Raw genomic sequence first — 144,179 nt, 5'->3', positions numbered from 1 at the left:
ACCGTATAACTGGATATTCTTCATAGCTACTACTCTTAAAATTAGATTCTAGGTCCGTATTAGAGAAGCAAGTAAGTCAGAACTCTTGATATTCGTGTCTTTTTTTAATTTTCTTTTTCTTTCTTTTTTTTTTTTCTTTGTTTGCTTTTTGAGACCAAGCTTTGCTCTATCACTCAGACTGGAGTGCAGTGGCATGATCTCCGCTCACTGCAACCTCCACCTCCAGGGCTCCCACCTCAGCCTCCCAAGTAGGCTGAGATTACAAGCATGTGCCACCACACCCAACTAATTTTTGTATTTTTAGTAAAGAAGCAGTTCCACCATGTTGCCCAGGCTGGTCTTGAGCTCCTGGCCTCAAGTGATCCACTTGCCTTGGCCACCAAAGTGCTGGGATTACAGGTGTGAGCCACCACACCCAGCCCATGTCTTTCTTTTTTTCAAGAAAACATATAAAAATTGTCAGAATATGAGATAAGAAAGTTCTTCTGTGGCAGCATCTGGATCATGGTATGTAATGATCCAGATGGTATGTAATGATCCATTTAGTTTCATGGTAGGTAATGATGATAATTATTCTGAACACAATTCAGAGTTTGAACCAACATTTGTTGTTTCAGGGAAGCAGAATTTCCTTTGAATGATGGATAAGAATGGTGAAAAAAATGAAAATGGTTAAAAAAAAGGGAAAAAATGCGAAATAAGAAGTCAGAGGCCATTTATTATCATAATTATAGATTTAGATGATTAGAGACTATCTTCTCAGAGAATTTCCCAGCGTTATATAAGCGTTGATTTATCTTACTTCTACTAACGCCTTTACCTATTTCCTTTAGACTCATCTGAGTTCCAGTAAAAGCAAGGGCAGTGCAGTCTTTTCTACTGCCACCTGTAATTCTACCTACATTGTCCCCTCCAATGCGTAGAGACGTGGACCCAAAGTGCCCAGTACCTTACACATTTCCACGGAGCTCACCTCGCCACTGTCAGGACTTGTTCATTCAGCGTCCACCTATGGAGTGCCCGACTCTGAAGAGCCCACCTCCCCACTGTCCGCCGCACAGTGTTCACCCAGCAGTACCCACCGCCACAGCACCAGCCAGTGGGAAGGCACCTCTGTCTGCCTAGCCGTCCTCCAAAAAGCGAGAAAAGCCTCAAAAGCTTGCAGGACCAAAACACAACACACAGAAATGGTGCTTTCCTTTGGGGGAGTCCCAAATGAACACATTTTCTTCAAAGCCTGTTATGACTTGAGGTGGCATCATCCTCAGGTTACAATAGTTGGATTTTTATATTTTCTTCTGCATCCAATCTGTTGTATTATGTTATTTTGGCTGAAGCATACAAAGATAATCTGGTCTCATAAAGATGTAGTTTGAAAAATGGATTAATAACTTTTTACATAATTATGGATATTCTTTGACACTCTGCCAAATTCAGCAAGTATTACATACTTTCTTAAAGATTAGTTGCAACATGGAATCTCAAACCACATTAACTAATTTTGTTACATTAAAATCCATTTGTCAGAAAATAAAAAATAAAATAATCTCTACAGAAAATGTGATTTGCTATATAGACAATGCCAAGAGATTTTCTAACTTCTTAGAACTGAAAAGTGAGTTCAGCATGTCACAGGTTACAAGATTAACACAAAAAATCAATTGCATTTCTACATGCATATGGTAAAGAAGTAAAAACTGGAAAAAAAAGCCTATTTAAAATTTCTCTATAGAAAGTTAAACACTATACATTTTTAAATATGTATAAAAGTTATATGGTGACTATAAACTAAATGGGTAAAAGAACGTGAAGAACACCTAATTGTAGAGACACACGGTGCTTATCTGTTAGATGACTCCACATGGTAAAGATGTCAATACTTTTAAAATTGATCTATAGCTTTAGTACAATTCTTATGAAAAATTAAAATGTCCTAGAATAGCCAAAAATTTAAAAGCAAGAATAGAATAAATTCATTCTTTCCAATATTAAAGACTACTCTATACCTGCATTAATCAAGGTGGCACAGCACTAGGGAAAGGACAGACACACAGATCAATGAAGCAGAATATACACTCTGAAATCCACACAAATATTCCAATTTTTTTTAATACAACGTTAAAGCTATACAATGAAGGAGAGGCCACTTTTTCAATAAATAAATGGTGTTAGAGCAATTGGACTGCCATAGGTAAAATATTTAACTTCAATCTAAACATTACTCCTTACACAAAAATTAACAACTCAAAATGGACAATGGGCTTAATTAAAAACATAAAACTATATTTTTTACAAACAGGAAAAATCTTTGAGACTTAGGACTAAGTAAAGAGTTTTTAGACTTGGCACCAAAAGCATAATTCCAAAAACAAAAACAAATGATGAGTTGGAATCTACCAAAATTAAATAACTTTTGCTTTGTAAAAGACCCTGTTAAGACAATAGAAAGACAAATTATAGACAGGTAGAAAATATTTCCAGATCACATATTCAACAAAGGACTTATATATAGAATACATACAATGCTCTCAAAACTTAACACTAAAAAATCCCATTCGAAAATGTACAAATGTCATGAGCAGACATTTCACGAAAGACATACAGATAGCATATAAACACACAGAAAGACGTTCAGCATCCTCAGCCATTAAAAATCATACGTTACAACCACAACGATGCATCATTATGGTGAGGACATGAAAAACTGAATCTTTCAGACATTGCTTGTGGGATGTAAAATAGTACAACCTCTCTGGAAAATAATGTTGTAGCTTTTTTTAAAATTATGGTGGATTTAGTATAGGACCCATTAATTACACTCTTGGGCATATTTCTCAAAGAAATAAAATTTTTTTATTACCAGATACAAGATTGTACATGAATGTCCAAAGCAGTTTTATTAGAAATAACCCAAAACTAGGCCGGGCATAATGGTTCATGCCTATAAACCCAGCACTTTAGGAGGCCTAGGTGGGAGGATCATTTGAGCCCAGGAGTTTGAGACCAGCCTGAGCAACGTAATGAGACCTCATCTCTATAAAAACAAAAGAATTAGCCGGGTGTAGTGGTACATACATGTGGTCCCAGCTACTCAGGAGTCTGTGACAAGAAGCTCATTTGAGTCCAAAAGGTCTGCAGTAAGCTATGATCATACCATGGCACCTCCAGCCCAGGTAACAGAGTGAGACCCTGTCAAAAAGAAAAGAAAAAGAAAGAAATAATTGGTAACTGCCAAATGTTCTTTAAAGCAGAAATGGTTAAACATACTGTGGTACATCCATACCATGGAATACTATTTAACAATAACAAAGAGCAAACTATTGATAGAACTGATTGCCTGAATAAACCTTCAGAAAATTACACTGAGTGGAGAAAAACGCCAATTTCAAAAAGATACAAACTGCAAGATTCCATGTATATAATATTCATGAAATAACATAAGTATAGAAATGACAAACATTGTTAGTTACTAGTGGTTTGAGATACACGGGGAGAAGGGAGAGTTTGGTTGTGAAAGGGTAAATGAGGGAGTCTAGAGGTGATGATAAAGTCTTGTCTCTTGATGAAGGTGGTGGTTACACAACGCTACATATGTGATAAAATTTACCAGAGCCATACACACACACATGAATGAGTGCATATGTAACTGGTGAAATCTGAGTTAGCTCAATGGATTGTACCAATGTTAATTTTCTGGGTTTAATGTTGTTCTACACTTAATGCAAGATGTTAACATTGGAGTAGGCTGGGTGAAGGTGTACGTTTCTTTTTTTTTTTTTTTTTTTTTTTTTTTTTTTTTGAGATGGAGTCTGGCTCTGTCGCCCAGCCTGGAGTGCAGTGGCCAGATCTCAGCTCACTGCAAGCTCCGCCTCCTGGGTTCACGCCATTCTCCTTCCTCAGCCTCCCGAGTAGCCGGGACTACAGGCGCCCGCCACCGCGCCCGGCTAGTTTTTTTTGTATTTTCTTAGTAGAGACAGGGTTTCACCATGTTAGCCAGGATGGTCTCGATCTCCTGACCTCGTGATCCGCCCGTCTCGGCCTCCCAAAGTGCTGGGATTACAGGCTTGAGCCACCGCGCCTGGCCTGAAGGTGTACGTTTCTATATGTTCTTGTGAATCTACAATTACTTCAAAATTAAAAGTAAATACTTTTAGCAACAGATTGAATGCAGAAACTGACATGAGAATCTAGCAAAATATTGATGAGATCTGCAGAAATGGAAAACAATTGAATAAATTGATTACAAAGTATTAGACAAAGTATTACATGTGGAAATGATATGAAACTTCAAAATAAAATTTTTGCATTTTTTTTTAAATTAATTGCTCATATTGCATTCTTACCTATCATCTGTATCTGATTTGGCAGCTTCACAAATTGGTCATTTTGAAAATATTGGTTCACTGAATTATACAGATCTTACAAATATTGACACATTTCTTTAAACAACAGAAAAAGATCGCATTCATTAATCCACCACCAATCTCACGAGAAAATGAATTCCGTATTGGGAAGCTGTGAAACTGCTAATGAACTAATTGAGACATTGCAATGAACTAATCGAGTCTTTCAATATTATAACTTTTGTTTAAAAGTGCACATTTTCTCAGTGGCAATAAATACTGTACCAGTTTTCTATTATTGTATAATGAATTACCACAAATTTAGCATCTTAAAACAACACATATTATTTCATAGTTTCCATGGTCAAGGGCTCAGGTTTCAGAACAAGGCTGCAATAAAGGTGTCAGCCTGGCTGCATTCTCATCTGGAGCCTTCACTAGGGAAGAATCCACTTCCAAGCTAATTCAAGCTGTTGGCCGAATTCATTCCCTCGCAGCTCCATGACCAAGGGCTCCAACTTTTTGCAGGCTTCCCACTGAAGTCCTCCCTCTAGTTTCAGAATGCACCTGTGGTGCCTAGAGGCAGCCCACAATTCTTGTGAAGCAAACATCCTCTCTATGGGCTCTTATATCATCAAGCCTGCAAGGAGAGTCCCTTCCTCCAGCCTGCCTGCTGTCAGTCTTGCCTAGGTCACATAATCATGGAATGATATCCTGTCACGTTTGTTACAGCCTATTGATTAGAAGGAGGCCAATCTCAGTGGCTCATGCCTGTAATCCTAGTGCTTTGGGAGCCTGAGGCTAGAGGGCAACCTGAGCCCAGAAGTTTGAGGCTGCAGTGAGCTGTGGTTGTGCCACGGCATGCCAGCCTGGGTAACAGAGCAAGATCCTGTCTGAAAAAAGAAAAAGAAAAAAAAAGGCAGGTCACACACAGGATTATATGAAGGCATAAATGCCAGGAAGGAGGCCACTGGGACTCCCTTAGGGTCTTACTGCCACAAATACTGTCCATTGTTTTCCTCAAAGCAAAAGGCTCATTCAGTTCGTTTTCAAGCAAATGTCTGCCAAATACCCAAGTCTGAGTAAACACAGTTTGCCCGGCAGTTGTTCTTTCAAGTAAAAATTTTGTTTTATAAAAAACAGCTAGTTCAGATCAATATTCAGTCTCACAAATGCTTTTTCTAGAGACAGCCATTGTACTTTGAAATGCAGCAAAATAACTTTACGTGTATTTCCCATTTGATAACAAATCATTTCTAAAGGGTGAAGATTTTTTTTAATGACTTTTATTCAAACAGGAAGATTGAACAGGGCAAGTGATCTGCACAGTGAGGGTCTCTATGGTTCTCAGATTCAATACTTTTTTGAGGCTGCTGTGCCTATTTGAGGATATGAGCTTTTTTGTAAATACCCGATTTCTGCATTCCAAAATGACAGACAAATAACCAATTCTTAATATCTGTGAGGACAGGGCATGCTAGTGGATAATAAGATGAGCTTTTCTCTGTTTGTAATTTGGTCTTATTTCTCAAATCCTCAGTAGTCATTTTAGTCCTCCTTCCAACTAATCCTTCTCTAGAGAAATACACCCTGGCAGGATACTTTATTGAGACTGTAACTGTATAGTTTCTAGGTGTTCCCCATCTCAAGATTTTGTATGTTACCTTGCCTCAGGGTCCAGTGTGGCTGGGCCAACAATGGGAATTGCCTTCATTCTACAGATCTAGGAGGATACACAGTGCCTCCCTTGTAGAATTTGCAGTCTTATTTACGAGTTAGGATATTCACACCCTTCTAATACAAATGAGTGCACAACCATACATACACACACACACACTTCCAGTGGTGTTCCAAAATAACCCTCAGAAATCTATTAAGTGATTTTTAAAAGGAGGTCACTTTAAATAGGGGTTACAAGGAGAAGGAGTGCTAGGCACCTTGATACTGTCATGCTAGATCAGAGTTTCTCAAAGTGTGGTCTGCAGGCTTTCAGGAATCCTTGAGATCCTATCAGGGAGGCTGTGATGTCAAGACTGATAACAGGATAACAATAAGACAGTCTGTCTTTTTACTTCGCTCATTTAGCACAGTTGGCTCCATAAAAATGGGAGAAAGGAGTCAAATATCTGGCACTTTAGCAAGAACCAAGGCAGTAACATGAAACTGTACTAGTAAACAATGCAGGGCGTTATTTTATCTACATCTGATTTACAAGTTCTAAGGTGTAAGCAGTGCAGGAAGCATTCAAGTTATTGGTACAGGCAGGGCGCGGTGGCTCACACCTGTAATCCCAGCAGTTTGGGAACCTGAGGCTGGTGGATCAGTTAAGGTCAGGAGTTCAAGACCAGCCTGGCAAACATGGCAAAACCCCATCTCTACTAAAAATACAAAAATTACCTGGGCATGGTGGCAGATGCATGTAATCCCAGCTATTCGAGAGGCTGAGACATAAGAATCACTTGAACCCATAAGAATATGACATAAGACATAAGAATCACTTGAAGGCAGAGGCTGCAGTGAGCCGAGATCATGCCACTGTACTCCAGTGAGACTCTGCCTTAAAAAAAAAAAAAAGTTATTTGTATAATCCACTTTGTTATCAGATGCTGTTCAGTTTCCACTGACTTCTGAAACATGGGATCCTGGTGGACATATCACCTTGTGACGGTTGTGCATCTATCATTGCTGGGCAGCCATGCGCTGATGATCAGAATCCTGCTGGGTGGTGGGAGCCGTTTTCACTAAGAACAGTAGCAAGATTCTGATGGTAACAGAGATAGTGATATTAGATCACAGCGCGCATGCTTCGGAGACAGAGAACCAAGGCCTAGCTCCCTGAGCCAGCCTCATGCCTGGGGCATCTGCACATAACCCAGACCTAAAGTTGCCAGTGCACTTATCTCCTTTAAATCATGATGTTAACTTGCACTACTTTTACCAGGTCAGCTCCAGGGTTTTAAACTCCCCAAAAACAAATCAAGATCAGAAAATCCTGTTTAGAGGAATATACATAAATACCTGATAACAGGATCTACACCAGAGTCCCAATTGCTCAGCGTGGCCACACTATTCTTCCCCAATCCAGATCCCAAGTATCTATTAATACATTTACACTTAAATATTTACATATGACTAGTGCCTACTTTATTGGACAGCTCAGTTCCACAGTCTCCAAACACAGGCCTTACATCAGTTCCAAATTTCTTACATTTCCCCGCCAGATGATTCCTCTGACCTTGGCCTAAGCACTGATTTCCATCACTGGGCAATGTGTTTCTTTTTCTGTATTTTAAATGGGGCATGCATTTCATTATCTACCCTAGCCTGGGTTCCCCCAAAACTCAGCCTAAGGCAATATCTTATGTGGAGCTAGTTTCTTTGAGAATGTAATCATAAAAAAGAGGAATATCAAATAAACAGAGTGAGGTTAGGCAAAAGGAAAAATTAATATATTACAAAGCATATGTTACTGAGTAGGCAACCAATAAGGGTAACCGGAACTTGATCCTCAGGATCTGAGCTGACAGAGAATTATGTCACAGAAGGGTTTCCCCTGGAAATGAAAGAGGAAAGCATTATCTACCAGCTCATGTCCTCCACTGGTGAAGTGTGGCCACCAGATGCTAACAGTGAACTTAAGCTTGCATATCCACAAGTGCATTACAGATTCCTACAGACAGCTCATGCTGGGTCATCAGAGGCCCTCAGATCAGGAGAGGAGAGGCAGAACTCTAGACAATGTGTGTGAGTGGTCCACATAGCCATGGTAGAAAACAAGAGCAAGGTCCGGCAGATTTGAAGAGTGCCGAAGAGGCACCCAGTACCATCCACACACAAGTCCCAAGAAAGTCCCAGAACAGTGCAGTTAGATGACTTACAGTCTCCTGCCACCAGAGAAGGGAGCCAGTGGGAAAGACTAAGGTACCTGGGGAGGTGGGACTTGCCTTCAGAAGCCACTCAGTGTACCTTCTCTAAAACTGAGGCCAGACTTATCAGCACACCCAACACTGCTCATGAAAAGACAAAGCTTCTCTGAAAGGCAGAAAGAGGCTTAACTTTCAGGTGCTGAGTGTGTTTGACTAAACAGGAATAACAGGGTTGGGGTAAAACGAGAACTTCAATAAGCTGATGGCAGAGAGGCTTTTGTTGGGGTGAATGAGGTATGAGTTAAAGAAGGGCAGGAGAGAGCCCGCCCAGGGAAGGGACACAGGAAATCAGAAAGGAATTTCCTCTAGAACCAAGGTGCAGAATCGAGGAGGAAAATGAGGGAGACCGGGATTCATGGAGAAGCAGCAGGCAGCTGCCTCTGGGGAGGAAAATTCCAGGTGGAGCAGCAGGGTCTGGCCGAAGCCCCCTGGGTCTGTGGCTCCTGAGAGGTGGATTTGCTGAGGAGAGAAACTGGGACCCAACCGTGAAAAAGAGCTAAGGTGATGCCAGAGCCTGGAGTTTAGGCATGACAGTGGCCCTGGCCCCATCCCAGAGGGAGGTGGCTGGTCAAACAAATGCTAACAGAGAGGGAAGGAGATGGGTGTGGAAGGGAGGGGAAGCCTCTTCTCCTTCATGAATTTTCAGCTCACACCTCTTCTCAGCTCACACCAGGAGGCCTGGCACAGGACAGTGAATCATGCCCAAGAAGCTGCCTTGTGGCTTCCTGCCTCTCTGCCTCCCTCCCTCCCTGTCTTTCCTCTTTTCTTTTCTTCTCTTTCTCTTCCTCCTTCCCTCCCTCCCTCTCTCCCTCTCTCCCTCTCTCTCTTTCTTTCTCTTTCTTTCTTTCTCTTTCTTTCTCTCTCTTTCTTTCTCTTTCTTTCTCTCTCTTTTCTTTCTCTTTCTTTCTCTTTCTCTTTCTTTCTCTTTCTTTCTTTCTTTCTTTCTTTCTTTCTTTCTTTCTTTCTTTCTTTCTTTCTTTCTTTCTTCCTTCCTTCCTTCCTTCCTTCCTTCCTTCCTTCCTTCCTTCCTTCCTTCCTTCCTTCCTTTCCTTTCTTCTTTATCTATCTCTGTTTCTTTCTCACTTCCTTTCTCCCTTCCATGAACCTACAGCTCTATTCAGGAGAACAATGACTGTCCATTGACTTAACACCCACGATAACCAGGCACTGTGTGAAGTTGAAGTAGAACAAGGGGCTTTGGGAACCTGGTAGAAGGAGCTGATGGTGAAGGCACTGCCTGGGCATCAGGTTCAGGGGAGTAACACAGTGGTGGAGCACTGGGAAAGAAGAAGCTATTCACATGTCTGAGATGTAAGGATGTCTAGATTTCCCAAGGGCCACACCTAGTAAGAGAGTGTGTATTGAGGGCAACTCTGAGTTAGTGACTTGAGGTTCATCCTGTAGTGATCAGAGGAAATGGCTGGTGTATGAACCCAGGGAATCAGCACTCCCCTGTTCCTATGTCACCCCTGGAGAAGAAAGATACCACTGGAGGCAGGGTCTTCAGGGCTGAGCCACAATGTCACACAGATCCAGTCAATCCTGCCTGTTCATCTCAATGACATCTGCTATCCCTGATCAACATGGCACCTTCACAGTGAAAGCAACTTATTTCCAAAGCAGGCATTTTGCCTTCCATCGCCCCTCCCAGGTACGAATCCACTAAGAGATTGAAAATCAGATGATTCACTTATTCTGCACCATCCCCATGGCCTCCCAGAAAAACCAGAAATGTCTATCGTTATTTCCGTGTCCACTTCAACCATGAAGAAGTCCAATAGCACTAATCTGGCTAAAGATTAGGCCCCAGGCCAAGAGGCATGGCTGTTTCTGGTCCTAGCAGTATGGAACTTCCTCCTAATTTAATACATTGCCATTCAAGAAGCCCATTGCCCACAGCAACCACACCACAAAGGGTGGACAGTGAGTCAGGCCCAGGTGACATCAGTGTCAGAGTTTAAGTGACAAAAAATGTTAAGCCAGAGATATTTATCACAAAAGGTGGAATGAAGGTAGAGCAGTCTTTTAAAAAAATCCAATTTTCTTAAGGCAGGGCTCATTTCCTATATAAATATCAGCTAACAAGAGACTCTTCACCAGATCCCAGAAGCTGAACAGCTCGACCTTCTCTGCACAGCGGGTGAGTCTCCCCATTGGGAACATCTTAATATTCTCCTATCGATTCTTTATTTTGATTGAGACCTCTTTGCTATGCAATAAATATATTTATTTTAAATGCAATAATAACTTTTGTTTAAGGTGACCTTATACATATTTTGACTTTCCACTCAGATCACAGCTGTGGAACTTGGGCTCGGAAAAGGGGAGTGATTTCTGCAAAGGCTCGTTAAGTTAGCAAGACAATATACCCACTTCAAGAGTACTCTCCTGTCAACATGTATTGGAAATTTTTAATTTAGAGGGCATTACATTGGCAATTTTGATGATCAAAAGATAAGTTTTTCTTTATTCCATGGATGTATAATCCATCAGAAAACATATACTTGACTAAAATTTGCAAACATGGGGAGTGATTAGTAGAGAGGGAAAGCAGGTACCATGCTGTGGCAAAACGAGGAAGGGCCATGAGAGATGGGCATGTGTGGGGAGGCAGCAATGATGTGGAGAGCCTGCCAGAGAGCATGTGCAGTGGACACAGGGTGAACGGAGGTTCCCAGGTGGATTGTTGGAGCCTAAGGGGGAAGTTTAGATAAGAGTTTTCCTGGGAGAACTATGGTACTCTATGAGGAGGACATGAGTGAGTAGATTCTAGACTGCTGATGTTACAATCTTTCCAAATCATTGAAAAACTGAGGTGTCACATCAATCTTCAGCCAATGACACACAGCCAAGAGTGGTATTAAAAGTGATTTAATCAGGGCAGAGCAAGAAACATGCATTTCTTTTCACTTGATTCCTCAGATGAACCCTGAGCAGCTGAAGACCAGAAAAGCCACTAAGACTTTCTGCTTAATTCAGGGGCTTAGAGGATTCTTCAAAGAGTGTGAAAGCTTCAGAGTATATATTTGCATATTTGTATGTGTTTTCATGTTGTACGTAGGTTTTGAGACGTAACACGAAGAAAAGAAGCGTAGAGAAAGGCTCCACTTAAAGGATGTGGAAGAAGTCAACTTTACCTTATTCCCTGGAAGATATGTAGGGATCATCAAAGCATCCCATGATCTCAAATTCAGGGAAAAAGAAAGAAAAGAGAGGCTCTCAGTTCTGAAGGAGAATGAAATGACAAATATTTGTCATTAAACTGGGCTTCATTCCTATTTAATCAAAGCACTGAATCAGCTGTTTTGTCTCTAGGTCCAGCATCCTTTGAAGCATGAGTTCTTACCAGGAGAAGCAGACCTTTACCCCACCACCTCAGCTTCAACAGCAGCAGGTGAAACAACCCAGCCAGCCTCCACCTCAGGAACCATTTGTTCCCATAACCAAGGAGCCATGCCACCCAAAGGTTCCACAACCTGGAACCGCAAAGATTCCAGAGCCAGATGGCACCAAGGTCCCTAAGCCAGGCTACACCAAGGTCCCTGAGCCAGGCAGCACCAAGGTCCCTGAGCCAGGCAGCACCAAGGTCCCTGAACCGGGCAGCACCAAGGTCCCTGACAAAGGCTGCATCAACTTTCCTGAGCCAGGCGCCATTAAAATCCCTGAGCAAGGTTACACCAAAGTTCCTGAGCCAGGCTACACAACGGTACCAGAGCCGCATCCAGTCACTCCAGGCCCAGCTCAGCAGAAGACCAAGCAGAAGTAATTTGGTGCACAGACAAGCCTTTGAGAAGCCGACCACCAGATGCTGGACACCCTCTTCCCACCTGCTTCTGTGTCTTAATTGTCAGTAGACCTTGTAATCAGTACATTGTCACCCCGAGTCATAGTCTCTCTCTTATTTGTACCCTAAAAATATGTACTATGAAGCTTTTGCTTGCACACACTCTGAAGAATCCTGTAAGCCCCTGAATTAAGCAGAAAGTATTAGTGGCTTTTCTGGTCTTCAGCTGCTCAGGGTTCATTTGAAGATTCGAATGAAAAGAAATGCATGTTTCCTGCTCTGCCCTCATTAAATCGCTTTTAATTCCAGTCTTGGCTGTGTGTGTCATTGGCAGAATCTTCCTCCTTCCTTGTTTCCCCATTGTGAGTCAGGACCTATAGACAGAGAGGAGTTGGTGTAGAAGTCATCTATCTAACCCCAGTACTGTTTGTTTCTATGGGTGTGTGGGGCTACACTTGAGTGACCCTGGAATGGAAATGGGCATTGTGTGATGGCGCACAGAGATTGTCACTTTGGGCAGCCACAGGCTCTCCTCTTGCACTGGACTGAGTCATGCCTGACTCCAAGCCACCTGTTCCAAGACACCTTTGATCCTCAGTATCCTGACAACAAATCTCCTGTCTGTTCCAAGAAAACTTTACTCCTACATATTTTGACTTAACAGTCTATTTTTCTTCATTTGTTTTACCTTCTAGATACCCCATCACACACACACACACAGACACACACACACACACACAGTCATTCACAAAGAGGCACATTCATTGTAAATAGCCACACACTCACATAATCACTCACACAAGCTCTACCCTCTCTAGCTCAGACAATGTTATTTTTTCTAAGCAACTCTTATGTGCAGGGATCCCTAAAGACAGACCAGCAAGAGAGAGAGAGGAGGATACACAGTGCCTCCCTTGTAGAATTTGCAGTCTTGTTTACGAGTTAGGATATTCACACCCTTCTAATACAAATGAGTGCACAACCATACATACACACACACACACACACACTTCCAGTGGTGTTCCAAAATAACCCTCAGAAATCTATTAAGTGATTTTTAAAAGGAGGTCACTTTAAATAGGGATTACAAGGAGAAGGAGTGCTTGATCCAATTTATGTGAATTATTAGCAACAAATTTGTCAGTTAGAGAGCAGGTCATTAAGCTACAGAATTTCAGGCAGGAGTAAAAAGAGAGTTAAACAGTACACAATAGAGTCCCTACATTTCAAGATCAAAAACTGATTTCCAGAAAGGCAGAGAAAGGTAATTAAGATCAATCAAAAATTATTTCTGAATCACACTTGGAGTCCAGTTCCCTGGGTTCCCAGCCAGCCCTCTGCTCTTTCTCCTGCAGCTTAGTCTTGATTTCAGGAGTGACTGAGAAAGTTTGTGGTCTCTGTTGAGCTGATCTGGAACAGCAGGGAGCTGTTTCCAGAAGCAGTGAAGCCAACATAAAATTTCAGAAGGTTCATTACAGTCACTGCGGGGTGAACCCTATTTTTCGAGAAGGTGGGTGGGCCATATCAAACAGGTGTGAGGTAGGTGATAGGTAGCACTTGCACAGTATAACATTGGCAAGAACTCAGAGACACCTGGAAACTGTAGACAGAAATTGTCCAGCAAGGTAATGAGTAGTTGACAAACTGGCAGGAGAGAGTAAAGTCACTCAGGTCTACTAGATATGTAGGTATTAAGATGACTTCATATTATTGCTGATTTCAATGATGGAAAAGTCTAGAGACAGCTCTAGGACCAATTACAATTAAATAGGCTGATCCAGAATGGAGAAATGCGTTCTATAGTATGCAGCTATTATGCATATAAAGTAGTTCAAACATTTTAAAAGGGAGTTTGGATGGGAAAAACAAAAAGATTTAAAGATTTCCCTGACCTTTGAGCCATGAATTCTATTTTAGAAATTTATTAAGAATTATTCATGCACGTACACAAAGATTTATACATCTAGATATTCATTTCAGCATTGTATCTAACAGTAAAATGTTGGTAACAACATAAATGCATACTAGCAGATAACGGCATCCAGAATTGATGGAGTGACCATGTATTAAAATTACACAGCATCTATTAAAGGAAATATTATAGAAAAATGATTCATCTTATTGAAAAATGATCAGGTTATATTAAAAAAGTAAGCCCCAAACAACATAAGCAAAAAAGAATCTTATGAATAATATATGCATGAAAGTGGATTTATATTAAAAAAAATCGTGATACAAAATTCAGCAAAATATAACTGGCTATTTCTTCCAGTTCACATGATAGTGTTCATTTGCTTTTTTGAATGGCTCTGTTTTTTCTTATTATATAATATGTAAAGTTATTTCATTTTTAAAATATTTTATCATGATATTAAAAATGCAGAAGTCAGTGAAGATGCTGCTGAGTTAAGGAAAAATGTGTGTCCTGCTTATTGAGAACATTCCTCAGGTTCTACACAGATCCCAGATGAACAGTACAATGGCGGGGGCCTCCCTTCCATGTTGAAGTAGGGTCCATGGAGATAAATGCTTCAACATGCCTGGTAGAAGGCTGATGTCAAGGAACCCTAAACCTCTAGAGTAAACGGAGAGGACAAAACTACTCTCCTATCTTCTCACCCTTTGTCCCTTCAGTCGTTCTTGCTTCTCTACAAAGGCTAGTTGGAAAACTTTACCGAAAAGTGCTTTGTAAGCACAGACTCCATCAAACCAACCTTAGCTTCTTAAAAACTGTCTGGTCACATCTGGGTCCATGTGTCATTTTCAACTATGACATTTCAGTCAAAGCCTTGCTTATATAACCAAGATTTTCAGTTATATCCAGTTACAAGAAGGACAAGTTCCTATTGGACATATGCAAATAATTATGTTGTCATGAAAATAAGAATCCTCAATGAGTGCCAAATTCTAGAGGGATTAGGCAAGGAGAAAATGACACATGCTCTATTTTTGTTTATAAAAGTAGAATCTAATTATTGTTGCAAGTTATGGATACTATAAAAGAGAAAGAAGTGTCTTATAATCCATTCAGAAAATAGAACACAAAAGAATCAACAATGTTTCAAGTAAAAATCCATATATAGTATAACAGTGTTTCATCAGTTCATCTGGTACCTGAAACTAATTTTTGTTCTGCCTGATCTTGGGTTAGCAGTTTTATCAACCCATCAGCTTCTCCAATAGAGTTCTGGAAATCCTTACTCAGTCTAGTGGGATGGTCTTAAAGTCATTTAAGCAATGCCATCAGAAGCCTGTTCCCTAGTGTATCTGTTATAGTTTTTTTTCCATGTGTCTCTGAGACTTTTCCTTTTTATTTAAGATTAAGCACTTTGGCTTGTAGCTTCTTAAAAACGTTTTCATACAGGAACCAGAGTAAAACAAAAACTATCTGTGGATGACAAGACTTAAAATGGCTATGGTTAAAGATATGATAACGTGTTTGGAATTTATTCCTTCCAGTGGGTTCTTGGTCTCACTGACATCAAGAATGAAGCCACGGACCCTTCCGGTGAGTGTTACAGCTCTTAAAGATGGTGTGTCCAGAATTTGTTCCTTCAGATGTTCAGATGTGTCCAGAGTTTCTTACTTCCAGTGGAATCGTGGTCTCACTGACTTCAGGAGTGAAGCTGCAGGCCTTCGCAGTGAGTGTTACAGCTCTTAAAGGTGGTGTGTTCAGAGCTGTTTGTTCCTCCCGGTGGGTTCGTGGTCTCCCTGACTTCAGGAACTAAGCTGCAGACCCTCGCAGTGAGTGTTACAGCTCACAGAGGTAGTGCAGACCCAAAGAGTGAGCAGCAGCAAGATTTATTGTGAAGAGTGAAAAAAACAAAGCTTCCACAGCATGGAAGCTGACCCAAGCTAGTTGCCACTGCTGGCTCCAGTGGCCAGCTTTTACTCCCTTATTTTTCCTTGCCCATGTCCTGCTTATTGGTCCATTTTATAGAGCCGTGGATTGGTCCATTTTACAGAGTGCTGATTGGTCCATCTTTACAGAGTACTGATTGGTGCGTTTACAAACCTTTAGCTAGACACAGGGTACTGACTGGTGTGTTTTTACAGAGTGCTGATTGGTGCATTTACAAACCTTTAGCTAGACACAGAGGGTTGATTGGTGCGTTTTTACAGAGTGCTGATTGGTGCATTTACAATCCTCTAGCTAGGCAGAAAAGTTCTCCAAGTCCCCACTCGATCCAGGAAGTCCAGTTGGCTTCACTTGTCAACAGGAGTTTAAGTAATTGACAAGGAAATTTGGTTGTCTCTGTAATAGATATTTAAAACAACAACCAGATTTGTAACTAAAATTATCCCAACACATACCCTGAGCAGTGGAGATACTGACAAATTCCTATGAATGTCATACAATTTCTGAAATAGTCATATTAAAAATATTTACCCATGCAAATATCATATAGAGAAGGTTAAGCATCTCTTCTCATTTGACAACACATTTAATGCAATTGAACTATGAAAAACCATTATTTTGTTTAAAATGTCTCTTTTTACAAGGTGAAAGAAAAAAATCTTTCGCGATTTTCCAGGGGCCCTCTGGGAACTATCAAGGTCAATTTCAGGTAAAGATTTCATTTCACATTTTATTTTGGGAAGGCAAAACTGCCAAAAATGTTAAAAGGGTTGAACACTTAACTAAATAAGATTACTGATCACTATGAGACCATACTTGCCTACGTAGTTAACCAAAGTGACTATAAAAAACTGCAAAAGTAACTATAGAAAGGAATCTTATTGTAAAATACCTTAGTTTTTTTTTCAAAGAGAGAAGACTTGGTTGTTTAAAATAGTCAGAACACGACAAAGGTCAACATAAAGCATAGCACGTCATTCTGATAAGGCACAGAACTTTTGTTTCCCAGGCAGTTACATACAAGATAAATTACACAAACCATTTTATAATCTCTCATTTTTTTCTTTTTTCCCTCTGCATTCCTCTAGTCAATCTTGGCTGCCACAATCACAGACAAAAAGCATAAGGACCTTTTTTTTTCTTACATCTGTGGTGGAAACTTTAGCAGTAGACAGTACCTGCTACAGGCATGTCAGATAGATGCATTTCCATCTCATAACGAGCAGGACATCCAACCACGTGGTTACAACTCCTGGCTGACTGACCACTGTGCAACTATAAACCTTGATGATCAAATGCAGGAAGGTCCTTGGTTATAATAGACACGATATGGCAGTAGGATGCCCAACATGCTACTGTGCGCTGTGAACAAATGTATATTACCCTTTTTGTTGTAGATGGAAAGTTATTAAACAGAGTCTAAAATTACAACCAGTTTCTGTTGGGGTTAAAGAAGTAGACATTCTATGGTAGATCCAAATTATCCTGGAGAATGCCCCACCCAGAAACAAGGGAGACACTGAGGGGACTTATGAAATACTCAGACTAAACCACACCTGGATGTGACCACCACTCCTTTAACCCCAATATAGGTGTCCAACATTTTGCATACAAAACATGGCTAACTGTGCTCTCAGGCCATTAGTACACAATGGCAACAGTAAGCATGGTGGATTAAACAATACTGGTGTACCTGACAAAAAAGGGCTTTAGGGAACATAGGTGCGAATATAAACATTGTGGGACAATCTAAATTTCCCACCCTTTCTTAAACAGCTTTATGAAGCTATAATTGACATACTATACAATTCACCAATTTGAAGTATACAATTAAATTAATATATTCACAGATATGTGTAACCATCACAACAGTGAATTTTAGGACAATTTCATCACTGAAAAAAGAAAAATGCCACCTTCAGCTATTGTCTTCCTATTTTTTTACCCTCTCCCCCAACCCTAAGCAGCCACTAATCTACTTTCTGTCTCTGCAGATTTTCCTACCCTGTACACTTTAAATGAATGACATCATATAATACATGGTCTTTTGTGACTGCTTTCTTTCACTTAGAATAAAGTTTTCAAGGCTCATTTATGTTTTGGTGTTAATCAGTTCTTCATGTCTTTTTTAAAAATTTTTGTTGTAATGAAAAATATATAACATCATTTTAAGCATTTTAAATATATAGTTCAGTGGTATTAATTACACTCGTATTGCTAAGTAATCATCACCACCACCCATCTCCATAACTCTTTTCATCTTGTAAAACTGAAATGCTATACCTATTAAAAAAACAAGCCATTTTTTCCTTTCCCCAGGCCCTGGCAACCACTACTCTATTTTATGTCTCTAGGATTTTGACTATTCTATGTACCTCATATAAGTGGAATAATAGAATATTTGTCTTTTAATGACAAGCTTATTTCACTTAGAATAATATACTCAAGACTCATCTATGTCATAGCATATGTAAGAATTTCCTTCCTTTTTAAGGCCAAATGATATTCCAAAATAGGTATATGCCACATTTGTCTTATTCATACCTCCATTGATGAACACCTGCATTGCTTCCACATTTAAGCTATTATGAATAATGCTGCTATGAACATGGATATATAAATATTGCTTCATGTCCTTGCTTTCAATTAATTGAAGTATATACCTACATATGGAATTTATAGATCATATTGTAACACGTTTCAATTTTTTTATTATACTTTAAGTTCTAGGGTACATGTGCACAACGTGCGGGTTTGTTACATATGTATACATGTGCCATATTGGTGTGCTGCACCCATTAACTCGTCATTTACATTAAGTATATCTCCTAATGCTATCCCTCCCTCCTCCCCCCTCCCCACAATAGACCCCGGGGTGTGATGTTCCCCTTCCCGTGTCCAAGTGATCTCATTGCTCAGTTCCCACCTACGAGTGAGAACATGTGGTGTTTGTTTTTCTGTTCTTGCCATAGTTTGCTGAGAATGATGGTTTCCAGCTGCATCCATGTCCCTACAAAGGACACAAACTCATCCTTTTTTATGGTTGCATAGTATTCCATGGTGTATATGGGCCACATTTTCTTAATCCATTCTGTCACTGATGGACATTTGGGTTGATTCCAAGTCTTTGCTATTGTGAATAGTGCCACAATAAACATACGAGTGCATGTGTCTTTATAGCAGCATGATTTATAATCCTTTGGGTATATACCCAGTAATGGGATGGCTGGGTCAAATGGTATTTCTAGTTCTAGATCCTTGAAGAATCACCACACTGTTTTCCACAATGATTGAACTAGTTTGCAGTCCCACCAACAGTGCAAAACTGTTCCTATTTCTCCACATCCTCTCCAGCACCTGTTGTTTCCTGATTTTTTAATGACTGCCATTCTAACTGGTGTGAGATGGTATCTCATTGTGGTTTTGATTTGCATTTCTCTGATGGAGAGTGATGATGAGCGTTTTTTCATGTGTCTGTTGGCTGTATGAATGTCTTCTTTTGAGAAGTGTCTGTTCATATCCTTTGCGCACTATTGATGCGGTTGTTTTATTTCTTGTAAATTTGTTTGAGTTGTTTGTAGGGTTTGGATATTAGCCCTTTGTCAGATGAGTCGATTGCAAAAATTTTCTCCCATTCCGTAGTTTCCCTGTTCAATCTGATGGTAGTTTCTTTTTCTGTGCAGAAGCTCTGTAGTTTAATTAGATCATTTATCAATTTTGGCTTTTGTTGCTGTTGCTTTTGGTGTTTTAGACATGAAGTCCTTGCCCATGCCTATGTCCTGAATGATATTACCTAGGTTTTCTTCTAGGGTTTTTATGGTTTTAGGTCTAACATTTAAGTCTCTAATCCATCTTGAATTAATTTTCGCATAAGGAGTAAGGAAAGGATCCAGTTTCAGCTTTCTACATATGGCTAGCCAATTTTCCCAGCACCATTTATTAAACATGGAATCCTTTTCCCATTTCTTGTTTTTGTCAGGTTTGTCAAAGAACAGATGGCTGTAGATGTGTAGTTTTATTTCTGAGGGCTCTGTTCTGTTCCATTGGTCTGTATCTCTGTTTTAGTACCAGTACCATGCTGTTTTGGTTACTGTAGCCTTGTAGTATAGTTTGAAGTCATGTAGTGTGATGCCTCCAGCTTTGTTCTTTTGGATTAGGATTGTCTTGGCAATGCAGGGTCTTTTTTGGTTCCATATGAACTTTAAAACAGTTTTTTTTTCCAATTCTGTGAAGAAAGTCTTTGGTAGCTTAATGGGGATGGCATTCAATCTATACATTACCTTGGGCAGTATGGCCATCTTCACAATATTGATTCTTCCTATCCATGAGTATGGTATGTTCTTCCTTTTGTTTGTGTCCTCTTTTATTTCACTGAGCAGTGGTTTGTAGTTCTCCATGAAGAGGTCCTTTACATCCCTTGTAAGTTGGATTCCTAGGCATTTTATTCTCTTTGAAGCTATTGTGAGTGGGAGTTCATTCATGATTTGGCTCTCTGTTTTTCTGTTCCTGGTATATAAGAATGCTTGTGATTTTTGCACATTGATTTTGTATCCTGAGACTTTACTGAAGTTGCTTATCAGCTTAAGGAGATTTTGGGCTGAGATGTTAGGGTTTTCTAAATATACAATCATGTCATCTCCAAACAGGGACAATGTGACTTCTTCTTTTCCTAACTGAATACCCTTCATTTCTTTCTCTTGCCTGATTGCCCTAGCCAGAACTTCCAACACTATGTTGAATAGGAGTGGTGAGAGAGGGCATCCCTGTCTTGTGTCAGTTTTCAAAGGGAATGCTTCCAGTTTTTGCCCATTCAGTATGATATTGGCTGTGGGTTTGTCATAAATAGCTCTTATTATTTTGAGATATGTTCCATCAATACCGAATTTATTGAGAGATTTTAGCATGAAGGGCTGTTGAATTTTGTCAAAAGCCTTTTCTACATCTATTGAGATAATCATATGGTTTTTGTCTTTGTTCTGTTTATGTGCTGGATTAGATTTATTGATTGACATATGTTGCATCAGCCTTGCATCCCAGGGATGAAGCCCACTTGATCATGGTGGATAAGCTTTTTGATGTGCTGCTGGATTTGGTTTGCCAGTATTTTATTGAGGATTTTTGCATTGAAGTTCATCAGGGATATCGGTCTAAAATTCTCTTTTCTGTTGTGTCTCTTCCAGGCTTTGGTATCAGGATGGTGTTGGCCTCATAAAATGAGTTAGGGAGGATTCCCTCTTTTTCTATTGATTGGAATAGTTTCAGAAGGAATGGTACCAGCTCCTCCTTGTACCTCTGGTAGAATTCGGCCATGAATCTGTCTGGTCCTGGACTTTTTTTGGTTGATAGGCTATTAATTATTGCCTCAATTTCAGAGCCTGCTATTGGTCTACTCAGGGATTCAACTCCTTCCTGGTTTAGTCTTGGGAGAGTGTAAGTGTCCAGGAAATTATCCATTTCTTCTAAGTTTTCTAGTTTATTTGCATAGAGGTGTTTATGGTATTCTTTGATGGTAGTCTGTATTTCTGTGGGGTCGGTGGTGATATCCCCTTTATCATTTTTTATTGCGTCTATTTGATTCTTCTCTCTTTTCTTCTTTATTAGTCTTGCTAGCAGTCTATCAATTTTGATAATTTTTTCAAAAAACCAACTCCTGGATTCATTGATTTTTTGGAGGGTTTTTTTGTGTCTCTATCTCCTTCAGTTCTGCTCTGATCTTAGTTACTTCTTGCCTTCTGCTAGCTTTTGAATGTGTTTGCTCTTGCTTCTCTAGCTCTTTTAATTGTGATGTTAGGGTGTCAATTTTAGATTTTTCCTGCTTTCTCTTGTGGGCATTTAGTGCTATAAATTTCCCTCTACACACTCTTTAAATGTGTCCCAGAGATTCTGGTATGTTGTATCTTTGTTCTCATTGGTTTCAAATAACATCTTTATTTCTGCCTTCATTTAGTTATGTGTCCAGTAGTCTTTCAGGAGCAGGGTGTTCAGTTTCCATGTAGTTGAGTGGTTTTGATTGAGTTTCTTAGTCCTGAGGTCCAGTTTGATTGCACTGTGGTCTGAGAGACAGTTTGTTATAATTTCTGCTCTTTTACATTTGCTGAGGAGTGCTTTACTTCTAACTATGTGGTGAATTTTGGAATAAGTGTGATGTGGTTCTGAGAAGAATGTATATTCTCTTGATTTGGGGTGGAGAGTTCTGCAGATGTCTATTAGGTCCGCTTGGTGCAGAGTTGAGTTGAATTCCTGGATATCTTTGTTAACTTTCTGTCTCGTTGATCTGTCTAATGTTGACAGTGGGGTGTTAAAGTCTCCCATTATTATTTTATGGGAGTCTAAGTCTCTTTGTAAGTCTCTAAGGACTTGTTTTATGAATCTGGGTGCTCCTGTATTGGGTGCATATATATTTAGGATAGTTAGCTCTTCCTGATGAATTGATCCCTTTACTGTTATGTAATGGCCTTCTTTGTCTCTTTGTCTCTTCTTTTGTCTCTTTTGATGGTTTAAAGTCTGTTTTATCAGAGACTAGGTTTGCAATCCCTGCTTTTTTTGTTTTCCATTTGCTTGGTATATCTTCCTGCATCCCTTTATTTTCAGCCTATGTGTGTCTCTGCATGTGAGATGAGTCTCCTGAATACAGCAAACTGATGGGTCTTGACTCTTTATCCAATTTGCCAGTCTGTGTCTTTTAACTGAACCATTTAGTCTACTTACATTTAAGGATAATATTGTTATGTGTGAACTTGATCCTGTCATTATGATATTAACTGGTTGTTTTGCTCATTAGTTGATGCAGTTTCTTCCTAGCATCCATGGTCTTTACATTTTGGCATGTTTTTGCAATGACTGGTACCAGTTGTTGCTTTCCACGTTTAGTGCTTCCTTCAGTATCTCTTGTAGGGCAGGCCTGGTGGTGACAAAATCTCTAAGCATTTACTTGTCTGTAACGGATTTTATTTCTGCTTCACTTATGATACATAGTTTGGCTGGATATGAAATTCTGGGTTGAAAATTATTTTCTCTAAGAATGTTGAATATTGACCACCACTCTCTTCTGGTTTGTAGAGTTTCTGCCGAGACATCTGCTGTTAGTCTGATGGGCTTCCCTCTGTGGATAACCTGACCTTTCTCTCTGGCTGCCCTTAACATTTTTTCCTTCATTTCAACTTTGGTGAATCTGACAATTATGTGTCTTGGAGTTACTCTTCTCAAGGAGTATCTTTGTGGCATTCTCTGTATTTCCTGAATTTGAATGTTGGCCTGCCTTACTAGGTTGGGGAAGTTCTCCTGGACGACATCCTGCAGAGTGTTTTCCAACTTGGTTCCATTTTCCCCATCACTTTCAGGCACACCAATCAGAAGTAGATTTGGTCTTTTCACACAATCCCATATTTCTTGGAGGCTTTGTTCATTTATTTTTACTCTTTTTCTCTAGACTTCTCTTCTCACCTCATTTCATTCATTTGCTCTTCAATCACTGATACTCTTTCTTCCAGTTGATCGAGTTAGTTACTGAAGCTTGTGCATTTGTCATGTAGTTCTTGTATCATGGTTTTCATCTCTATCAGTTATTTTATGGTCTTCTTTGCATTGATTATTCTAATTATCCATTCATCCATTCTTTTTTCGAGGTTTTTAGTTTCTTTGCGCTGGTTAAGTAGTTCCTCCTTTAGCTCTGAGAAGTTTGATCAACTGAAGCCTTCCTCTCTCAACTCGTCAAAGTCATTCTCTGTCCAGCTTTCTTCCATTGCTGGTGATGAGCTGCGTTCTTTTGGAGGGGGAGATGTGCTCTGATTTTTTGAATTTCCAGCTTTTCTGCCCTGCTTTTTCCCCATCTTTGTGGTTTCATCTGCCTTTGGTCTTTCATGATGGTGATGTACTGATGGGGTTTTGGTGTGGGTGTCCTTGCTGTTTGTTAGTTTTCCTTCTAACAGTCAGGACCCTCAGCTGTAGCTCTGTTGGAGTTTGCTTGAGGTCCACTCCAGACCCTGTTTGCCTGGGTATCAGCAGCAGAGGCTGCAGAAAATAGAATATTACTGAACAGCGTGTGTTGCTTTCTGGTTCTTGCTCTGGAAGCTTCATCTCAGAGGTGTACCCAGCCGTGTGAGGTGTGAGGTGTTGGTCTGCACCTAGTGGGGCATGTCTCCCAGTTAGGCTACTCAGGGGTCAGGGACCCACTTGAGCAGGCAGTCTGTCTGTTCTCAGATCTCAACCTCCATACTGGGAGAACCACTGCTCTCTTCAAAGCTGTCAGACAGGGACATTTACATCTGCAGAGGTTTCTGCTGCTTTTTGTTTAGCTACGCCCTGTCCCCAGAGGTGGAGTCTACAGAGGCAGGCAGGCCTCCTTGAGCTGCGGTGGGCTACACCCAATTCGGGCTTCCTGGAGGCTTTGTTTACCTACTTAAGCATCAGCAATGGTGGCCCCCCTCCCCCAGCCTTGCTGCCGCCTTGCAGTTAGATCTCAGACTGCTGTGCTAGCAATGCGGGAGGCTCCATGGGCGTGGCCGTGGGACCCTCTGGGCCAGGTGTGGGATATAATCTCCTGGTGTGCCATTTGCTAAGACCCTTGGTAAAGTGCAGTATTAGGGTGGGAGTTATGCAATTTTCCAGGTGTTGTGTGTCTCCATTTCCCTTGGCTAGGAAAAGGAATTCCCTTCCCCCTTGCATTTCCCAGGTGAGGTAATGCCTCACCCTGCTTCAGCTCTCGCTGGTCAGGCTGCACCCGTTGACCAGCACGGACTGTACAACACACCCCATTGAGATGAACCCAGTACCTCAGTTGAAAATGCAGAAATCACCCATCTTTTGTGTCACTCACGCTTGGAGCTGGAGGCTGGAGTTTTTCCTATTTGGCCGTCTTGGGCACCCACCCTAGTTTTAATTTTTTAAGAAAATGTTATGCTGTTTTCCAGAGCAACTGTACCATTTTAAGCTACTACCAACAGTGCATAACGGTTCCAAATTCTCCATATCCTCACCAACACTTCTTATTTTCTGGTGTTTTGATGGTAGCCATCCTAATGGGTATGAGGTGGTATCTCATTGTAGTTTTAATTTACATTTCTCTAATGATTAGTGATGTTCAGTATCTTTTCATGTTCGTATTGGCCATGGCATACCTTGGCCAATGTTTTCTGAACTTATTTAAATAAATGCTTAGGCAAGTTATTTGCCTATTTTTTCTATTTTTAATTGGGACATTTGGTTTTTATTGTTGTTGAGTTTCAGGACTTCTCTATGCCTTCTGGATATTAATCCCATATGATATATATGACTTGCAAATATATTTTCCCATTCAGTGAGTTCCCTTTTTTTCTGTTGAAGACATTCTTTTGGTATACATATTTTTTAAAAATTTGCTAAGTCCAATTTATCCATTATTTGTTGTTGTCTCTGCCCTTGGTGTCATATTCAAAAACATCATTGCTAAATTCAGTGTTGTAAAGTTTTTACCCTATGTTTTCTTCGAAGAGTATTATAGTTTCAGGTCTTATATTTAGGTCATGGATCCACCTTGAGTTTAATTTTTGCATGAGTTCTTATGCAAGGGTCCAACCTTATTCTTTTGCATGTGGATATCCAGTTTTCCCAGCACCATTTGTTGAAAAGGCTGCCCTTTGAAAAATAACTTTATCATATATTTGATGGTTTCTTTCTGAGCTCTCAGTTGTATTCTACTGGTTTAAATGTCTGTATTCATGCCAGTACCACACTGTTTTGATTATTAGAGATTCATAATAAGTTTTGAAATTAACAGGTGTAACTCTTTCTGCTTTGCTCTTCTTTTTCAAGATTCTTTTGGCTATTCAGGATCTCTTGAGATTTCAGATGGATTTTAGGATGGGTTTTCATATTTCTACAATAAATATCATTGGGATTTTGATAGAGATAAAACTGAATCTGTAGGTCACTTTGGGTAGCATTGATATCTTAACAATATTAAGTCTTCCAGGTCATGAACACAAATGTCTTTCCATTTATTTTATGTCTCCTTTAATTTCTTTCGACAATGTTTTATAGTTTTATTGTAAAGTCCATAACTTCCTCTGTTAATTCCTAAGTATGTTATTCTTTTTCATTCCATTATAAATAAAATTATTTTCTTAATTTCCTTTCAGATTGTTTATTATTAGTACATAGAGATGTAATTGATTTCTGTGCATTGACTTTGTATCCTGCTATAATTTGTTACTAGTTCTAACAACTTTTTATAGAATCTTTAGGTCATATCATCTATTAACAGAGATAATTTTTACTTCTTTTCCAATTTGGATGCCTTTTATTTTTTCTCCTATCTAATTACTCTGGCTAAAATGTCCAGAACTACATTGAATAGAAGTGGCAAAAGAAGGCATCCTTGCCTTTTCTTCATCTTAAGGAAAAAGCTTTCAGTCTTTCACCATTGAGTATGATGTTTGCTGTGGTTTTTTCACGACTTTTAGAATGTTGAACACTTCCTTCTATTCTTAGTTTGTTGGGCGTTTTTATAATATAAGAATGTTGAACTTTGTCCAATGCTTTCTTTGCATCAGTTGAGATGATTATGCGATGCTTTTCTTTGTTAATTTAATGTGAGATATTATAAGGGTCAATTTTCATATGTTGAACCATTCTTACTTTCAGGAATAAATCCCACTTGGTCATGGCGTATAGTCCTTTTAACATACTGCTGAATTCAGCTTGCTAATATTTGTTAAAGATATTTGCATCAGTGTTCTTAAGAGATATTGGTCTGTAGTTTTCTTTTCTGTCAGTGTCTATATCTGTGCTTGTCATCAAGATAATGGTGACCTCATAAAAAGAGTTAGAAAGGGTTCCCTCCGCTTTAATTTTTGGAAAAGTTTGAAATAGATTGCTGTGAATTCTTCCTAAAGTGTTTGATAGAATTCCCCAATGAAGTATCAAGTCCAGGACTTTTCTTTATGGGGATATTTTCAATTACTGATTCAATATCTTTACTAGTTATAGATCTATTTGGAATTCCTGTTTCTTTGTGATTTGGTCTCAGTAGGTTTTGTGTTTCTAGGAATTTATCTATTTCATCTAGGTTACCCAATTTGTGGGTGTACAATTTTTCGTAACACTCCCTTATAATCCTTTCATTTCTGTAGAATCACTATAATGTCCCCATTTTCATTTCTTATTTTAGTGGTTTGAGTCTCTCATCTCTTTTTCCCCTATTCCATTTAACTAAAAGTTTGTCAATGATGTTAATCTTTTCAAATAACTATTGTTTTATTGATTTTTCTCTATTGTTTATCTCTGTTTCGCTTATCTCTGTTCTGATCATTATTTCTGTCCTTCTGCTAGCTCTGTTTAGTTTGTTCTTTTTCTAGTACCTTAAGTTGTAAAGTTAGGCTGTTGATTTGAGATCTTACTTGTTTTTTTAAGGTAAGCATTTATAGCTATAATTTCCCCCATGGTACTGCTTTCATGTTTTAGGTTTTGATATGTTGTGTTTTTGTTTTCATTCATCTCTAAATATTTTATAATTTACATTGTTATTTCTTCTTTGATCCACTGTTTAAGATTGTGTTAATTTCCATAAATTGGTAAATTTTCCAGCTTTTCCTGTTATTGACATCTAACTTCATGCTGCTCATTGAAAAAGATACCTTGTGTGATATATATCTTTTTAAATCTACTGAGACTTAATTTTTGTTCTAACATATATTTCATCCTAGGAAACGTCCCACATACACCTGAGAAGAATGTACATTCTGTTGTGTGATAGAATGTTCTGTGTATATCTGTTAGATCTAGTTGGTTTACTGTGTTGTTCAAGTCCTCTATTTCCTTACTTATCTTCTGTCTGCTAGCTCTATTCATATTGAGAGTGATATACTGAAGTCTCTGGCTGTTGTTGTGGAATTGTCTATTTCTCCCATCAATTCTGTCAGTTTTTACTTTGTATATTTGATGGTGTGATATTAGGTACATAAATGTTTGTAATTGTTATATCTTTCAGCTGTATTATACCTTTGAATGTGTGTGTGTGTATATATTTTATATATATATATATATATATATCTCCTCTTTTTCTCTTACAACTTTTTTCCATTTAAAGTCTGTTTTATCTGATAGTAATATAACTGCCTCTCTTCTCTTTTAGTTACTATTTGCATAAAATATCTATTTTCATCCTTTCACTTTCAACCGATTTGTATCATTGAATCTAAAAAGAATGTTTTCTAGACAGCATATAATTAGATCTTGTTTTCTAAATCATTTTGCCCATCTCTGACTTTTGATTGAAGAATTTAATCCACAGACATTTAATTCAATTATTGGAGGGGAGGGGCCAAAATGGCCAAATAGGAATACTCCAGTCTGCAGCTCCCAGCAAGAAAAACACAAAAAGTGGGTGATTTCTGCATTTCCAACTGAGGTACCCAGTTCATCTCATTCGGACTGACTAGGTGGATGGCATGATCCAGAGAGAGCAAGGAAAAGCAAGGTGGGGTGATGGCTCACCTGGGAGGTACACAGGACAAACGGACCACCCTCCTCCAGCCAAGGGAGGTGGTGAAGGACTGTTACCCACCCAGGGTACTATGCTTTTCTCATGGATTTTTGTAGTCCAAGAATCAAGAGATCCCCTCATGGCCCTACACCATCAGGGCCTTGGGTCTCAAGCACAAAACTGGGCAGACCTAATGCTCCCATTGGAGGCTGTTTGGGCAGGTACTGAGCTGCAGGACTTTTTACCTACTCCAATGGCATGTGGAACTCCAGTGAGGCAGGAGAACCACCCACTCCCATGAAAATGAGACTGAAACCAGGGAGCCAAATAGCCTCACTCAGCAGGTCCCACTCCCAAGGAACCCTGCAAGCTAAGATCCACTGGCTTGAAATCCCTGCTGGCCAGTACAGCAGCCTAGAGTATGCCTTAGATGACTGAATTCCTGCGGGGAGGGGTGGTTGCCATTACTGTAGCTCTACTTGGTGGTTTTCCCCTGTCAGTGCTAAGGAAACTGGGAGGTTTGGACTGTGCAGTACTCCCCCAGCACAGCACAGCAGCAATGGCAGATCATGGCCAGACTGCTTCTTTAGGTGGAAACTGTATCCATCCCTCCTCACCAGGCAGGGCCTCCCTGCAGGAATTCCAACAGCTCCAGCTAGGGGTTTACAGACAGAACTCTCATCTCCCTGGAACAGAGCACCTGGGGAAGTGGAAGCCATGGCCTCAGGTTCAGCAGACTTAATCTTTCCTACCTGCTAGCTCTGAAGAGTCCGACTGATCTGGACGAGAAGGATTCTCCCAGCACAGTGCACCAGCTCTGCTAAGGGACAGTTAGACTGCTTCCTTAAGCAGGTCCCTGATCCCATGCCTCATGACTGGGTGGGACTTCACAACAGCTGTTGCCAGACACCTCACACAGGAGAGTTCCAGCTGGCATCAGGTCAGTACCCCTCTGGGACGAAGCTTCCAGAGGAAGAAGCAGACTGCCATCTTTGCTGTTCTGCAGCCTCCACTGGTGATACTCAGGCAAACAGTGTCTGGAGTGGACTCCTAGCAAACTGTAGCAGACCTGCAGAAGAGAAACCTGACCGTTAGATGAAAAACAAACAAACAGAAAGTAACAACAACATTAACAAAAAAGACCCCACAGAGGCTGGGCATGGTGGCTCACGCCTGTAATCCCACACTTTGGGATGCTGAGGTGGGTGGATCATGAGGTCAGGAGATCAAGACCATGCTGGCTAACACAGTGAAACCCCGTCTCTACTAAAAAATACAAAAAATTAGCCAGGCATGGTGGCAGGTGCCTGTAGTCCCAGCTACTCAGGAGGCTGAGGCGGAAGAATGGCATGAATCTGGGAGGCGGAGCTTGCAGTGAACTGAGATCGCGCCACTGTCCTCCAGCCTGGGTGACAGAGTGAGACTCCATGTTAGAAAGAAAAAAAAAAAAAGACCCCACAAAAACCCCATCCAATGGTCAACAGCCTCAAACGTCAAATGGAGATAAATCTACAAAGATGAAGAAAAAGCAACGCAAAAAGGCTGAAAATTCCAAAAGCCAGAATGTCTCTTCTCCTCCAAATGATCGCAGCACCTCTCCATCAAGGGCACAGAATGGGGCTGAAGCTGAGATGGATGAACTGACAAAAGTAGGATTCAGAAACTGGGTACTAACAAGCTTCACTGAGCTAAAGGATTATCTTCTAAACCAATGCAAAGAAGCTAAGAACCATGATAAAAGATTACAGAAGCTGTTAACTAGAATAACCAGTTTAGAGTGCAACATAAATGACCTGATTGAGCTTAAAAACACAGCACCAGAATTTCGTGATGCAAACACAAGTATCAATAGCCAAATTGACCAAGCAGAAGAGAGAATATCAGAGCTTGAAGACTACCTTGCTGAAATGAGTCAGGCAGACAAGATTAGAGAAAAAAGAATGAAAAGGAATCAATAAAACCTCTGAGAACTACGGAACGTGTAAAAGACAGAACCTATGACTGATTGGAGTACCTGAAAGAGACTGGGAGAATGGAACCAAGTTGGAAAATGCACTTTAGGATATCATCCAGGAGAACCTCCGCAAACTACCAAGACAGGTCAACATTCAAATTCAGGAAATCCAGACAACCCCAATAAGATGCTCCACAAGAAAATCTGCCCCAAGACAGATAATCTTCAGATTCTCCAAGGTCAAAAAAATGAAGGAAAAAATGTTAAGGGCAGTCAGAGAGAAAGGCCAGGTCTCCTACAAAGGGAAGCCCATCAGACTATCAGCGGACATCTCAGGAGAAACCCTACAAGCCAGAAGAGATTGGGAGCCACTATTCAATAGTCTTAAAGGAAATAATTTTCAGCCCAGAATTTCATATCCAGCCAAACTAAGCTTTATAAGTGAACGAGAAATAAAATCCTTTTCAAACAAACAAATGCTGAGGGATTTCATCACTACCAGAACTGCCTTGCAAGAGCTCCTAAAGGAAGTACTAAACATGGAAAGGAAAATCCGTTACCAGCCACTACAAAAACACTGAAGTACCCAGACCAATGACACTGTGAAGCAACTACATTAACAAGTCCACAAAATTAACCAGCCAGCATCATGATGACAGGATCAAATTCACACATAACAATATTAACCTTAAATGTAAATGGGCTAAATGCCCCAATTAAAAGACACAGAGGGGCAAGCCACATAAAAAGATAAAGGCATTAACTGACTCCTTAATAAATGTCATAAAGATTATAAAAGGTTTCTGGAAGTTATATCTTATGGTCACGATTAAAATTTTATAGATGGTTTATAAAATTTTGAAAAACAAATTTAATTGACTTCGTGTTTTTATTAGGACTTATTATTTGGAAAATTAAGTATCCTTATTATGCTTCAAAAACTACAGTATACCTGTTGTTAGATTCCAGTCTTGCCTAATGTTCCTCAACTGTTACTATTTTCTACAGTTTAGACCAAATTCTAATTTTCTTGGCTACAAATCTTCCAAATAATGTTTTCAATTCTTTTCCTTCTTTTTCCCCCCATTTTTCCTAATTGGGAGTCACTGAAAACTAAGCTGTGCTTTCTTAAAGCCCTACAAACTGAAGCTAGACAACTTAAGCTTCAGAAGAAAATAACAGCAACCTATTTACATATATAAGCCACTTTCATACCTGCCTACTAATGGATGGACTTCAGAGTAATGTACCCTATATCGATTTTCCAGGGTTTTCCTTTTGTTTGTTTTTCTCCCTTCCTCCCCCTATTTTCTCTTCATATGATATGAGACTTCACAACCTGCTAAAATGAGCTTCCCTAATAACTCAGGACCTACCCATCTAGGAATAAACCATCCTAGCCATGAGAGATCAGATGAAACCTGGGAACAGAGACTCAATTTCTTCTAAAACGCTTTCTCCAAAAGATTTTTCAAAAGAAAAGGGGGAAAGAATGAAAGGAAAATAAATCTTGGGGCCCCCAAATCACTAAGCTAAAGGGAAAAGTCAAGCTGGGAACTGCTCAGGGCAAACCTGCCTCCCATTCTACTCAAAGTCAGCCCTCTGCTCACTGAGATAAATGCATATCTGATTGCCCCCTTTGGAGAGGCTAATCAGAAACTCAAATGAATGCAACTATTTGTCCCTTATCTACCTATGATCCGGAGGCCCCCATCTCTGCTTCCTGTTGTCCCATCTTTTCGGACCGAACCAATATTCATCTTACATGTGTTGATTGATGTCTGATGTATAAAACCAAGCTGTGCTCTGACCACCTTGGGCACGTCTTCAGGACTTCCTGAGACTGTGTCATGGGCATGTGTCCTCAACCTTAGTAAAACAAACTTTCTAAATTAAATGAGGCCTGCCTGGTTTCACAGCTGGAATGAAGGTAATGCAGCCCTCCCCAAATCCACTTCCTTATAGCAGGGGTTATGAAAGCCCACTTGGCCAGAGACTACTAACCAGACCTGAGAGGCCAGGGAGCTCAATCTTCTGAGGTAAGACTTCCCACCCGAAACTGCTTAATATTCACTTAATTGTATCTTATTTGGATTGGGGTCTCCTTGCAATGCTAAGGCTATAGTTATTTGAAATGGATTTGCAGTTTGTACTTAAGGGTACTAAAGCAGTTCTTCTTGACTTCCCACTCAGATTACAGCTGTGGGACAGAGACTCTGAACTGGGAAGTGATTTATTTTAGAGTGCCATTCCTTGAGCAGGAGGAATGAATTAGACTCCATGCCCACGGCACTTTTAGTGATATTTTAATCATCTGTATGATTTTGAGAATCGTCAGCATCAAAGGCACTGCACTAGGCAATTTGGATGTTCAAAACTTAAATCTAGGTGCAGTGGCACATTCTGTAGTCCCACCAACATTGGAGGCTGAGGCTAGAGGATCACTTGCGCCCAGGAGTTTGAGGCCAGCCTATTAACATAGCAAGACCCCATTTCTTAAAAAGAAAAAAAAAATTAAATTCTTCCTTGCTACACAAACCTATGATCTATCACAGAACATAACACATGCACAAAATTGGCAAACATACAGCATGGGGAGTGATAGTAGAGAGGACAAATCATGTACCATACTGTGGCTAAATAAGGAAAATGAGTGTAAGGTTCTTGTATCATTTTGACCCCCAAGAACGTGTCAACAGACAACACGAGACAAAACATGCTGTTTTAATGAGCACCTGGGTGCAGGCAAGCTGAGGCCTAAAATGGCATCAGCCCCAAGTGAGGACGGGGCAAAGGTTTTACAGTCTCCTGTAAACAGGAAGTGTCCTAGTCTGATGCAACTGCTACGTTGTACCTGGATGACCTCTTTCAGGATCTTCAGGGGTACATGTCTTCCAGCCTGGGTAGGTGTCTTCCAGCTGGGGTAGGTGTCCTCCAGCCACCTCTCTTCCTGCTTCTGCTCTCTTGCTGACGCACGCTGCTGACACAAGTGGCCTTGCGCCTTGGGACTGGCCCTGAGAAGGGAGGAGTTATTCACCTCCTTAAACCTTCAGGCCCCGGGAGAATCTTACAATGAGACCATCAGGGAGGACAGCTATGAGGGGTGGGCAGGTGCGGACAAGTAGTGTCGGCATGGAGAGCCTTCCAGAAAACATGTGCAGTGGGCACCATGTGAAAACAGGGTCACAGCTGGATCATATGGGCCTCAGGAGGAGGTTTAGATGGAGTTTTCCTATGAGAACTATGGCACTGCATAAGGTAGGCATGACTGAGTAGACTTTAGACTATTGACCTTTCCAAATTATTGCAAATCTGGGGCGTCCCATCAGTCCTTAAAGGCTTGTTAGGCTCCCTCGCTAATGTATGCTCTTAGATATACCAGGAAAAATGAAGCTTAGAGGATTCGATTTATATGGAGCAGAATAAATCAACTTTAACTCTCTTCCTTTGAAACTGCATGGGGATTATCAAAGTTTCCTTTGATATTAAATTCAGAAAACAGGAAGAAAGAGACAAGCCCAGGAGTTCAAGGTTCTCACTCCTCTGGGGACATGCAATAAGATGTTTGGCATTGAATTTGGCTTCATTCCTACTTAATCAAAGCACTGAATCTACTTTTTTGTCTCTAGGTCCGGCATCCTTTGAAGCATGAGTTCCCACAAGCAGAAGCAACCCTTTACCTCACCCCCTCAGCTTCAACAGCAGCAGGTGAAACAACACAGCCAGCCTCCCCATCAGGAATCATTTGTTCCCATAACCAAGGAGCCAGGCTACCCAAAGGTTCCACAACCGGGAAACACCAAGATTCCAGAGCTAGGCTGCACCAAGGTCCCTGAGCCAATCTACACCAAGGTACCAGGGCTACATCCTTCAACAGTCACTTCAGGCCCAGCTCAGCAGAAGACCAAGCAGAAGCAATGTGGTGCACAGACAAGCCCTTGAGAAGCCGACCACCAGATGCTGGACACCCTCTTCCCATCTGCTTCTGTGTCTTAATTGTCTGTAGACCTTGTAACCAATACATTGTCACCCCAAGTCATAGTTTCTCTCTTATTTGTATCCTAAAAATATGTACTATGAAGCTTTTGTTCACAAACACTCTGAAGAATTCGCTAAGTCCCTGAGTTAAACAAAAAGTCTTAATGGTTTTTCTGGTCTTCAGCTGCTCAGGGTTCATCTGAAGATTCGAATGAAAAGAAATGTATGTATCCCTCATTAAATCGCTTTTAATTGCAGTCTTGGCTGTGTGTGTCATTGACTGAATCTTCCTCCTTCCTTGTTTCCCCACTGTGAGTTAGGACCTACAGAGACAGAGGAGTTGGTGTAGAAGTCATCTATCTAAACCCAGTACTGTATGTTTCTATGTGTGTGGGGGGTACACTTGGGGGGTGTTCCTGGAATGGCAATGGATATTCTGTGATGGTGCATAGATGTTGTCACTTTGGGAAGCCACAGGCTCTCCTCTTGCACTGAACTGAGTCATGCTTGGGTCCCATGGTGCCTGCTCCAGGCCACCTCTAATCCTTAGTATCCTTCCCACTAATTTCCTGTCTATTCCTAGAAAACTTTACCCCTACATATTTGAACTTGATATTCTATTGTTCTTTATTGATTTTACCTTCCAGATACCCCAACACATATAGACATACACATACAGACACTCACTAAAAGGCAGATTCATTTTAAATAGTCACATGCTCACATAATCACTCACACAAGCTCTACTCTCATTGGCTCAGGCAATGTTACCTTTTGCTGGGTATCTGCCATGTACAGGGAGGCCTGAAGCTGGAGGAGCAAGAGGAAGTGGAGGATACAGAGTGCCTCCCTTGCATAATTTTGCAGTCTTGTCTAGAAGTTAGAATAAGGGAGGAGACCACCCCTCATATCATCTTATGCCCAATTTCTGCCTCCAAAGAAAGAAGAAGTAAAAACTAAAAGGCAGAAATGAAATCCACAGGCAGACAGCCCAGCACCGCACCCTGGGCCTGGTAGTTAAAGATCGACCCCTGACCTAATCGGTTCTGTTATCCATAGATTACAGACATTGTATAGAAATGCACTGTGAAAATCCCTACTTTGTTTTGTTCCGATCTAATTACCGGTGCATGCAGCCCCCAGCACCTACTCCCTGCTTGCTCAATCAATCACCACCCTCTCACACGCACCCCCTTAGAGTTGTGAGCCCTTGAGAGGGACAGGAATTGCTTGGCTCAGGAGGTTCGGCTCAGAAGTCTTGCTGATGCCCCTGGCCGAATAAACCCCTTCCTTCTTTAACTCGGTGTCTGAGGAGTTTTGTCTGAGGCTCGTCCTGCTACAAGGACATTCATATCTTTCTCACACAAACAAATATGCACTATACAGTCTCTCTCTCTTTCTCTCCCCCATCCCTCTTTTTCTTTCTCTCCCTCAGAATAACCCACAGAAACAGATTTATTCAGTAATTCCAAACAAGATGTGGGTTTTAAGCAGGGATTAGGATTACACAATTTAGGTGAGGTGAATAACTGGCCACCAACTTAGGAAAGAGTAGGTAATTAAGGTATAAAACCTCAGGAGTGAAAGGATACTTAAAGAGCACCTGGTAGAGTTGCTCCATTTCTTAAAGAAATTGATACCCAAAAAGTTAATTAAGGTAACCCTGAAATTATGTTTCTGCATCACCCTGGAGCATAATTCCTCAGACTCCCAGCTCCCAACTCTCTCCTGCAGTCTTGTCTTTTTTATTTCAGGGGTGACCAACAGGTTTGCGGGTCTGTGTTGAGTGGCTCTGGGATATTGTAGAATGGTCTCTAACAGCGGAAAGGATGACAAAACTTCTGAAGGTCTACAGTAATCTCCGGGGAACAAACCATTTCTTGACAGGTTGCATGGTTCATAATATCAAAGAAGTGTGAAGCCAGTGACAGGTTACACCTGCATGATACACAGGTACTCCAAATAGGTTTTGCCAGACCTCAGAGATATTTGGAAATGATAAGACAAAAATTGTCCAAAGAATCATTACAAGATGATGAGTAGTTGTCAAACTGGCAAGAGAGAATGATGTCACTTGGGCCTGTTAGGTATGCGCATGATGAGGTGGCTTCAAATTACTGCTGATTCTGTGATAGAAAGTCTAGAGATAATTTCAGGACCAATCACAATTAAGTAGGCTGATTCTGGGTGGGGAAGTGGACTCTATGATACACAGCTATTATGAACGCAAAGTCACGCACTTGCTTGTTCCCATTGTTTGAGACTGCTTTTTAAAAATACATGTTTATTGTGGAAAATATATCTCACACATAAAAATTGTGATTTAAAGCATTTTTATGTGGGTTTTTTTGGTATTCATTCCATTTACAATGTTATGTGTCTTTGTTAATATATGTATGTGTATGCATGTGGGTTGATGGAAGATAAAAAAATCCTGATACTTAATACAGCAAAATATAAACAGTGGTTAGTTATCTTTGGCTGTTTAATGTTAGTGTTCATTTTAATAGCTGTTTTTCACATCATGAATTGTATAGTATTTTTTTTCCTTTTTTTTTATTTCTTGAGATGGAGTCTCACTCTATTGCCTAGTCTGGAGTGCAGTGGCTCAATCTCAGCTCACTGCAACCTCCACCTCCCTTTCTTTCAGATATTGCTAAGTAACAAGAATAGTGTTCTTCTGGCAGTAGCCTTGCCAGTCAGCTCCTGTAATCTTACCTGCATATCCTGTTACATGTTCTTCCTGGGGTCTAGAGACATAGTCTTCCAGTGTCCAGCACCTTTCACGTTTCCACAAAGCCCACCTCACCACTGTCCACAACTACACTGTCTCTCCTCAGTGTCTACCTCTTCAGTAATCACCTAGACAGTGTCTGCCAGAGTCTACTTTGAAGCCTCTTCCATCTGGGCAGCAACAACACATTCCCCAAAGCAGTCTCAGAAGCTGGTAGTGGGGAAACATGACAAAGACAAATGGATCCTCCCTCTCATGACTCTCCATCAAATGTTCTTCAAAGCCTGAAATGATGAAGGCCTCTTCACCAAGCTTCAGTCTCTAATCTCCCTGGCATGAGGCTAAACAGAGAAGGGTTCTTTCCTGAATTTATTGTCATGCAGCATTCCAGGATAAGCGAGGAAAGGACAAGTCCCAGCCACATCAACCTTTCCAGAGTCTCCAAAAAAGGAACTTAAGTCAAGTTCAACTTTCTTACAGTGAATTGTCCAACTTTCTGTGCTCTGTGCATTGATTTCCATCCTTATAATGATTGTGTTTATATATCCGCTTCCTGAACTATGTGCCTCTTTCATGAGCGTCTTAACCTGATTCCTACAGTAAGTTGTGCCTGACACTAATGCCTCATGGGCAGGAAGTTTATTTGGGAATGCAATTCCAAGGAAGAGGAATAATGGACAAAGGGAAATACAAGAAGGAAGGAATGTTCCTTCAAGAAGGCATTACCATTTTGCACATCAGAACAGCTGACAGTCAAGTCCATGAGGCTTTCTTTTAATAGCAACTCAGTAAATTTATTGACTTATTTTAGGACTGTAACAATATAATTGTTTTCATTTCAGTACTTAGTCATTTATAATTGCGAAGACATTGCCTTATAGGTCCTTGGATAATGGGAAAAGGGAGAGAAAGTGACTTGTAACTTAATTGGCATATATAATGTCAGTTAATGATTATTGAACAATCCCTGTACCAGTTACTCTTGTAAACAGTCTGCTGTTATTAACCTATTTAGTCCTCCCAGCAACACTGTGAGATAGCTACTACTATCTTCATTTTATGTACAAAGAAATTGAAACACAGGTTAGGGAAATAACTCGCCCAGAGTCACAAATAGCTCAGTTGGGACCAAAACTCAGTAAGTCTGGCGCAGAGTTCATACTTGTAATCATTATTTTACAGTCACTTCTCAAACATAAAGTACCTAATACGGGTGCCCTACTGATAGCTCAACAATGGTTAGTTCCTCCTAAACGTGTACTTTCTTCCTGAAATATTTTATTATAATTACTACAAAGCTATTCAAAATTGAATGTTGAAACGAGTGTCTTACCTCTTTTATTATTGGGTCATATAGTAGTTTCTTCCCCCTCCCCTTCCCCCCTCCCCCTCCTCCCTTTTCCTCCTCCTCCTCCTCGTCTTCCTCCTCCTCCTCGTCTTCCTCCTCTTCCTCCTTCCTCTTCTTCCTCCTCCTCCTCCTCTTCTTCTTCTTCCTCCTCTTCTTCTTCTTCTTCATTCCAGAGGCACACATGCAGGCTTGTTCCATGGGTAAATAACATCTTGCTCAGGGTTGCTGTACAAATGATTTCCATCACCCAAGTTGTGAGCACAGTACCTGACAGGTAACCTTCCAACACATTCCCATCTTCCACCTCCCCCCAAGCACTCCTGAGTGTCTATTGTCCAACCTTTGTGTCCATGTGTATTCAATGCTTTGCTCTCACTTATAAGTAAGAACATGCAGTATTTGGTTTATTCTTGCATTAGCTCACTCAAGATAATGGTCTTCAGCTTCATCTATATTGCACAAAGAATATATTTTAGCAAAGATGTGAAATCAATGAAGATGCTCAGCAACAGTGAACTGAATAAAGAAAATGTGATTCATATACAAACATCATGGAATACTATGCAACCATAAAAAAATCCATGGATGGGACTTTCTGATGATCTTTAAGAAGTAGTCTCAGAACTTCCTGTCCTGGAGATGAAGGCAGGAAGTATTTATCCATTGTCTTCTTTCACTTTCCCTCACTATCATCATTTGTCAAATCTGTGCCCATATGTATTGACTACTCCACACATTCCAGTGGTACACACACAAGCATTCCATGAGTTCCCTGCACTGCAGGATCATAGGAGCCCCAGATCAAGAAGAGAGAGGTATGCAGTATGGTCCTGCAGAGCAACTTTATCAGGTATCTTCTGCAAAAAGCCCATCCAAGCCTACATGAAAAGAGTCATATGACTGTGTATCGATAAAAGGCAGGGCAGAAAAAATTTGCAGGGAGATCCATGAGGCGTCAAGTACAGTTAATCAGCAAGTCCAAGAAAGGTCAGGCTTTGATGTTAATAAAAACAATGAGCAGCGTTCTTTCATCCTGAGAAGGACAGACATAAAAGTCAGAGGACTATGGGGATACATTAGTTGCAATCAGCAGCCATATGGCTTCCCAGTAAATTCATGGCTGATCCAGCACCACTGATGAGGAAACTGAGCTTTCTTATATAGTGAAAAAAAAAAAAGCAACTGGGGGGTCTTTACACCTAGCTATTCAAAGTAATTTAGTAAAAACAGCAGAAGAGTAAAATGAGAAAGTTTAGAAGCTAGACTGAGAATAGCGCTGACTGAGGGAGAGGAGATATGTCAAGTGAGTGCATCAAGTCAGCACCTAAAAAGCATCCTGAATGAAAGTTCCCCCAAGACATATGGGTCTAGGAAAGACATGGGAGGCAGGGACCCAGCCTCAGAGCTGAGGTTCAGGTCAGTCAAGTCCTGGCCCTGGTGGCATGGAGGACCGAGAAGCAGGAAGCAGGTTGCCTTGGGCCTGATAGTCCCACCATATTGCAAACAAAGTGTGCTTATAATTCCCTTTGTAGGGTCTACAGGGAGCAGGTTTGAGGAGAGGCCTGTGTCCAAATCTAGAAAAGAGCTCAACTGATGCAAGAAGCATGGTGATGACAGTGGCCACAGACCAAAGTGAAGTGACTACCTAAACAAGGAGAGAGAGAAATAGATATGTGGATGTATTCATCCATTTTCATGCTGCTGACAAAGACAAAACAGGGACTGGGCAATTTACAACAAAAAGAGGTTTAATGGACTTACAGTTCCACATGGCTGGAGAGGCCTCACAGTCATGGCAGAAGGCAAGGAGAAACACATCACATATTACATGGATGGCAGTAGGCAAAGAGAGAGCTTGTACAGGAGAACTCCTCTTGTTCAAAACCATCAGCTGTCTTGAGACTTATTCACTATCATGAGAAAAGCACGGGAAAGACCTCCCCCCATGATTCAATTACCTCCCACCAGGTCCCTCCCACAACACGTGGGAATTCAAAATGAGAGCTGGGTGGGAACACAGCCAAATCATAGTGGGTAAAATGACAGAAACATCCGTCTCTTGCTAAGCTCTTACAGCTTTTCTCAGCTTATACCATAAGGCCTTCCACAAGGAAGGATTTCCCCTATAAAAAATTTCCTGGTATTCTCAAAACAGCCTCTGGTGTCTCTTTGCAAATAATATCATCCAGCCGTCTCTCCATCCTTCCATTCATTCATTCATTTATTCTATAATTGTCAATTCTCTGAGCAGCTACTACACACCAGGCATCATGTGAAAATGGAAGGTAGAACAGTGTGGCTAAGCAGAGGAACCTCTGGTGGTAGCTGGCTGGTCCTGGGCTGAAGTTCATGAGAGGTGACACAGCTGTGCAGCCAGCAGGTGCTCTACAAACATTTAGATGAATGAAAATAGTGAGGGAGTGACCACCCAACACCTGGATTTGAAGGATAGTTTGGGTTCTCCAAAAACCACACTAGCAACAGGTTGTATACTGCAGGTAGGCCTGGATTAGTGACCTAAATTTCATCTTATCTTGAGGAGAGTGAACTTTGATATAAGGGCTCAGGGAATCCCAGCTCCTTTGTTCCTTCCCATGTTGGCTGCAGAGAAGGGATTCCCCATGAAAACCAGGGTCTTCAGGGCCTGCTGTCACAATGGACAGAATAAATGGATGGACTAAAAGGGCCAAGTTGCTCCAGAGCTTCTGAATGTGACCATTCTTCCCAGAGTTTCACTGCTCAGAACTCTCCTTCATAGAAAGAGGTTAGCCTGCCCTTATGCTATTTACCCTGAGTTCCTCCTTGGAGAAAAGGCTTTTTAGAACCAAAAGAATCATTTTAGTTTCTCCTTTCCCCTGCCAGGCAAGAGTATACTGAGTGATGGATTAACAGAATATTACTATTTTTCACCTGGTCACCATGTCCTTGGGCTTCCAGAAGAACCAGAAATACCTCTTGTTTATCTCTACATTCACTTCAAATATTAAACAGCCCTACAAGTGTCACCTGTGCTGAGGATTAGACTCTTGCAGAAGATAGGACTGTTTCTGGTTCCAGCAGCCCCAGAATGTCTTCCTTCTCTCTCTTTCAGTCCACACTACCCTCCCTGTAAACACTACACCTGGGAGCAAAGGGTGCTCAGGGGGATAAAGCCCAGGTGACGTCCTTGTCAGACAGCAAGTGCACAGGTTTCATCACAAAAGTTGAGTCAACAGGTGGATGAGGGAAGAGGGGTGAATCATGTCTCACAGATAAGGAATGTAGGCGCAGCAGCCCGGATAGATCCTGTTTCCTTGAGGCAGGGCTTGTTCCCTGCATAAAAGAGCCGGTTGGCTGGGAACACTACGCCAGTTCTAAAGGATCAAACGGAGTATTCCTCTCTGCACACCAGGTCAGTCTCTTTCCTTGGAACTCTTTAGCATCCATTCTATGTATTTAATTTTTATTAGAGTCTCCTTGGTCTTCTTGGTATTTTTTTTCCTCATTATTGAATTTGGTCATAGTCATGTAGACTGTTCAACTGAATTATAACCTCTAGGAATATCTTCATTTTAAAAGTAATCATACCGTGGGCTTGAAGAGACTTTAGACATTATCAGTTCTTCTTCATTCACTCTTTCTGTGTCAGCAAGAAGGAGGTTGGTTTATTCAAGGATCCATAGTAAATTTATCATAGGATAAGGACTAGAACCCAGGTCCACAGCACTTTCCCTGACATTATAATTCCTTCTTATTTATAATTTTAATACAGAGAATTTTATTCTTTCAACAAATACTTTTGTGAGAGCTTACTATATTTGGCAGTTTGGTTGCAAAGAAATAATTTAAGCAGCAGAAAATGTACTCTATGATACTACAATTTAATCAGGAAATAAGAGCTAAAATGCAATGTATAATAGTAACATCAGTGCTAGGTGATTAGGGCGAGTTCTGTAGCAGTTTGGGAATACAGAGATTTATGGAAGGTTTTCTCTAGAGAAGCCCCTAAAAGTCCCATATGAAGTGATTTGTGGTGTTTCGTTAGTGCTTGAATGAGCAGGAACAAGGAAAACATTTAAGACAGATGAGCACTTGAGCTAGGCCAGAGGTGGGATTGTGTAGTGTTCTAGAAAAGTCGGAGTTATACCATAGATGGTAAGTCATGCTATTTATCAGAAATGAGTGGGTAGATTTAATTTATTAGGTATTTTTTCAAATAGCCTCACATTTCCAATGATCCAGTATTATGAGTCTCTTATTCCTGCTAGAAGCCTGTTATTGTGCTGTGTAGGAAGAAAGAGCGCACCAGGAGAGGCCTTGCTCCAGTGGAGCAAGAGCAAATTATCTTTGAGTTCCTCTTCTTCCAAGGCTCAGAAATTAATCAAGTATTCTTTGTGGTCAAGAAGGGGGAAGAACATTTGCTTTTTAAGAGACTTGAAGTGGTATTCACCATGGCTTATTCCCTAGTTATTCTCTGTTGAAACCATCTGTTCTGTCTCTAGGACCAGCCACTGTTGAAGCATGAGTTCCCAGCAGCAGAAGCAGCCCTGCACCCCACCCCCTCAGCTTCAGCAGCAGCAGGTGAAACAGCCTTGCCAGCCTCCACCCCAGGAACCATGCATCCCCAAAACCAAGGAGCCCTGCCTCCCCAAGGTGCCTGAGCCCTGCCACCCCAAAGTGCCTGAACCCTGCCAGCCCAAGGTTCCAGAGCCCTGCCACCCCAAGGTGCCTGAGCCCTGCCCTTCAACGGTCACACCAGCACCAGCCCAGCAGAAGACCAAGCAGAAGTAATGTGGTCCACAGCCATGCCCTTGAGGTGTCAGCCACCAGATGCTGAATCCCCTATCTCATTCTGCATGAGTCCCATTTGCCTTGCAATTAGCATTCTGCCTCCACCAAAAAAGAATGTGCTATGAAACTTTATTTCCTATACACTCTGAGTCTCTGAATGAAGCTGAAGGTCTTAGTACCAGAGCTAGTTTTCAGCTGCTCAGAATTCATCTGAAGAGAGACTTAAGATCAAAGCAAATGATTCAGCTCCCTTATACCCCCATTAAATTCACTTTCAGTTCCACTTTTGACTGTGTGTCGTTGACTCTACGACTTCATTCCTTTCCCTCATGAAGCAGGAGCTGTACACAGAGATGGGTTGGTGAAGAAGGGCTTTGTCCAGAAGGCATCTGATACTCGCACTAGGAGGGTGAGGGGCTGCCCCCACAAACATTCCTGGGCTGCCTATGGGAAGTTGTGCAATGCCACCTAGAGGCTGTTGCTTTGGGCATCCAGGGCTGGAGCAGGGCTCTCCTCTTGCAACTCGATGACTCATGCCAGAGTTTAGTTAGCACCTGTCTAAGCTGACTCTGACTCACTAATCCTGAATGCCTTCCCTCCAAATCTGACTTTTAGACTGCTAACTTATCAGCCAATTGCTGTTTATTTCAAGTAATGTTTCTACATATGCTAACCCGCTCCTTCTCACTAATTTCTCTCTGATACCTACAACCTAGATTTCCAAAGATGCACAGACTCCGCTCTTTATCTCAATTAGTCATTTCTAGTCTCTGAGTGCCAGCTCTGTACCAGAAACAGAATAAGGGAGATTTAAGGTGCTTGCCAGGGGCATTTGCAGTGCCCTGGAGGGATGTAGTTCACTCCCTACCCCACCCCTCATTCAAACACACATACACACATATACAACAACACACACGAGATCTGGAGTCCTCACAGAGTAATGCACAAAAACTGATCCAGTTTGGAGACTGTTTCTCTCACACAGGTGCGAACCACGGAAGTGAGAACTGTAAAACCCACCCTCACTCATCTCCCTGTAGTATCAACATGTTTCCAGTCAAATTAAAAAAGATAGAATTATCAACTGTATTCATATACATGTGCATATATGTTTATATTGATGGAAATATAGGTTGCTTTTGCATGTAACTGGGAAACAAAGCAAGTTTTTCTGCGGTAGTATGAAAGAGATTGTTTTTCTTAAGATGGAAAATGAAATAATAAAACAATTACATGCCATTGATATAACTCAAGAAATTGTGATACTTTTGATCATGGCATTTTTACTTGATTGCATTATTTAAAATTACAAAGCCTATATGAAAAATGTTTACCCTAAAAGTTGTATTACCCTAAGGGTTTTCTTGTTTAATTAGTAGGTAAAATCTAACATCATATCCAAATATAAGTGCCCCCTAGCACCAAACCAATTAGCCAAGCAGAAAAAAAAGTGTCGTAATCATGCTAGTCAGCATAGATTAGCTACTATAACAACACCCCCTATGTTGTTGGGGCTTCATCGAGTAAAGGTTACTTTGCACTCATATAAAAGTCCAATATGGGTTAGTAAAGTCTTTGTTACACAGAGTCACGAAGAGACAGTCCTTCCTTCATATGTCTCACCATCTCTGAGTGTTGTGCCCTATAAATCCAACCACAAGAACAGGGAAATAGACTGAATATAAAGGTGCCCCTGCACTTACTCACTTGGAACAAGAAACGGCACGCATCCCTCAGTTCTTATTGACTTGTGTGGAACTTGTTCACATGGCCCTGTCAATCTCACAAAGTTAAGAAATGTAGTTTACTGGTGTGCTCAGAAATAAGAGGAAGACACAGATTTGGGTGAGCTTCTCAAGCTTCAGCCACAGAATCGCTTTCTTGTTCTCAAATATCCATCTGTTCCTTTTGTCTCATAAGCGGAACACAAACCCCTAAGAAAAAAAAAAAACCTTATGGTCCCGCCAGCTCAAAATCTAGGATCTCTAGATAACATGAAATTCTCTCCATCGTGTCTTCCTATGGCTCCTTTTGTTCGCAAATTATGAAACAAACAAATGGGCCATTTCTTCCTGTTACCCAGCAACCAATGACAATGCAGGTACAGGAGAGCTAAATCAAAACTACCATGTTCAAAGGAAGATAATGGTGACACATGGAAGCCACTAGGCCTTAGTACCCTGAAATCCAACTGGGCAGGCATTGTGAAGCCACAGTCTTCCCACTCCAATATACCAGAAGTGGTAAAAGTTCCTTTTAAGGTGTTAATTCTGTTCTCTGAAAGGAACTCCTTTTAATTTTGGTATTCATTGTTCTGCCATCTGTAGAATTATCCTTTTTTTAATACTGTTCTCTATAATCAAACCTGCGATGTGTACTGTGGATTGTGCCCTTCTTGGTTAGGTAAGCTTTGCAGCTCACTTTTCTTTCTTAAATTTTTTATTTTTTTTTTCTTTTCTATAATTTCAACTTTTTTTTAGTTGAATATGGTTTGGTTCTGTGTCTCCATCCAAATCTCATGTGGAATTGTAATCCTCGGTGTTGGAGGAGGGGACTGGTGGGAGGAGATTGGATCTTGGGGGCAGACTTCCCCATTGCTGTTCTCATGATAGTGAGTGAGTTCTCACAAGATCTGGTTTTTTAAAAGTGTGTAGCACTTCCACCTTCGCTCTCTCTCCTGCTCTGCCATGTGAAGATGTGCCTGCTTCCTTTTTGCCTTCTGCCATAAGTGTAAGTTTCCTGAGACCTTCCCAGTCATGCTTCCTGTACAGCCTCTGGAACTGTGAGTCATTGAAACCTCTTTTCTTTGTAAATTACCCAGTCTAGGGTAGTTCTTTATAGCAATACAAGAACAGACTAATACAGGTGTAGACACTTGTAGATTTGTTACATGGGTGTGTTGTGTGATGCTGAGGCTTGGAATATGAATGAGTCCATTACCCAGATAGTGAGCATAGTAACCAATAGGTAGTTTTTCAACCCTTACCCACCTCTCTCTCTTCCCCCTCTATTACTCACCTGTGTCTACTGTTGCCATCTTTACGTCCCCGAGTACCCAGTGTTCAGTGCCCATTTGTAAGTGAAAACATGTGGTATGTAGTTTTCTGTTCTCACATTAATTTGCTTAGGGTAGTAGCCTCCAACTCCACCCATGTTATTCCAAAGAACATGATTTAATTCTTTTTTCTGGCTGTGTAGCATTCCATGGTGTATATGTGCCACATTTTCTTTATCCAGTCCACTGTTGATGGGCACCTAGGTTGATTCCATGACTTTGCTATTGTGAATAACATAGCAATGAACATACAAGCAGATGTGTCTTTTTGGTAAAATAATCTATTTTCTTTTGTATATATACTCAGTAATGAAATTGCTGGGTGAAATGTTAGCTCCATTTTAAGTTCTTTTAGAAATCCCCAAATTGCTTTCCACAATGACTGAACTAATTTATATTCCCATCAACTGTGTATAAACATTCTCTTTTCTCCACAGCCTTGGCAGCAACTGTTGGTTTTTGACTTTTTAAATAATAGCCATTCTAACTGGTGTGAGATCTCATGGTGGTTTTGATTTACATTTCTGTGGTGATTAGTGATGTTGAACATTTTTTCACGTTTTTTTGGCCACTTCTATGTCTTCTTTTGAGAAGTGTCTGTTCATATCTTTTGCCCATCTTTTAATGTGATTGTTTGGTTTTTGCTTGTTATGTTGTTTAAGTTTCTTTTAGATTCAGGATATTAGACCTTGTCAGATAATTTACAGATATCTTCTCCCATTGAGTAGGTTGTCTGTCTGCTCTGTTGAAAGTTCCTTTTGCTGTGAAGAGGCTCTTTAGTTTAACTAAGTCCCATTTGTCAACTTTTAGTTTCGTTGCAATTCTTGTTAAGAACTTGGTCATAAACTCTTTCCCAAGACCAGTGTCCAGAATGGTGTTTCCTATGTTTTTTTCCAGGATTCTTATATTTGAGGCTTTACATTTAAATCTTTAATCCACCTTGAGTTAATTTTTGCAGATGGTGAAAGATAGAGGTCCAGTTTCATTCTTCTGCACATGGCTAGCCAGCTATCCCAGCACCATTTATTTAATAAAGAGTTCTTTCTCCGTTGCTCATTTTTGTTGACATTGTCAACAATTAAACGGCTGTAGGTGTACAGCTTTATTTCTGGGTTCTCTATTCTGTTCCATTGGTCTATGTGTCTGTTTTTGTATCAGTATCATGCTGTTTTGGTTATTGTAGCATTATAGTATAGCTTAAAGGCAGGTAATGTGATGCCTCCAGCTTTGTTCTTTTTGTTTAGGATTGCTTTAGCTATTTGAGCTCTCTTTTGGTTTTATATGAATTTTAGAATAGGTTTTTCTAATTCTGTGAAAAACAGCATTCATAGTTTGAAAGGAACAGTGCTGAATCTGTAGATTGCTTTGGGCAGTATAGCCATTTAACAATGTACAAAATCAGTAGCATTTGTATACATCAATAATGTTCAATCTGAGAGTCAAATCAAAAATGGAATCCCATTTACAATAGCCATGGAAAAAAATAACTAGGAATACATATAATCAAGGAGATGAAAGGGAGAATATACAACATCCCTACAGGGAGAACTATAAAGCACTGCTGAAAGAAATCGTAGATAACACAAACAAATGAAAAATTCCATGTCCATGGATGGGAAGAATGCAGCTCACTTTCTAACAAAGTGTGGTTTAAGGCTCTTAGAAAGCGGTTTTGCTTCATTTCCTTTTGTTTTATTTTAAGATCTAGCTTGTGCTTACCTTGGGAATATGATTCCTCAACAATTTAGTAGATTTCTAATCTATTTTCTTCTAGCCAGTTCTATATGCTAGTAACTATACCCACATTTCTTTCACAGATGAAATTCTTGTGCTTATTTATTCCTTCCTTTTTCCATGTCTTTCTTCCTCAACTGTGGCTTCTTTGATACTATTTGGAAAAAATAAACTTAGATGTGATGACACTAAAACTTAATCTAATCTAAACTCCAAACCTGAGTTTTAATGAACTTCTGTCTCTCAAAATTATTCTCGATTTTATCTTTCTATTTAGAAGTGATCGAGTTTCCCAACTTTGCAGATTTTTGTTTCCTTGGATTCTCTTGCATTTATGTTTACAAAAGAGCCCATTTTCTTTGTTTTTAAAATACCTTTATTGACACAGAATTTACATACCATAAAATTCACCCTTTTGAAGTGTACATTCAATAGCCCTTCGTAGGTTCACAGTTACACAATTATCACCACTATCTAATTTCCGAATCCTTTAATCACTCCTCCTCCAGATAACTCCATACCGATGGGTTGTCAATCCTCATTCCCCTGCCCCTGGACCCCAAGAAATCACAAGCCTACTTTCTGGTTCTATAAATTTGCCTATTCTGGACATTTCATATAAATAATATTATACAATATGCGGTCCTTTCTGTCTGGCTTCTTTAACTTTGCATAATATTTTAAATACTGATTTTTGTTGTAGCATGTATCAGTATTTCATTCCTTTTAATTACCATCTTTATGTCATGAGTACCCAATGTTTAGCTTACATTCATAAGTGAGAACATGTGGTATTTGGTTTTCTGTTCTCATATTAATTTATTCAGGATAATGGCCTCCAGTTTCTTTCATGTTGCTGCAAAGGACATGATTTCTTCCTTTTTCATGGCTGTGTAGTATTCCATGGTGTGTATGTAATTGTATGTATTCAATTGTAACTTTTTAATTTAATTGTAACTTTGTACCCATTTAATTATTATTTAATCATAATTAAATTGTATTATTTATATTTTTTATTGTAATAATACAATCAATTGTATAGTTTAATTATAAATAAAAATTATAATTCATTATTATGTTTATTTATTTGTAACTTTGTACCCATTTAATTGTAACTTTGTACCCATTAACTAACCTCTCCCCATCCTTCCCTCCCTCCCTCCCCTACATACTCCCTAATCCCTGGTAACCACTGTTCTACCCTCTATCTTCCTTAGAGTAACTTTATTAGCTCCAATATATGAAGGAGAACATACAATATTTGTCTTTCTGTGTCTTACTTATTTCATTTAACATAATGTCCTGTCGGTTCATCCGTGTTGTCACAGATAAGATTATATTCTTTTCATTGCTGAATAGTGTTCTACTGTGTATATAAACCACATTTTCCTAATCCATTCATCCGTTACTGGACACTTAGGTGGATTCCATATCTTGGCTATTGTGCAAAGTGCTGTGATAAACAGGGGAATGCAAATATCTTTCTGACATACTAATTGCATCTCTTTTGGGTATACACCCTGTAGTGTGTTTGCAAGATCACATATTATTTCTATTTCTAACTTTTGAGGAGCTTTCATACTGTTTTCCATAATGGCTGTACACATGGTATTAGGTTTTCTGTTTCTGATTTCGTTGGCTTAGCATAATGGCCTCCAGTTTGATCCACATTGCTACAACAGACATGATCTGATTTTTTTTATAGCTGTGTAGAATTAATGGCATATATTTATCACATTTTTTAAATCCACTCTACTATTGATGGGCATTTAGTTTGATTCTATGTCTTTGCTATAGTGAATATGGCTGCGATAAATATACACTTGCATGTGTCTTTATGGTAGGACAATTTATATTCCTTCAGGTATATACCCAACAGTGAGATTGCTGGGTCAAATGGTAGTTCTGTTTTCATGATGATGTATTGCTGCTAATAGACTACTATCAAATGAGTAGTAATGATATGTCAGGAATTGTGTCAACCGAATTCCTGATATTAATTCCATTTTATGCCCAAGATAAGTTTGTGATGTAAATATTATTTTCCACATTTTGGAATAAAGAGATTAAAATTCTGATTGATTTGTTCTTCAAATCAATCAAACACTAATTAAGGAAAATAAAAAGGGTTTAGAATGATATAAAAATAATCGTTGATATGACCCAAAATTCAGATGACAATAATTGTGAAATCCTGGTCCTGGGGATAAGAGAAAGATAGAACTAAATCCAAATGATCATATAACATTACTAATAAAGCAAATTTGAAAGGAAACAAAAGATTCATTCACAAATATTATGCATAGATACTTTATTCAGGGAGTGAAAGGAAAGTGACAACTGCACAGGTGGTAGAAGCTCATGCCCAGGGGACAGACAGACACAGAAAACATCAACAGAATTCTCTGATGGTTCCCAGGGAGAGAGCTGTTGCTCTTTCTTCTGAAGTTCTGGGAGCTGGCACAGCCCAGGACTTCCTTTTCTCAGCTCCACCTGGACAGTGGCAGTATGGCAGCCTCAGAAAGGAAATCTTTTGCTGTCACGGATCATCACGGGCAGGTCACAGGTTAAGGAGAAAGAAGCTCCCTGTGCATCCATGGAAGGCTTTGGTGAGAAGATGCAGGTGGAGCTGTGGAACAAGGTGAGCCCATTATCTTTATCCTTTCATGGTCCTGATGAATCCTGAAGCTGTTACTTGCTCTTGGGTGGACACTTTGGCTGGCAGGGTGGGGAAGGTATCACAGGAGGATATTTCTGCTGGCACTGCTGAGGTGGGCAGGGCTCTGGACACTTTGGTGGTGGGCAGGGCTCAGGGCACTTCGAGGGTGGACATGGCTCTGGGCACTTTGGCGTGGGGCACACAGGAGGTGGCTGGCAGGGCTGCTTACACTGCTGCTGTTGGTAAGACATCCTGCTGGAGTCTCAGAATCTGAAAGAAATGATACGACAGTGCTCACAGGAAGGGACTCCTCCAGAGAGAGAAGTCAAAGCTTATGTAATACCATGAAATATTATTGCTCCGTTCCCAAGAAATTATTTAAACTCTTAACTGCCTTTTCAAGATTCCCTCATTTCTCCCTTCCACTTTAGCAAATTGCTTCCTTGGCCCTGGGAAATCTTGTGTCTTCTCATACAATTTTTCCAAGGAAAATATCTGTGTAGTAATGAACCAAACATGTCATCTCTGTGAAAATAACATCTTTAGGAAAGGCAGTGACAAGTTCAGATACCATAAGGAATCTCAGGAATCTCACAAGCCATTTCTATTATCATTATCTGTAGTAAAGTCCCAGTGGGTTGATTTGAGCACAGAACAAAGGGCTGTTTGGGAAGGATTGTAGGCTCCTGGCACCTGTTAAGACACAAACCTTTGAAAAAGACACCAGGAAAACATGGGCAAAAAACACTTTGTTCTTTTTTCTTCTTAAATTCAAATCTTCCCTATTAAATTCTCTGTCCATATGGACACCTAACTGTATACAAGAAACAAGCTAAAATAGAATATCACCATACTCTAATTCTAAATTTCCATCTACTAAGTAACATCAAACCCATGGTCACAGAACTGTATCAACCAAACTTGCTGTTTTCAGATTACATTCAACATTTCAGGGCATAAAGAACTGAAGAACTTAAGGACTCACACTCACCAGGTTCTCCAAAGCAGATCGGTGCTAGAGTACCAGGAGTTTAAGAGTCGTGCAGCAGGGAACCTCTTTATAGGACTTGCTGCCCCACCCAGTGGGAAGTGGAACTGCCTAAAAGTGGGCTCGTCCAGCAATGTCCAAAGTAAAATGCAAATGTATCCATATCTGGCATGAGAGGGATTCTCAAACTAGGAAATATCCTGTTCTGGGATCTCCCCACTGGGTTAAGTGCTTATGACTCACAGAGGACCTGCCTTAGATCTCAGTTTCAGTGACTTATGTCAGAGAGATAATTGAGGGATTCTCTAACTGGTTGTCCAGGGCACTCTTTCTTGATTGGGAACAATGATCCTTTCCTATCTTACCCCCTCTGAGTCATAAAACTTCCTGTCCTCATCCACTCTAGCTGAATGCCATATTGTTGTACATGAACCCAACTCTACTTCTACTTTCCTCCTACAATTGGCCAATGTGCTAGAAGGAAAGAGAGACCTAACAAAGGCCTGAGCTAAGCTTTTTCTTTGCTAAGTTCCATGACGGCAGGCATGTCACCTCTCCTCCCTGGGATTATAAACAGAGGAGAATAATACTTACCTCTGGGTTTGCAGACTGACCACATTGTGCTATCTGCTGATCCTGTTCAAGACTGAAATTTTCTTTGCCACCTATTTCTCGCATAAAACCTCAGATTTTTACGTATATTCCTTTCCTGTTTGAAGCTGTCTTCTATACCACATTTGTAGCTTCTACACTACATACATAGAGGCAATTGCATCCCAGGACAGATTCGAGAGCAAGATCTAGTCTCCCCAGCACGTTTGCTACTTTCTGCCGTCAAGGATGTGTACTACAGCCTTTTTGTTTATAAAAGGTAATGGAGAGAAGGAAACCAAAGTTACAAGTATTCACTCAAAATCTATGTATGGAGCCATGCCTATATGGTTCCCTGTGAACATCCTATAGAGAACAAGCTGCATAGACATTATCGTATGTAAATAATTAGAAGTAGGTTTGCAGAGTGAGGAAGGTCAGAGCACTTAAAGTCTAACTCTGAGGGAAAATACAAACAAAGGGTAATCCAATATGTATTCCTCCTCTCCATTTCCAAACAGGTTTTAGATGCTTCTCAGTGTTTTTTAATTTGTTTGCATGTTCTTCCTTTTTCTTTTGCATAAACCTTCTAGTCCCGCAAACTGCTAGATTATCAACTCATACCCCAATGTACACCTCTCATCTGTCCATTTTGGTACATATTGTTCACTTAACACATATATTGTCAATGCATTTAGTGATTGTTCTTTCACAACTTTTTAAAACTCTTCCTGCAATCAGTGAGCCTTTCTAAGTATTGTGTATTAAACATTTAAAGTGATGTTGTTACAGCTTCCTTATCTGGACCATTAATCAGGAAGTTCTCCAATAATGTGGTTTTAGAAGTGAAGAAGAAGAAAGGAGAATGAGGAAGAGGAAAGACTCAAAATCATTGGAGCAGTCACCAGCTGTGCTCTGGGAAGGGCAGGAGTGTTGAATGAAGCCAGCCTAACATCCCTCAGTTAAGCAGGTTAGGTTCCCAGAACAGCTGTTGCTCCTGTCAGTAAGGAAGAGCTTTTGGCCAAGATCACCACTGCCCAGGACACTACAGAAATAGAACTATCATGTCAGCACCCTGAGGCCAGGTGTTTACAAATGGTGTTCTCACTAAATGCTTCCCATAGACCATTACACATGCCAAGCACTTCACCGGGCAAAGTAAAGGTCATTTACTCAATAAATCACCTACTACTCCCCAGGAGCCTCACATCACATCTAAAACATAAATCCATAGAGAAATGTCTGATTTCTGCCATGCAAAATTGAAGAATTCGCTGCCAAATGAGATCACTGTGTGAGATAACACACTTTAGGTCACACCCTGAGACTCCCCTTCTGAGGACACCCCACTCAAACAGGTTGCTTATCGCAGCAGTGCAGGCACCAGAGTGGCAGCAGCCCTAGTGCCCCCAGCATCTCAGACAGGCTCACTTTACAAGTTGAGGTAGAGAACTGGAAACTCAGTTCCTCACAGACCAGCTACATGAAGAGCAGCCATAACATGAAGAGGGGCAGCTACCAGTCACAGTTTCCCCATGTTAGGACATCCAGGCCCTGAGACTTGGAGCAAGGCACACTTCACACACACACACACACACACACACACACAGACACGCACACCTCATGGGTCTTTATCATCTATGTTCATGTCTAAGGAGCTTAGCTTTACGTTCTTTAAGAGTCTAATAGCCTGGCCGGGCGCAGTGGCTCACGCCTGTAATCCCAGCACTTTGGGAGGCCGAGACGGGCGGATCATGAGTTCAGGAGATCGAGACCATCCTGGCTAACACAGTGAAACCCCGTCTCTACTAAAAATACAAAAAACTAGCCGGGCGAGGTGGCAGGCACCTGTAGTCCCAGCTACTCGGGAGGCTGAGGCAGGAGAATGGCGTAAACCCGGGAGGCAGAGCTTGCAGTGAGCTGAGATCCCGCCACTGCACTCCAGCCTGGGCGACAGCACGAGACTCCGTCTCAAAAACAAAAAAAAAAAAAAAAAAAAAAAAGAATCTAATAGCCTTAGGTTCATTCCTATTACTTCCACTCCATAATTTTCTAGGGGATCATTAAGTATGAATTATTAGTACTTAAAAATGATGGGAAAGAACAAAAAATTTATTTGGTCTAATACCTGATTCAACATTTTATCTCACATTTTACTATGATACATTCCACTAAACCAAATAGTGCTAGCAAATGAAGATTTAAAATTAAATATGTAAACAAATAAAGAAACAAGAATCATGGCAAAATATTCTTCTTATGCTCAGAGAAATGGTAACTGTAAGCCCCCATGCATATCTGCCTTCTGCTTTTATTTCTGAATGGAAGGTTTAGTCTCCATTGTCTTTCCATAATTCGATTTATCAGATAAATATACGGTAGAATTCTGAAGATAATTAAGAAGGATGTTTTGAAAGATTATTTAATATTATTTAAAACCTTCAAATTTTACTAAAACTTATGTAAAGGATGATAACATTTTCATTAACATGTATTTATTAAAAGTTAGGAAATATGTAAAACAACCAATTAAATGTGATTATATTTGACTGGTATAATTATAAATGATGTTTATTTTCCTGTTTTACTTTTCAAAATATTCTCCCAATGTTACCTATTATTGAGTAAGGAATCTTAAAATCCTACTTTGAAAAGCTGACAGAGACAAGCCTGTCCATTGTCCAATTAGTGAGAAAACGGTCTTCCTTCTTTTCAGCATTTTTGGCCAGACACTAAAAGTGGGACTGAATGTAAGTAGCAGTTGGTTTATTGTTATAGCTCTACATTTGATCACCTCACTACTAAAATCTTTCTTGAAGAAAACCCCAGTAACAACTCCTGTCCTCATAGCATTGACATATACACACAGAAGCCATAGACACTCCATAGCCATATGTATCTATGAAACAGTTTACCAAAATTAGGAGATCATACTAGGGTAAAAAAATCAGGAATGAGTTTGACTACTATCCAAGAGCCAGGGGGATGGAAACCATAAATTGGCCATAATATGATGAAATGGGAAGAAATCGGTGATTAGTAGAACAGGCAGTAACGATAATAGAAGATAGTGATAATAATAGTACCTACCGCTAATTGTCATGAGAAAACAACTAAAGCAGAGACTGCATTTAAAGTATTTAGCACAGGCTACAGATAGGACTCAAAATGCTAAAGTAACATATTGTTAATGAAAGAGATAGAGGTAAGATATCAAGTTCAAGTTGTTTATGGTTGAGAAAGTTATTTGCTTCACCTTTAACATCTTTTATATTATCGTATTGAAGTGTGTGCCAGAAGTTTTTAGGACAAAGCAAATGCAAATATATGATTTAAATGAAGTGTGCAGAAACAATAAGATGGGATGATTTTGACATTTATTCTGTGTAATGAAAATGGGAGTTAACATAAGCAGAGATTTTGAGCATAGGATAGAAACCAGGTACTTTAATTGTTCCTTGATGTTTGGACTCTCTAAGACTTTCCTCTGAATTCAGTTAATATAAGAAAATAAATCTAAATACAATAAATAGCAATATGTGGATTTGTTCATGTGTAAAAACAAATAGCGTTTACAGAGATTTAGCATTCTGTGTTAAAAAAATATACAATGTTACCTCCAATTTAATTTGCTGTTACTGTAGTTAGTTGTTTGGGATAATAAAGAAATCACTCCTTTAAATATCACTTTCCTTCTGGTGGCAAATTACCTAAATTTTAAGCTAAATTCTTATAAGAAACTGACTAGCTCTTTAGCATTAACCTTCCCAAAGTGAATAGACCCTATATATTCTACTTTTATTGTCTCTATATGTTAGATTAGTGTATTTAAAAGCATAATTTCAAGAGCTATTAGTAATATAAAGGAATCCTATATGCTTAGTGTTAAGATGAGAATGAGAAGGATATGTGGTAAATAATGGAATGAATCAGACACTTCTTTTTGTAAGAATCTTTTCAAGATAATGAACTTGCATAGGCCGTGGTTTCCCTCCAAAAAAGTTAAAAAGGAAAACAAAGAAACATAGACAAAATTGTGAAAACATTTGGAGAGAAAAAACTGTTTGAACTCTAACATATAAGACAAGAGACCCAAATTCTGCTGTAAGTAGGAGAAAGGCTAAATAAAACATAAACATTATGAGAAAAGTCAAAACTAATTCACAATCTTAAAGAGATAAACATAATTTTATTATATGAGTCAACAAAAGCACATTCAAAAATTGATCTAACAGATTTCAAAATATGATGACAAAAAATAACCTGCATTCAAATGATTATAGCAGCTTTATTCATAATCTCCAAGATCTGTGATCTACCAAGATGCCCTTCAAGAATTCAATTGATTAACTGGGGTGCATCCCACCCAAGCAATGGAATACTATGCAGTGATAACATGGAATGACCTATCAAAACTCACAGACATGGCTGAATTTTAAATGAAGCTGATACATAAGAAATAGTCTCAAAGGCTACATACTGTATGGTTCCATTTATACAAATTCTGAAAAATGCAAAATTACACATCTGAAAAGAACAAAAAACTCCCAGTTAAAGTAATTCAATGACACCCATACTGAGACACGTTATAATTAAACTATCAAAAGACAGAATATTGAAAGCAGCAAGAGGGATGTGAATCATCATGTCTAAGGGATTATTAATAAATGGCTGACCAAATTCTTACCAAAAATCTTTAGGATCAGGGGGCAGTGGGATGATATATTGAAAGTAAAGAAAACCTAGAATTCTTTCAACCTAGAATTCTACAGCTAGCAAAATTGTCCTTAAAAATGATGGCAAAATTATAATGTTCTTGGAAATCAAAAAGTGCTGGAGAGAAATTTGAAACTATATGAGAACACAAAAATCTCTGGTAAGTGTATACAGGTACATAAAAGCCAGCATTATTGTACTTTTCGCTTGTAACTCCACTTTTTATTTTCTACAAGATTTAAAATGCAAATGTGTACAAAATAATTACAAATCTGTGTTAGTGAACACACAATGTATAAAGATGTAATTTGTGAACTCAACATAAAAAGAGGATAAGATTGTATGAGTGAACTTTTCTTGTTTTTATTTTTAGTTTTATTTTTGAGACAGAGCCTCACTCCATCATCCAGGCTGAAATGCAGTGGCAAGATCTTGGCTCACTGCAACCCCTGCTTCCTGGTTTCAAGCGATTCTCATGCTTCGGAAATTACAGGTGGACATGTGCCACCACGCTCAGCTAATTTTTGTATTTTTAGTAGAGACAGGGTTTCGGCACGTTGGCCAGCTGGGTGTGAGTCAACTTTTCTATGCTATTGCAGTTACATAGTATTAATTCAAATTAAATTACTATAACCTTAGAATATTATACATAATCCCAATCAAAATCACAAAATAAATATTTTCAAGTATACACAAAAGTAAAAAGGCAATAAAATAGTTTTAGTACCAAAAAAATCAAGTAAATGTAAATCAGAAAGTGTTGAAAGACAAACAATATACAGAAAAGAGTGAATACAGAAGGAAGACCTCCCTTATCAGTAATTACTTTAAATGTGAATGAATTAAACTTTCCCCAACAACACAAACTGAGGAACTGAATCAAAAAGAAAAAAAAAATGATTCAACTATTTGCTGTTTAAAAGAGACTGACTTTGCAGCTAAAGACACAAAGGAGGTGAAAGTAATAGGAAAGAAAAAGATATTTCATGTAAATTGCCAAAAGAGACCAGACGTGGCTACACTAACATTAGACATCACTAACTTTAACTTGAGAACTGTTATACAATACTACAAAGGACATATATATTGATAAAGAGATTTATTCACCAAGAAATTATACAAGTTATAAACATACATTTACTGAACATCAGAACTCCAAAATATACGAAGATACAGTGAGAGAAATTAAAAGAAGAAATAAATAGGTCTAAAACAAATGTTGAAAACTCGAATACTTCCCTCTCAAAAATGGATAGAATGATAGAAGTTAAAAACAATAGAGGACTTAAATATATAAACCAATTGGAACGAACAGACAAATATAGAACACTCCAACCAAAAAGAACAGGATACCCCTTAACAGTTTTCTCAAGAGAAAATGGAAGAACACTCTCCAGGATAGACCACATAATAGGCTAGAAAACAAATTAATATATTTTAAAAGGCTAAAATCATACAAAGTACTTTTCCAATCACAATAGAATAAAATTAAAAACCTATAAGCCAATTAAAACTGTAAATTTCACAAATTTGTGGAAATTAAACAACAAACTCTTAAACGACCAACAGGTCAAAAAAGAAATCGCAAAGAAAATTAGAAATCACTTGAGACTACTGACAACAAAACACATCAAACTAAACTTACAGTTTGCAGCAAAAACAGTGCTAACAGGGAAATTTATAGCCATCACCACATACATTTTTAATGACAGAAAAATATCTCAGATCAATAACCTCATGTTACAGCTTAGGAAACTACAAAAACTAAAGCACACTAAACCCCAGAAAAGTAAATATGAGCCTAGAGTAGAGATACTAATAAAGTACAAGCGAACCATAGAGAAAAACCAATAAAATTAAGTTTTATTTCTTTGTAAAGGTCAATAAAATTGAAAAATCTTTAGACAGACTAACTACAGGGAAAAAATACAATATAACATTCAAATAGCTAAAATCTAAAAGAAAGTGAGGAGGTTACTACTGATTTTACAGAAATAAAAAAATTTTAAGCAGAAACTATGAACAATTCTGTCAGTTTATCGGATAACCAGTTGAAATGAACAAACTCTTAGATATACACTATCCACCAAATCAAATCATGAAGAAATAGAAAATTTGAAAAGATATATAATAAGTAAAGAATTTGAATCACTGATCTAAAATTTCACAAGAAAGAAAAGTGTTGACCCAGAAAGATTTACTGGAGAAGTATATACCAATCCTTCTGAAACCCTTTCAAAAAAGAAAACTGAAAATAGGGACTACTTCGTGTCTTCATGAGGCCCGCCATTATCCTGATACAAAAGCCAGACAAAGACACTACAAGAAAACTACAGACCAATATTCCTCATGAATATCGATGCAAAAAAGCCTCAAAAACATTTAGCATACCAGATAATTCCTGTGGCCCTGAGCAAGATGGCCAACTGGACGCAGTCAGGTGGAGCAGCTACCACTAAGCGACAGAGATGACAGATGCACTTCTAACAGATATTCAGAGAGAAGGCACTGAGAGTGAACGAAGAGAAGATCCTGAAGCTAGGCTGAAAAGAGAGAAAGTTGGGAGCCCTGCACAGGGACACTACACACCAGGACTGGTTCCTGGCCTCCAGTGACTCCAGGGGAACAGCTGAGTTGAGCCCGCAGGGAGCAACCCACTCCTGCCATGGGCCTCTGGAATCCCTGCAGGAGAAGACCCCCTCAACCACCAGGGACACTCCAGTTGGCAGGGAGAGCTGCTTAGAGAAGTGACAGGGGCAGCATGCCAGCTGATGTGGAGCCCAAAGGGTTTGGTTGGGGAGTGTCTCTAGTGGAGCAGGGCCAGGGATGGCCATCTCACTAGGCTAAACTTGCTCACATTGAAGACTTTAGCCCTTGGGGAGCTGTTGGACCTGAACTGTGCAGGTCAATCTTGTGCTTCAGATGGGGAAAGTCTGACCTGAGCACTCTGTGGTCAGCTGGTCTCTCCCGTCGTGCCAGCCTGGCTATACCTGCTTGCAGGGCAAACTCGTGTGACCTTGGGACCCAATTTGTAGCCTCTGTGCTGACAGATCACAGCTGACAAGTGGAGAACTCCAGCCGGGCAGCCACCCACAGTCACCTACCAGCCCATCTGCTCACTCCACACACTACAGCTTCCCCTGGGCCCAGAGCAACACTCCATGTCACTTTGCTGGCGTGTGTGTGCGTGAATGGGTTTTGTTTTCCTCTTCCTACCAGTGCATGTGAGTGTGTGCATCCTACCCTGCCACTGCTGCAGTGAGAGTACAGTCAGCTCATTCTCCCTAGCGATGACCATTGTAGTCACAGAGCCATGGCAAGCACAAAGCCAGGAAGCCACACCCCTGCCAGTGCACTGCCCATGCCAGTGTATACCCTTGTGCCAACACTGCCATAGGAGTGAAACTAGGCACTGAAAACAGTGGAAACTCCTCACCCCAAACAACCACCCCTGCCCACAGCACAGAGAGAAAGCACACAGACTTGCACCCACCACACCCCACCCACACCCCAAGAACACTGCAAGTATGACCACACACACACAGTCTCCAGCAGGGACCCTGTACCCTGCCAAGAGACATTGCTTCCACCACTGTGGTGAATGTCCCCACAGAGGCAAGTAGCCTAGCACCTGCAAGAACCCTGCCCCAGCCTAAAAGTATGCACCCTGCCATGCTGCCACTGCTCCTGGCACATACAAACAGGAATGGATCCCCCTGCCCCTACACTACAAAACACTTTGGCTGACACCACTCATCACAGTGTAGTGACCAGGGGTCAGGGAGCATCTCAGCCTCCAAACCACAGTGGATTCCTAACCTGGGGGAGCCAAAGAACAAAGTCAGGCGTGATACAGTTCCCCCAGAGTTACGGCATGCAGTCCATGAGTTGGGAGCTGAGTGCTGGGACCCTAAAATCTTTCACAAATGAAGCCAGTCATCTGAATTGACCTTACACCATAATCAAAACCTCAAGGTTATCAAATGAGATTAAAAAAAATAAAATCCATCTAAACATCACCAACTTCAAAGACTGAAGGAATATAAGACACAAAGATAAGAAAGAAACAATGCAAGAATTCTGAAAACTCAAAACACCAGAGTGCCTTCTTTCCTCCAAATGACCACATGACCTCTCCAGCCATGGTTCAGAACTGGGCTGAGATGGCCAAAATGCTAGAAATGGAATTCAAAATATGGGTAGGAAGGACGATCAATAAAATGCAGGAGTATTCTGAAACCCAACCCAAGAAGGCTAAAAATCACCATATAACAATGCAGGAGCTGACAGACAAAATAGTCAGTATACAAAAGAACATAACTGACCTGATAGAGTTGAGAAACACACTAGAAACTATACATTTTGTCGTGTGTTTCTCAGTTCTATCAGGTCAGTTATATTCTAATGCAATCACAAGTATTAGTAATAGAGTAGAACAAGCAGAGAAAAGAATTCCAGAGTTCGAAGACTAACTTTTTGAAATAAGACAGTCTGACAAGAATAGAGAAAAAAGAGTTAAAAGAAATGAACAAAACCTCAAAAAATGGTATTTTCTAAAGAAACAAAATATGTGAATCATTGATGTCCCTGAAAGAGATAGGGAGGGTGTAACCAGCTTGAAAACATATTTCAGGATATCATCCATGAGAACTTCCCCAACCTAGCAAGACAGACAAACATAAAATTCAGAAAATGCAAAGAACCCTAGTAAGATACTACAGCAGAACATCATCCCCAAGATATATAATCATCAGATTTTTCAAGGTCAAATGAAAGAAAAAATGTTAAAAGCAGCTAGAAAGAAAGGTCAGGTTGCCTACATAGGGAAACCCAGCAGACTAACAGCAGGCCTCTCAGCAGAAATTGTGCAACCCAGAAGAGATTGGGAGCCAGTATTCAACATTCTTAAAGAAAAGAAATTCCAACCTAGAATTTCAACTAGAAACTACACTTCAAAAGTGAAGGAGAAATAAGATACTTTTCAGACAAGCAAATGCTGAAGGAATATGGTACCACAAGACATACCTTACTAGAGCTCCTGAAGGAAGTGCTAAATATAAAAAGGAAAGACTATTATCAGCTACTACAAAAACACACTTAAGTACACAGAACAGTGACACTATAAAGCAACCACATACATAAGTTTGCAAAATAACCAGCTAACATCATGATGACAGGATCAAATCCACATATTTCATTAGGCCGTAATCAAGAAGATCTTTGAAACTAATGAGAATGAAGATACAACATACCAGAATCTCTGGAACACAGCTAAAGCCATGTTAAGGGGAAATTTATAGCACAAAATGCTCACATCAAAAAGTTACAAAGGTCTCAATTTAGCAACATGACATCACAACTAAAAGAACTAGAGAATCAAGAGAAAACCAACCCCAAAGCAAGTAGAAAATAAGAAATACCTAAAATTAGAGCTGAACTGAAGGACACTGAGACATGAAAAATCATTTAAAAGATCAACAAATCCAGGAGGTGGGTTTTTTAAATTAATGAAATAAATAGACTGCTAACTAGACTAATAAAGAGGAAAAGAGAGAAAATCTAGGTAAACACATTTAGAAATGACAAAGGAGATGTTACCACTGACCCCACAGAAATACAAATAACCATAAGAGAATATTATGAACACCTCTATGCACATAAGCTAGAAAATCTAGAAGAAACAAATACATTGTTGGACACATACACTCTCCCAAGCCTGAGCCAGGAAGAATTTGAATCCCTGAAAGGACCAGTAATGAGCTCCAAAATTGAAACAGTAATAAATAGCCTACCAATCAAAATAAGCCCAGGACAAGCCAAATTCACAGCTGAATGTGACCGGATATACAAACAAGAGCTAGTATCTGCTCTTGTTTTCTGCTAAATAAATATTCCTGCTAAAACTATTTCACAATATTGAGGAGGATGAACTCCTCCCTAGCTCATTCTATGAGGCCAGCATTATCCTGATACCAAAACCTGACAGGGACACACACACACACACACAAACAGCAGGTCAATATCCTCAATAAACATCAATGCAAAAATTCTCAACAGAATACTGGCAAGCCGAATCCAGCAGCACATCAAAAAGCTTACCCACCACTATCAAGTTGGCTTTGTCCCTGGGATGTAAAGTTGGTTCAACAATAAACATATCGATAAATGCAATTCATCACATAAACAGAACTAAAGGCAAAAATTATATGATTATCTCAATAGATGCAGAAAAAGCTATCCATAAAATTCAAAATTCTTTCATATTAAAAACTCTCTATAAACTAGGTACAAAAGAAACTTACCTCAAAATAATGAAAGCCATCTACGTAAAACACACAGCCAATATCATACTGAATGGTGAAAAGCTGGAAGCATTGCCCTTGAATACCAACACAAGACAATTATGCCCTCTTTCACCACTCCTATTCAACCTAGTATGGGAAGTCCTGGACACAGCAATCAGGGAAGATAAAGAGAGAAAGGGCATCAAAATAGGAAGACAGAAAGTCAAACTATTCATATTTGCACATGACATGATTCTATGTCTAAGAAAAGCCCTATAATCTCAAAACAAAAGCTCTTTCAGCTGATAAACAACTTCAGCAATGTTTCAGAATTCAAAATCAATGCACAAAAATTACTAGCACTCCTATACAGCAACAAAAGACAAGGCCAAGAGCCAATTAACAAACAATCTCATTCACAATAGTGGCAAAAATAATAAAATACCTAGGAATACAGCTAACCAGGGAGGTGAAAGATCTCTACATGGGGAGCTACAAAACATTGCTGAACAACATCAGAGATGACACAAATGTAGGGAGCACATTCTGTACTCATAAATAGGAAGAATCAATATCATTAAGATGACTATATTGCCCAATTTACAGATTCAGTGTGATTCCTATCAAACCACCAATGACATTCTTCACAGAACTAGGAAAAAAAACCATTTTAAAATTCATATGGAACCAAAAAGAGCCCAAATAGCCAAGGCAATTCTAAGCAAAAAGAAAAAAACTAGAGGCATCACACTACCTGACTTCAAACTATACTACAAGTCTACAGCAACCAAAACAGCATGGTACTTTTACAAAAACGGACACACACTAATGCAACTGAATAGGGAAGCCAGAAATAAAGTATCACACCTGTAACTATCTGATCATCTAAAAAGGTGACAAAAACAAACAATGGGGAAAGGGCTCCCTTTTCAATAAATGGTGCTGGGAGGACTGGCTAGCCATACGCAGAAGATTGAAACCAGATGCCTTCTTTACACCATATACAAAAATTAACTCAAGATGGATTAAAGACTTAAATGTAGAACCCACAACCATAAAAACTTTGAAAGACAACCTAAGCAATACCAATCTGGACATAAAGACAGGCAAAGATTTCATGAATAAGATGCCAAAAGCAATTGCAACAAAAACAAAAATTGGCAAGTAGGATCTAATTAAACTAAAGAGCTTCTGCAAAGCAAAGGAAACCATCAAAATATCCTACAGAATGGGAGAAAATTTTTGCAAACTATGCATATTATAAAGGTGTAATATCTAGTATCTACAAGGAATTTAAAGAAATTCACAAGAAAAGAAAAACTGCCCTATTAAAAAGTGGGAAAAGGACAGGAACAGACACTTTAAAAAGAAGATATATGTGTGATCCACAAGCATATAAAAAAAAAATCTCAATATCACTGACCATTAGAGAAATGCAGATCAAAACCACAATGGGAGACTGTCTCACCCCAGTCAGATGGCTATTGTTAAAAAGTCAAAAATAAAAGGTGCTAGAAAGGTTGTATAGAAAAAGGAATGTTTATGCACAGATGGTAGGAGTGTAAATTAGATCAACTATTGAAGAGAACAGTGTGGCAATTACTCAAAGAACTAAAAACAGAACTACCATTCCAACCAGCAATCCCATTACTTGGCACATACCCAAAGGAATACAAACCATTCTTTATCATAAAGACACATGCATGTGTTATGTTCATTGCAGCACCATTCATAATAGTGAAGACACGGAATTAAACTAAGTGCCCATCAGTGATAGACTAGATAAAGAAGATATGGCACATATACACCATGGAATACAGGTACATAGATGGAGCTGGACACCATTATCCTTAGCAAACTAATGCACGAACAAAAATTCAAGTACCGCATGTTCTCGCTTATAAGTGTGAGTCACATGATGAGAAAACAGGGACACCTCAAAGCAGCAGACACTGGCACCTACCACCGGGTATGGAGAAGGAGAGGATCAGGAAAAATAAACATATTGCCTATATGTGACATGAGCTTGCCTATATAACAAACCTACACATGTACCCCTGAACTTAAAACAAAAGTTAAAAAAAAAACTACGCTGGAGAGGATGCAAAGAAAAAAGAAGCCTTGTATACTCATGGTGGGAATGCAAATTAGTACAGTTGCTATGGAAAACAGTAAGAAGATTTCTCAAAAAACTAAAAACAGAACTACCATTCAATCCAGCAATCCAGCTGCTGTGTATCCATCCAAAGGAAAAGAAATCAGCATGTGAAAAGGATGCCTGAATTCCCATGGTTATTGCAGTACTATTTGCAATAGAAAAGATGTATAACCTAAGTGTCCATTAATGAATGAATGAACAAAGAAAATATGTATATACACACAATGAAATACTATTCCATCATAATAAAAAGAATGAAATCCTGTCATTGGCAGCAACATGGATGGAACTGGAGGTCATTATGTTAAGTAAAATAAATCAAGCAGAGAAAGACAAATATTGCATGTTCTCACTCATATGCAGGAGCTACAAAGGTTGATCTATAAAGATGAATAGTAGAATGGTAGATACCAGAGGCAAGGAAAGGTGTTCAGGGGGATGGAGAATGAAGAAATACTGGTTAATGAGTAAAACCATATAGATACATAAAATGAGTAAGTTTTAATATTTGATAGCAAAGGAAAGTGACTACAGTATACAACAATGTATTGTATGCTTCAAAATAGCTAGAATTAAAATGTTCCCAACAAAGAGCAATGATAAATGCTCCAGGTGATGAATGCCCGACATTTCCTGATATCCTGACTTGATCATTACACATTCTATTCATGTAAAAAAATCACATGTATGCAGTAAATGTGTACAAGTATTGTGAATCAATACAAGTAACATTAGAGAGTCTTCTTATTTCCTATGTTAGTTACACCCAAGCCACTCTCTTGCTGGAACAAATACGGTAGTGCTTGCAGTGGGGAGTGATGATGATGATGATGATGGTGATGGTGAAAACAGTGATGATATGTTGCTGCAAATAAAACTCTACCAAATGACAGCTAATTATGTGTCAGGCATTGTGCCAAACAAATATCAGATAGTAATCAAATTTTATGCCTTAGACTAGTTTGTGATGTAAATGTTAGTTTGCTTACTTTGCAGTAAAGAGACTGACACTCAGAGAAGTTAAATAATATCATCCTCAAATCAATCAAATGCTAATTAAGGAAAATAAAAGGGGTTTAAAGTGATACAGGAATAATCTTTGGTGTGACCCAAATTGTGAGATCCTGCTGTGAATCAAAGAAAGATTGAAATAAATCCAAATGGTTACATGATATTGCTAATAAAGCAGATTTGAAAAGAAAGATCCATTCACAAATATTACGCATAGATACTTTATTTAGGGAGTGAAAGGAAAGTGACAACTGCACAGGTGGTAGAAGCTCATGCCCAGGCTCATGACAGACACAGGAAACATCAACAGAATTCCCTGATGGTTCCCAGGGACAGAGCTGCTGGTCTTTCTTTCAGAGCTCTGGGAATGGGCACTGCTGAGGACTTCCTTTCTAAGTCTCCACCTAGATAGTGGCAGTATGGCAGCATCATAAAGGGAAGCTTTTGCTGTCAGGGCACATCACGGGCAGATCACTGGCTAAGGGGAAAGAAGCTCCTGTGTATCCCTGGATGGCTTTGATGAGAAGATGCAGGTGAAGCTGTGGAACGAGGTGAGCCAAATATCCTTATCCTTTCATGGTCCTGATGAATCCTGAAGCTGTTACTTGCTCTTGGGTGGACACTTTGTCTGGCAGGGTGGGGAAGGTGGCACCGGAGGACATTTCTGCTGGCACTGCTGAGGTGGGCAGGGCTCTGGACACTTTGGTGGTGGGCAGGGCTCAGGGCACTTCGGGGGTGGACATGGCTCTGGGCACTTTGGTGTGGGGCACACAGGAGGTGGCTGGCAGGGCTGCTTGCACTGCTGCTGTTGGTAAGACATCCTGCTGGGGTCTCAGAATCTGAAAGAAATGATATGACAGTGTTTGTGGGAAGGGAATCCTCCAGAAAGAGAAGCCAAAGCTTATGTAATACCATGGAATGTAATTTATCCAATCTCTAAGAAATTATTTAAATTCTTAATTCCCTTTTCACGACTTTGTGGTTTCTCGCTTCCGCTTTAACAAATTGCTTCATTGTCCCTGGGAAATCCTGTGTTTTCTCATAAAATTTTTCCAAATAAATTATCTCTGTTATAAAGAATCAAGCATGTTATTTCCCTAAAAACAACCAATTCAAGAAAGGTGGTCACAAGTTCAGACCCCCTGGGCAATCTAATAGGCTATTCCTATCATCATTATCTGTTATAAAGTCCCAGTGGGCTGACTTGGGCATAGAGCAAAGGGCTGCTCAGGGAGAACTGTAGTCTCTCACACCTGCTAAGACACAAACCTTTGTAAAGGACACTGGAAAGACAGAGAATAAAGAAAAATCCTTGCTCTTTTTTCTTCTTCATATCAAAGGTTACCCCTTAACTTCTCTGTCCATATGGATACCTACCTGTATAACAAAAGAAAGCTAAAATAGCATATCATTGTGCTCTAACCCTAAATTTTCATCCACTAAGTAACATCAAGTCAACATTCATAGGATTAGATCCACCAAACGTGCTATATTCAGATTAAACTCAACATTTCAAGGCACAAAGAAGAGAAGAACTCAAGGAAGCAGACTCACCGGGTTCTCCAAGGCAGATCGGTGCTCAGGTACCAGGGGTTTAGGAGTCGTGCAGAAGAAGATCTCTTTATAGAGCCTGCTACCTCACCCAGCAGGAAGTGAAACTACCCAAAACAATGCTGATCCAGCAATTTCTTAAGCCAAATGCAAATTTATCCATGACTGGCATGTGCAGGATACTCAATAGGAAATATCCTGCGCTGAAATCGCTCCACTGGGTTAAGTGCTCCTGACTCACGGAGTCCCTGCCTTGGATCTCAGTTTCAGTGACTTATGGCAAAGAGGGACTTGGGAGAATCTCTAACTGGTGGTCAAGGAATCTCTTTCTTAATTGGGAACAAAGATCTTTTCCTGTCTTACACCTTCCCTAAATCATAAAACTTCTGCCCTGATTCACTTTATCTGAATGTCATATTGTTGTACATGAACTCAATTATACCTCTATTTTCCTCATGCAATCTGCCAATGTGCTAGAAGGAAGGAGAGACCTAACAAAGGCCTGAGTTCTAGTCCAAGCCTTTTCTTTGCTCTGTTGTATGACCACAGGCAAGTCACCTCTCCTCCATGGAACTGTAAACAGGGAGAATAATACTTACCTCTGGGTTTGCAGGCATTGACCGCATTGTGCCACCTGATGACTCTGTTTGAGCTTGAAATTTTCTCTTCTATCTCTTTCTTTCTCTCATAAAACTCCAGATTTTACTTATATTAACTTCCTCTTTAAAACTGTCTTCTCCACTCCATTTGTAGAGGCATTTGTCCCCCAGGATAGATTCCAAAGTGAGATTGAGTCTCCCCAGCACGTTTTCTACTTGCTGCCCTTAAGGATGTGTACTATGGCCTTTTTATTTACAAAAATGTACTCTTGGACACCACCTTAAGGAAACAGAGACAATGGAACCAAAGTTACAAGCGTTCACTCAAAACCTATGTATTGAACCATGCCCATATGGTTCCCTGTGAACACCCTATAGAGAACAAGCTGCATAGATTCACGTTATCATATGTAAATAATTAGAAGTAGGTTTGCAGAGTGCAGAAGTTCGGAGTGCTTAAAGTCTGAAATGTAGGGGAAAATAAAAACTAAGTATAATCCACTATGTATTCTTGCTCTCTATTTCCAAACAGGCTTTAGGTGTTTGAAAGACAGTGTTTTGAAATTTGTTTGTATGTTCTTCCTTTGTCTTTTCCATAGACCCTCTAATCCCACAACCTGCTGGATTATCAACTCACATCCCAATGTACACCTCTCATCTCTCCATTTTGGCACATATTGTTCACTTAACACATATGTTGTCAATACATTTAGTGATTGTTCTTTCATATCTTTTTTAAACTCTTCTTGCAATCAGTAAAGCTTTCTAAATATTGTATATTAAGCATTTAAAGTGATATTTCTAGAGCTTCCTTATCTAGACCATTAATCGGAAGCTTTCCAAGGATGTGGTTTTGCAAGTAGATAAGAAGAGAGGGGAACGAGGAAGAAGAAAGACTCAGAATTATTAGAGCAGTCACCAGCTATGCTCCAGGAAGAACAAGTGTTGAATCAATCCAGTATCACATCCCTCAGTTAAGCAGGTTAGGTATCCAGAACTGCTATTTCTCCTGTCAGTAAGGAAGGGCTTTTGGCTAAGATCACCACTGGCCAGGACACTACAGAAATAGAGCCATCACGTCAGAACCTTGAGGCCAAATATTTACAAATAGTGTTCTTGCCCAGTGCTTCCTACAGACTATTACACATGCCAAATACTTCACTGGGCAAAGTAAAAGGTCTTTACTCAAGAGGTCCCCTACTACTCCCCAATAGCCTGACATCACATCTAAAACACAAATCCTTAAAGAAATATCTGATTTCCACCATGCAAAATTGAAGAATTCGCTGCCAAATGAGATCACTGTATGAGATAACACAGTTTGAGTCACACCCTGAGACTCCTGTTCTGAGAACACCCCACTCAAACAGGAGGCTCATTACACCAGTGCAGGCACTAGAGTGGCAGCAGCCCTAGTGCCCTCAGCATCTCAGACAGGCTCACTTTATAAGTTGAGGTGGTGAACTTGAAACTCAGAGTTCCACACAGACCAACCACATGAGGAATGGCCACAATATGAAGAGGGACAGCTAATAGTCACAGCTTCCCCAAGTTAGGACATCCAGGCCCTGAGACATGGAGCGAAGCATACTTCACACACACACACACACACACTCCATGGCTCTTTATTTATCTATCATCTACTTTCATGTCTAAAGAGCTTAGCTTTATGTTTCTTAAGAGTCTGATAGCCTTAGGTTCATTCCTATTATTCCTACTTCCTAATTTTCTCAGGGATCATTAAGTATGAATTATTAGTTCATAAAAATGACAGGAAAGAATAAAAACTTTTATTTGGTCTAATATTTGATTCAACATTTTATCTCACATCTTACTACGATACATTCTACTATACAAAATACTGCTGGCAAATGAAGATATAAAATAAAATATGAAAAAACTAAAGAAACAGGAATTGTAGTAAAATATTCTTGATATCTTAAGAGAAATAGTTACTGCGAGTCCCCATGCATATCTGCCTTCTGCTTTTATTTCTGAATAGAAGGCTTAGTCTACATTGCCCTTCCATAATTCAATAAATCAGATAAACATATGGTAGAATTCTGAAAGTAATTAGGAAGGACGTTTTGGGAGATTATGTAATGTTATTTAAAACATTCAAATTATACTAAAAATGTATGTAAATCATGATAACATTTTGATTAACATATTTATTAAAAGATAGGAAACATGAAACAACATATTAAATGTGATTATATTTGGCTGGTGTAATTACAGATGATGTTTACGTTCTTATTTAACTTTTCAAAGTATGCTTCAAATGTTACCTATTATTGAGTAAAGAATCTTAAATTTCTACTTTGAGAAGCTGAAAATAGACAAGCCTGTCCATTGCCCAATTAGAGAGATACAGTTTTTTCATTTTGTTTTGTTTTCATTTGTTTGTTTGTTTTCAGCACTGTTGGCTAGACACAAAAGGTGGGGCAGGATGTAAGTGCAGTTGTTTTATTGTTATAGCTCTACATTCAATCACATCCCTTCTAAAATCTCTCTTGAGAAAACCCCAATAATAATACCCCTTCCTCATAGTATTGACATATACACACAGATGTTTACAAATGGTGTTTTCTCCAAATGCGAGAACTGTAGTAACTATAGACACACAATAGCTGTATGTATCTGTGAAATCATTCACCAAAATTGGGAGATTGTTCTAGAGTAACAAAATCAGGAATGAGTTTGTCTACTATCCAAGAGCCAGGTAGATAAAAAGCATAAATTGGCCATGATATGATGAAATTGGAAGAAACGGATGATTAGCAGGACAGGTAGTAAGGATAATAGAACATGGTGATAGTAATGGTAACTACCACTAAATTGTCATGAGAAAACAATTAAATCAGAGACTGCATACAAATACTTAGCACAGGCTACAGATAGTGCTCAAAATGCTAAAGTAACACATTGTTAATGAAAGAGATAGAAGCAAAATATCAATTTCAAGTTGTGTATGGTTAAGAAAGGTATTTGCTTTCTCTTTAAGATCTTTTATGTCATCCTTATTTTAAGTGTGTGCCAGAAGTTTTTAGGACAAAGCAAATGCAAATGTATGATTTGAATGAAGTGGGCAAAAATAATAAGATGGGCTGATCCTGACATTTATTCTTATGTGATAAAAATGAGAGTTAATCTAAGCAGAAATTTAGATCAGTTCCTAGTTGTTTGGACTCTTTAAGACTTTCCTCTGAATTCAGTTAATACAAGCAAATAAATCTAAATACAATAATTAGCAATATGTGGATGTGTTCATTTGTAAAATATTAACATATATAGATATTTAGCATTCTGTGTGAAAATATATTTAATGTTACCTCCAATTTAGTTTACTGTTATGTGGTTAACTCTTTAGGACATTTAAAAAACACTCATTCAAATATCACATTCCTTCTAGTAGCAAATTACTTAAATTTTAGGCTAAATCCTTATAAGAAACTGAATAGCTCATTAGCACTAGCCTTCCCAAATGAATAGACCTTATAAATTCTACTTTTATTTTCTCTGTATGTTAGATCAGAATATTTAAGAGCATAATTTCAAGAGCTGTTAGTAATGTAAACAGCTTGCTTAGTGTTAATGAGATTAAGAAGGACATATGCTAAATGATAGAATGAATCAGGCACTTCTCCTTGTAAGAATCTTTTCAAGATAGTGAATGTGCACAGGCTGTGGTTTCCTTCCAAAAAAAGTCAAAAAGGAAAACACGAACAAAATTGTGAAAATTTTTGAAAAGAAAAAAACTGTTTAAAATCTAACATAGGGGAGAGCTGAAATTCTACTGTAAGTTATAAATATATGAAATAAAACATAAACATTATTACAACAATCAAAACTAACAGTCTCACAGAAATAAACACAATTTTACAATACGATCCAGCAAATTTTGATTTAGTACATTTCAAAATATTTCAGCAAAAATGACCTGCATTCAAATGATTGCAGCAGCTTTATTCATAAATTCCAAGAAGTGTGATCTACCAAGATGCCCTTCAATAAATGAATCAATAAACTGTGGTGCATTGAACCCATGCAGTGGAACACTATGCAGTGATAACATGGAATGATCTATCAAGAAATACAAAGATATGAATGAATTTTAAATGCAAACTGATAAGTAAAAAACAGGCAGTCTCAAAGGCTACATACTGTTTCTAAAATGGCTCCATTTTTATGATTTTTGTAAAATGCAAAATTACACATTCAAAAAGTGCAACAAACTCCAAGTTCAACGAATTCAATGACACCCACATTGAGACACATTATAATTAAATTACCAAAAGAGAGAATCTTGAAAGGAGGAAGAAGGAAGTGAGTCATCATATCTAAGGGATCCTTAATAAGTGGTTGACCAAATTCTTATCAGAAGTAGTTTTCTGAATAAGTAATTTTCAATATATCATCCTACTGCCTCGTGATCTCCAAGGCTGTAGAATTCTAGGTTGAAAGTGATTTCTTTCAAGGCTGTAGAATTCCAGAAAGAAACCACTTTCAACTTAAAATTGTACAGCCAGCAAAATTGTCCCTAAAAATGAGGGCAAAATTATGACATTTCCAGAAATCAAAACTTGAGGCAGTTCATTGCCCCTAGATTTTCTGTATTAGAAATGATAAAGACAGCCTCTCAGGTTGAAATAAAAGGATGTTGGGCCAGGTGCAGTGGCTCACACCTGTAATCCCAGCACATTGAGAGGCCAAAGTGGGCGGATCACGAGGTCAGGAGTTCAAGACCAGTCTGACCAACATAGTGAAACCCCATCTGTACTAAAAATACAAAAATTAGCCAAGTGTGGTTGTGTGCACCTGTAATCCCAGTTACTCAGGAGACTGAGGCAGAAGAATTGCTTGAATGCAGGAGGTGGAGGTTGCAGTGAGCTGAGATTGCACCATTGCACTCCAGCCTGAGCAACAGAGAGAGACACAGTCTCAAAATAAAAAGGATGCTGAAGAGAAACTGTATGAAGATATAAAAGTACCTGATAAACATGCACAAGTACATAAAAGCCAGTATTATTGTAATTTTAACTTGTAACTCCACTTTTTATTTTCTACAAGATTTAAGATGCAAATGTATACAATATAATTACAAATATATGTTTGTGAACATACAATGTATAAAGATGTAATTTGTAAAAACATAAAAAGAGGAAGGGGTTGTATGAGTTAATTTTTCTATGCAATTGAAATTGTTGGTGTTAATGCTAATTAGATTAGTATAACTTTAAGATATTATATACAGTCTCCACTTTAACCACAAAATAAATATTTTAGAATACACAATAGAGAAAAGACCATTTAAAAAGCTGTACTACAGAAACAAAAAACTAAACACAAATCAGGCACTGATGAAAGATAACATAGAGAAAAGCGCAAATGCAAAAAGAGAGGCTACCTCATCAGTTATTATTTTAAATGTAAGTGAATTAAACTTTCCCTAGCAACAGAAATTGGAAGCATGGATCATAAATAAAAAAATTGATTCACCTATTTGCTGTTTACAAGAGACTAACTTTACAACTAAAGATACAAAGAAGTTGAAAGTAATAGGATGGAAAAAGATATTTTATGTAAGTAGTAGCAACAAAAGACCAGAAGTGGCTACAATAACATTAGACACAATTAAGTTGAATACTGTTACGAGACTATAAAGGACATATATAGATAAAGAGATTTATTCACCCAGAAAACATAGAAGTTATAAACATACATTTCCTAACATCAGAACTCTAAAACATATGAAGATACATTGGGAGAAATTAAAAGCAATTGATAGTTCTATAGTAAATGTTGAAAATTTAAATACTTCACTTTCAAAAGTGGCTAGAATAATAGAAGTTCAAAAAGAAAACAGAGGACTTAAAAATATAAACCATTTTGTCCAAACAGAAAAATACACGACACTCTACCCACCAACAGCAGGATACACCCTACAGTTTTCTCTGGAGAACATGGAACACTCTCCAGGATAGACCACATACTAGGCTAGAAAATAAGTTAATATATTTTAAAAGACTAAAATCATACAAAGTACTTTTCCAATCACTTTGGAATGAAACTAAAAATATATAACCAACTTAAAACTGGAAAATTCACACATTCGTGGAAACAAACAAACAAAAAAAAACCACTCTTAAACAACCAACAGGTCAAATAAGAAATCACAGGAAAATTAGAAATAGCTTGAGACTACTGACAACAAAAACACATCATACCAAAACTTCAGGATTGCAGAAAAAGCAGTGCTAACAGGGAAATTTATAGCCATAACCACATACATTTTTAATTTAAAAAATTCTCAGATCAGTATCTTCATGTTACACCTTAGGAAACTACAAAAAGAAAAGTAAACCAAACTCAAAAAAGTAAATGTGAGAGACTAGAATAGAGATACATAAAATAAAAGATAAGAAAAAACTAGAGAAAATCAGTAAAACCAAGTTTTATTTCATTGAAAAGGCAACAAAATTGACAAATTGTTAGATTAACTACAGAAGAGAAAAATGATGTAACACTCAAATAGCTGAAATCTTAAAAGAAAGTGGGGAAGTTACTACTGATTTTACAGAAATGAAAAGAATTTTAAGAGAAAATATGAACAATTTGATGTCAGCGTATCAGATAACCCAGCTGAAATGAACAAATTCTTAGAAAAACACTTTCTACCAAACCAAATCATAAAGAAATAGAAAATTTGAACAGTTGTGTAAAATGTAAGGAGATTGAATCACTAATCTAAAATCTCACAAGAAAGAAAAGCATTGACCCAGAAAGATTTATTGGAGAAGTATATACCAATCCTTCTCAAACTCTATCAAAAAAAGAAAACTTAAAATAGAGACTACTTCCTGTCTTATTCCATGAAGTCAGGATTATACTGGTAGAAAATTCAGACAGACACTACAAGAAATGAAAACTACGCACCAATATTCCTCATGAATATTGATGCAAAAAAAATCCTCAAAAACATTTAACATACCAGCTAATTCCTGTGGCTCTGGGCAAGATGGCCAACTAGACGCAGCGAGTTAGAATAGCTGCCACTGAGGAATAGAGACAACTGGCCCACTTTTAACAGATTTTCAGAGGGAAGAAACTGAGAGTGAAGCAAACACAAAACAGAAAAAAGCAGGGATTACAATCCCAATTTCAGACAAAAGAGACTTTAAACCAACAAAAATCAATAAAGACCAAAAAAAAAAAAAAAAAAAGGATTACATAATGGTAATGGGTTCAATTCAACAAGAATATCCAATTGTTTTAAATATAAATGCACCCAACACAGGAGCACTCGCATTCATGAAGCAATTTCTTAGTGCCTTTCAAAGAGAATTAGACTCCCACATGATAAGAGCGGGAGACTTTAATGCCCCACTGACAGTATTAGACAGATCATGGTGGCTGAAATTTAACAAATATATTCAGGACCTGAAGTCAGCACAGAACCAAATGGACCTGATAAACATCTACAAAACTCTCTATCCCAAAACAAGAGAATATACATTCTTCTTTTAACCACATGGCACAAACTCTAAAATCAATCACATGGTGGGAAATAAAACACTCCTCAGCAAATACAAAAGAACTGAAATCATAACAACAAGTCTCTCAGAAAACAGTACCATGAAATTAGAAATCAAGACTGAGAAATTCACTCAAAACCATACAATTACATGGAAATTTAATAAGTTGCTCCTGAATGACTTTTGAATAAATTATCTAATTAAGGCTGAAATCAACATGTTCTTTGAAACTAATAAGAATGAACATACAACATACCAGAATCTATGGACACAGTCAAAGAAGTATTAAGAGGAAATGTGTAGCACTAAATGCTCACATCAAAAAGTTAGAACGATATCACTGTAACTACCTAATGTCACAACTAAAAGAACAAGGAAACCAAGAGAAAACCAACCTCAAAGCAATCAGAAGACGAGAAATAACCAAAATCAGAGCTAAACTGAAGGAGACTGAGATATAAAAAAAATCAAAATATCAACAAATCCAGGAATTACTTTAAAAATAATAAAATAAATGGACTGCTAACTAGACTATAAAGAAGAAAAGAGAAAATATTCAAATAAACACAATTAGAAATGACAAAGGGGATATTTACAGATGAATTCTACCAGATGTACAAATAAGACCTGGTACCATTCCTGCTGAAACCATCCCAAAAAATTGAAGAGGAGGAACTCCTCCCTAACTCATTCTACAAAGCCAGCATCATCTTGATACCAAAACCTGGCAGAGACACAAAGCCTAAAAAGAAAACCTCAGGCCAATATCCTTGATGAAAATCGATGCAAAAATTCTCAACAAAATACTGGCAAACCTAATCCAGCAGCACATCAAAAAGTCTATCCACCAGAATCAAGTTAGTTTTATCCCTGGGGTGCAAGATTGGTTAAACATACACAAATCAATAAATTCTATTCATCATATAAACAGAACTGAAGACAAAAATCACATGACTGTCTGAATAGATGCAGAAAAGGTTTTCCATACAATTCAACACCCCTTCATGTTAAAAACGCTCAGTAAACTAGATATTAAACAAATGAATATTCCTCAAAATAATAAGAGCCATCTGTAACAAATCCACAGCCAATATGATACTGAATAGGGAAAAGCTGGAAGTATTCCCCTTGAAAACCGGCACAATACAAGGATGCCCTCTCCCACTACTTCTATTCAACATACTATGGAAAGTCCTGGCCAGAGCAATCGAGAAAGATAAGGGTAGAAAGGAGATCAAAATAAGAATACAGGAAGTCAGACTATCCTTGTTTGCACATGACATGATTCTATATCTAAAAAACCCTATTGTGTAGGAACAAAAGCTCTTTCAGCAGATAAACAACTTCCGCAATGTTTCAGGATTCAAAAACAGCATACAAAAATAAATCACTAGCACTCCTATATACCTGCAACAGCCAAGCCAACAGCCAAATCAGGAACACAATCCCATTCACAACAGTGGCAAAAAGAATAAAATACCTAGGAATACAACTAACCAGGGAGGTGAAAGATCTCCACACAGAGAACTACAAAGCATTGCTCAACAACATCAGAGATGACACTAATAAATGGAAAAACATTCTGAGCTCATTAATAGGAAGAATCAATACAGTTAAAATGGCCAAGCTCCTCAAAGCAGTTTACAATTTCAGTGTGATTCCTCTCCTATCAAACTACCAATGATATTCTTCACAGAACCAGAAAAAGCAATTATAAAATTCTATGGAATCAAAAATGAGCCTGAATAGCCAAGGTAATCCTAAGCAAAAACAAAAAAGCTGGAGTCATCATGCTACCTGACTGCAAACTATACTACAAGGCTGCAGTAACCAAAACAGCATGGTACTACTACAAAACAGACACAGAGACTAATGGAACAGAAGAGGGAACCAGAAATAAAGCAACACACCTGTAACCATCTGATCACTAAAAAATGTGACAAAAACAAGCAATGTGGAAAGAACTCCCTATTCAATAAATGGTGCTAGGACAACTGGCTAGCCCTATGTGTAAGATTGAAACTGGATGCCTTCCTTACACAATATACAAAAATCAACTCAAGATGAATTAAAGACTTAAATGCAGAGCCCCAGATTATAAATACCCTGGAAGACAACCTAGGCAATACCATTCTGGACATAGGGACAGGCAAATATTTTATGACAAAGACACCAAAAGCAATTGCAATGAAATAAAAATTGACAAATAGGATCTAATTAAACCAAAGAGCTTCTGCACAGCAAAGGAAACTATCAACAGAGTAAACAGACAACCTACAGAATGGGAGAAAAGTTTTGTAAAACGTGCATCTGATAAAGGTCTAATATTCAGCATCTATAAAGAATTTAAACAAATTTACAAGAAAAAAAAAACCCATTAAAAAGTTGGCAAAGGACAGAAATAGACACATTTCAAAGGAAACGTACATGTAGCCAACAAGTATATAAAAAAAAGCTCAATATCACTGATCATTAGAGAAATGTAAATCAAAACCACAATAAGATACTATCTCACACCAGTCATAATGGCCATTACTACAAAGTCAAAAAATAAAAAGTGCTGGAGAGTTGCAGAGAAAAACGAATGCTTATACATTGTTGGGGGAAGTGTAAATTAGATCAACCATTGTGGAAAACAGTGTGGCAACTACTCAAACAACTGAAAACAGAACTACCATTCCAACCAGCAATCTTATTACTTGGTATATACCCAAAGGAATATAAATCATTCTGTGTCATAAAGACACACACACATGTTATGTTCATTGCAGCACTATTCATAATAGCAAAGACATGGAATCAAACTAAGTGCCCATCAATGATAGACTAGATAAAGAAAATGTGATACATACACACCATGAAATACTATGCAACCATAAAAAAAGAGATCAAGTCCTTTGCAGGAGCATGAGTAGAGCTGGAGGCCATTATCCTCAGAAAACTAATGCAGGAACAGAAAATCAAATACCACATGTTCTCACTTATAACTGGAAGTTAAATGCTGAGAAAACATGGACACATAGAGGGGAACAACAGACAATAGGGCCTATTGGAGGGTAAAGGTTAGGAGGACAGAGAGGATCAGGGGAAATAACTAATGGGTACTATGATTAATAACTGGGTGATGAAATAAGCTGTACAATAAACCCCAGTGATATGCATTTACCTATATAACAAACCTGCACATGTTCCCCTGTTCTTAAAATAAAAAAATTTTAAAAAATAGCAGGTGCTGGACAGGATGCCAAGAAAAAAGAAGCCTATATACTTCTGGCGGGAATGTAAATTAGTACAGCCACAGTGGAAAACAATACAAAGACTTCTCCGGAAACTAAAAACAGAACCACTGTTCAATCCTGCAATCCAACTACTGTGTATCTATCCAAAGAAAAAGAAATCAGTCCGTCAAATGGATGCCTGAACTCCTGTGGTTATTGCAGTACTATTCACAATAGCAAAGATATGTAACCTAAGTGTCCATTAACGAATAAATGGAAAAAGAAAATATTGTATAGATACACAATGAAATCCTATTTTGTTGTAAAAAAGAATAAAATCATGTCATGGGCAGCAACACGGATGGAACTGGAGGTCATTATGTTAAGTAAAACAAGTCAAACAGGGAAAAACAAATACTGCAAGTACTCACTCATCTGTGGGAGCTACAAAAGTTGATCTCTAAAGGTAGAGAGCAGAATGATAGATACCAGAAGCAGGGAAGGATGTTCAGGGGGTGGAGAATGAAGAGATGCTGGTTAAATAGTACAAACATAGAGATACATAAAAGAGGTAAGTTTAAATATTTGATAGCAGAGTATGGTGACTAATTTACAACAATGTATTGTATTTTTCAAAATAGCAAAAAGAGAGGAATTAAAATGTTCCCAGCAAAGAGAGAAATGATAAATGCTCAAGGTCATGGATTCCCTAAATTTCCTGATACCCTGACGTGATCATTACACATTTGATCCATGTAACAAACTATCACATGTATTCCATAAATGTGTACAAGTATTATGAATCAATTAAAAGTAACAGTAGGGAGTCTTCCTATTTCCTATATCCATTATATCCAAGCCACTCTCTTTCTGGAACAAATATCTTGGTGGTTGTAGTAAGGGAAGGGTTGATGATGATGATGGTGATGATGCTTGTGGTGGAAATGATGATATATTGCTGCTAATAAGCCTCAATTAAATGACTGCTATTATGTGTCAGGCATTGTGCCAACCAAATTTCAGATAGAAATTAGATTTTATGACTTAGACTATTTTATGATGTAAATATTGTTTGGTTCACTTTGCAGTAAAAAGATAGACATTTGGAGAAGTAGAATAATATGTTCTACAAATCAAACACTAAGAAAAATAAAAGGGGTATAAAATGATACAGAAATAATACTTGCTATGACCCAAAATTCATATAGCAACAATTGTAAGATCTTCCCTGAGGATCACAGAAAGGTAGGAATAAATACAAATGATCATATCACATTGCTAATAAAGCAGATTTGAAAAAGAAACAAAAGATCCATTCACAAATATTATGCAAAGATACTTTATTCAGGGAGTGAAAGGAAAGTGACAACTGCACAGGTGGTAGAAGCTCATGCCCAGGGGACAGACAGACACAGGAAACGTCAACAGAATTCTCTGATGGTTCCCAGGGACAGAGCTGCAGCTCTTTCTTCTGAAGTTCTGGGAACCGACAAAGCCGAGGACTTCCTTTGTTCAGTCTCCACCTGGACAGTGGCAGTATGGCAGCCTCAGAAAGGAAACGTTTTGCAATCAGGGAACATTATGGACAGATCACAAGCTAAGGGGAAGGAAGCTCCCTATGTACCCATGGCAGGTTTAATGAGAAGACTAAGGTGGAGCTGTGGAATGAGGTGAGTCAATTATTCTTATCCTTTCATGCTCCTGATGGATCCTGAAGCTGTTACTTGCTCTTGGGTGGACACTTTGGCTGGCAGGGTGGGGAAGGTATCACAGGAGGACATTTCTGCTGGCACTGCTGAGGTGGGCAGGGCTGTGGACACTTTGGTGGTGGGCAGGGCTCAGGGCACTTCGGGGGTGGACATGGCTCTGGGCACTTTGGTGTGGGGCACACAGGAGGTGGCTGGCAGGGCTGCTTGCACTGCTGCTGTTGGTAAGACATCCTGCTGGAGTCTCAGAATCTGAAAGAAATGATACGACAGTGTTCACGGGAAAGGAATCCTCCAGAGAGAGACACCAAAGCTTATGTAATACCATGGCATATCATTAAAGCTTATGTAATAACATGACATATTATTTCTCCAATCTCCAAAAATTTATTTAAACTCTTAGCTCCCTTTTCATGACTTCTTGTCTTTTCCTTTCCACTTTAGTAAGTTGCTTCTAGGAAATCCTGCCTTTTCTCATACAATTTTACCAAAGAAAACATCTCTGTAATAAAGAAGCAAGCATGTTAATCCAGGAAATTAACATCTTCAGGAAAGGCAGTCACAAGTTCAGACCCCCTGGGCAATCTCACAAGCTATTCCTATCATCATTATCTGTTGTAAAGCACCAGTGGGTTGACTTGAGCATAGAGCAAAGGGCTGTTCAGGAAGAAGTGCAGGCTCTCACACCTGCTAAGACACAAACCTTTGAAAAGGACACCAGAAAAATACGGAAAAGAGAAAAAGATTCATCCTTTTCTTCCAACCAAAGCTTTCCTATTAACTTCTCTGTCCATATGAATATATAACGGTACATTTTTAAAAAGCAATATAAAACACTCTATCACATAGTCTAATCCTATAGTTCCATCCACTAAGTACCATCAACTCCATGATCATAGGTTTGGATCCACCAGACTTGCTGGATTCGATTAAATTCAACATTTCAGGTCAAAAAGAAGAGAACTCAAGGAAGCAGACTCACCAGGTTTTCCAAAGCAGATCGGTGCTCAAGTACCAGGAGTTTAGAAGTTGTGCAGCAGAGAACCTCTTTATAGGGACTGCTAACCCACCCAGCAGGAAATGGAACTGCCTAAACTGGGCTGGTCCAGCAATGTCCCAATTAAAATGCAAATTTATCCATAACTGGCATGACAGGGATTCTCAAATTGGTAAATATCCTGTTCTGGGATCTCTCCACTGGATTAAGTGCTCCTGACTCACGGAGGCCCTGCCTTAGGTCTCAGTTTCAGTGACTTATGGCAAAGAGGGATTTGGGGGATTCTCTAACTGGTAGTCAAGGGCTCTCTTTCTTGATTGGGGGCAGTGAATGTTTCCTGTCTAACACATTCCCTAAATCATAAAACTTCCTGCCCTGATCCACTTTAGCTGAATGCCACATTATTGAACATTAACCCATCTCCACCTGGGTTTTCCTCGTACAATTTGCCAATGTGCTAGAAGGACGGACAGACCTAACAAAGACCTGAGTTCTGTCCCCAGAGTTTTTTGCTAAGTTGTATGACCACAGCCAGGTCAACCCTCCTCCCTGGAATTGTAAACAGAGGAGCATCATACCTACCTCTGGTTTTGAAGGCACTGACCACATCTTGCCTTCTGTTGACCCTGATCAAGCCTGAAATTTTCTGCTCCACCTCTATCTTTCTCTCACAGAACCCCAGATTTTACCTATATTCCTTTTCTCTTTGAAGTTGTTTTCTACATCTACTGTGAGTCTAACCATACAAGCAAGAAGAGATTGGGAGCCAATATACAACATTCTTAGAAAAAAGATACCAACCCAGAATTCCATGTCTAGTCAAACTCAGCTTCATAAGTTAAAGAGAAAAAAGGATCATTTTCAGACAAGCTAATGCTGAAAGAATTTGTTATCACCAGACCTGCATTACTAGAGCTCCTAAAGGGAGCACTAAATACAGAAAGAAAATACAATTACCTGCAACTACAGAAACACACTTTAGTACACACACCAGTGACACTACAAGGCAACCACATAAACAAGTTTGCAGAATAACCAGCTAATATCATGATGCAATCAAATCCACATGTATCAATACTAACCTTGAATGTGAATGGGCTAAATGCCCCAATTAAAACACAGAGTGGCAAGCTGGAAAAAAAACTAAGGGCCACTGGTATGCTGTCTTCAAGAGACCAGTCTCACATACAATAGCCCACAAAGGCTCAAAGTAAAGGGAGGGAGAAAAATCTACCAAAGAAATGAAAAACAGAAAAAATGCTGAGGTTGCAATCCTAATTTCAGACAAAAGAGACATTAAACCAACAAACATCAAAAAAGGCCCCCAAACAGCATTACATAATGGTAAAGGGTAAATGGTAAATCAACAAGAACACCTAACTCTCTTACATACATGTGAACCCAACACAAGAGAACTCAGATTTATAAATCAAGTTCTTAGAGACCTTCAAAGAGACTTAGACTCCCACATAATAATAGTGAGAGACTGAAACATCACATGGACAGTATTAGACACATCACAGAGACAGAAAATTAACAATACTATTCACTACCAAAACTCAGCACTGGATCAAATGCACCTGCTAATAATCTGCAACTGTCCACCTGAAAACAACAGAATATATATTCTTCTCATTGCCACGTGGCACATAGTCTAAAATTCATCACTTGATAGGAAATAAAACACTCCTCAGCAAATACAAAAGCACTAAAGTCATAACAACCAATTTCTAAACCACAACTGAATAAAATTAGAAATCAAGACTAAGAAATTAACTCCAAAACAAACAATTACTTAGAAATTCAATAATCTGCTTCTGAATGTCTTTGGGGAAATCAAATTAAGGAAAAAAAAATCAAGAAGTTCTCAAGTTACAACATACCAGAATCTCTGGGACACAGCTAACCAGTGTTAAGAGGGAAATTTATAGCACAATAACATAGTGAAACCCCATCTCTACTAAAAATACAAAAAATTAACCAGGCATGGTGGTGGGCGCCTGTAGTCCCAGCCACTCAGAAAGCTGAGGCAGGAGAATTGCTTGAATCAGGGAGGCGGAGGTTGCAGTGAGCTGAGATTGTGCCACTGTACTCTAGCCTGGGCAACAAAGTGAGACTCCATCTCAAAAAAACAAACAAGTTAGAAAGATCTCAGTGTAAAAACATAACATCACAACTAAAAGAACTAGAGAACCAAGAGAAAACCAACTGCAAAACAAGAAGATCATAAGAACTAACTAAAATCAGAGCCAAACTGAAGGACACAGAGACACACACACAAAAAAAAGACACTCAAAAGATCAATAAATCTAGGAGACGCTTCTTAAAAAAACTGATGAAATAAATAGACTGCAGGCTAGACAAATAAAGAAGAAAAGAGGGAAGATACAAATGAATGCAATTACAAATGACAAAGGGGATATTACCACTGACTCCACAGAAATACAAATAAAAATCAGAATATTATGAACACCTCTATGTACATAAGTTAAAAATATAGAAGAAGCAAATATATTCTTGGAAACATACACCCTCCAAAACCTGAGCCAGGAAGAATTTGAATTTGTGAAAGGACCAATAATGAGCTCCAAAGTTGAATCAGTAATAAATAGCCCACTAATCAAAATAAGCCCAGAACAAGACAAATTCACAGCTGAATTCTACCAGATGTGCAAACAAGAGCTTATATCATTCCTGCTGGAACTATTCCAAAATATTGAGGAGGAACTCCTTTCTAACTCATTCTGTGAGGCCAGCATCACCCTGATACCAAAACCTGGCAAAGACGCAACAAAAAAAGAAAACTTCAGGCCAATATCCTTGATGAACATCAGTGCAAAAATCCTCAAAAAATTACTGGCAAACTGAATCCAGCAACACATCAAAAAGCTTATCTACCACAATCAAGTTGGCTTTACCCTTGGGATGCAAGGTTGGTTCAACATATGCAAACCAAAAACTGTGATTCATCACATAAACAAAACTAAAGACAAAAATCACATGATTATCTCAATATATGCTGAAAAAGTTATCGATGAAACTCAACACCTTTTTAAGTTAAAAACTCTCAAACTAGGTATTAAAGAAACAGACCTCAAAATAACAAAAGCCATCTATGGCAGACCCACAGTCAACATCATACAGAATGGGGAAAAATTGGAGGCATACTAGCACAAGAGAAGGATTCCCTCTCTTGCCACTCCTATTCAACATAATATGGGAAGTCCTGGCCAGAGCAATCAGAGAAGATAAGGAAATAAAGAGCATCAAAAGAGAAAGAGGGTAAGTCAAACTATTTCTGTTTGTACATGACATGATTCTATATCTAGAAAACCATATGGTCAAAGACCAAAAGCATCTTGCAACTGAAAAACAACTTCAGCAACGTTTCTGGATTCAAAACCAATGTACAAAAATTGCTTTCACTCCTATACACCAACAACCAAGACAAGAGTCAAATCAGGAATACATTCCCATTCACAATTGCCACAAAAAGGATAAAATACCTAGGTATACAGAAAATCAGAGAGGTGAAAGAACTCTACAAGGAGAATTATAAAACACTACTGAAATAGATCAGTGGTGACACAAACAAACCGAAAAACATTTCATACTCATGAATAGGAAGAATCAATATCGTTAAAAGGGCCAATTGTCCAATTTCCACATTCAATGTGACTCCTTTCAAACTACCAATGAAGTTCTTCACAAAACTAGAAAAAAAAAACTATTTAAAAATTTTAAAATTCATCAAAAATCAGCCCAAATAGACAAGGTAATCCTAAGCAAAGAGAACAAAGCTGGAGGCATCATGCTACCTAGCTACAAGCTATACTACAAGGCTACCATAAACAAAACAGTATAGTACTCGTGGAAAAACAGACACATAGACTAATGTAACAGAATAGGAAATGCAGAAATAAGACAACACACCTTCTAGAAATGTGTCAAAAACAAGCAATGGGAAGAGCACTTTCTGTTCAATAAATGGTGCTGGGATAACTGGCTAACCATATGCAGAAGATTGAAACTGGATACCTTCCTTAAATCATATACAAAAATCAACTCAAGATGGATTAAAGACTTAAATGTAGAACCCAAAACTGTAAAAACTCTAGAAAACAACCCAGGCAATACTTTTCTGGACACAGGAACCAGCAAAGATTTCATGATGATGATGTCAAAAGCAACTGAAAAAAATTGACAAATGGGATCTAATTAAACTAAAGAGCTTCTGCATAGTGAAGGAAACTATCAAAAAAGTAAACAGACAACCAAAAGAACGGGATAAAAATTTTGCAAGGTACACATCTTATAAAGGTCTAATATCCAGGATCCATGAGGAATTTGAACAAATTTACAAAAGAAAAAAAAACAGCCCCATTGAAAAGTGGGCAAAAGACAGGAACAGACACTTTCAAAAGGAGACATACATGTGGCCAAGAAGCATATGAATAAAAGTTCAATGTCTCGGATCACTGGAGAAGTGCAAATCAAAACCACAATGAGATACAGTCTCATACCACTCAGATGGCTATTACTAAATTGTCAAGAAAAAAGAGGTGCTAGAGTGTTGTAGAGAAAAGTAAATGCTTATACACTGTTTGTGGGAGTGTAAATTTATTCAAACATTATGGAATACAGTGTGGCAATTACTCAAAGAACTAAAATTAAAGAAAAGAACTACCATTAAAACCAGCAATCCAATTACTTGGTGTATACCCAAAGGAATATAAATAATTCTATCATAAAGATTCATGAACATGTTATGTTCATCGCAGCACTATTCATAATAGCAAAGACAAGGAATCAAACTAAGTGCCCAATAGTGATAAATTACATAAAGAAAAAGTGTACATATACACCATGAAATACTACACAGTCATAAGAAATCAGACTGTATGCTTTACAGGTTCATGGATGGCGCTGAAGGCCATTATCCTTAAAAACTAATGCAGAAACAAATAACCAAATATGGCATGTTCTCACTTATAACAGCAAGTTAAATAATGAGAACACATGGACACATAGAGAGGAACAGCAGACAATGGGGCCTACCACAGGGTGGAGGTTATGGGGAAGAAAAGGATCAGAAAAAATAACTAATGGGTACTACAATTAATACCTGGGTGATGAAATAGCTTTATGACAAACCCCTGTGATACAAATTTAACTATATAACAAACCTGCACATGTACCCCGGAACTTAAAGTAAAAATTTAAAAAATAGCTGATGCCAAAGAGGATGCAAAGGAAAATGTCTTATATGCTCTTGGTGGGAAAGTAAATTAGTACAGTCATTGTGGAAAACAGTAAGATTTCTCCAAAAAACCAAAAATAGAATTATCTTTCAATCCAGCAATCCAACTACTGTGTATCTATCCAAAGGAAAATAATTCAGATTATAAAAGGGATGCCTAAACTCCCATGGTTATTGCAGCACTATTCACAACAGCAAAGGTGTGTAACCTAAGCATCCATTAACAAATGAATGGATGAAGAGAAGATTGTACATACAGGCAATGAAATACTATTCCATTGTAATAAAAAGAATGAAATACTGTCATTGGAAGCAACATAGATTCAACTGGAGGTGGTTATGTTAAGTAAAATAAATCAAGCAGAGAAAGACAAATATTACATGTTTTTACTCATATGTGGGAGCTACAAAAGTTGATCTATAAAGATAGAGAGTAGAATGATAGATACCAGAAGCCAGGAAGGGTGTTCAGGGATGGAGAATGAAAACACACTGGTTAATGAGTACAAACATACAGATATATAAAAGGAGTACATTTTAACATCTGATAGCAGAGTACGGTGACTACTGTTTACAACAACATATTGTATTTTTCAAAATAGGTAGAAGAGAGGAAAGTAAATGTTTCCAATGAAGACAGAAATGATAAATGCTCAAGGTGATGAATGCCATAAAGTTCCTAATATCCCGACTTTATCATTACACATTTGATCCATGTAACAAAATATCACATGTACCCTAAAAATGTGTATAGGTATTAGGAATCAATAAAAAATAACAAAACAGAGGCTTCTTGTTTGCTACATTAGTTACAGCCAAACCACTCTCTTGCTGGAACAAATATGATGGTGGTTGTCATGGGGAGTGATGATGATGATGATGATGGTGGTGGTGGTGGTGGTGATAATGGTGGAAAAAATGATGGTATCTTGCTGCAAATAAATTTCTATCAAAAGACAGCTAATTATGTGTCAGGCATTGTGCCAACAAAATTTCAGATAGTAATTCAATTTTATGCCTTAAACTAGTTTGTTAGGTAAAAGTTATATTGCTCACTTTACAGTAAAGAGATTGACATTCAGAGAAGTTGAATAATATGTTCCTCAAATCAATTAAACACTAATTAAGGAAAAATGAAAGGGGTTTAAATAATACAGACATAATCATTGGTATGACCCAAATTGTGAGATCCTTCCTGTGGATTAAAAAAGGGTGGAAATAAACCCAAATGATTACATAATATTGCCAATAAAGCAGATCTGAAAACAAACAAAAGATCCATTCACAAATGTATATGCATAGATACTTTATTCAGGGAGTGAAAGGAAAGTGACAACTGCACAGGTGGTAGAAGCTCATGCCCAGGGGACAGACAGACACAGGAAACATCAACAGAATTCTCCGATGGTTCCCAGGGACAGAGCTGCTGGTGTTTCTTCCAAAGCTCTGGGAACTGGCACTGCTGAGGACTTCCTTTCTAAGTCTCCACCTGGACACTGGCAGTATGGCAGCCTCAGAAAGGAAACATTTTGCTATCAGGGGTCATCAAGGGCAGATCATAGGCTAAGGGGAAAGAAGCTCCCTGTGTATCCCTTGATGGCTTTGATGAGAAGATGCAAGTGAAGCTGTGGAACGAAGTGAGCCAAATATTCTTATCCTTTCATGGTCCTGATGAATCCTGAAGCTGTTACTTGCTCTTGGGTGGACACTTTGGCTGGCAGGGTGGGGAAGGTGGCACAGGAGGACATTTCTGCTGGCACTGCTGAGGTGGGCAGGGCTGTGGACACTTTGGTGGTGGGCAGGGCTCAGGGCACTTCGGGGGTGGACACGGCTCTGGACACTTTGGCGTGGGGCACACAGGAGGTGGCTGGCAGGGCTGCTTGCACTGCTGCTGTTGATAAGACATCCTGCTGGAGTCTCAGAATCTGAAAGAAATGATACGACAGTGTTCACAGGAAAGGAATCCTCCAGAGAGAGAAACCAAAGCTTATGTAATACCATGACATATTATTTCTCCAATCTCCAAAAATTTATTTAAACTCTTAGCTCCCTTTTCATGACTTCCTGTCTTCTCCTTTCCACTTTAGCAAGTTGCTTCATCGGCCCTAGGAAATCCTGCCTTTCCTCATACAATTTTTCCGAAGAAACCATCTCTGTAATAAAGAAGCAAGCATGTTTTTCCATGCAAATAACATCTTCAGGAAAGGCAGTCACAAGTTCAGATCCCCTGGGCAATCTCACAAGCTATTCCTATCATCATTATCTGTTGTAAAGCACTGGTGGGTTGACTTGGGCACAGAGTAAGGGCTGTTCAGGAAGAAGTGCAGGCTCTCACACCTGCTAAGACACAACCCTTTGAAAAGGACACCAGGAAAATATGGAAAAGAGAAAAATACTTCATCCCTTTCTTCAAACAAAGGCTTTCCTTTTAACTTCTCTGTTCATATGGACACATAACTGTGCATTTTTTAAAAAGCAATATAAAACACTGCATCATGTAGTCTAATCCTGTAATTCCATTCACTAAGTACCATGAAACCTATGATCATAGGTTTGGATCTGCCAGACTTGCCGTATTCAGATTAAATTCAACATTTCAGGGCACAAAGAACAGAGGAACTCAAGGAAGCAGACTCACCAGGTTCTCCAAAGCAGATCGGTGCTCAAGTACCAGGAGTTTAGGAGTTGTAGAGCAGAGAACCTCTTTATAGGGCCTGCTACCCCACCCAGCAGGAAGGGGAACTACCTAAAACTGGGCTGATCCAGCAATGTCCCAACTAAAATGCAAATTTATCCATAACTGGCGTGACAGGGATTCTCAAATTGGTAAATATCCTGTTCTGGGATCTCTCCACTGGATTAAGTGCTCCTGACTCACGGAGGCTCTGCCTGAGATCTCAATTTCAGTGACTTACGGCAAAGAGGGACTTGGGGGATTCTCTAACTGGTGATCAAGGGTTCTCTTTCCTGACTGGAGGCAATGATTCCTCCCTTTCTTACACCTTCCCTAAATCATAAAACTTCCTGCCCTGATCCACGTTAGCTGAACGCCATATTGTTGTACATGAACCCATCTCCACCTCTACTTTCTTCGTACAATTTGCCAGTGTGCTAGAAGGAAGGAGAGACCTAACAAAGGCCTCAGTTCTGTCCCCAGATTTTTTTGCTAAGTTGTATGACCACAGCCAGGTCAACTCTCCTCCCTGGAGCTGTAAACAGAGGAGCATCATAATTACCTCTGGGTTTGGAGGCACTGACCACATTGCACCATCTGTTGACCCTGTTCAAGCCTGAAATTTTCTGCTCCGCCTCTATCTTTCTCTCATAGAACCCCAGATTTTACGTATATTCCTTTCCTCTTTGAGGACTGTCTTCTACAACCCTCAAAGGGGCACTTGTGTCCCAGGATAGATACCAGAGTGAGATCCAGTCTCTCCAGTACGTTTGCCACTGCTGCCATCAAGGACATGTACTAGAGCCTTTTCATTTGTAAAACTGTACTCTTATTCACCACATTAAGGAAATGGAGAAAAGGGAAACAAGGTTACAAGCTTTCATTTTAAATATTGGTATTGAACCATGCCTGTATGTTTCCCTGTGAACATCCTATAGGGAGCAAGATGCATAGACTCACAGTATGTGATGTAAATAATTAGAAGTTTTCCACAATAGAAGTCAGAGCACTTAACGTCTGAAATCAAGGGGAAAATATAAACAAAGTGTGATCCTATGTGTTTGCTTTCTCTACAGGTTTTAGTGTTTGAAAAACAGTATTTTTTTATTTGTTTGTATGTTCTTCCATTGTCTTTTCCCAAAGCCCTCTAGCCCCACAACCTGCTAGATTATCAACTCACACCCCAATGTATACCTCTCATCTGTACTTTTTATCATTGTTTACTCAATACAAATGTTATTCATGTGAATGTCTTTCACATCTTTTTAAAACTCTTCCTGCAATCAATGGGACTTACAAAACATTGTATATTAAACATTTAAAATAATGTTGCTGGAGCTTTCTCATCTGGGCCAATGATCAGGAAGCTTTCCAAGAATGTGGTTTTATAATTGAAGAAGAAGAAGGAAGAGGAAGATAAGGAAAAAGAGGAAGAGGAGTGACTCAAATTCTTTGGAGCACTCACCAGCTATCCTCCAGGTAGAGCAAGAGCACTGAATCAACCCAGCATCAGATCCCTCAGTTAAGCATGTTAGGTTTCCAGATCTGCAATTGCTCCAGTCTATGAAGAAGGGCTTTTGGCCAAGATCTCCACTGGCCAGATGCTACAGAAATAGAACTATCATGTCAGCACCTTTGCGCCAGGTGTTTACAAATAGTGTTCTCACCAAATGCTTCCTATAGACCATTACACATGCCAAGCACAGTGGGTGAAGTAAACAGACTTCTCTCAATAAGTCCCCTACTCCTCCCTAGAGCCTCACATCACATCTACAACACAAATCCTTAGAGAAACGTCTGATTTCTAACATGAAATAATGGAAAATTCTCTGCCAAATGAGATCACTGTGTGAGATAACACAGTTTGGGTCACTCCCTGAGACTCCCCTTCTGAGGACACCCCACTCAAACAGGCTGTTTATCGCAGCAGTGCAGGCACCAGAGTGGCAGCAGCCCTAGTGCTCCCAGCATCTCAGACAGGCTCACTTTACAAGTTTAGGTGGAGAACTGGAAACTCAGAGTTCCTCACAGACCAGCTGCATGAAGAGCGGCCACAACATGAAGAGGGGCAGCTACCAGTCACAGCTTCCCCTAGTTATGACATCCAGGCCCTGAGACAGAGAGCGAGGTATATTTCACACACACACACAAAAACACATACATACACACTCACACCCACAGACCATGTGTCTTTATCTGTCATCTATCTACATGTCTAAGGAGGTTAGCTTTATGTTCTTTAAGAGTCTAATAGCCTTAGGTTCATTCCTATTACTTCTACTCCATAATTTTCTAGGGGATCATTAAGTATGAATTATTAGTACTTAAAATGACAGGAAAGAACAAATAACTTTAACATTTTCTGATTCAGACAGTATATTTGAATTTTATTAATTATATTTTCACTCGTTTGTGTTTGTGTATGTTTATAATGCTATGAAGTTTACATCACATACATAGTGTTGGCTAACTACTACTACAATCAAGATACACAACTATTCCATTTCCACAAGTCTTCTCTGCTCCCCACTTATAGTTATAACCACCCCTCCCTTCCCAAATACTTACCTCTGGTAAATATTACTCTTTTATCCATCTCCATGATTTCATTATTTTAAGAATATTTGAGTGAATTTATACATCACGTAACCTTTTGAGAATTGCTCTTTTTTTCACATAACATAATGTTGTGGTGGTCCATTCACTTTGTGTAAACACTTTTAATTTTGTCTAATACTTGATTCAACATTTTATCTCACATTTCAATACTATACATTCCACTAAACAAAATAGTACTGGCAAATAAAATTTTAAAATTAAATAGAAAAAAATTAAAAAACAGAAATTATGGGAAAATATTCTCGATATGTTCAGAGATATGCTAACTGCAACTCTGCATGCATATGACATGTCTGCCTTCTGCTTTTATTTCTGAATGAAAGGCTAAGCCTCCATTGTCCTTCCATGCTGAATCTGATAAATTACAGAACATACATATCATAGAATAGTGAAGATCATTAAATTGGATGTTTTGGAAGATTATTTCATATAATTTAAAATATTCTAATTGTACGAAAAACATATGTAAAGCATGACAGCATTTTCATCAACATTTATTAAAAGGTAGGAAACATATGAAACAATATATTAAATGTTATTAATGTATGGCTGGTGAAATTACAGATGATGTTTATTTTCTTGTTTTACTTTTCAAAATATTCTCCAAATGTTACCTATTAATGAGGAAGGAATCTTAAAATTCTGCTTTGAAAAGCTGACAAGAGACAAGCCTGTCCATTGCTCAATTAGTGAGATAATGGTCTTTTTTCTTTTCAGCATTTTTGGTCAGAGATCAAGGGTGGGGCTGGATGCAAGTAGCAGTTGTTTTATTGTTATAGCTCTACATTTGATCACATCCCTTCTAAAATCTCTCTTGAAGAAAACCCCAATAATATCCCCCATCCCCATAGCAGTGACATATGTACACAGAAGCCACAGACACCCAATAGCCATATGTATGTATAAAAGAGTTCACCAAAATTGGCTGATCTTCCTAGGGTAAAAAAACAATCAGGAAAGAGTTTGTCTACTATCCAAGACCCAGACAGATAGATATCATAAAATTGGCCATAATATGATGAAACTGGAAGTAATGGATGATGGGTAGATAGGTAATAAAGATAATAGAACATAGTGATAACAATAGTACCTACCACTAAATTGTCATGAGAAAAAAAATTAAATCAGAGACTGCATATAAAGTACTTAGCACAGGCTACAGCTAGTACTCAAAATAGTAAAGAAACACATGGTTAATCAAAGAGACAGAGGCAAAACATCGATTTCAAGTTGTTTATGGTTAAGAAAGGTATTAACTTTCTCTTTAAGATTGTTTATATCATCCCTATTTTAAGTGTGTGCCAGAAGTTTTTAGGAAAAAGCAAATGAAAATATATGATTTGAATGAAGTCTGCAGAAATAATAAGATGGGCTGTTCTGCACATTTGTTCTTATGTATTAAAAATGAGAGTTAACCTAAGCAGAAACTTAAAACAAAGGATAGAAAAAAATGTTTTAATTTGTCCATGTTATTTGAACTCTCTACAGACTTCCTCTCAATTCAGTTAGTACAAGAAAAAATAAATCTAAAAACAATAAATAGCAGTATGTTGATTTGTTGATTTGCAAAATATTAACATGTATAGATATTTTTATCCTGTGTGAAAATATATATAATGGTTTATTCTGTGTGAAAAAAATATATAATGTTATCTCCCATTTAGTCTACTGTTACTGTGGTTAGCTGTTTAGGAAAATAAAAATATTGCTTATTTAAATATCACAAACTTCTGCTGGCAAATTACCTAAATTTTAGCTGAATCCTTATAAAAAACTGAATACCTCATTAGCACTAATCTTTCCAAAATGTATAAACCTTATAAATTCTACTTTTATTTTCTCTTTATGTTAGACCTGAATATTTAAGAGCAAAATTTAAGAGCTATTAGTAATATAAAGTACTTCAGTATGCTTAGTGTTAATGAGATTAAGAAGGTTATGTGGTAAATGATGGAATTAATCAGACACTTCTCCTTGTAAGAATCCTTTCAACACAGTGAATGTGCATAGGCTGTGGTCTCCCTCAAAAAAAAAGTCAAAAGGAAAACAAAGAAACACAAACAAAACTGTGAACAAAATTTGGAGAGAAAAGACTGTCTGAATTCTAACATAGGACAAGAGACCTGAAAATTCTACTGTTAGTTGGAGAATGGTTAAATAAAATATAAACACTATTAAAAAATCCAAACTAACTTACAATCTTAAAAGATAAACATAATTTTATAATATGATCCCACAATAGCACATTCAAAAATTGATCTAGTACATTTTAAAATATCTCGACAAAAAATAATGTGCATTGAAATACTTATAGCAGCTTTAGTCATAATATCCACTACTTGTGATCTACCAAGATGTCCTTCAATAATTGAATCAATAAACTGTGGTACATCACAACCAAGCAGTCGAATGCTGTGCAGTGATAACATGGAATGACGTGTCAAGACTCACAAAGACGTGGTTGAATTTGAAATGCAAACAGATACGTAAGAAGTCAGCCTCAAAGGCTGTAGGCCCATTTATATGATTTCTGTAAAAGGCAAAATTACACTTCCAAAAAGTGCAACAGACTCCAAGTTCAATGAATTCGGTGGCACCCGCCGTGACACACATTATAATCAAATTATCAAAAGAGATAATCTTGAAAGTAGTAAGAGGGAAGTGAACCATCATATCTAAGAAATCCTTAAGAAGTAGGTGACCAAATGCTCATCAGAAACCTTGGAGATCAAGAGGTAGTGGGATGACATATTTAAAGCCCTAAAAGAAAACACTTTCAACCTAGAATTCTATACACGGCAAAACTGTCCTTTAAAATGAAGGCAAAATTATGGCATTTCCAGAAATTAAAACTTGATGCATTTCATTGGCCCTGGATTTTGTGTATAAGAAATTATAAAGAGAGATGCTCAGGTTGAAATAAAAGGATGCTGGAGAGAAACTACATGAAGGTATAAAAATCTCTGATAAATGTACGCTGGTATATAAAAGCCAGCATTATTGAAATTTTAGCTTGTAACTCCACTTTTTACTTTCTACAAGATTTAAAATGCAAATAAATACAATATAATTACAAGTCTAAGTTAGTGAACACACAATGTATAAAGAAGTAATTTGTGAACTCAACATAAAAACAGGATAGGGCTGTATGAGTCAACTTTGCTTTTTTTTTTTCCTTTTTGACAATCTCACTGCCTCACCCAGGGTGGAATGCGGTGGTATAATCTTGGCTCACTGCAACCTCCACCTCTGAGCTCAAGCAATTCTCTTGCCTCAGCCTCCTTAGTAGTGAAATTACAGGCATGTGCAACCACACCCAGGTAATTTTTGTATTTTTAATAGAGACAGGGTTTCGCCATGTTGTCCAGGTGGGGTATGAGTCAACATTTCAATGCAATCAAAGTTAAATGAGCTAACAAATGGAGAACTCCAGTAGGGCAGCCACCCAGGGTCACCCACCGGCCCACCTGCTCACTCCTAACACTGCAGCTTACCCTGGGCCCAGAGTAACATGCCATATCACTTCGCCAGCAGGTGAGTGCATGAGTGGGTTTTGCTTTCCTCTCGTCACCAGTATACGTGAGAGTGTGCATCCTGCCCTGTCACTGCTGCAGTGTGAGTACAGTCAGCCCATTCTCCCTGATGATAGCCATTGCAGTCACAGATGGTTGCAGCCATCCAGCCAACCCCAACCCTGCCAGTCCACCGCCCATGCCAGTGTATACCCTTGTGCCAACACTGCCATGGGAGTGAAACTAGGCACTGAAAACAATGGAAATTCTAGCACCCCAAACAACCACCCTAACTGCAGCACACATCAAAAGGGCACAGACCTGCACCCACCAGCACCCTACCATATACCAACAACACTACAAGTGTGACAACACACACAGTAACCAGCAGGGACCCCCTACACCCCCAAGCCACATTGCCTCCACCACTGTGGTGAACATCCCCACAGAGGCAGGTACCCTAGCACCTGCAAGAACACTGCCCCCAGCCCAATAGTATGCACCCTGCCATGCTGCCACTGCTCTTGGCACATACAAACAAGAATGGACCCCACTGTCACCACACTGCAAAACACCTTGGCTGACACCACCCATTGGAATGTAGTGAACAGGGTTCGAGGAGCACCTCAGCCTCCATAGCACAGTGGATTCCTAACCTGAGGGAGCCAAAGGACAAAGTCAAGCCTGACACAGTTCCCTCAGAGTTATGGCGTGCAGTCCAGGAGTTGGGAGCTGAGTGTTGGGACCCTAAAATCTTTCAGAAATGAAGCCAGTCATCTGAATTGATGTTATACCACAATCACAACCTCAAGGTTATCAAATGAGATAAAAGGAATTAAAAGCCACCCAAATATCAGCAACTTCAAAGATTGAAGGAATATAAGCACATGAAGATAAGAAAGAATCCGCACAAGAACTCTGACAACTCAAAAAGCCGGGGTGTCTTTGTTCCTCCAAACAATCACACAACCTCTCTAGCAAGGGTTCTGTACTGAGCTAGAATGGCTGAAGTGGCAGAAATGGAATTTCGATATGGATAGGCAGGAAGATCATTGAGATGTAGGAGTATATTGAAACCCAATCCAAGGAAGCTAAGAATCACCATAAAACAACACAGGAGCTGACTGACAAAATAGCCAGTAAAGAAAAGAACATAACCTACCAGATAGAGCTGAAAAACACTACAAAATTTATTGTTTGTTATGTTCTAATGCAATCACAAGCATTAATACCTGAATAGACCAAGCAGAAAAAAGAATCCCAGAGCTCGAACACTGACTTTCTGAAATAAGACAGTCAGACAAGAAAAGAGAGAAACGAATGAAAAGGAATGAATGAAGTTTCAGATAAATATGTTATTTTATAAAGAAATCAAATTAGTGATTCATTGGTGTTGCTGAAAGAGATGGGAAGAATGTAACCAACTTGAAAACATGTTTCGAGATATCATCCATGAGAACTTACCCAATACAGCTAGAGAGGTAGACATTCAAATTCAGAAAATGCGGAGAACTCTAGTAAGATACTACAGAAGAACATCATCTGCAAGGCACATAATCATCAGATTCTTCAAGGTCAAATGAAAGAAAAAATACTAAAGGCAGCTAGAGAGAAAGGTCAGGTCACCTATATAAGGAAGCCCATCAGACTAACAGCAGACCTCTCAGCAGAAACCATATAGTCCAGAAGAGATTGGGAGCCAATATACAACATTCTTTTTTTTTTTTTTTTTTTTTTTTTTTTTTTTTTTTTTTTTTTGAGACGGAGTCTCGCTCTGTCGCCCAGGCTGGAGTGCAGTGGCGCAATCTCGGCTCACTGCAAGCTCCGCCTCCCGGGTTCACGCCATTCTCCTACCTCAGCCTCCCCAGTAGCTGGGACTACAGGCGCCCGCCACTGCACCCGGCTAATTTTTTTTTCTATTTTTTAGTAGAGACGGGGTTTCACCATGGTCTCGATCTCCTGACCTTGTGATCCGCCCGCCTCGGCCTCCCAAAAAGAAATATCAACCCAGAATTTCTTAACTAGTCAAACTCAGTTTCATAAGTTAAAGAGAAAAAAGATCATTTTCAGACAAGCAAAGGCTGAGGGAATTTGTTATCAGTAGAGTTACATTACTAGAGGGAACAGTAAATATAGAAAGACAATTACCAGCAACTACAGAAACACACTTAAGTACACAACCAGTGACACTATAAAGCAACCACATAAATAAATTTTCAGAATAACCAGCTAACATCATGACATAATCAAATCCACATGTATCAATATTAACCTTGAATGTACATGGGATAAATGCCCCAATTAAAACCTAGAGTGGCAAGCTAGAAAAAGAACCAAGATCCATTCGTATGCTGTCTTCAAGAGACCAAACTCACATACAATGACCCACATAGGCTCAAAGTAAGGGGATGGAGAAAAATCTACCAAGCAAACAAACAAACAAACAAAAAACAAACAAACAGAAAAAAGCAGGGGTTGCCATCTTAATTTCAGTCAAAAGAGACTTTAAACCAACAAACATCAAAAAAAGACTAAAAACAGCCTTACATAATGGTAAAGGGATCAAATCAACAAGAAGAGCTATCTTAAATATATGTGCACCCAACACAGGAAAACTCAGATTTATAAATCAAGTTCTTAGAGACCTTCAAAAAGACTTAGACTCCCACATAATAATAGTGAGAGACTGAAATATCACATGGACAGTATTAGACACATCATAGAGACAGAAAATTAACAATGCTACTCACTACCAAAACTTAGCACTGGATCAAATTTACCTGCTAATAATCCATAACTGTCCACCTAAAAACAACAGAATATATGTTCTTCTTATTGCCACATGGCACATAATCTAAAATCCATCACATGATAGGATATAAAATTCTCCTCAGCAAATACAAAAGGACTGAAATCATAACAACCAATTCCTCAAGCCAGAGTGCAATGAAATTAGAAATCAAGACTAAGAAATTCACTCAAAAACACACAATTAATTAGAAATTCAGTAACATGTTTCTGAATGTCTTTTGGGTAAGTAATAAAATTAAGGAAAAAATCAAGAAGTTATTAAGCTACAAAACACCAGAAGCTCTGGGCCACAGCTAAAACAGTGGTAAGAGGGAAATTTATAGCACTATAACACAGTGAAACCCCATCTCTGCTAAAAATATTGCAAGCTACACATCTTATAAAGGTCTAAGATCCAACATCTATAAGGAATTCCAACAAATTTACAAGAAAAATAAACAACCCCTTTGAAAAGTGGACAAAAGACAGGAACAGACACTTTCAAAAGGAGACATACATGTGGCCAAGAAGCATGTGAAAAAAAGTTCAATGTCACAGATCACTGGAGAAATGCAAATCAAAACCACGGTGAGATAGAGTCTCACACCGGTCAGATGGCTATTATTAAAAAGTCAAAAAAAAAAATAAGAGGTACTAGAGAGGTTGTAGAGAAAATAAATGCTTATACACTGTTGGTGGAAGTGTAGATTTATTCAAAAATTGTGGAATACAGTGTGGCAATTACTCAAAGAACTAAAATTAAAGAACTACCATTAAAACCAGCAATCCCATTACTTGGTATATACCCAAAGGAATATAAACCACTCTATCATAAAGATACATAAATGTGTTATGTTCATTGCAGCACTATTCATAATAGCAAAGACATAGAATCAAACTAAGTGCCCATCAATGATAGACCAGATAAAGAAAAAGTGGTACATATGCACCGTGAAATACTATGCAGCCATAAGAAGATATGAGACTGTGTCCTTTACAGGTACATGGATCGAGCTGGAGGCCATTACCCTTAGCAAACTAAGCAGAAACAAAAAACCAAATATGACATGTTTTCACTTATAACAGCAAGTTAAATGATGAGAACACATGGACACATAGAGGGGAACTGCAGACAATGGGGCCTACCACAGGGTGGTGGTTATGGGGAAGGAAAGGATCAGATAAAATAACTAATGGGTACTAGAATTAATACCTAGGTGATGAAATCGCTGTATGATAAACGCCTGTGACACAAGTTTAACTATGTAACAAACCTGCACATGTACCCCTGAACTTAAAATAAAAGTTTAAAACAAAGTAGCAGGTGCTGAAGAGGATGTAAAGAAAAAAGTCTTATATGCTCTTGGTGGGAATGTAAATTAGTACAGCCACCACAGAAAACAGTAAGAAGATTTCTCCAAAAAAACTAAAAATGTAACTATCATTCAATCCAGCAATCCAACTGCTGTGTATCTATCCAAAGGAAAAAGAAATCAGATTATGAAAAGGATGCCTAAACTTCCATGGTTATTGAAGCACTATTCACAATAGCAAAGATGTGTAACCTAAGCATCTATTAACAAATAAATGGATAAAGAAAATATTGTATGTACACACAATGAAATACTATTCCATTGTAATAAAAAGAATGAAATCCTGTCATTGGAAGCAACATGGATTCAATTGGAGGTCATTATGATAAGTAAAATAAATCAAGCAGAGAAAGACAAATATTGCATGTTTTCACTTATATGTGGGAGCTACAAAAGCTGATCGATAAAGGTAAAGAGTAGAATGATAGATACCAGAAGCAGCAAAGGGTGTTCAGGGGGTGGAGAATGAAAAAACCCTGGTTAATGAGTACAAACATAGACATACATAAAAGGAGTAAGTTTTGTTTGTCAAAGATCAGATGGTTATAGATGTGTTATTTCTGAGACCTCCATTCTGTTTCATTGGTCTATATATCTGCTTTGGTACCAGTACCATGCTGTTTTGGTTACTGTAACCTTGTAGTATAGTTTGAAGTCAGGTAGCATGATGCCCCTAGCTTTGTTCTTTTTGCTTAGGATTGTCTTGGCTATGCAGGCTCTTTTTTCGTTCCATATGAAATTTAAAGTAGTATTTTCCAATTGATGGGGATAGCATTTAATCTCTAAATTACTTTGAGCAGTATGACCATTTTCATGATATTGATTCTTCTTATCCATGAGCATGGAATGTTTTACCATTTGTTTGTGTCTTCTCTTATTTCCTTGAGCAGTGGTTTGTAGTTCTCCTTGAAGAGGTCCTTCACATCCCTTGTAAGTTGTATTTCTAGGTATTTTATTCTTTTTGTTGCAATTGTGAATGGGAGTTCACTCATGATTTGGCACTCTGTTTGTCTGTTATTGGTGTACAGGAATGCTTGTGATTTTTGCACATTGATTTTGTAGGCAATACCATTCAGGACATAGGCATGGGCAAAGATTTCATGACTAAAACACCAAAAGCAAATGCAACAAGAGTCAAAATTGACAAATGGGATCTAATTAAACTAAAGAGCTTCTGCACAACAAAAGAAACTATCATCAGAGTGAACAGGCAACTTACAGAATGGGAGAAAATTTTTTCAATCTACCCATCTGACAAAAGGCTCATATCCAGAATCTACAAAGACCTTAAACAAATTTGCAAGAAATAAACAACCCCATCAAAAAGTGGGCAAAGGATATGAATAGACACTTCTCAAAAGAAGACATTTATGCAGCCAACAAACATACGAAAAAAAGCTCATCATCACTAGTCATTAGAGAAATGTAAATCAAAACCACAGTGAGATACCATCTCAGGCCAGTTAGAATGGCGATCATTAAAAAGTCAGGAAAACAACAGATGCTGGAGAGGATGTGGGGAAACAGGAATGCTTTTACACTGTTGGTGGGAGGAAGTATAAATTAGTTCAACCATTGTGGAAGACAGTGTGGTGATTCCTCAAGGATCTAGAAATAGAAATACCATTTGATCCAGCAATACCATTACTGAGTATATACCCAAAGAATTATAAATCACTCTACTATAAAGACACATGCACATATATGTTTATTGTGGCACTATTCACAATAGCAAAGACTTGGAACCAATCCAAATGCCCATCAATGATAGACTGGATAAAGAAAACGTGGCACCTATACACTGTGGAATACTATGCAGCCATAAAAAAAGATGAGTTCGTGTCTTTTGCAGGGAGATGGATGAAGGTGGAAACCACCATTTTCAGCCAACTAACACAAGAACAGAAAACCAAACACCACACGTTCTCACTCATAAGTGGGAGCCGAACAATGAGAACCCGCAGACACAGGGAGGGGAACATCACACACCAGGGCCTGTCGGGGAGTGAGGGGCTACAGGAGGCATAGCATTAAAAGAAATACCTAATGTAGATAATGGGTTGACGGGTTCAGCAAATGACCATGGCACATGTATACCTATGTAACAAACCTACACATTCTGCACATGTACCCCAGAACTTAAAGTGCAATAAAACACTTTTTACAAGGAGTTTTAAATGTTTCCAACAAAGAGAGAAATGATAAATGCTCAAGGTGATGAATGTCCTAAATTTCCTAATATCTTGACTTTATCACTACACATTTGATCCATGTAACAAAATATCACATGTACCCCAAAATGTGTATAGGTTTTAAGAATCAATAAAAAATAGCAAAGAGAATCTTTTTATTTTCCATATTAGTTACAACAAAGCCACTCTATTGCTGGAACAAATATGGTAGTGGTTGTCATGGGGAGTGGTGATGATGATGATGATGATGATCATAATGGTGGAAAAAATGATGATATGTTGCTGCGAATAAACCTCTATCAAATGGCAGCCAATTATGTATTAGGCATTGTGCCAATAAAATTTCAGATAGTAATTCAATTTTATGCCTTAGACAAGTTCGTTAAGTAAATGTTATTTTGCTCACTTTGCAGTAAAGAGATTGACATTCAGAGAAGTTGAATAATATGTTCCTCAAATCAATCAAACACTAATTAAGGAAAATAAAACAGGTTTAACATCGTACAGAAATAATCTTTGATATGTCCCAAATTGTGAGATCCTGCCTGTGGATGAAAGAAAGGTGGAAATATGCCCAAATTATTATAAAATATTGCAATAAAGCAGATTTGAAAAGAAATAAAAGATCCATTCACAAATATTATGCATAGATACTTTATTCAGAGAATGAAAGGAAAGTGACAACTGCACAGGTGGTAGAAGCTCATGCCCAGGGGACAGACAGGCACAGAAAACATCAACAGAATTCTCTGATGGTTCCCAAGGAGAGAGCTGTTGCTCTTTCTTCTGAAGTTCTGGGAGCTGGCACAGCCCAGGACTTCCTTTGCTCAGTCTCCACCTGGACAGTGGCAGTATGGCAGCCTCAAAAAGGAAAACTTTTGCTATCAGGGATCATCACAGGCAGATAAAAGCTCCCTGTGTGTCCCTGGATGGCTTCGATGAGAAGATGCAGGTGAAGCTGTGGAATGAGGTGAGCCAAATATCCTTATCCTTTCATGGTCCTGATGAATCCTGAAGCTGTTACTTGCTCTTGGGTGGACACTTTGGCTGGCAGGGTGGGGAAGGTGGCACAGGAGGACATTTCTGCTGGCACTGCTGAGGTGGGCAGGGCTCTGGACACTTTGGTGGTGGGCAGGGCTCAGGGCACTTCGGGGGTGGACACGGCTCTGGACACTTTGGCGTGGGGCACACAGGAGGTGGCTGGCAGGGCTGCTTGCACTGCTGCTGTTGATAAGACATCCTGCTGGAGTCTCAGAATCTGAAAGAAATGATACGACAGTGTTCACGGGAATGGACTCCTCCAGAGAGAGAAGCCAAAGCTTGTGTAATACCATGGCATATTATTTCTCCTGTCTCCAAGAAATTATTTAAACTCTTAATTCCCTTTTCAAGACTCCCTGGTTTCTCACTTCAACTTCAGCGAATTACTTCATTGTCCCTGGGAATTCCTGTGTTTTCTCATATAATTTTTCCAAAGAAAATACCTCTGTAGTAAACAACCAAGCATGTTATTTCTATGAAAATAACATCTTCAAGAAAGGCAGTCACAAGTTCAGATACCCAGGGCTACCTCACAAGCTATTCCTATCATCGTTATCTGTTGTAAAATCCCAGTGGGTTGACATGGGCACAGAGAAAAGGGCTGTTTGGGAAGAACTGCATGCTCTCACACCTGCTACGACATAAACCTTTGAAAAGTACACCAGAAAAGCAAAGAAAAAAGAAAAATACTTTGTTATTTTATTCTTGTTCAAATCAAAGCTTTCCCCTTAACTAACTTCTCTGTCCATTTGAACCCCTAGCTGTGTACCAAAAGAAAGCTAAAATAGCATATCATTGTGCTCTAATTCTACATTTCCATCCACTAAATAGCATCAAATCAACATTCATAGGATTGAATCAACCAAACTTGCTGTACTCAGATTAAATTCAACATTTTAGGGCACAAAGAACAGACGAACTCAAGGAAGCCAACTCACCAGGTTCTCCAAGGCAGATTGGTGCTCAGGTACCAGGAGTTCAGGAGCAGTGCAGCAGAAAACCTCTTTATAGGGCCTGCTGCACCACCCAACAGGAAATGGAACTGCCAAAAACTACACTGATCCAGTATTGTCTTAAGTCAAATGCAAATTTATCCATAACTGGCCTGACAGTGACTATCAAACTAGGAAATATCCTGTTCTGGGATCTCTCCACTGGGTTAAGTGCTCCTGACTCACAGAAGCCCTGCCTTAGATCTCAGTTTCAGTGACCTATGGCAAAGAGGGAATTGGGGAATTCTCTAAATAGTGGTCAAGGGCTCTCCTTTTTGACTGGGGGCAATGATCCTTTCCTGTCTTACACCTTCCCTAAATCATAACACTTCCTGCCCTGATCCACTTTAGCTGAATGCCATATTGTTGTACATGAACCCATCTCCACCTTTGCTTTCCTTATACAATTTGCCAGTGTGCTAGAAGGAAGGGGAGACCTAACAAAGGCCTGAATTCTGGCCCCAGATTTTTTTTTTTTTTGCTAAGTTGTGTGACCACAGCCAGGTTACCTCTCCTCCCTGGGATTATAAGCAGGGGAGAATCACACTTACCTCTGGAGTTGGAAGCTGACCGCTTTGTGCCATCTGCTGACCCTGTTCAAGCCAGAAACTTTCTCCTCCACTTCTATCTTTCTCTCTCAAAGGACCCTGGATTTTATGATTTTCCTTTCCTGTTTGAAGCTATCTCCTCCATCCAATTTGTACTGGCAATTGTCACCCGGGACAGATTCCAGAGTGGGAGCCAGTCTCCCCAGCACATTTGCTACTTGCTGCCATCAAGGATGTGTACTATTGTCTTTTTATTTATAAAAATGTATTCTTAGCCACCACATTAAGGAAACGGAGAGACGTGAAACAAAATTACAAGCATTCATGGTATTGAACCATGCCTATATGATTCCCTGTAACCATCCTACAGAGAACAAACTGCACAGACTCACATTATCATATGTAAATAATTAGAAGTAGGTTTGCAGAGTGGAGATGGTCAGAGCACTTAAATTCTGAAATCTGGGGGAAAATAGAAACTAAGTATAATCTAAAATGTATTCTTCCTCTCTATTTCCAAACAGGTTTTAGGAGTTTCTCGGTGTTTTTTAATTTGTTTTCATGTTCTTTCTTTGTCTTTTCCATAAGCCCCCTAGTCCCTGACCTGCTAGATTATCAAGTCACACCCCAATGTACACCTCTCATCTATCCATTTTGTTACATATTGTTCACTCAGCATATATATTGTCAACACATATAGTGACTCCTCTTTCATATCTTTTGTAAACTCTTCCTGCACTCAGTGAGGCTTACTAAACACGGTATGTTGAATATTTAAGGTAATGTTGCTAGAGCTTCCTTCGACCAATAACAGGAAGCTTTGCAAGAATGTGGTTTATAATTAGAGAAGAAGAAAGGAAAATGAGGAAGAGGAAAGACTCAAAATCATTGGAGCAGTCACCAGCTATGCTCCAGGAAGGGCAGGAGTGCTGAATCAACCAAGCATCACATCCCTCAGTTAAGCAGGTTAGGTTCCCAGAACTGCCATTGCTCCTGTCAGTAAGGAAGGGCTTTGGGGCAAGATCACTACTGGCCAGGACAGTACAGAAATAAAAACATCACGTCAGCGTCAGCACCTTAAAGTGAGGTGTTTACAAATGACGTTCTCACCAAATGATCCCTACAAACTATTACACATGCCAAGCACATCAGAGGACAAAGTAAACGGCCTTTATTCAATAGGTCACCTACTACTCCCCAACAGCCTCACATCACATCTAAAACACAAATCCTTAGAGAAATGTCTGATTTCTAACATGCAAAATTGGAGAATTTGCTGCCAAATGAGATCACTGTGTGAGATAACACAGTTTGTTTCACTCCCTGAGACTCCCCTTCTGAGAACACCCCACTCAAAAAGGCTGCTTATCACAGCAGTGCAGGCACCAGAGTGGCAGCAGCCCTAGTGCCTCCAGCATCTCAGATGAGGTCACTTTACAAGTTGAGATGGTGAACTTGAAACAGAGTTCCTCACAGACCAGCTACATGAGGAATGGCCACAACATGAAGAGGGACAGCTAGCGGTCACAGCTTCCCCTAGTTAGAACATCCAGGCCCTGAGACATCCAGGCCCTGCAGAATTCTTAAGATCATTAGGAAGGATGTTTTAGAAGACTATTTAATATCATTTAAAACATTCAAATTATAGTAGAAACATATATAAAGCATGAAAACATTTTAACATTTATTTATGAAAAGATAAGAAATACCTAAAACATTTTATTAAATGTGATTCTGTTTGGTTGCTGTAATTACAGATGATTTTTATTTTCTTATTTTCCTTTTCAAAATATTCTCCAAATGTTACCTATTATTTTGTAAAGACTCTTAAAATTCTTCTTTGAAAAGCTGACAAGAAACAAGTCTGTCCATAGCTCAATTAGTGAGATAATGATCTTCTTCCTTTTAAGCATCTCTGGTCAAACACTAAAGGTGGGGCCGGATGTGAGTAGGAGTTGTTTTATTATTATACCCCAATATTTAATTACCTCCCTATTATAATCTTTCTTGAAGAACAATCCTAATAATAATCACCCTTTCTCCTACCAGTGACATAAACACAGGGAAGCCACAAGCACCCAATAGCCATACGTGTCTATGAAACAGTTCACCAAAATTGAGAGATCATACTAGGGCAAAAACATCAGGAATGAGTTTGTCTACTATCCAAGAGCCAGAAAGATAGAAATCGTAAAATTGGTCTGATTATGATGAAATTGGAAGAAACTGATGGTTACTAAGACAGGTGGTAAGGATAATAAAACATAGTGATAATAATAGTACATAGTGATAATAATAATACCTACCATTAAATTAAGTACATTAGGACTTAGTACTTTATGTGCTTAGACTTATGACTACAGATAGTACTCATAATAGTAATGTAATGCATTGTTAATCAAGGAAATAGAGCCAGAACATCAAGTCTGAGATGTGTTTGATGGTGAGTAAATTATTTGCTTTATCTTTAAGATCTTTTATATCATATTTCTTTTAGGTCAGTGCCCGAAGATTTTAGGGGGAAGCAAATGAAAATACTTTATTTGAATAAGGTGTGGTGAAATAATAAGATGGGCTAACCTTGATACTTACTCTTTTGTGGTGAAAATGAGAGTTAATCAAAGAAGAAATGTAGAATAAAGTACAGAAACAAGATAATTTAATTGTTCCTAGTTATTTGGACTAAGATTGTCTTCTGACTACTGTTAAGTACAAAAATAAAAAACTAAATATGATAAATGCAATATGTTAACTGTGTTAGTTTACAGAAAATTGACATTTGTAAATATTTAGCATTCTGTATAAAAATATATAATGTAATCTCTAATCTAGTTTACCATTACTATGATTAGCTGTTCAGGACAATAAAAAATTCTCTCACTTAAATAACATGTTTCTTCTGGTGGCAGATTACCTAAATTTCACTTTAAGTCGTTATAAGGAGCTGAATCATTCATTAGCATTAACCTTCCCAAAGCAAAAAGGGCCTGTAAATTCTAGTTTTATTTTCTCAAATGTTAGATCAGACTAGTTAAAAGAATAATTTCAAGAGCTATCAGAAATACAAGATGATCTTACATGCTTTGTGTTAGGGAGATTAAAAACATAGGCTAAGAAATAGAATAAATCTGACACTTCTTCTCTTAAGAATCTTTTAAGACAGTGAATGTGCATGGATTTAAAGTTGCCTCCCTTCACACGCAAAAATAAATAAATAAATAAAGGAAAGCAAGTAAACCTGGACAAAACTGTGAAAAACTCTGGAGGGGAAAAGCAGTTTAAACTCTAACATAGAAGAGGGCTGACAGCATTGTACCATAAGTCAAAGAGAAGTTAAATAAAATATAAACAGAAAAATCAAAGCTGACTCATAATCTCACAGAGCTAAACATAATTTTACCATAGGATCCACCATCATGACTCCTAGAAATTAATGTAACAGATTTCAAAATATGCCCACAAAAAATAGCCTATATTCAAATGTTTATAGTAGTTTCATTCATAATTTCCAAGAATTACAATCCACCAAAATGTCCCTCAGTAGATGAATAGAAAAATAAATTGCAGTATATCACATCCACAGAGTGGAATACTGTACAGTGACAAAATGGAATGACCTATCAAGACTCACACAGACAAGGTTGAAATTTAAATGCAAATTGTTAAGTAACAGAAGTCAGTCTTAAAGGCTACATACTTTAAGGTTCCACATATGTGACTTCTGTAAAAGATAAATTTACACATCCAAAGAGTTCAACAAACCCTTAGTAAAATAAATTCAAAGAGAACTACACGAAGGCACATTATAATCAAACTATCAAAGACAGAATCTTTAAAGCAACAAGACATAAGTGAATCTTCATATATAAGTGATCCTTAATAAGACTGTTGACCAATTTATCATCAGATGCCTTGGAGTTCAGGAGGCAGTGGGATGATATAATAAGACTGCTGAAAGGAAAAATTGGTAACCTAGAATTTCGCTTCTGGCAAAATTGTACTTAAAAATGAGGGCAAAATTATAACATTCTCTGATAATCAAAACCTGAGGCTGTTCATTGCTCCTAGATTTCCCGTGTAAGAAATGATAGAGCTGGGCGCGGTGGCTCACGCCTGGAATCCCAGCACTTTGGGAGGCGGAGGTGGGCGGATCACAAGGTCAGGAGATCAAGACCATACTGGCTAACACGGTGAAACCCCGTCTCTACTAAAAAATGCAAAAAACTAGCCGGGCACGGTGGCAGGCACCTGTAGTCACAGCTACTCGGGAGGCTGAGGCAGGAGAATGGCGTAAACCCAGGAGGCGGAGCTTTCAGTGAGCTGAGATCCGGCCACTGCACTCCAGCCTGGGCGACAGAGCGAGACTCCGTCTCAAAAAAAAAAAAAAAAAAAAAAAAAAAAAAAAAAAAAAAAAAAAAAAATCAGTAGCATTTCTATGCACCAATAATGCATTGGCTAAGGAAGAAATGATAAAGGCAATCCCATTTACAACACCTACAAAAGAAGAAATAGAATACCTAGCAATAAATTCAACTAAGGAGATGAAAACTTTTTAGAAAGAAAACTACAAAACACTGATGAAAAAAATAAAGAACACTAAAATAAATTGAGAGATATTCCATACTCATGAATCAGAAGAATTACTATTGTCAAAATGACCATACTTCCCAAAGCAATCTACAGATTCAATGAATCCGTATCAAAATACCAGTGTCATTCTTCACTGAAATAGGAAAAAAAATTCTAAAATTCATTTGGAACCAAAAAACACCCTGAATAGCCAAAGCAATCCTGAGCAAAAAGAGCAAAGCTGGAGGCATCACACTACCTGACTTCAAAATATGTCACAAGGATACAGTCAACAAAATAACATGCTATTATATAAAAGCAGATACATAAACCAATGGAAAATAATAAAGAACCCAAATATAAACCCCCCTATTTACAACCAACTGAATTTGACAAAGATGCCAAGAATATACATTGGAGAAAGGACAAGTTTCTCAATAAATTGTTCAGAAAAAAATGGAATTCATATGCAGAAGAATGAAATATGGGCTTATATCTCTCATACAAAAGTCAACTCAATATGGATTAAAGACTTAAATGTAAGACCTGAAACTATAAAACTATTAGAAGAACACACAGGAAACGTACTCTATGATGTTAGAATATGCAAGGAGTTTTCGGGTAAGACTTTAAAAGCAGAGGTAATAATAGCAATTTCAAAAAAAAAAATACGAAAAATAGAACTACTATTCAATTCAGCAATGTAACTACTGTGTGTCTATACAAAGAAAAATAAATCAGTGTAGCAAAGGGATGCCTGAATCCCATGGTCATTTCAGCACTATTCACAATAGCAAAGATGTGTAATCAACCTAAGTGTCCATCAACCTAAGTGTCCATCAACGAATGAATGGAAAAAGAAAATATAGTATATACCTACAATGAAATACTACTGGTTGTAAAAAAAGAATGAAATCATGTTGTTTGCAACAACATCGATGAAACTGGAGGTCATTATCTTAAGTGAAATAAATCAAGCACAGAAAGGCAAACATCACATGTTCTCACTCATATATGGAGGCTAGAAAAGTCAATATCATGAAGATAGATATCATGGAGAATAGAATGATAGATACCTGAGGCGGGGAAGGGTGTTTGTGGGGGATGGGGGGATGTTGGTTAATGGGTACAAACAAAAAGATAGACGGAATAAGTTTTAATATTCGATAGCAGAGTAGGGTGACTACAGTTTACAACAATGTATTCTATATTTCACAAGAGCTAGGAGAGAAAAATTAAAATGTTCCTAGCAAAGAAAAAAGATAAATACCCCAGGTGATGGATAATCTAAATTTCCTGATATCCTGACTTGATCATTACACATTCTATCCGTGTAACGAGATATCATATGTACCCCGTAATTGTGTGCAAGTATTACAAATTCATAAAAAATAGCAATAGAGGCTCTTCTTATTTCCTGTATTAGTTATATCCAAGCTACTCTTTTGCTGGAGCAACTATGGTAGTGGTTGTAGTGGTGTAGTGATGCTGATGGTGATGATAATGATGATGATGAAGACAATGATGATATATTCCTGCTAATAAACCTCAATTAAATGACTGCTAATTATGTGTCAGGCATTGTGCCAACCAAATTTCAGATAGTAATTCAATTTTATGCCTTAGACTAGTTTGTTATGTAAACGTTATTTTGCTCACTTTGCAGTAAAGAGACTGACATTTGGAGAAGTTGAATCATATGTTCCTCGAATCAATCAAATGCTAATTAAGGAAAATAACATGGGTTTAAAATAATACAGAAATAATTTTTAGTATGACCCAAATTTCCTACAATAATCTTGAAAGCCTGGTCCTGGGGACCAAAGAAAGATAGAAGTAAATCCAAATGATCATATGATATTGTTAATAAAGTAGGTTTAAAAAGAAACAAAATATCCACTCACAAAAATATATACATAGCTACTTTATTCAGGGAGTGAAAGGAAAGTGACAAATGCACAGGTGGTAGAAGCTCATGCCCAGGAGACAGACAGACACAGAAAACATCAACAGAATTCTTCGATGGCACCCAAGGAGAAGCTCTGAAAGGCCGGTACAGCTGAGGACTTCCTTTCTAAGTCTCCACCTGGATAGTGGCAGTATGGCAGCATCATAAAGGGAAGCTTTATCACGGGCAGATCACTGGCTAAGGGGAAAGAAGCTCCCGTGTATCCCTGGATGGCTTTGATGAGAAGATGCAGGTGAAGTTGTGGAATGAGGTGAGCTAATTATCCTCATCCATTCATGGTCCTGATGAACCCTGAAGCTGTTACTTGCTCTTGGGTGGATACTTTGGCTGGCAGGGTGGGGAAGGTGTCACAGGAGGACATTTCTGCTGGCACTGCTGAGGTGGGCAGGGTTCTGGACACTTTGGTGGTGGGCAGGGCTCAGGGCACTTCGGGGATGGACATGGCTCTGGGCACTTTGGCGTGGGGCACACAGGAGGTGGCTGGCAGGGCTGCTTACACTGCTGCTGTTGATAAGACATCCTGCTGGAGTCTCAGAATCTGAAAGAAATGATATGACAGTGTTCACAGGAAGGGACTGTCACAAAGAAAAGCCAACGTTTATATAATACTATGGGATATTATTTCTCCAATCTCCAAAAAATTATTTAAACTCCTCATTCCCTTTTCATGACTCTGGTTTATCCTTTCCACTTTAGCAAATTGCTTTATCAACCCTGGGAAATCCTCTGTTTTCTCATGCAATTTTTCCAAAGAAAATATCTCTGTTATAAAGAATCAAACATGAAAATAACCACTTCAAGAAAGGCAGTCACAAGTTCAGACACCCTGGGCAATCTCAGAAGCTACTCCTATCATCATTATCTGTTGTAAAGACCCATTGGGCTGATGGCCACAGAGCAAAGGGCCGTTTGAGAAGAACTGCGGGCTCTGACACCTGTTAAAACACAAATGTTTGAAAAGGACACCAGAAAGATATCAAAAAAAGGAAAAACACTTTGCTTTTACTGCTTCTTCAAATCAAAGCCTTCCTGTTAACTTCTCTGTTCATATGAATACCAAACTGCTTACAAAAAAAAGCTAAAACAGTGTATCATTATGATTTAATCCTCAGGTTCCATCCACTAAGTAGCGTCAAAACTGTAATCAGAGGTTTGGATCAACCATGCTTTCTGTCTTCAGATTAAATTCAACATCTGAGGGCAAAAAGAAGAGAGGAACTCAAGTAAGCAGACTCACCGGGTTCTCCAAAGCAGATCGGTGCTCAAGTACCAGGAGTTTAGGAGTTATATGGCAGAGAACCTCTTTATAGGGCCTGCTGCCCCACCCAGGGGGAAGTAGAACTGCCTAAAATGGGCTGGATCAAGTAATGTCCCATCCAAAATGCAAATGTATCCATAACTGGCATGACAGGGAATCTCAAAAAAGGAAATATCCTGTTCTGAGATCTCCCGCTGAATTAAGTGCTCATGACTCATGGAGGCCCTGCCTTAGCTCTCAGCTTCAGTGACTTATGGCAGAGAGAAAATTGGCGGATTCTCTAACTGGTGGTCCAAGGCTGTCTTTCTTGATTGGGGGAAAGGATGCCTTTCTATCTTACCCTTTCCCTGAATTATAAAACATCCTGCTCTGATCCACTTTAGCTGATTTCTATATTGTTGTACATGAACTCAACTCTACCTCTACTCCCTTAGTATAATTTGCCAATTTGCTAGAAGTAATGAGAAACTGAACATAGTTCTATCATTGCCAAGTCCTGTGATCACAGGTAGATCACTTCTCCTCCCTGGGTTTGAGCTTTTCTGTATTCACAGGAGAGCATACTTGGCTCTGGGTTAGAGACTGTCCACATTGTGCTATTTGTAGACCCTTCTTCAAGTCTGAAATTTTTTCCTCCATCTCTTTTTTTTTCCTATATAATCCCGGGTTTGACTTATATTCTTTGCACTTTTAGAGCTGTCTTTTCCACCCAATTCATAGAGGCATTTCTCTGCTAGGACAGATTCCACAGTGGAATCCAGTCCCCTCAGCACTTTTCCTCCTTGCTGCCCTCAAATATGTGTACTATACACCTTTTAAGGAATTAAAATCTGTGCTCTTAATCGCCACATTAAAGAAATGGAGAGAAGTGAACAAAAACCACAAGGAGTCACCTAAAACCTATTTATTGAACCATGCCTATGTGGTTTCCCACAGCAGAGAACAAGATGCATAGACTCACCATCACATGTAAATTCTGGAGATTGGGAATACACACAAGGCTCTTCCCACTGCAGCTTCTACTTTTATATTCCCCACTGCTCCATAAATCAGTTCCAGCACTGGGGAGGGTTAAGGCCTTCTCCCATGGCCTGGATTGCCAGGTTACCTAGTGGTGTATATCCTGGAGGCAGTCCTTCCCCGCTAACACTCCTAAAAACTCTGTTTTCTGCCTGGCTTGCAGTGTAGGTTGCAGCCTGCAGCTTTTTCAAAGGATGTGTGGTTTTTTTGTTTCGTTTGTTTGTTTGTTTGTTTCAGTTTTCCTGTTAAGTTCCTGCATTGCTTCTTGGGAAAAAGTTCACAGTGTGGATCTCGACACACTATTTTGTCTTTCCAAGTGAGATAGGCATGCTAACAATGTCTCCAATCCACCATATTGGAAAAATAAAAATAAACTTCACTCGGAATTTTAAGGCCCTTATCCATTGACTCCTAGCAGCCTGTATTGCTGATACAGTGTTTGATGCTAAGGATTCCTCAGAAGAGGAATTTCTTTATAAATCTGGAGGTGGACTTGAAGACCCAATTAAAGAGGATCTTTTAAATTCAGGGCACAAAGGAGCCAAAAGTCCTCCTGATTGGGTATGGGAGTTGATGAGGAAAGAAAGAGAAACAGAGTAGAATGATGAGGGAAAGCCCAATGTGTTTTTTTTTTTCTCTTAGCTGCACAAATTGTAGAAGATAGCTGAGTCCTGTATCTGCTTTGAGACAATATTTCTCCCACACGTTCTTTATTAGGGAATTACATAACGATATTCTTCAATGAGCAGTGGCATAAGCTCAAGAAACAGAAAGGTGGAGAAATGGTGGGTTTAATCCAGGAAATTACTTTAAGAAGGGAAGAGAGAGGACAAGGGGTGTATAGAAGACCTGGAGAGCTGTCAGCACAGACTGGAAAAAAACAAACAGAAACCTCCAGAAATGACCATCTGAAAAGGAAGGAGAACAGACTCTAAATCATCCTTTAAATTTTCGAACAATCCAACAAGAAAATAAAGGCCATTGAAGCTTTAAAATATAGATGTGGAAGAAGCTAATAAATATAGCTCCTGCAGTAAATTCTTATAAAACTGCTTTGTCAAATACAACCATCCAAGAGATATAATCTACTAAACATCCCATAGGTGGAGAGCTATGGTAAGATAAATAGTAGTTAGCAATGTATCATTTTAAATAATGAAATAAGCATAATCATATGTAGGAACTGAAGTGATAAAACAGAGCATCAATATTTATAAACCCTAACAATGTGAAAATTTCTATATAACTAGCAAAAATGTTGAAGTGAAAATGGGAAGGTTGTTGGGAAGAAAATGGTTGGGAAGATACAAATTTACTCAACATTTATATTGGTAATTCTGTAATAATATTTGATATTGAAATGTGGAGATAAGAAAATAATGATTCCAAATGCTTTGCATTTTAAGATCTGCTTATTCACAATGTTGCAGAAATCTGAGCACTGGAGAAAATTTTTCCTGACATTTGACAATTCTTAATTATCATCTTGATTTCCTTTTCCTCTGTTAAATTAAATGAATGCATTAAAAATTCCAGTTACGGCACTTCTCTATTCTTTCTATCTCTTTTTCTACTTACTATGCATGGAAAAGTATCTATAATGATGGCTGTTCATGTTAATGATGGTTACTTTGGAAATAAACTGTGATTATCTTTGGACAACAAGAAAGAGCATAGACTCAGATAGAGAGGATCATAGCTTTTCTGTGCTGTTGAAGTTTTTTACCTTTCTAGCAGTATCATTGTAAATAAGACAGAAATGGTAGCTATTTTGGTAGATAACCACAAGAAGGTTCACAACTGGGCTGTGTGTACTCTAACACAACTTTACACAACACCTACAATTGCACCATTTACTCCAGACCTACTGAACGAAAAAGCAGTCTCTGGAATATTGCGTCTGTGTGGGTTCTCTAATGTACCTGCATCTGGAATACTTCACCTTTCAGCTCTCCTATCTCCCTGATGATCACCTGCATATGCTTCTACAATCTGCTCATTCATCTGGAGGTTTTCCTAGCTCCACCCGTATCTTCTCAAGTAGAATCAAATCACCCCAATTATGCTTTTCAAACATAATTTTAACATAGTATATATACCAGAATTGCAATTATTTTATTTCACATATGATTCTAAGGTTTTTGAGGGCAAGCAAAATAGCTTATCATTTATCCCTTGAGCTTAGTGCCTGGCAAATATATACTCAAAACTTATGAAGGCAAGAAGGAAGGAAAAATCAGGTAAATAGGGTGGGCATGTTAGAGGGAAGAAGGAAGAAATGAAAGAGAGTAAGATGAAAACAAAAGAAGAGCTAAAATAATCTGTATCAAATAAAACAATTACAGACTTTCCCCTTTTTGTAAAAAAGAAGATGCTTGCATGTGTGTTTTAAGTATTAGTCTTAGTAACTTTCCCAAGTTTTTCTGCCTGAACTACATAAATACTAACAAAAGATAAAGAAATCCAGGATAAACATATGGTAAATACATATCAAAGAAAACACTTGACAAAACAAATCATTTCATTCAGTACCTTACTATTTCAATGGACTAGCTTGAACATTTTAATTGTATTTTTTAGTAGTAGGTATGAAATATGTATTATATAATAATAAAATGGTACACAAAATTTTACAGAGGAAGAAAATGCTGCCTCTCACCTCATAATATGACCATGCAATTTCCTACCCTACTTAAGCTTTTCTGAGAGAAGGAAGGAAGAATAAATACAAATGAGGTAGATTTCAGAGATGAGTTTCAGTTTATGTTGGGCTTTGTGGACCATCATAGAGACTGTGTCTCATATTCTGATTTAGAAGGGAATTATCTGACTCGAAAAGTGACATTATCTTTAAGAGGTTAATTCTGACTACTGTGTTGAGTATTTGTTATATGGAGCAAGGATGAAAACTGGGAGAGAGTAAGGAGGCTGTAGAAATAATGCAGACATTCAGGTGACTTCAAGCAGGGTCATAGCAATATCTGTAGCAACAGACAATTCAAAAATAAAATGTTAAAATCCACTTATAATAACCTTTGAAGTAAATACCAAAAAACTTTAATAAAAGATGTGCAAGACATTTCACTGAACACTGTGTACTTCTTGAAAGTAAATAAATGGAGAGATACTCCTTGTTCATGGATCAAAAAGCCAATACTGCTAAATTTTGTCAATACTGTCAGTTCTTCCCAAATTGAGCCATAGATTTAATATAATTTCAGTCAAAACCCCTCAGTGTTTTTTAAAGAAATTAACAAACTAATTATAAAACACCTGTGGAAATATATAGTACTTGGAGCAGCACAAATGAATATTTATTCTAGAACCAAACTAATCAGATGTGGTATTAGCATAAAAATAGACATAGAGATCAATAGAATAGAATAAAGTCCAAAAACAGACCCACATGGATATGTATCTATATCTATATAGTTAGTTGGCTTTCAATGAATGTGTCAAAGTAATTTAATGGGCAAAAAAAAGAAACTTGTCAGCAAATGGTACTCAAGAAATTGGACATTGTTATGGGAAATAGTGAATATTGATTCTTACTTCATACATACAAAAATTAATTCAAAATGTATCACTAAGATAAAAATAAAACATTCTATAATTCTGGAGGAAAACAGGAGAAAATCTTAGTTACAGCACATTAGCCAAGTTACCATTAAAGCTAGGTATCCAAAATATATTAAGAAATGATAAAAATTAGTCAGAAAAAAACAACTCAATAGAAATAGGTAAAAGCCTTCAGCAGGCACTTCACAAGAATATATGTCAAAATGAATAAACATATTTTTCAAAGCTTCTAAAGGTCATTAATATTTAATAAAATGCATATTCAAAGCACAATAAAAGATAATTATGCCAATACCAGATAGGTAAAACTTAGAAGGGTGACAATGATTGATTAACTGAAAGAGGGAAAGGAAGCATAAAATCTACCACACAGCTCTAGGTATTTAAATTGGGACAGAATTTTAGAAAACAGTTTGGCATCACCTACCAAAGTTGAAGATGCACATACTTCTGGGTGTATACCCTAGAGAAATGTGTGATCATGTGCACCCACAGGCAGGAAGAAAACATCATGATGGCACTATTCATAACAATATCAAATAGGGACAACCCAATGTCAACCAAGAGTAGAATAAATAAGGAAACAAAAGTATTGTATATTTATACAATGATATGCTACAATGCAATCATGAATAAGCAAAAATTACACAATGATGGTTGAAAAGAGACAGGCAAAAAAATGACATACTGTATGGTTCCATTTATATGCAATTCAAAAACTGGAAAACATAACTGTATCTATTAATATAGACACTTCTATGTTAATGGTTAAAAAATAAAATAAAAAGCAAGAAAGTAATTATGTTAAATGTCAGCAGAGTGTTTACTTCCAGTGATGAAAGTGTAGAGTGTTATTGAATAAGGCAATGTGGGGTCTTTAGAAGGTTTGATAACGTCATTTTTCTTGAATTTGGCATTGGTTGCGTGAGTGCTCAGCTTGTAATTATTCACCCTGTACAGCTAAAGTTTATGAACTTTCTGAATGGGTTGATTATATTTCGCCTAAAATGAAGGATTTTTATTTTTGTTTTTCTTAAAGACAAAATGTGGCCTGGGGTTAGGAGGAACTGTCAACAATATTAAGCCAGAGCTTTATTCAACAGCCTACTGTTAAGACAATAACTTGGAGTTATTCTGTATTGCCTTGTGTAAACTCTACCCTCTAACATTCTGGTTGGGACTGGGAGCACAGCAAGAACAAAATTTCCTAAGCATTCTGCTAGCTGCAATTTGATGAAACTAATCAAATACATTTCCCTTTAAGATGTGAAAACAGGTCTAACATTTAAGTCTCTAATCCATCTTGAATTAATTTTCATATAAGGAGTAAGGAAAGGATCCAGTTATAGCTTTCTACTTATGACTAGCCAATTTTCCCAGCACCAATTATTAAATAGGGAATCCTTTTAGCATTTCTTGTTTTTGTCCAGTTTGTCAAAGATCAGATGGCTGTAGATGTGTGGTATTATTTCTGAGGGCTCTGTTCTGTTCCATTGGTCTATATCTCTGTTTTGGTACCAGTACCATGCTGTTTTGGTTACTGTAGCCTTGTAGTATAGTTTGAAGTCAGGTAGTGTGATGCCTCCAGCTTTGTTCTTTTAGTTTAGGATTGTCTTGGCAATGTGGGCTCTTTTTTGGTTCCATATGAACTTTAAAGCAGTTTTTTCCAATTCTGTGAAGAAAGTCATTGTAGCTTAATGGGGATGGCATTGAATCTATAAATTACCTTGGGCAGTATGGCCATTTTCACAATATTCATTCTTCCTATCCATGAACATGGTATGTTCTTTCATTTGTTTTTGTCTTCTTTTATTTCACTGAGCAGTGGTTTGTAGTTCTCCTTGAAGAGGTCCTTTACATCCCCTGTAAGTTGGATTCCTAGGTATTTTATTCTCTTTGAAGCTATTGGGAATGGGACTTCATTCACGATTTGGCTGTCTGTTTGTCTGTTACTGGTGTATAAGAATGCTTGTGATGTTTGCACATTAATTTTGTATCCTGAGACTTTGCTGAAGTTGCTTATCAGCTTAAGGAGATTTTGGGCTGAGACAATGGGGTTTTCTAAATATACAATCATGTCATCTGCAAACAGGGACAATTCGACTTCTTCTTTTCCTAACTGAATCCCCTTGATTTCTTTCTCTTGCCTGATTGCCCTAGCCAGAACTTCCAACACTATCTTGAATAGGAGTGGTGAGAGAGGGCATCCCTGTCTTTTACCAGTTTTCAAAGGGAATGCTTCCAGTTTTTGCCCATTCAGTATGATATTGGCTGTGGGTTTGTCATAAATAGCTCTTATTATTTTGAGATACGTTCCGTTGATACCGAATTTATTGAGAGTTTTTAGCATGAAGGGCTGTTGAATTTTGTCAAAGGCCTTTTCTGCATCTGTTGAGATAATCATGTGGTTTTTGTCTTTGGTTCTGTTTATATGCTGCATTACATTCATTGATTTGTGAATGTTGAACCAGCCTTGCATCCCAGGGATGAAGCCCACTTGATCATGGTGGGCAAGTTTTTTGATGTGCTGCTGGATTCAGTTTGCCAGTATTTTATTGAGGATTTCTGCATTGATGTTCATCAGGGATATTGGTCTAAAATTCTCTTTTTTTGTTGTGTCTCTGCCAGGCTTTGGTATCAGGATGATGTTGGCCTCATAAAATGAGCTAGTGAGGATTCCCTCTTTTTCTATTGATTGTAAGTTTCCTAAAACCATAAAAACCCTAGAAGAAAACCTAGGTAATACCATACAGGACATAAGCATGAGCAAGGACTTCATGTGTAAAACACCAAAAGAAATGGCAACAAAAGCCAAAATTGACAAATGGGATCTAATTAAACTAAAGAGCTTCTGCACAGCAAAAGAAACTACCATCAGAGTGAATAGGCAACCTACAGAATGGGAGAAAATTTTTGCAATCTACTCATCTGACAAAGGGCTAATATCCAGAACCTATAAAGAACTCAATCAAATGTACAAGAAAAAAACAAACAACCCCATCAAAAAGTTGTTTGTTTTGGATATGACAGACACTTCTCAAAAGAACACATTTATACAGCCAACAGACACATGAAAAAATGTTCATTGTCACTCGCCATCAGAGAAATGCAAATCAAAACCACAATGAGATACCATCTCACATCAGTTAGAATGGCAATCATTAAAAAATCAGGAAACAACAGGTGCTGGAGAGGATGTGGAGAAATAGGAACACTTTTACACTGTTGGTGGGACAGTAAACTAGTTCAACCATTGTGGAAAACAGTGTGGTGATTCCTCAAAGATCTAGAACTAGAAATACCATTTGACCCAGCCATCCCACTACTGGGGATATATCCGAAGGATTATAAGTCATGCTGCTATAAAGATACACGAACACGTGTGTTCATTGCAGCACTATTCACAATAGCAAAGACTTGGAATCAATCCAAATGTCCATCAGTGACAGACTGGATTAAGAAAATGTGGCACATATACACCATGGAATACTATGCAGCCATAAAAAAGGATGAGTTCGTGTCCTTTGTAGGGACATGGATGCAGCTGGAAACCATCATTCTCAGTAAACGATCACAAGAACAGAAAACCAAATACCCAAATTCCCACCTATGAGTGAGAATTGAACAATGAGATCACTTGGACACAGGAAGAGGATCATCACACACCGGGTCCTATTGTTGTGGGGAGTGGGGGGGAGGAATGGCATTTGGAGATATACCTAATGTAAATGACGAGTTAATGGGTGCAGCACACCAACATGGCGCATGTATACATATGTAACAAACCTGCATGTTGTGCACGTGTACCCTAGAACTTAAAGTATAATTTAAAAAAAAAAAAAGATGTGAAAACAGGTAGACCTACTTTTCATTTGGGCAGTCCCTCTTAGCAAAAGAGTTTTAATCTATTCCTCAGTTCTTTTCAAGTTTTTAAAAAATATATGTTTGAAACACCCTGTATACTTTTGGTTGAAATGCTATGCAAAAGTAATTATATAATTGTTGGGTTATATACAATAAAATTTTAGGACTTTGACCATCCTCATAAGATGACTGTCAAACTTCAAATATATATCGAAATCATGACTGTATCCTAGAGATCCAACATCTCTAACCTCATTTGCAAACATTTCTCCTTGACCACCATTTTCCTTTCTGTTATTTTGTATTTCTTTAGCACTGGCCATCTCTTCCAACTGAAACAATCTACCCCTGATATACCCATGGCTGCCTCTTCTATTCATTCATGTCTTTGAGCCAAAAGTCACTTCAAAGAGTCTTTCTAAATAATTTTACTTAAATATAGCCCATGCATTACTATAATTTGTCCTATGTGTGTGGGACATGTGTGGAGGTTGTAGGTTGGGGGGGGCGGTGATATGTAACTCCCTTAAGACTATAGACTCTTTAAGAGCAAGGACTTTGTTTGGTCATCATCATCCCTATCTGCAGGGCATAGAAGACTGGCTGACACATGATAGACAATTAGGAAACACTTGTGAATAAGTTAATTGCTATAAGTACACTCAGCTGAATACATGCTTTCTTACTTTTTACAGATGATGAAACCGAAGCTAAGACAGTTTAGGTAATTTTTTCAGCCATACAAGCTAGAAGGGGTAAAAATGAGTTTAAAACCAGTAAAAGAGAAAAAATTGTTGTACCCAATCCAAAACACACATTTCAAGCAACACTGAATTCAGTGATGGAAAAGCCTAATAATTCTAATAATTCAATAGGAATGAAAAGAAACACTCACTTTGATGTAGTTAACAGAATAGGTTAAAGACATGAAATGCAAACAAAAGCAATGTGGGCCTAACCATGAAACATGTGCTTTATTGGGGAGAAGCAAAAGAATAAACACACTTGTTCTCAAGATAGGAACCACCATCTACATCACAGACAACAAGGCGAGATTAGGCAATGATCTGGCTGCTCATCTTCCAACAACATGATATCGGCTTTCAGAACTAAGCTTTTTCTCTGTCAGCTCCCAAGCCAGGCAGAGGTTAGGGAAGATGCAGCCTCTCACCACAGCTGAAGGGAAGACGATGGAATGCTGGGACTAAGAAGAGCCACTGGATCTTGTTGTTTCATGGTTCTGATGAATTCTAGTGATGTTACTTGCTCCTGGGTGGATACTTCTGCTGGCAGGGTGGGTATGGTTGCACAGGAGGACATTTATCCTGGCATGGTGGAGGTGGGCAATGCTCAGGTGGACAAGGAGGAGGCAGGTAAGGTTCAGGGCACTTCGGAGGTGGACAAGGCTCTGGGCACTTTGGCGTGGGGCACACAGGAGGTGGCTGGCAGGGCTGCTTGCACTGCTGCTGCTGGTAAGACATCTCTCCTCAGTCTCAGAGAATCTGAAAGACAGACAAGCAACAGTGCTCATAAGAGAGATAGTCCTGTTGGTGGAGCAATTAGCTGGAACATCAAATCTCCAGTATCTAAGGACCAACTCTGATCCCTAATACAGTCTTTATGACTTTATGTTGCTTCTTCACACTTCACTTTTAGGACCTCTTACCCTCAGTTCTTCAGTCTTTCTGGCTGTTCTCTCATTCTACCTTTTTCTGAAAATAAAATTGCCTATGAGAAGCAACAAGTGTTGTCTGAATACAAACACTATCTGAAGAAGAAAAACTCAGATATTGAAATTCTAGCCAATACCAAACAAATCTGTACTTTTATCTTCCAGGTGGCCCTCGTTACCAGTTTTAATGAGCTGACTGTGGTGCTGAGCCATGAGTTTTTGAAGAGAATTGCAAAAACTTGCGCCCTTCACCCAAGGAGATTGCACTCCAAGAAGATGTATTTGGAACAGATGTGAAGCAGGAGACAGAACAGCATCTTGTGTCTCTCACTCTCCTTTAGTTTAAGATTTTGTTTATTTGACTTCAGGTTCCTCATCACCTTCATGTTTATCTACCAAATACCAGCTAAAATTTACCTTCAAGACCTCATTATCTTCTTTTTCCTATCCGTGAGGATAAATTGGTTAAAACAAATAGGCATTTCTGTCCCCAAGTTAAACCCTAACACCAGCCAAGTGCAAGAAAGGCTTCTAAGATTTGTACTCACCAGAGTCTCCAAAGATCTACAACTGAATGTCAAGAAGATAGCCTGTGTGGTGGAGAGTCCTTTTATAAGGGGCAGGCAGCCCTACACAGGGAACAGCCCAGGACTAGCATGATGTGCTTATTTCCCAACCAAAATACCACGTACATGCAATCCATGCTGGTGTCACAAAATTTCCTAGTCCATGATCCTCCCCAGCAGGATAAGTGCACAGTGATTCACTTGGGACATTATCTCAGGTTCCTCATGCCAGTGGCAATTGTAGAATGTGACAAATTGTCTGACAACTGTGGTGCTTTCCTATAATTAGAGATGGTGCTTCTCCTACTTCCCAGCTTCTGAAGTGTCTTTTATGTAAAACTACTCCCATTCAATTTCACATGCCCAGTATCCAGCTGTGTTCTCTTTAGTAGAGACCAGTATGTGTTGATCCTGCAGCCTGGCTATATCCTAACCCTCAACTGCAGTTTTTCTTTACAACTAACTTCCCCTTTTATCATGGCCTATTGATCCTTAGGCTTTTCTTGACAATTAATGGACTTGAACAGGGCCACAAAATCATATATCAGCTTCCTAGATGCTGACAGCCCCACCCTGGGTGTGTTCCAACATGGTATTAATGGGCTTGAACAAAGCAACACCATCCCTCAGTTTCCTAGGCCATGAGAGTCACGTTGGGGACCCTCATTAAAGCTTCACGTTTGCAGATTTATACACTAACCTCATCTCTATGGCCCTTGTAACTATGAGTGACCTGTGGTCTACTAGAAACCCAAACTCATCTTCTCCCATTTTCTTCCAAACTGACTTAATGTATGTGCTGCATCCATTTTGAAGCTTTTCCACTCATACTCTTTAAATATTGTGTGTTACTTTCTCCTACAAGTTAATTCAATTTACTCCTTCACAATTTCTCTCTTTTGAAATGAATTTAGTAGGATTTCAGCCTTTCTTTGCATATTCAAGGAATGAAGTTCTGTAAAGCTATTTATCCCGCCATTTACTTCATGGATATTTTTACCTAAATAAGTAAAATATGGCTGGCACGGATCCCATGGATAATTTCTTAGTATAGCTTATTTAACCATATTAACACTTCAGCTAGTATTACTCACTGTCCCAACTTGGAGAAAACTTGAGTACCTTGGTTATGCATACATCTACAGCCACCACTACTGTGTGACATTAAATATTTCCTAACCTCCTTGAAACACATTTTACACAGCTGTAAAACAAAAATAAAAAATATACCTACCACAAAAGTCTCCTGCAAAAACTCAAAGGGTGGCCTAAAATTATACACATTACATAGTGGGTCTTCTAAGAAATATAAACTCTAAAATGAAGAAGAAATACGAATAACTAATAACTAATCATAACTAACCAATAATTTCGAACATGTCAAAAAAGATAATAAAGAATGCCATTGTTTGGAGTAAGGCCTATTCAGTGAAGATCCTTGCCCTGCTTCCCCCGTTCTTCCAGCTGTAGTCACTACTAATTAGAGGACATGGGTACCATAGTACCTGCAGGGTCAGCACCTTGTTTTCCAGAGAAACCTCCTCTCACTATCTGAGGGAAGATTTCATGCCTTGTTCTCTTTACCTAGAATAATGCTGTGTTGTATCTGCAATGTTTCAAACTTGATTGGGTTGGTACAATAGAGAAACAGAAACAAACTGAGGACCTAACATGGGAATTTGAAGAGGTAGGAACGTCTTTGAGTTGAGTCCTACTATTAAATTCTTTCTCAGCATCTCAGAGGAACAACATGAGTCTAGTCATCCCTCCCCAGCACTCTGAAACCAAACAATTGAGTCATCTAAGTTACTATCAGGAAACTGACACACTTCAGGGATGCCAGAAGGAACAGGGATGCTCCTGGGATGGGTGAGGCACTTTCACAGCATTCTTTCTCATGTTGAAATCCTAGAAACTATAGCTGATGCATGCTGAAGAATTAGCTAAGGATTATGTGACTTAAAACAGTTCTATCAACACAATTTTAGACCTACTTTTTTTGCCTCATGAATTACTAATAGATTCCAAAGTTATTTTTACCAATAAATTATTTGGTTTATCAATTATGCTTGATAAACTGATGGAGCATTGGGCTTTTTAAAGAAAAGAATGCTTAATGAGATTTTCCAGCTTCACAAAGAAGAATAATTTTTTTATATGAAGAGAAAATAGCTAAAGGACAGATGATCCTCATTTTTCACATATAATGGGTACTTGAAGCACTCTGTGCAAATTAAACCTCTGAAACTCATGTAGTCTCTACATTAAGGTTTGCTAGAGCTTACTTATAAACTAGTAACAGTGGTTATCTCAGGAGAATAGTTAATTATCTAGGGGATAGGAGTGGGGGAGAGACTAACTTTTCAGTGCATGACCATTTTCTTCTCTTTTGAATTTTGGTATCATGTTTATTTTTTGCTTATTCAAAATATTTAAATATTTAAATGTTCAAAGATATTTTTAAATTGAAATAAATAAATCTGTGAGTAAATACTATGTTAGCAAATTGGCATGGTATAAACACAATGATTGAGTTAAGTCCTAATTAGGTGTGTAACTTTGAGCAATTTTCTTAACATTTCTGCAATTCTCAGCTTCATCATTGAGAAATGGTAATAGTAATACTTCTCTGATGGATGTTTTCGTAAGGTGCAAATAAAATAAATTAAATAGTAAGCCTAGTAAAACAGCTGTGGAAAGCTGGGAATTATGAGGCTGAATTACCTGGTCCCAAAGTTCCTGATTTGCCTAAAGATTTTGGAAAGAAGGACAAAGCTATTTTATGGGAGTCCCAGAAATGAAGAAATGAAGGAAGGTAGAGAGGGTAGAAGATAGGGGAGTGGAAAGAAGAGGAAAAGGGAAAGAGAGAGATAATGACATTTCCCAAGGACCATTTGATTTTACTTGATTTAACATTTATAGCCTAGTACTTTATGCTCCAGATAAAATTATTTCCATTTTAATAAATAAATTAAGATATGCTGCTACTACAAAATATGTCTTTAAGTTCTTGAGAATATAGAATTAAAAATAATAGAATTAGAAATGAACAGATGTGGCAAGAGTGAGCGTCCCTGCCTTGCTCATGATCTTAGAGGAAAAGCTTTTAATTTTTCACCCTCAAGTAGATTAGCTGTGGGTTTCTCATATATGGCCTTTATTATGTTGAGATACATTTCCTCTATACCTAATTCACTGACTGTTTTAATCACAAAAAGATGTCGTATTTTGTGAAAAGCTTTATCTGTCTCTATTCAGACGATCATACAATTTGTATCCTTTATTCTGTTTTTGCAGTGTATCACATTTATTGATTTGCCTACATTGAATCATCCATTTTTTTTAGGAAAGAAGGAAATTTATTGAACCATCCATCCTTGCATCTCAGGGATAAATCCCACTTGGTCATGCTGCATTATTCTTTTAATGAACTATTGAATTAGGTGTGCCAGTATTTTGTTGAAGATTTTTGATTCTATATTCATCAGGGATGTTGGTCTGTAATTTCTTTATGTAGTGTTCATATCTGGCTTCGGTATCAGGGTACTGCCGTCCTCATACAATGAATTTGGAAGTGATCTCTCCTCAATTTTTGGAAAGTTTCATAATAATTTATTAATACATTAGTTCTTTAAATGTTTGGTAGAGTTTACCACTGTAGCCATGTGGCCCTGAGTTTTTCTTTTATCACAGTATTTACATTGCTGATTTAATCTCCTTACTCATTATTGGTCTGTCCAGATTTTCTATTTTTTCATTATTCGGTCTCAGTAGGTTGCATGTTTCTAGTAATTTATCAATTTCTTCTAGGTTATCCAATTTATTGCTATATAATTGTTTATAGGTAGTCTCTTAGGATCTTTTTTATATCCATGGCATCAGTTTTCATATCTCCTCTTTCATATTTGATTTTATTAATTTGAATCTTCTCTCCTTTTTTCTTTATTAGTCTAGTTAGAGGTTTGTCAAATGAGTCATCTACAACTGCTGTCTCTTCTGTCCCACATCTCACTAACCCTTCAACCCATGGCAGTCTGGGTTTAGCCCACCATCTACTGAAATTATTCCAACCTTTCTGTCAGATAAACTGAGTCATTCTCCATTTTTAACTTCCTAGACTTCTCTGCTACATGTCACAGTGGCAATCATTCCATCTTTCTCTAAAGTCTCTACTTACTGGTTTTCATAACATCCACTTAATATTCTCCTACTCCTGTGCTTAATCTTTCTCCTCCTTGATCTGAACCTCCTCCTCTAAATGTCAAATGGAGTCCTCTGTTGTTCATTCCATGGATCTTACCATCATATGCATTCTCTGGTGACAATATCAATTATTCCTATGTTTTCAGTCATCGCAAATCTACTAACTCACACATCTACATTTGCACTCCAGAACTCACTTCAAACTTAAATATCCCCTTGCCCTCTAGATATCTCTCTCCAAATATCCTCAAGTACCAACAAACTGATCATCTTTCCCACAAACTGCTAGAACCTCCAGTGTTCTCTATCCTATACACCAATAATCACCCAGCTACTTGAGTTATATTGACATTTTCCCCTCTGCTACAAGCTACTTATCTAAACACCTCATACTGACAGTTCAACAGCCTGAGTATCTCTGGAATCCATCTCTCTCCTTCTATGCTGACTGTCATGCCCTGGTTCAGGGCCTCCTCATCTCTTGCTTGATTATTAATATAGCTTCCAGATATAACTCTCTACCTCGGTCTTGTTTGATTTAAATCCATCTTTCCGTTGCTATAAGAGTAATACATTAAAAAGTAAAATCTGACTACATCACTTGCTTGCTTAAAATACTTTAACTTACAAGAGTAAGTTCTAGGCCCATTACATAGTCCTTCCTTCGCCTGTAGCCTCATTCCTTATTACTCCACTTTTTGTACTGTGTGCTATCATGTATCAAACTGTGTAATTTTGCTCACATACCAGTTTTTTCTACCCTCAGTTAATTTATTTACTAACCGGCAATATGCCATATTGTTATTGTTTTACCGGGCTAATGTCCATACAATTCTCTAAAAGCCATCACTTCAATGAAAAGCCTTCCTGGATTCTTCCCATTAGGGCAGGTGCCCCTACCTAAGAGTCCCATAAAACACTCTGAGCTTTGCATTACATGTTTAGTGCAACCCATCTGCATTAAGCGGATTTCCCACCCATACGCTTTTCCCTTGAGCTTGCAAGTGCTTTGAACAGTCGGACTGCAACTTCACCTTCTACACTCGACATGATCCAATACCTGGAACACAGTACAGGCTAAATAAATAGTTGTTAAAAAAAATAATGATTTTAGTTCCTAAATTTTGTTGACTTACATGTGTCACAACAATCTTGTGAGTTCTGGGGGAAAGAATATGCTATTACCTCTGTGACTAGAAAAAAATAACATTTAATATTCCACAGAATTACTATGTGATTTCATGATTTTCCAGACATCTCATCTTTCCACTACATTAACCATGCAAAAATCCACACACATACTTATAGCAATTGGAATTACAGATGATAGAGCCTTGACTATTTAGATTTGGGGCTCCTATATTTGGATACTCCATGACAATTTGTCCCAATGCATGTGATTGCTGAATAACTTTGTAAACACCATGTATCTTACCAGTGGATTACAGAAGGAATTGTCTAAAGAATTTTAAAAGACACTGACATTGCAGAGTTTCTTTAGTTCATGTCTCCTGTGACAGAGGTAGTAGAATATTAAATATTATTTTTATAACATTTGGTAAGAGCAGTACATTTAAATACATGCTGTTTTCTCTATCCCCCCTTACCCTCACCATTCACTGTCCACTGCTGATTAGTAGAGAAGTTTGTTTTGTTATATTGAACCAGATAATGGATAAAGAAGACAACTAAAATAATACCAGAAAGCCTAGACAGAGTCATACTAAAAAGGACAGAAAAGGCAAAAGAGAAGGTTAGGGCAGCTGCCATGCAAAAATGAGTACAAATTTGGGGGAGAGAGGTAAAGAGGATTTTAAGTTATTTTATTGCAATATAATTCCAGTTTGCCATTTGTTAAGTAAACATCAGTATTTAAATTGATTTTCAATTGTTTTTCCTTTTTAGAACTCAGACTAATATTTCTTCTGAATGTCACCTTGTGCATAAGGTCAGAACAAGATTGTTTGGCTTTATTCAAAATGTACAGATCTCCTCAATTTACAGGGTAAACCACATGGTAAATTGAGGAGCTGGGGCTTACTGGCATTGCCCAGCATCACCCAAGAATATCATACCATTTTTATTGAATGCACAGTACTTTTGCACCATCATAAAATCAAAAACATTGTAAAGAAAGCTAGCATAAGTCAGTGATTATCTGTACTTTGTGAATTATCGCTCGGCTTTTAGAACTTAAGGTGCAAGTTTCATATATATCTTTTTTAGATTACATGTAGAATAATCATTAATTTTATTAAGTGTGATGATCATCTTGTGGCTATTTTAAGATATCTGTTAAAAACACATACTGATAAATTTATAGGTGAAATGATATGATGTTTGAAACTGTAAAATAGTTCAGTGATAAAAAGAACAAATAAAGTATGGGAGAGTAGATGAAGTCAAGAATAACAAATTGTTGATAATTTTTGAAGCTAGGCGATGGATCCAAGAGAGATTATAATACTCTTTTGTATTGCTTTTATTGAGGTATAATTGATATACAAAAACTTGTGCACACTTAATGTACACATCTGGATGAATCTAGACATATGCATATACCCATGATATCATCATCACAATCAAGATACTAAGCATATCCATCACCTCTAAAAATTTCCCTATGGGTTTTTTGTTGTTGTGTTGTTATGGGTTGGTTTGTTTTGGTTTGGTTTGGTTTGGGTTTGGGTAAGAGTACTTAATGTGAAACCTATCCTCTTATATTTTAAAGGGCACAATACCATTGTATTAGTCTATTCTCACACTGCTTACAAGGATACTACCTAAGACTGGATAATTTATAAAGGAAATTGATTTAATTAACTCACAGTTCCCCATGGCTGGAGGGGGGCCACACTTACAATCATGGCAGAGGGTGAAGAGGAAGCACAGCATGTCTTACATGGTGGCGGGAGACAGGGGGGGTGGCGGGGTACTGCCAAACACTTTTAAACAATCAGCTCTCATAAGAACTCACTCATTATCACAAGAACAGCATGGGGGAAGCTGCCCCCAAGATCCAAGTACCTCCCAACAGGTCCCTCCCTCAACACGTGGGATTATAATTCAAGATGAGATTTGGGTGGGTACACAGAGATAAACCATATTTTTCTTCCCTTGGTCCCTCCCAAATCTCATGTCCTTTTCACATTTCAAAAACAATCACACCTTCCCAACAGTCCCCCAAAGTCTTAACTCATTTCAGCATTAACTCAAAAGTCCAAGTCCAAAGTCTCATCTGAGACAAGGCAAATTCCTTCTACCTGTGAGCCTGTAAAATCAAAACAAGTTCGTTACTTCCAAGATACAATGGGGGTACAGGCATTTGGTAAATGTTCCCCTTCCAAATGGGAGAAATTGACCAAAACAAAGGAGCCACAGGCCCCACGCAAGTCTGAAACCTAGCTGGACAGTCATTAAATCTTAAAGCTCCAAAATCCCCTTTTGACTTCATGTTTCACATCCAAGGCATGCTGATGCAAGGGGTGGGCTTCCATGGCCTTGGACAGCTCCACTCCTGTGGCTCTGCATGGTACAGCCCCTGCAGCTGCTTTCTTGAGCTGGCATTGAGTGCATGCAACTTTTCTCAGTGCATGGTGCAAGCTGTCAGTGGATCTACCTTTCTGGGGTCTGAAGGACAGTGGCCCTCTTCTTACAGCTCCACTAGGCAGTGCCCCAGTTGGGACACTGTGTGGGGTCTCCAATCCCACTTTTCCATTCTGCATTGCCCTAGAAGAGGGTCTCCATGAGGGCTCCACCGCTGCAGCAGACTTCTGCCTGGACATTCAGGCATTCCCATACATCCTCTGAAATCTAGGCATAGGTTCCCAAAGCTTGACTCTTGTCTTCTGCATGCCCACAGACCCAACACCGTGTGGAAGCTGCCAAGGCTTCAGACTTGCACCCTTTGAAGGAAGCCATAGCCAGGGCTGCACTTTGGGATATTTTAGCCATGGCTGGATCTGGAGTGGCTGGGACACAGGGTACCAAGTTGCAAGGCTGCACTGAGCAGTGGGGCCCTGAGCTTGGCCCATGAAACAATTTTTCTCCTCTAGGCCTCTGGGCCTATGATGGAAGGGGCTGCCACGAAGATCTCTGAAATACCTTGGAGACATTTCCCCATTGTCTTGGTGATTAACATTCCTTTCCTGGTTACTTATGCAAATTTCTGCAGCAGTCTTGAATTTATCCCCAGAAAAGGGATTTTTCTTTTCTACCTCATGGTCAGGCTGCAAATTTTCCAAACCATTATGTTCTGCTTCTCCTTCGAGCCTAAGTTCGAATTTCAAATCATATCTTTGTGAATGTATGTGACTGTATGCTTTCAGAAACAACCAGGTCACCTCTTGAATTTTTTGCTGCTTAGAAATCTCTTCCACCAAATACCCTAAATCATCTCTTTCAAGTTCAGAGCACCACACATCTCTAGGGCAGAGGCAAAATGCCACCAGTCTCTTTGCTAAAGCATAGCAGCAGTGACCTTTATTCCAGTTCCCAATAAATTCCTCACCTCCATCTGAGAACAACTCAGCCTGGACTTCATTGTCCTCCAAATTTTCCTACATCTTCCTGTCTTCTTCTGAGCCCTCCAAACTGTTACAACCTCTGCCCATTACCCACATCCAAGGTCATTTTCACATATTTAGTTATCTTTACAGCAGTACCCATTCTGCTGGTACCAATTCTCTGTATTAGTTTGTTCTCACACTGCTGTAAAGATACTACCTGAAACTGGGTAAAAAGAAAGCAGGTTTAATTGACTCACAGTTTTGCATGGCTGAAGAGGCCTTAGGAAACTTACAATCATGGCAGAAGGTAAAGGGGAAGCAAGGCACGTTTTACATGGTGGCAGAAGAGAGAGAGAGTTGGGGGGAACTGCCAAACACTTTTAAGCCATCAGATCTCATAAGAACTCACACACTGTCACAAGAACAGCATGGGGGAAATTGCCTCCATGATCCAATCACCTCCCAGCAGGTCCCTCCCTTGAAATGTGGTGATTACAATTTGAAATGAGATTTGAGTGGGTACAGAGAGACAAACCATATCAACCATATAGTTAACCATAGGTATTATATTGCACAGCAGGTCTCTAGAATTTATTTATCTTATATAACCGAAACCTTATACTCACTGAAAAACAAATTTTCTATTTCCTTCTACCCTAGCCCCCAGCAACCACCATTCTTTTCTCTGCTTCCATAGGTCTGGATATTTTAGAAACTTCACATAAGTAGAATCATGTAGTATTTTTCCTTCTACATGACTGGCTTATCTCACTTAGCATAATATCATCAAGGATCAACCATGTTTTTGCAAATGACAGGGTTTCCTTCTTTTCTAAGGTTCAATAATATTACATTGTATGTATATACCACAATTTTTCAATTTATTCATCTGCTCATAGACATTTAGATTGTTTCCATATCTTGGCTATTGTGAATAATGCTGCAATGAACATTAGAATGCAGCTATCTCTTAGAGATCTTGATTTTCACTATTTTAGATATATCCTCATAAATAGAATTGCTGAATTATTTTTAATTTTTTGAGGAAACTGCATACTGTTTTCCATAGTGGTTGCACCATTCTTCATTCACGCCAACAGTGCATAAGTGTTCCAATTTCTCCACATCCTCATCAACAGTTGATATCCTTCGTTTTTTGGATTTTTTAATAATAGTCATCCTAACACATATGAAGTCAGATCTCGTTGTGGTTTTTGCTCTTCATTTCCCTCGTGATTAGTGCTATTGAGCACTTTTTCATATACATGTTGGCCATTTGTGTTTCTTCACTGGAGAAATGTCTATTCAGGTACTTTGCCCACTTTTTAATTAGGTTATTTGTTTTCTTGCCTTTGAGTTGTTTGAGTTCCTTGGATATTTTGGATATCAACCCCTTATCAGATGTATGGTTTGCAAAAATTTTCTCTCAATCTGTATGATGACTTTTCACTCTGTTGATTCTTTCATTTTCTGTCAAGAGGTTTTTAGTTTGACACAGCCCCACTTTTCTATTTTTTTATTTCATTGCCTGTGATTTTCATGTAAGTTTCATCTATAACTTGCATTAAATCATTACCCTAGACTCACCTAAGAGTCCCAGCCTGCCATTAGCTGGGCTGTTGGAACTCTGGAGCAAAGAAATGAGAATGATCATATATAAACTGTGAATAATCTTAGAAATCAGATGGACAAAAATTACAAAGACTACTCTAGAATTAGAAATATATCCTCAGGTCATATGCAGATTTTGAGAATCTTCTCATAAAAAAGAAAATGGGTTTCAAATAATGGTAATTGACCTTTCTAAATTGACAATGTCTAAAATCTCCTTCGTAAAATTAGAAGACAGAAAACTGCATTTCAACCATCTCCATGATACCAATAGGGAGTTTGTTGTTGTTGTTGTTGTTGTTGTTGTTATTTAACTTTTATTTTAAGTTCAGGGGTACATGTGTAGGTTTGTTATATAGGTAAACTTGTGTCATGGGGGTTTGTTGTACAGATTATTTCATCACCCGGATATTAAGCCTAGTACCCATTAGTTATTTTTCCTGATCCTCTCTCTCCTCCCCACCTCCTTCCTCTGATAGGCCCAACTGTGTGTTGTTCCCCTCTGTGTGTCCCTGTGTTCTCATCATTTAGCTCTCACTTATAAATGAGAACATGTGGTATTTGATTTTCTGTTCCTGAATTACTGTGCTAAGGATAATGGCCCATAGCTCCATCCATGTTCCTGCAAAGCACATGATCTCATTCTGTTTTGTGGCTACATAGTATTCCATGGTGAATATCAATTATTTTCAGGAATGTGTGTCCTCTGTTGAATGGAACAGGGAGCTACCTAGAGTAACCCAAACACTCTGCCCTTCTGCTATGCCTGAGCCAGGACATTCTTGAGGCTCCATTACTGCTATGGGTCCCACCTTTAAACAGCAAGTTAGTGTATCAGGACTGGGGAAACAGACAGAATCACAGTTAAATTAGCCCACTAAAATGGTGCAGGCCCAAGACCCTGGACTTAGAATTGCTTGGTGACCAGAGAGAAAGTGAGGGACCACAGGGTTCTAAAGCAGGACACATCATGGACTGGGAACCTCAAACTCCATGGCCTGACCACCTCAGACTTCCAGCTCAGATCAGATATTATGTCTTCCAGGAATCCTCTCCCAACCACAGCCAATCTGTGCATCTTTATCATAGTACTTGCCAACATAATATTTTAATTTTCTATGTGTCTTTATATTTTATACAAGATAGTATGAGCCCCTTAGGGCAGGGATAGTGCCTTAGTCAATCTCAGGTCCCCAGTGCCTATGACAGAGCATGCTACATAATTGGGGTTAAACAGATATTATCAAACAAGTAAATAAACATTAGTTCTAATGCCTAAAATGACAATAAAGAATCTTCTCTCATGATTAGCAGATCCAGTGATACTAATGGTAGAAGCAAAACCAGTTCTTAACCATCCATTCAGTCAATAGTTTTGCTACATAGCAGACACCATTAAAAATGCACAAGATGAAGATAAGAGCTGTTCATGACCCTAATCTTGAAGAATATACAGTGTATTGTGACAGACAAGACTTGCTTCCAGATGATCATAACATGGAAAATGTGGCACTGGAAAGGAAGCATTCTTTTTAGAACTGTGCATGGATTGAGTGTGACTTTATGTGCACATGTGATTGAAAAAAATGGAGCTGAGGGATCAGCTGACAAATTATCTCATGGGTGAGGTTGTGTTTCATAAAATAAAGTATGGTTGTTTAAACATTCCAAAAAGAAGGCCATCTATGCCAAAAGCACATGATTTTCTAAACATCTCATCTTTCCACTACATTAGCCCTGCCAAACATCACATGCCTCCCTATAGCAATTGGAATTATAGGTGATAGAGACTTGACTATTTATATTTGGGGCTTCTATATTTGGGGACACATAAGAAGAGAGTAAGAGGTCTTCAAAATGTTAGCTGTGGAGCAGTGTATACCAATTCCAAAGCAAGTTTCAAAGCAAGAGAGGTGTGTCATCTTCTTTTTGGAGCCTAAAATGCAGCCCTCAAATCCTCTGAACCTTGGCATTTCTGTCCTCAGCTCAGTCTTTCCTACTCACCTTGTCCCTCTGACTGTTCTCTTCCTTTCCCAAATCTTCACCCCATCCATATACCTTCTGTGCACTGCATCTGTGTCTCAGCCCTGTTGGGAGACCATAGGAATGATATTCCTAAACAGTCAGTTAACATTTCAACCTAGATTATCACAGTTCTTGATCACAGTGTATCCAAAACAAAACCCATCCCATTCTTCATAACCTTGCTGCTCTTCTGGAAGACCAAAACTCTATATCAACATCACCTATTCTGTCTTCCAAAGTCTAAGATTTTGAGTCATCTAAAATAACCTCACATTTCTCAATCCTCACCAAATGGTATCAATACCATTTCATGTTAATATATAGTAATATCAACAATAGGAATACAATTAGAGAACTTTCTAATCTCATTTACAGAGTTAGTTCAATCTTTTATACAATTTATCTTACATTGAGTTATGAAATATTTTAGTTCTCAACTGTGTTTTTCAAGTAACAGGTTTTATATTATTTTAAAATAACAGAAAATGTTATTTAGTAAACAAAACTTAACGGACGAAATCATTCACAACCCAAAGAACAACGACGGATATTATTTAAGTGCCCCTGGGCATGGAGAAGCACAGGTCTCTAACTGACTGACGGACTCGCTTAGCAATGAATGGCAGGACAATGAGGCAAGGATCAGAGGTATAAGAAAGGCCAAAAGTGGGTACACCTAGAAGTTTTGTCCACCAGCAACTATCCCTGAGGAAAGTCATATAGTCCAGAATCTCTAATCCAGTGCTGATGGGTGGGCAGAAGCTCAAAAGAGTAGTCTGAAGAGGGGAGGGGAGAAGGAAGTAAGGGGCTCTGTTATTTTAAATAATTTGAGTACCAAATACATTCATCCCTCAGTATCCATGGGAGAATGGTTCCAGGACCCTCCCATAGATACCCAAATCCACAGATGCTCAAGTCCCTTATATAAAATAAGATAGTGTTTGTATATAACCTATATACATCCTCTGGTATAATTTAAATTATCTTTATATTACTTATAATACTTAATACAATTCCTAAACACCACTTCATTGGGTGGGGTGGGTTCAACGTAGAACTCTGCATACTGCAAACTCAAGTTTTGCTTTTTGCAACTTTGTGGAATTTTTTTCTGAATACATTTGACCCACAGTTGGTTGAATCCACAAATGTGGAACCCACAGACATGAAGTACCAGCTGTATGTTTAAGGAACCTATAAACTTCCCTCAGGCTAGAGATGGAAAGTGGCAGGATAACAGGATAACTTCACACTTCTCACCTATCCCTACACACTTCTCACCTCTCCCTGGTGCAAACTTTTGGGAAATTCTTTTTGTTTCCATCCATCAAGTTGATCCAAGATAAAAGTAACCTAGGTCCTCTGAGAAAAGGAGCAACTAGAAGAGGATGATGAATGAGATGGTTCTACCCGGCAGGAGATCGACTCCCACTGAGTCCGAAAATCTGATCCAGAATATTTGCACCCAGGCAGCTTTCAAGGTAGGATTTAGAAAGAAAACATGGATGGATGGATGGATGGATGGATGGATGGATGGATGGATGGATGGATGGATGGATGGATCAACTGATTGATCAAAATATAGGTGATTCTAAATATTGATATATATTGAACTAATACAATAAATAGGTTATTCTAAGTTTTAAAAAAATCAAAGAGCACTCATTGGTTCAAGCACAGAGGAAGCCTACTACAGAGCATAAAACTGAACCAACCCAGAGTAGATAACTGACTTCACAACAACTTTCCCACAGCTAGATTATGACACAGAACTCCCCAGTTTCCAGAGCTTGAATCCTTTTTCTGCCCTTTCTGACTTCATTTTCCTAATTTATAATGTAAGTCTGGCTCCTCAGAGGCATCAAATAGAGACTCAGGGACCATTGTTCTAACGCAAAACTGCGAAAGGATGAGGCTGGGATACAAATCTAGTGTTATGTTATCTCCTCTCCCAGAGCTCCTTTGGCCCAGAGGTTAAGAGAACATATATGAAATGGCTTGAGAACACAACATGTATTCTGGTGGGGAAGTGGCAGAAATAACGAAAAGTCTAAGACAAGACAATATATAATAGAGACCTGGAAGAGTGACTTTGGAGGGAAATCAGAGTTCTACAGGTGATAAGCAACACCTTCTTTCAGTCCTGCTGGTGTGTCTGTGATTGTGTATAAAATATTCTTTGAAGATTAAAAACTAAAATAGCACTTTGAGAGCCTCTGTGACTATGAGGCACAGGCTTCATGGCCCCACCAATAGCAGTGACAGCCTTGGGGTCAACTCAGAAATGTCTTTCTTGTACTGTGTTGAAATCAGGCTGAACCTCTGACTGTAAATTCCACAGGCACCAATTCTGCTTTCTATTCAAGGCTCAGCTGTTTGGATGGTGCATCTAATGCTCTTACTCACCCAAGCCTTCTCTTTCCCATAAAGCATCCCCAGTGCCTCACGTGACACAATTCCTAGCTCCTTCTCTGCCTGGTCTCTTTGCTTGTGCCTACATACTGGGTGGGTTGATAGGGCAGGTCCAGAGAATCATTCCTAATCTGTGTCTGGGCAGAGATTTTCCATGGACAGCCTCAGGGAGAACTGGCTTTCTGCCCTGCCTTGTACCAGGAACACTCCTGCACTTGTAGTTGTAGTTCTGGTTATAGTAGGGGGGAATGGAAAGTTGTTAATCATTGAGGATGAAGATTTGAGTGTTTATGAGCCTCTCCCACATGGGTATTTCACTTAGTCACTTGGGTTTTTGTTGTTTGAGAAAGAACCCCATATGAAAATCTGGTTTCTACAAGCCTTTTTAATGTTGTTGTTATTGTTGTTGTTGTTGTTGCTGTTCTCTTGGTCCCAAGGAAGTGTTCCTAATATCTGCAGCAATAAAAATATTACTACCCCTTCTTTTCTCTTCCTTGATACCTAAGCTCTGATGCTGCACCCTCAAATAAGCAGAATTGGGCCTGTGGACAGCAGAGGACCACCCAACCAGGTAGAAGCAACACATTTCAGTCTCCAGACCATGGGGATGAAGATCTCCAAGAATAGATGTGTCATTTCATTCATCACTCATTCCCATATTAGCCCACATTATCAACATCTGGAAGTCCAATGATGGATTTTGAATCTAAGAAAAGAACAGTCCTACTCAAAACTCTCTTGGGACAACTGATACCATCCACACAGATAGAAAATCTCTTGATGTGCTCAGCACTTTAAAAAGTTGAGTATCACAGAATGTGAGGGCAGTTAAAGAACTGTAAAAATCCACTTGATCACTTCAGAAAAGTGTTTAGGAAAAAAAATCCACTTGAAAATTGACAAAGGTCTATAAAGGGAACACAAGCTGGAATGGAGAAGAGGGGCTGAGATCCAGAACCATGGCATAAATAACCAAAAAGGACCTTGATGCAATCTACTTTAATTCCACCACCACCATCACAGAGGTCTCAAAATATATATGAGATATTTGGATCCTAATAACTTTGGCATGCCATACTGCAGTTAATGATGTGAAGAGATAAACAAGAGATGCTTTGTTTTGGAAAGGAAAAAAAAATCTCTGGCCAGGCGCAGTGGCTCACACCTGTAATCCCAGCACTTTGGGAGGCCGAGGCAGGCAGATCACCTGAGGTCAGGAGTTTGCAACCAGCCTGACCAACATGGAGAAATCCTGTCTCTACTAAAAATATAAAATTAGCCTGGCATGGTGGTACATGCCTGTAATCCCAGCGACTTGGGAGGCTGAGGCAGGAGAATCACTTGACCCTGGGAGGTGGAGGCTGTGGTGAGCCAAGATCATGCCATTGCACTCCAGTCCTGGGCAACAAGATCAAAACTCTGTCTAAAAAAAAGAAAAAAAAGAAAATAAAAAGAAATCTCTAAACTAGGTAGGGTAAATTTGGCAATTACGGTAAGTTATTTTGATATGTTTACTGTATTGGTGCCATACAAATTTGTTTGACATCTGCTTAATGATTAGAGATTAGGAAGGTGGAACTTAACTATTACTCTGCTAGATGCTGGATGTACAATGGAGAATAACTCAAAAAATATTTGTGCTCTCTGACCTTATCTTCTTATGGAAGATATAAGCCAAAATACATAAACTTACAAGTAAATAATTTTAAATGATAATAAAGGTTTTTGAATCTTACTTGTTTCATTGTCATTTGGACCAAAAGTCATGTGTGCCTTTGACAATAATATAGTAATGTTTTTAAGAAGATTCACCAAAATTACATTCTATTTAATCGTGTAATACTTGCTAATAATATGGCAATTATCTTAATACATTAGCCTAATATTTGCTACCCCATGACTTATAAAATATTAGAACCTGAGTATAAATGGTTCCATGGGCCGGGCGTGGTGGCTCAAGCCTGTAATCCCAGCACTTTGGGAGGCCGAGACAGGCAGATCACAAGGTCAGGAGATCGAGACCATCCTGGCCTACACGGTGAAACCCTGTCTCTACTAAAAAATACAAAAAACTAGCCAGGCGAGGTGGCGGGCGCCTGTGGTCCCAGCTACTCAGGAGGCTGAGGCAGGAGAATGGCGTAAAACCGGGAGGCAGAGCTTGCAGTGAGCTGAGATCCGGTCACTGCACTCCAGCCTGGGCGACAGAGCAAGACTCCGTCTCAAAAAAAATAAATAAATAAATAAAATAAATGGTTCCATGATCCCATGAGCAGGAGAAATGCTATATTCTAAATCACCTTCTTGGTGCTCTGAGTAGTGTCTCAGTCAAAGAAGAATCTGTTTTACTCTAATATCTCAAAAATAATGCTACTAGGAGAGAAGAATGCTTTATATAACATAGCTATCAACATCTACCAAAAAAAATGGACTCTTCCATCAACTGTTGAAGCACCATCAGTTCTGGAAACATTCAGTTCCACAGAAGGACCTCCTAGACCAAAGGCTCAATGCAATGCCCATAGCTTTATCTATTTTCAACAAGCAGTCTGGGAATTGGTCTCTCAAAGCTCCACTTCAGTTGTGTCTCGATAGAATTTTCACTGTATCTTACATCACATAGAAGTACATCAGTAGCTCAACACAGCACAGAGCTTCAGTTTTACAGCAAGAAAGACATGGATGTGAATCCCATGGAAATTGATTTCCCTCACATTCTCACTAATTCTGTACCTATATTTTGGCATTTATAACAATCAGGTTTTGACTATTATTATTTTTATCATAATAGCAGAATCACAATAGTTGCCAATTATTAAGTGCTTATTATCTGCTTGGCACATTACTAGATGCCACTTTATATTACCTCATCTAAAATTCTTAAATTTCCAAGAAGTTTTGAAGGAATTACATAAGCATATGAATGAATGATCCTATGGAAAGGCACTGATACATTCTTAGAGCTAGTGAAGAGAACACAAAAATATGCTAAAAGACCCCCAGCAGTGAAAAATCCAAATAAGTAAGTAAGTACCAAACGAAATCCAATAAAACCTGAGAAGGAAGATGCAGATTTGGACAACAGGGAATTCTTGGTTAATGTGCAATTTGAATCAGAAAAGCATAGACTATGAGAGCACCCTACCTGGATGCCAATCCCAACTGTCATCTTGATATACTCGTGTGTGTGTGTGTGTGTGTGTATGTGTGTCTGTGTGTGTTTAAGATATAAAATTTGGCATGTTAGATCATCAAATAAATCAGCCTTGAGGAACAAAAATAAAATCCTAAGCCTCCCAACTGACTAAGTGAACCCGCTCTTGGCCAAGGGGGCCCCAGAGAAACCTTAAAACTGAGTTCCTAGCATGAGAATCCAGAATGAGAGGTTGGAGGTGCCTTGTTATACTCCCTCCCTCACTAACCACCTTTAGGCTTTCTTCCCTCAGGGTTAATCAGAAACCAGTCCTTTTGAAAAACTTGCTCCCCACTGATTTCAAACAACCTTGTGACTACTCCTCCCTTTTGCCTTTGAACACAACAGTGAACCAACATTCCTCCCTGATAAAAGGCCACCAACCAGCCGGGGGCACAGTGGTTCAAGCCAGTAATCCCAGCACTTTGAGAGGCCGAGACAGGTGGATCACAAGGTCAGGAGATCGAGACCATCCTGGCCAACATGGTGAAACCCCATCTCTACTAAAAATACAAAAAAAGTAGTTGGGCATGGTGGTGTGTACCTGTAGTCCCAGCTACTCAGGAGGCTGAGGCAAGAGAATTGCTTGAACTTGGGAGGCAGAGGTTGCAGTGTGCTGAGATCACACCACTGCACTCCAGCCTGGCAACAGAGCCAGACTCCATCTCAAAAACAAACAAACAAAAAAAAAAGTCACGAACCACGAAGTGGTTCTGGCCAGTCAACAGAAGATGCACAGTGATGACTTTCATATCCTCCACTTTACCTTTTAATGTCAGAAGGCTGAAAACTTCAGCCTTCCATCATGTTGACACTGTCATTTTTTGAACATGGGACCCAGGGGCATGAAGTCCAATTGTGTATGTGCACATTTCTCCTTTCACAAATATTCATGACTCCTCCTATAGCTTATTGAACATGTATATTCAGCCACACCATTCAGCATAAATTCCTGCTTTATTCACTCACCCTCCAAATATCTGTATTTCTGGCTGTGCTTCCTAGTATGTTAGAATGGCCACCTTGCAGACTGAACCTCTTTATAAGAAAGAGTGCTCTCCTTTCCAAATATATGAATCTCATCATTCTTCAGTTGATAGTCTTATAGTTTACATTAACTAACGTAACTAATTTATTTAGACATGATTTTAAGTTACAAACTGTAATGGAATTTGGTTAGGTTTCTAAACAGCATTGAAATACTTAAGAAAACATAAGAATCAAAATACGTATAAATTTTCTTCAAGTATGTATTCGGGATTGTATTAGTCAGTGGGAGACTTAAAGTACTCTAAAATTGAGGATATCAACTTTGTAACATCGGTTTAAGTGGTTTAAGAGAATTTAACCAAAGTTGTTAACTAGATCAATTACTACTCCAAAGCCCCTTGAAAAAACTACACAAGTTTCTAGAATTTTAATTAAATTAATGACATTAGTTATTTAGCTTATGACTCAAAAAAATCAGCATAGTTAGTAACTATAATAAAGTAAATATAAATTTTGTAAACCAAAGTGTGCCTTAAATCATCTTTGTAATACACAAAAGCCAACTTCAAGGACACAAAAACAGCGTATGGCAATGAAAAATGTACAGAAAACAAAAGTTTTATGAGTTGCAAAGAGTAGGTAGAAAACGTAGACCTGGGTTTAAGAATCAACTCCAGAAGACTATTGGGCAATAGGACAAGATAGAGGAAAGGAGAGAAGAAGAAAAGGTGGAAGAAGGGCTCGATAGAGAGATAAGAGAGGTATCATGCCATGGCTTCAAAAGAAAATGCTTTTGATTTTAAAAATTAACCAGCATATGGTAAATCAGCCCAGGATCCCATAGACCCACCTGCCAGACCCCTCATATGCTTTTCTTTCACTCAAAGGTCCTACCTCCCTGCACCTCCCCATAGCTGCCTGCCACCATCTGAGAGCCACCTCTGCATATGGTGATTCAGGCCAGGACCCCACAAATCCACCTAAAGAAACCAGCACTGGCTGGTCAGTGACTCAGAGAAGTGGCCAACAAGTGAGGAAGAACAGAGTATCATGGGCAACTGACATAGAAATTCTCAAAGGTCTAGAAGATCCAGGATCCACGATCAGCCCATTCCACCCTCTTTGGCCTTGGCAGTGACATCAGATGGGAGGGTCAATCCTCCCTCTTTTCACGGAATAGTACATTGCTTGGCAAGGCTGTTCTTGTCACTGATGCTCACACCTACCTTAAATGCCAGCAAGACTGAAATGTTGAAACTCTCTCATTTTCATTGGTTAAACCTGAATTTCCCCCAGGCAATTAGTTTCTCTGAATATGAGCAGGTAAACACCCTCCCTCCACCCTTTTCCCAGCTGTCCTGGGACTTCTTGAAACACAGGTGTGTCTTACCACAGACAAACACTGAAACTCAAAAAGAGAGTAAATAACAACTACAGCTACTATTGAGCTAATGGATTGCATATAAACATTCAAGATTCCTGGACTACAGGAGCCTTTACACCCACTCGCCTCCCCAGGAATACTCCACTGTATTCATTCATCAGGCTGACATTTGAGAATTTGGGTTATGCGGACTTGTGTGATCATACCACATACCCTTTCAGTACCTGAATCTCCACTGCACATGCCACCACTTTTCCTCCATCCAGCCTACTACCACTCACCACTCTGGACTTTACTTCAACAGATAATTGCTCACTTTTTCCAGTGGCTAGGGCTCGGGTATCATGCGCCAAAATACTGAAAGTTGACTGGAAATCCTGTGTATTCATCTCTGGTGAAC

At 38.7% G+C, this 144,179-nt stretch overlaps 8 protein-coding genes across 10 annotated transcripts; 2 read left to right on the top strand and 6 right to left on the bottom strand.

Annotated features, from left to right (window-relative positions):
• Positions 1-11,444: 11,444 nt before the first annotated feature.
• On the top strand, positions 11,445-12,035 carry LOC103223985 (uncharacterized). Of its 2 annotated transcripts, XM_073008101.1 has the most exons (2): positions 11,445-11,820; positions 11,983-12,035. In XM_073008101.1, exons 1-2 carry the CDS (start codon positions 11,604-11,606, stop codon positions 12,033-12,035), a joined length of 270 nt encoding a protein of 89 aa, XP_072864202.1. In that variant the 5' UTR covers positions 11,445-11,603. The 2 variants fall into 2 exon arrangements, with proteins under 2 accessions (XP_072864202.1, XP_072864201.1); XM_073008100.1 differs by having other exon boundaries at positions 11,445-12,035.
• A 21,392-nt stretch (positions 12,036-33,427) lies between these two features.
• Positions 33,428-43,404, top strand: LOC103223984 (uncharacterized). The gene is made up of 4 exons (XM_073008186.1): positions 33,428-33,584; positions 33,956-34,250; positions 38,560-38,660; positions 42,886-43,404. Exons 2-4 carry the CDS (start codon positions 33,975-33,977, stop codon positions 43,154-43,156), a joined length of 648 nt encoding a protein of 215 aa, XP_072864287.1. The 5' UTR covers positions 33,428-33,584; positions 33,956-33,974; the 3' UTR covers positions 43,157-43,404.
• A 6,831-nt stretch (positions 43,405-50,235) lies between these two features.
• On the bottom strand, positions 50,236-50,897 carry LOC140709343 (small proline-rich protein 2D). The gene has a single exon (XM_073008099.1). It carries the CDS (start codon positions 50,853-50,855, stop codon positions 50,637-50,639), a length of 219 nt encoding a protein of 72 aa, XP_072864200.1. The 5' UTR covers positions 50,856-50,897; the 3' UTR covers positions 50,236-50,636.
• Positions 50,898-66,918: 16,021 nt separating this feature from the next.
• LOC103223981 (small proline-rich protein 2E) lies at positions 66,919-67,242 on the bottom strand. Its single transcript, XM_037997930.2, has one exon. It carries the CDS (start codon positions 67,170-67,172, stop codon positions 66,954-66,956), a length of 219 nt encoding a protein of 72 aa, XP_037853858.1. The 5' UTR covers positions 67,173-67,242; the 3' UTR covers positions 66,919-66,953.
• A 13,339-nt stretch (positions 67,243-80,581) lies between these two features.
• Positions 80,582-81,986, bottom strand: LOC140709342 (small proline-rich protein 2E). Of its 2 annotated transcripts, none has more exons than XM_073008098.1 (2): positions 81,940-81,986; positions 80,582-81,213 (listed from the first exon to the last, which is right to left on the bottom strand). In XM_073008098.1, the coding sequence occupies exon 2, from the start codon at positions 81,192-81,194 to the stop codon at positions 80,976-80,978; it is 219 nt and encodes a 72-aa protein (XP_072864199.1). In that variant the 5' UTR covers positions 81,195-81,213; positions 81,940-81,986; the 3' UTR covers positions 80,582-80,975. The 2 variants fall into 2 exon arrangements, with proteins under 2 accessions (XP_072864199.1, XP_072864198.1); XM_073008097.1 differs by having other exon boundaries at positions 81,944-81,986.
• A 6,919-nt stretch (positions 81,987-88,905) lies between these two features.
• LOC103223979 (small proline-rich protein 2E-like) lies at positions 88,906-89,434 on the bottom strand. Its single transcript, XM_037997929.2, has one exon. The coding sequence runs from the start codon at positions 89,122-89,124 to the stop codon at positions 88,906-88,908; it is 219 nt and encodes a 72-aa protein (XP_037853857.2). The 5' UTR covers positions 89,125-89,434.
• Positions 89,435-103,394: 13,960 nt separating this feature from the next.
• LOC103223976 (small proline-rich protein 2E) lies at positions 103,395-103,777 on the bottom strand. The gene has a single exon (XM_073008096.1). It carries the CDS (start codon positions 103,615-103,617, stop codon positions 103,399-103,401), a length of 219 nt encoding a protein of 72 aa, XP_072864197.1. The 5' UTR covers positions 103,618-103,777; the 3' UTR covers positions 103,395-103,398.
• Positions 103,778-122,167: 18,390 nt separating this feature from the next.
• Positions 122,168-123,477, bottom strand: SPRR2G (small proline rich protein 2G). The gene is made up of 2 exons (XM_007977101.3): positions 123,439-123,477; positions 122,168-122,720 (listed from the first exon to the last, which is right to left on the bottom strand). The coding sequence occupies exon 2, from the start codon at positions 122,697-122,699 to the stop codon at positions 122,478-122,480; it is 222 nt and encodes a 73-aa protein (XP_007975292.1). The 5' UTR covers positions 122,700-122,720; positions 123,439-123,477; the 3' UTR covers positions 122,168-122,477.
• Between the last annotated feature and the right edge of the window lie 20,702 nt (positions 123,478-144,179).

This window comes from Chlorocebus sabaeus, chromosome 20, assembly GCF_047675955.1.
Source record: "Chlorocebus sabaeus isolate Y175 chromosome 20, mChlSab1.0.hap1, whole genome shotgun sequence".
Classification (NCBI taxonomy): Eukaryota; Metazoa; Chordata; class Mammalia; order Primates; family Cercopithecidae; genus Chlorocebus; species Chlorocebus sabaeus.
Note: the sequence above shows the minus strand (reverse complement) of the source record. Positions and strands in the feature narration are given on the sequence as shown.

Bases quoted from the DNA above. Each gene is read 5' to 3' on its own strand.
- LOC103223985 (XM_073008100.1), top strand. From the start codon at position 11,604: ATGAGTTCTTACCAGGAGAAGCAGACCTTTACCCCACCACCTCAGCTT.
- LOC103223984 (XM_073008186.1), top strand. From the start codon at position 33,975: ATGAGTTCCCACAAGCAGAAGCAACCCTTTACCTCACCCCCTCAGCTT. The intron at 34,251-38,559 runs GCACAGACAAGC...TCTTCATTCCAG, and splicing joins CCAAGCAGAAGCAATGTGGT to AGGCACACATGCAGGCTTGT. The intron at 38,661-42,885 runs GTAACCTTCCAA...CCACTGTTGAAG, and splicing joins GTGAGCACAGTACCTGACAG to CATGAGTTCCCAGCAGCAGA.
- LOC140709343 (XM_073008099.1), bottom strand. From the start codon at position 50,855: ATGTCTTACCAACAGCAGCAGTGTAAGCAGCCCTGCCAGCCACCTCCT.
- LOC103223981 (XM_037997930.2), bottom strand. From the start codon at position 67,172: ATGTCTTACCAACAGCAGCAGTGCAAGCAGCCCTGCCAGCCACCTCCT.
- LOC140709342 (XM_073008098.1), bottom strand. From the start codon at position 81,194: ATGTCTTACCAACAGCAGCAGTGCAAGCAGCCCTGCCAGCCACCTCCT.
- LOC103223979 (XM_037997929.2), bottom strand. From the start codon at position 89,124: ATGTCTTATCAACAGCAGCAGTGCAAGCAGCCCTGCCAGCCACCTCCT.
- LOC103223976 (XM_073008096.1), bottom strand. From the start codon at position 103,617: ATGTCTTATCAACAGCAGCAGTGCAAGCAGCCCTGCCAGCCACCTCCT.
- SPRR2G (XM_007977101.3), bottom strand. From the start codon at position 122,699: ATGTCTTACCAGCAGCAGCAGTGCAAGCAGCCCTGCCAGCCACCTCCT.